Source organism: Abramis brama (genome assembly GCF_963993115.1).
Source record: "Abramis brama genome assembly, chromosome: 11".
In the NCBI taxonomy this organism is placed as follows: Eukaryota; Metazoa; Chordata; class Actinopteri; order Cypriniformes; family Leuciscidae; genus Abramis; species Abramis brama.
Genome location: NC_139973.1, coordinates 21,731,751 through 21,860,538, shown reverse-complemented (window position 1 = coordinate 21,860,538; position 128,788 = coordinate 21,731,751). Strand labels below are relative to the sequence as shown.

The following is a 128,788-nucleotide window of genomic DNA, read 5'->3' as shown; positions in this document are numbered from 1 at the left end:
CACACACACACTTTGTGGTCCAGGGTCACAAGGGTTATCGGTTCACTTGCACAAAATGTATACTCAGTTTAATAATAGACTGGTCTGAAATGCCTTAGCAATACTTATGATTGTAATGAGCTTATTTCTGTTTCAGATGTCTATTAGTCTCTATGATCAAGATGTGCATACAGGCTTTTTAGTTTTGCATGAGTTTTACTGAACTGTAACATGAGAAATTAACAGACTGATATTTTAAAATAAAACAATATAGAATTCCATTTGTGACTGAAAGGGTTTGGTACAAAGTCCCTTTTAGTAAATAAAGTCTTTGGTTTGGTATATACAGTGCATGCAGCATGACCCTGTATTCAAGACTGGTGCAAAAAGAATCAGCAGACAATAAGAGAGGTTCATATAATATGGAAATTTATGAATCTCATGGTGAACATGTAAAGAAAACAAGAGATACTGGTTAGATCATGCACATGATCCAATGTAGCCTATACACTCACCTAAAGGATTATTAGGAACACCATACTAATACTGTGTTTGACCCCCTTTCGCCTTCAGAACTGCCTTAATTCTACGTGGCATTGATTCAACAAGGTGCTGAAAGCATTCTTTAGAAATGTTGGCCCATATTGATAGGATAGCACCTTGCAGTTGATGGAGATTTGTGGGATGCACATCCAGGGCACGAAGCTCCCGTTCCACCACATCCCAAAGATGCTTTATTGGGTTGAGATCTGGTGACTGTGGGGGCCATTTTAGTACAGTGAACTCATTGTTATGTTCAAGAAACCAATTTGAAATGATTCGAGCTTTGTGACATGGTGCATTATCCTGCTGGAAGTAGCCATCAGAGGATGGGTACATGGTGGTCATAAAGGGATGGACATGGTCAGAAACAATGCTCAGGTAGGCCGTGGCATTTAAACGATGCCCAATTGACACTAAGGGGCCTAAAGTGTGCCAAGAAAACATCCCCCACACCATTACACCACCACCACCAGCCTGCACAGTGGTAACAAGGCATGATGGATCCATGTTCTCATTCTGTTTACGCCAAATTCTGACTCTACCATCTGAATGTCTCAACAGAAATCGAGACTCATCAGACCAGGCAACATTTTTCCAGTCTTCAACTGTCCAATTTTGGTGAGTTTGTGCAAATTGTAGCCTCTTTTTCCTATTTGTAGTGGAGATGAGTGGTACCCGGTGGGGTCTTCTGCTGTTGTAGCCAATCCGCGTCAAGGTTGTGCGTGTTGTGGCTTCACAAATGCTTTGCTGCATACCTCGGTTGTAACGAGTGGTTATTTCAGTCAAAGTTGCTCTTCTATCAGCTTGAATCAGTCGGCCCATTCTCCTCTGACCTCTAGCATCAACAAGGCATTTTCGCCCACAGGACTGCCGCATACTGGATGTTTTTTACCTTTTCACACCATTCTTTGTAAACCCTAGAAATGGTTGTGCGTGAAAATCCCAGTAACTGAGCAGATTGTGAAATACTCAGACCGGCCCGTCTGGCACCAACAACCATGCCACGCTCAAAATTGCTTAAATCACCTTTCTTTCCCATTCTGACATTCAGTTTGGAGTTCAGGAGATTGTCTTGACCAGGACCACACCCCTAAATGCATTGAAGCAACTGCCATGTGATTGGTTGATTAGATAATTGCATTAATGAGAAATTGAACAGGTGTTCCTAATAATCCTTTAGGTGAGTGTATATTCCAATAAAAACTCACTAAAAACAAGGAAAAGAAAAGGATTAAAAAAACAGGTGTTATAATATATGGTAAACATTTGCAATATTTAGGATGGTGAAATGAATGAGAAATATGCAATTAAGTCAAGTTACTTCAATTATTTAATTATCGCACTTTCATGCTAGTTTTACCGGAGTGAAAACTGGACCAGATTGAACGCCTGCATAAGCATCTTTTTTTTCTTTTCTTTTTTTTTTTTGAGAAATAGACAAATTTACATACCTAATAGGCATTGTACAAACAATATTAACAATTTACAATTCTCAAAAGGCAGACGTAGTTGCAAATTACAATAAGTAACAGCAATGAAGTTTCAAATACAATCATGAATATAAAAAAGTAAAAAATAAATAAATGAATATAAAAAAGTAAAAAATAAATAAAATAATAATGTTCAAATTATTGAAAGAACAACATTCAAAGTAGGTTATTGCAAGGGGTAGCAAGGAGCTATAGGGTAGGCTACATATAGATCATTGAAGAAACTGGCTCCTGAAGTAGCTTTTTCATTTAAAAGGGTACAAAGAGAAGTAGCAAAAGCTTTGTAAAATGAGGAAAGGACGGAGGCGTTTTCAAAAATCTGCATTTATGAATTAAGTATTTAGCAAATTCAAATGTTATTGATCAAGTAGTGTTGTGAACAATCTTTCTTCAGTACACCAAACTTAATTTGTTTGTATTCAAGGGGATTCACACTTGACATTTTACTGTACAATTGAGACCAAAGTTTATAAGAAAATATGCTCAGTGGTTTCAATTTCACAAAAATTGACAAGAGTTTTCTTCTATATCAAATTTTGAATTAAGGAATTATTTAGATGGGCATATGTCATTTATTATTTTTAAATGAAGTTATTTCGCTCTAGGGAGACTTGGAAAGCCAAGATAACTCATTCTCATTTCTTTCACCTCTTTCGAGTTACAATCTTTGAAAATATAGTAACTTTTAATTAGATTTTTATTACACTTCTCATATATTTGTTGTTGCATTTATGATCTCTAATAGATAATTCACCCAGACAAGGACATGGGAGAGAGAATGTCACAGAGTAGTGTGAAAGAATCCCTTTTAACAATATACCTGTATAAAACTCTTTAGGATGACATACAAATCCATGTTTTAAACAAAAATCATTGTAATTGAGAACAATACCATAGTTGTCCATCATGTCTAATAGGGAATTTTTTTTTATATTGAACCCAGTTTTCATAAAATAAAGATTTGTTGTGGTGAAGAATAAAACGATTGTTCCAAATACAAGCTTTGTGTGGATTAAAATTGTGAAAAAGTGCTAATTTCCAACATAAGAGAACTTATTGATGGAATGCAGACCATTTAAGAGGTAATTTGGGCAACTCAAAGTCACATCTAATCAAAAATTCCAGGCCACCTACTTTCCCAAATATTGAAGAAGAGACCGTAAACCATACGCTGTATAACAGAAATTATCTTAACCATTGAGTTTTTAAAACACTATTCATTGTTTCTAGTCAATAAGATTTAACCCCCCTTCTTCGTAATTGTGAACTAAATAATTTTTGTTAATATAGTGATGCTTATTTTTCCAAATAAAGTTAAATATTGCAGTGTTACATTCTTTTAGTAAGTGAGGTGGGATAGCTAGCGAGGAGGCTGGATAAACAAAACTAGAGAGTAATTCCATTTTAGTTAACAAAACTGTTCCAAAAATTGAGATATCTCTTTGTATCCAGTTATTAAGAATAATTTTTGCTTTTGAAAGATTTTTTCTAAATTTTCTTGGACGCTTTGATTATTATCTCTAGTAATAATTATTCCTAAGTATAAGTATTTACAGATGTTTTTATCGGTATGTTACATAAAGAGTCTAATTCGCTGACATGAATTGCAAATAACTCACATTTATTTATGTTTAAGTATAAGCCTGATGCTTTGGAGAAGAGATTAATTAGTTGGATGGCTTTATCAATGTGATATTGGTCCTTTAAAAAGATCACCGTATCATCAGCTAATTGACTAATACCAATCTGTTTTACAAATACATTCAGTTTATCAAAGTAGCTGTTTTTATCTATCAAGATAGCAAGCATTTCTACCGCTAAGATAAATAGAAATGGGCAAATGGTACATCCTTGTCTTATTCCTCGTGAAATGTTGAATCTTTGGGGTGTTCCAAATGAAAGTGAGATAGAGCTATTGATGTCTTTATATAACATTTTTATAAAAGAAATACATTTACTGCCAAAACCAAATTTTTCGAGGGAGTTAAAAATGAAATTGTGTTCGATCATGTCAAATGCTTTTCTAACATTTAAAAAAAGAATATAACCGTCATCCTCAATCCATTCTCGGTAATCTAAAATGTCTAGGATTAATCTGATGTTATTATGTATTGATCTGCCTTTTATGAATCCAGACTGTGATTCACTAATTGTTTGATTTGAGTTATTTGTCTATTGGAAAATATATGAGCTATAATTTTATAATCACAGTTGAATAGAGGGATAGGCAAAGGTTATCTATATGCCATGCGCCTTTACTTTTGAGGATGAGAGTAATTAAACCTTGTTTCATAGTCGAAGACAGTGAATTATTTTGGATACATTCGAGAAAGGCTTGAAACAATAGTTCTCTCAAAATCAAATCCTTCCTAAAGAATTTATAAAATTCAGAATTTAGGCAATCGGGGCCTGGAGATTTCCCTGAAGATGAATTTATCTATTGCTTTATCTAATTCCTCTATTTTAATGTCAGCCTCGCATAAGTCTCTATGGTCTTATATAGAGGTCTAGCTGACTGGTCTAGCTGCGGTATGCTAGTGTATATTATCAAAGAGAGTCTTACAGTCAGATGCAGAGAAGGATGAGGTATACAAGGAACTATAGAACTGAAAAATCTCTGAGGAAATCATATTAGGGCAGGTATTTATAACTCCATTCACATAAAGAGAATTTATGTCATTTTTCTCCTGTCGCCTTTTTTCAAGTCTACAAAAATAATTATTACTTTTTTCCCCCTTTTCTATCCATCTTGCTCTGGACCTTACATATGCTCCTTTAGCTTTTTGAGTAAATAAATTGTCAATTTTGGATTGCAAGGATAGAATTTGTAATTTAGTTTCATTGTCCATTTCACTTTTATTACATAGTTTAATTCTCTTGTTAATTAGCTAAATTTTTACTAAATTGTATAAGTCGTCAAGTCAAGTCATCCTCATTTATATAGCGCTTTTAACAATGTAGATTGTTTCAAAGCAGCTTTACAGAGACAAACGTATAATTTAGGGTAACAGAGATTGTTTTGGCTTTATAGTGGTTCTTTAATAAAGTTATTTTCCAGCTAAAGTTAGTTTTGACTGATTCGCTTCCGTCGCAACGATCATTTGTTATTAAAAAATTAGGGGCCACTAAGACGACACCATTCTCTCTACATAGACTTTAAATGCGAACCTGTGATAAACGCTGATGGCGTTCACATGCGCATTAAGAATTGGTTCTATAGTTATGTGCGTTTGAATATATGTGCGCAGGTTTGGAATTCCCTACAGACCAAGTCTAAACAAAGTACTGGTCTTTCCTTATAAATTTGATACAGACTTTTATTTTATTTTGTCACTTCGGGGTAGGTACGCAAAACGAATTTTCCGGCAGCGCTTTATCTGTAGAATGGTAAAGGGATCCTCCATAGGGAGAGACTAGTTGGCACTTCAGCACTGCGTTGACATCGGGTCCAGGTGAAGGTCCTTCGTCAGATCTGGATACGGCCTGGATCCGGCAGGCTGCGGGAAAACCTTGGGATAAACAAAGACACTAAAATTAGCGTAGATGCCATTCTTCTTATGATGTAACGAGTACATCAGGATTTATGGGAAGTATTCCCGGTTCCAGCTGACCTAATCTATGCAGCCTAACATTGAATTATAGAAGTATATAATGTATTATGTGAATGCTAGGTCAAAGAGATTATTATTATTATTATTCCATAGTAATCGATTGTCGAGTTCACGCGCGTGACCATAGGTAACTAAACCTATGCGCGTGAACTCGACAATTGATTACTATGGACTTCGACCGAAAACAGGATGTAAATACAGGTATGTGCGCTGGCTGAAATAACATCATTTTTATTCGTATCTTTCACATCTACTGCAGTCAGATTCACCCGTGTTCACTCTGAAGGAATCACTCACATTGGCTGTGCACTTGTAATGACACATCAAGGATGTTAAGAGGCTAAAAGCAGGGTTAAAACTTGCCCCATTGAAGTCAACAGGGTGCAAATTTTAAAAAGAGGATAACACGGTGTAGGCAACACCGATTTTTGTCGTTGTTCTCTGTATTGACAGCACTCCAAATTTACAAAAAAATGTTAAATGTTAAAATTGACCGGAGTTCTCCTTTAATAAATGTGACTGAGTGAGAATTGTGACGATGGCACTTGATCATGTATTGTTATTTTACAGATGGATTGTATCACTTTGTTAGGTTACATATTATGGTTTGCGATTTAATTTGTTGTTAAGCGTTGTATTTTATAGCATTTGTTAAATTTTCTGACCATGAGAATTGCATTAATTGTATTTTATTTCACCTACAGAACCACATAATTCAGAGAGGTTCAGCGCTAACACCTTTGGAGCAATGCACAAAATGCTGCAGAAATGTTCACTGCCCTTTTTGTGACAGCAGTATTTTTAAACAGACAAAACGGGACAAATTGAATAATCACTATAATCACTGAATAATCATTAAAATCCACTTTAAAAAGGCACGACACCAGGTTGTTCATGGAGGTATGAACATCTGGAGTTATTTTTTAATATACAGTGGCAATAGATATTATTTTACATTTATCCATTTGGCAGACGCTTTTATCCAAAGCGACTTGCATTGCATTTCAAGGTACACATATTTAATAGTAGTCCCTTTGGAATTAGATGGTTTTCTGCATGATTTAGACAAAATATTAAATTATCTTCATTAACGTCTAAAGGTTACACAAACAATCCACATTAAAACTTAAGCTAACAAAACACAAACAATTATATATTTCTGTATTTATATTTTGTTAGAATAATATTTCATATCTATGAATGCATCCCATTAAACATGCAAACACATAGGATAAGTTTGAGTAGATGAAAGGTGCCTCAGAATTAACTCTATTTGTATGGAGTTTTGATTTATTTGATTTATTTTTCACTTGAGAATTATTGTTAAATGTGTGCCTGCATAACTTTTATAAGTTCGATTTTGTATTTTTATTTAATTACTATTATTTATTTGGAGCAATTAAATCAAATGTTCAAACGCTCAACCTTTGTTTTCATATAATTATTTTTTTTGTTTTAAGCTTTGTTCAATTTATATTGTTAATCATTTGACTTAACAAAACAAATGGATAAAGTATAATTTTAACTTTTAAAAAACTATTAACATTTGTTAATAGTAGTATATTGTATTTTGTTAATAGGACAAAACATAATTCTTATATTTTATCATATTTGAGATATTACGTTTTCAATTAAATCGTTTAATGCCTTGCTGCGCCCACTTCCGGCATCAGACTGACAGTCTGATGCAGCTGGCGCTGTCGTCCTCACACTGCTATGACGTATGGTTCTGCGGTTCTGCAGTTAGACCTATCTCGTGAAACCGGGCACATGTAACTTTGTTTTTGGCCCTCTAGCGGTTAAAAACAAAACTGCATGCATTTTGCAAAAGAACACTGGCTTGAATCCGAAACCGTCCACTCAGTGTTGCCAGATGTACGATAATTATCGTATTTGTACGATAATTTTGACCTCTGTACGATGTACGATCAATAATGGGAAAAATCCTATAATGTACGATAATTTCAGAACTGTGTGACACTTCAAATGATGGTCGTTGTAATCATAGGGTTTCTCATTGATCTAGCTGTTGATTCTACGTCTACCGGGATAAGAACGTATAGAGAGAGGGAGCGAGAGACCTTGCGTGTGTGTGCTAGTGTGCCTCACGAAGCGCATGTAAGGACTCAACCAATCAATTGTAAGAACCGAACCAACTAATTTGAAACACTTATACTTTTAAATTAATGAAAAAAACAAAAGTTATTATGACGATTGCCAGTCTGATATGGTAAAAAAAAAAAAAAAAAGTTGCAATTTGTTATACCGTATAATGATGATTATAATGATATGCTGGCCAAAGACCGATTATCCTACTGCTTATAAAATATTCACAACAAGTCTCAAAAGATATAAGTTAGAGTTTAGATGGAAAGGATCTCAAGCTGACTGACTAGCTGAAGACTGAGCTAAATCCAGACAGTACGTTATTACTTCCTTGAAAATAAATAAATTACAGCACAGCACTACAACAACTCATAATGAAATGACCCTTCACAATAGATAATGCTTCACAATTATTTGTTAGAGAGCTACCTATAGAAGTTTATCTGTTCAATAAAATAACTCACCTGTTGAGTAATAAAACACCATCGCTGCATCGTTTTTACAACATTTGAAATCCATCAGTCGCCATCTACGATAAGCCAAGTCAATGTTGATTCTCATTTTATTGTGAGCTCTGTCGCATTCTCTTTTTGCCAGCAGACTCTCCTCTGTTCGTTTTTAAAACGGGTAGGCTAACTTATAAGATTTAGCTGCATCGTGTCAGCCTTCTTGCTCGTTGTGACATCTAAACTATGCCACTCCCACACCATACACACGTCAAAGTGGCCGGAGCAACTTTTCTCTATACGGATTTTTTTTTTTTTTTTTTTTCTCTATTTACGGATATGACGAAACACACAAGGGCGAGTGACGTATGTACGCAATTTTCTGCGAAACCATCCAGACGGGTCTATGATATTGCACTTATAATAGGCTTACCATAGTGAATCAGGGTAAGACAAAAACACGTTTGGAAGAAGGATTGATGATGTATTGACTAAATGTTGTTAATTTTGAACAAAACAAAGTTTCATAGTCTACCTTCAGTTAAATTTACAAAAAGTTGGGTTAACTCAAGTGCATTTTTCTCAACGGATTGTGGAAGAGTAAACGAAAATTGAATTTAATCTTGAAACCTTAATCTTAAATACAAGGATTTTGTACAACGGTTTGTGATGACCTGGTAAAAGCCCAGAAATGTATCCAACAGTACCAGAATGGAATCTTCACGTGTTGTTTGCTTTTCACACGTTTTATCATTCTAGTATCTGGAGGTAGAGCTTATCTCTCTGTGAAGAAGAAATGCACCCAAACAAGTGGAGACAAAGAAGAGCAAAGAAAACATTTCCTCGGATGGGTAACCGGAGCTTCAAGCCACAGCCACAGCCCCCTATTCAGGAAGAGGACTGGGAAAAGGAGTTAGAGGAGATTTCACAACGCATAGAAAATGAGAATCAGCCTCCTTATGGTAATTTCATGTACAAAAAATGTTTTATAGAATCTCTGTTTCATAAATTTTATAATAAGCTATTTATGTCTGTATGCCTGCCTACCACAGATCCTGGAGATGACTTGATTACAGAAGAAAAGGAGATGTTTCATTGTAACGTCCAGAATGGCCCAAGCTCAAACCAGGGACACTACAGCCCAGCAGTTCACCACATTAAACCTGTCAAATGGGTCCGCATTGTTTATACCGTAGTGGCCGACCAGTTTGCTGATGCCGAAGTATAAGGATGTTAGCTCTTTGTTAAAAAAATATGTGAAATTAGTTGGTTTATAAACTACTGAGCTCAGGCCAGTGTTGTTTTAAGTAATTTTGTTGTTTTGAATGACCTCTCAGTATTTCATGTTAATTTATATAGATACGTTGAACAAATCATTGCTGAGCATTACATTTTACCAATTTATTTCATTCATTCACTTCTGCCAGTTGAAGCATATTTATGTTTTAATTAATCTTAGTCTAAGCACAATTTTGAATTTCATTACAGTACATCTATAAAATAATGCATTACAATGTTAAGGTTAAAACAAAGTAACCGGAAGGGATTGTGTTCTTGTTTAGTGTTAAAAACATTAAAGAATGATTTGAATTGAACTGAAAATTAGCTTTTTGTACAATTTGTGCAATATTATTTCACAGGAGTGTCCACTAGGTGGCAATATAGACTCAATCTTCAGGATAGATTTGTCCTTGAATTAAGCATCAGTACCTATTATAGTCTAGTTAGTTACAGCTCTTCTGATAAAATGATGAGTGACCGTTTCAAGTCAGCTTAGCATGATGCAATAGTGTTTGAACATGAAACCTGATACAATGGTGTTAAATCAAAATGAATGGTTTAAACAAAGTGAACAACATAAAAAAATATATATTTTTTGAGTGTACATGTAAAATAAACTTGACCAAATTAGGCAAATGCAATATATATATGACCTTGATTTTTACCTGTATACCAGGTTTTAAAAAACCTGTATATATATATAAATTACAAACTTTCAAAATTTAACTTTCATCTGAAAACAGCCTCCTCATTATCTCAATTTTGATCCGTTATGGCAGTGAAGAAACTTCATAATCTTGACCAGTTTGATGTGCTTAAAAAATGTTGCACACAGTCAGTAACACAAATGTTTTGATTTTATTTAATATTTTGAACATACCCTCATATCTACTGGGGTTTAGTGCAGCTGGCTTTTTGGGCAAAAGTGCAACAGAGACTTAATTTTGGAAACATTAGGCCTGTGATGTTTAGAAATACCTGGCAAGTGCAAAGGCATGTTTATTGGTACAATAGTTTATTTCCTAACAGAAATCAACTATAAAATGATGCAATGCTGTTCTTTTGTGAACAGTGCAGGCCTTCCAACTAGGCCAGACTTTTTGCACAGTCACGATGGTGCATGTTTCAGTTTAAATGCTATTTGAATCAATTATAAATGGGTTGTTTGAAGTACTTAATGGCTTTTTTTCAGGAGTCATGTGTGACTTAGATGCTTAAATGAACATGTCTCAAAGATCAAAGTGTCCATTATTAAATCTAAGTTCAAAACCTATCTGTTCGATATGGCTTTTAATGGTTGAAGCACTCTGAATTCTTGTCTTATGTTTACCGCATGTTTATTATGTTATGTTATGCTTTACTGCTTTGTATTTTTATCCTTGTGTTATTGGTGTTTTTGAGTCATTTTTTTTTTTTGTAAAGCACATTGGTCAACTCTGGTTGTAGTAAATAGTGCTATATAAATAAAATTGCCATTGCCATCAGTAGACTATCATAGCTGTTGGCAGGTTGACTGCAGTTCGCAGGCAGACCCGTCAGAGGGTGGTGTTCTACATGCCTGTGTCCCTGAGATGTTGAGATGCAGAGTTTGTGCGCATGGAGCCGTGACGCTTGTCTCCATCACTGTCTAGACCAGCACCAGGCAGCTGTCTGGGTCAAGCTATAGACTCCTTGCTACCCACACTGACTGTATAGAGTGTGAAAAGGATGCTGAAGGGGGATAGAAGGGAAGAGAATTCAGAATACACAATCCGATTCTTTGTGCTAGTTTCATTTATATCACTTTCATTAGAGTCAGGTTGTGTTTTGGGAGGCACGTATTGTTTGTGATTTAGGGATGTCATATCGGTTACCAAAAGTATTTACCAATATATAAATTCAAGGAATACATTGAATGGAATAAATTGCATAGCAAACACAAACAGTTATTTTAAATTGAAATAATGTTTCAGAATATTACAGATTTTACTGTATTTTTGATCAAATAAATGCAGCCTTGGTAAGCATAAGAGACTTCTTTCAAAAACATCCTAATTATTCCAAACTTTTGAGCTGTAGTTTATATTGTCTATATTGCCATAATCTGATGATTTCTCAATAATAATCTATTAATTACATAGTTCTGGCATGAAATTCTGAATGGTGCAGGGCAGGCTGATAGGTCTTTAACTTATTGGTAGCAATCATGTCGTTATCTACATAGCACAAGCTGATTGGTTGCTGTCTAATCAGTGGCCAATGAACTTCCTGCTCAAACATTCAAATACTTGCCAATGTTTGCTGTTATGTCTGCAGTGCTTTCAGAAACCCTCCATCCCCCCAGCGCCACCTGTATAGATCTGCTACTGGGTTAATTCATGTATGTTACATGTGCAGCAGCAGCAGCAGCAGCATGTCTTACATGCTCACAGCAATGTCTGTGAAGGTATTGGCAGTAGCAAGTCTCGGTACTGAGCCATCTCCATTACCATGCCGATCTCTATTACCATACCAATCTCACGAGAGTTGTCATGACAGAACTCTGTTAAATGTTAAATGTTTTGCCATTTTTAAAATGAAAATCAGTTTTTCATATTGTACTCTATAATGTTGTGATGCCTAAGATCACTTGTATGCATTTAAAATGTTTTTTTTTATGTAATTTTAGAATAAATAGTATAAAATATTAATGGAGTGGTTTATTGAATATAACATGAAAAAAAAAAGTTATCATATCTGCTAGAATTTTAAAGTGGGTATGAAATCAAAATTGACCATTCTAATTTTTTAATAGAAGTTTGCACTGTCTATTATTAATTATTTATATGTGCGCACCATTATTATTATTATTTGAAATTTCACATGCCCTCTTAATCTTTCATCAAAAACATTCGTCAAAAACGAAGCCGGGATATAGTCCTTCACCAAACGACAATGATACAATAATTTCTTGATGGAGAAAATCAAGTCCTGTCCTGATACATTTTTTTCTCATTTGAGAAGCCATTTCACTCTGATATACATCACAGTAAGGGAAGAAAGGACAATTTCCATTTCAACTGTGTTGTGCTGTCCAGAGCTCTTACTCTAGATGTTACAGGCTGACTTTAATCGGCAGGCATGAACCAACATCCTCATTTTTAGGATTACTTAGACTTTAGATAAAGGGCCTTTCGTCCCACATGTACTTAACTGCGTTCTTTTTGAGAAGGTGAGTATGTGAGAATGCCCTCTTGTTTTAAGAATATACTTCAGTCATAAATCTTCTAACTTGATGTGTCAGTCCTGAGGCTAACAATTTTTTCTTTTTTAATGACTATGTCATTAAATTCTTCTGGGAATATTATCTTGGTGATAGAGTGGAATTGTTAGTTGGTAGTTCTAGTTCCCTTTTTCTGACATCATCAGTTCCTGTCTTTTTATGATTCCAAGCAGGGTTCCGTTCCGTTCTGTTCCATTGCTTCATGACATCATCTCCTCTCTGGATTCGACAATAAATGTCCATAGTCTGTCTCTGGCACACTTTTTGGCCTGCTTTGCACAGCAGACATAGCAACAGGATTTGACCCAGAATCCAGGACAACTCATTGCAAGGTCACTCCTCTCGATGCAGTGCTGAAAGGTGTGGGCAACCTTCTAAATTCACAAAAGACAAAAGAGATCTTTGGGTGTGTGCATGTATTAGAATGAAATAAAAAGAAAAATGCATAGGGAGGTGGGTGTGCACACCTGTGAGAAAGAAAGATAGAAACCAACATCAAATTGCTCCTCTTAATTTATCCCTGTCATTTTAGTTTTTTAATAGAATTCAGTCTTATAGAGAATATTTCAAGATAATTTATATAAAGGCATTTGCAGGTGATAGGAGGACGATGTCTGTCATGATAGTTCAGGCAAGTTAAATATGCTATAAATAAACTATAGTGTGCTCATGTGTAAATGTGTTTCTTTAGATCAAGTGATATACTTTGGTGTTTTTCGAAGACAAAGCAATCATAGGTGAAAAGCATCAATGAGTTTGGGAATAAACATTTCAATATTTGAAAGGAAAACATTTTTTTTTTTAAAAGTGGTCCAACCAACATGCAGGGATATATAACCCATAAAACAGGAAATTATATCTGAGGACCCTCATGAGTGGTTGTCAAGTCAATAACTAAACTAATATTCATGTGGCGTGACAACCCAGATCCTATTTTTGAATTAATACTTTGTGATATTTGTAAAATAATAATAATAATAATATATACTTTAGGTAACACTTTACAATAAGGTTCATTAGTTAACATTAGTAAACTGCCTTAGTTAACATGAGAATGAAATCAAGCGTATAGCGTTAGTTCTGGCAGGTCACATTAGTCAAGCTCACATCAGCTGACTCTCAGCTGATCCACATCTACCTATAGGAATACGACGCCTATCACCGTATACATATATAAGCTCCTTCAGTATTAACAGCAGCTATTGTGTTTCTCAGGAGCTAATTACCCTCCTCCATCCCCAGCTCCTCCTCTCGCCCAGTCAGGATTTGGCATTCTGATTCCCCTTGAATCAGAATAAATTCTCGAATTATGTTGTACTTTGTTGTATGTTGTACTAAAATCTTGAATTAAATATATTTGCAAACATTCATGTTGGTTCTGTTCTGTTTACCCCAAGGGGGGTTATTGCTGCTCTCCCTGCTAATGCAGTTAATGCTCTCTGAACTAACATGAACAAACAATGAACATCTGTATTTTTATTAACATGAATAAAGATTAACTAATACAGTAACAAATATATTGCTCATTGTTAGTTCATGTTAGTTAATACATTAACTAATGTTAACTAATGAACCTAAGTGTTACCATACTTTATATAATTCTTAATCATGTTTGATAATGATTAATAAGGTGTAAGGACAATATCAAAATATAAATTTCGATAGTGGTATAAAGGTTTTTCAAAACCATATGAAACCAACATAAATACAAAGGACGCTCTCAGTTCATATCTCTGTGTATCCAAATGAGCAAACATTGCAACTTGAGGATGTTACCCAAATGGAAGAGATGACCTAACCCACTTACTGTACCCACTTGATGACAAGTGTTTTTTGCCCTAGAGAAATTATTCAGGGGTCCATTAAATGGTTGCTACCGTCTTAATATCTATAAAAGTTCTTTCCAGAGGATACAAATTCCCTGAGAAACACAGTTTGGTTTAACTTAATGTTCAGTGGGTGTAAGTGATCCTTGTGTCCAGGTCATGAGTCTGGCTTTCCATGGAAATGCCTCGGGACCCGGAGTAGCAGAGTGGTCCAGGCTTGAGTTTCTGTATCATTTATACAGGTGGAGAAAATAGAACCTGTGCCTCCTCTAAATCTGTCACCTCTGGCTCAGAGCCATGAGAGAGAGGAGCACAGGACAGAGAGAGAGAGAGAGAGGGAGGGAGGGAGAGAGAGAGAGAGAGAGACAGAGAGAGAGAGAGAGAGAGAGAGAGAGAGAGAGAGAGAGAGAGAGAGAGAGAGAGAGAGAGAGAGAGAGAGAGAGAGAGAGAGCATGGCAGCAACAAACAAGGGAAAAGAGAGATGGACTTAAAGACCTCAGTTGTAAACAAACTGATATTCTGTAAAAATGCCACAAAACTGTAGATCCAGGACATGTGATATGTATTGAGAGATGCCGAACTACATAGTCACTTGTGGTTGGTAACTTCTAATTTTACCCTGCCCTTCTTGACGGTTGAGTGGCAAACATATTCCTAAAGAAGGGATCGTGTGTTCACGTGAAACATTGTTAAAAGTCCAATCATACCAAACTTTTGCTTAGGAAGGATTATAGGTAAACACATGTCTCTTACCTTCTCCTGACCCCTACAATTTCACCAGTTTGTCTGCTGGTTTCACTAAAAGTGTCTTGGGCAAGAACGTTTTGACAGTACTTTAAAGTATAGTGGCCACTTGAGAGTTGAGTGGGGAATGACAGATATGCGCTTCCTCTTTCACCTACATTTCTTAGACATCATTCACAAGACAGTCTGTTCCATTGTGCTGAAAATGACACTGTCGAATGAACCTTTGCCTGGATGAATCTATAAAATAGCTGACCAAACTGATGCACTACTGTATACCCTAAAAGACCATTTTGGGGGATTTTAGGATATTACAATAGGAAGTTAAAATGACCTTGACATGAATTCTACCCTCATAATCATATAAACACACTCATCAAGCGATAATGTACAGTCAGCAAAACATTATCAAAAAATAAACCCCATTAGGATGATCAGGACTCCAACATGAAGAGAAATAAGTTATGTTAGGGTTGTGTTGGGGATATATGAGTCACTACACAGCGTTCAATGCTCTTTAAATCAGGAGCTCCCTAAAGTTTACAGTAACCAATTTTGGACATCTGGAACAGAGATATACAGTATATGGTATGGAAATAGAAGTTAATGATGATGTCTGTTGGGATTCAATATGGGCCAATCTTAAATTTGTTTTTGTTTTTTAAAACCTAACCATCAATTAATTCACTACAAAATGATTAATATGATGTATCTCAACCCTAGAAGGTGTTCTAACTTTAGTTAGTGTGTAATGTTGCTGTTTGAGCATAAACAACATCTGCAAAGTTACAACGGCCAAAGTTCGAAGCAAAGGAAGATATTTGCTTTTAAGAAAAAAAATTTAAGGACTACAACAAACGGCTGGTAGGGACTACATGACATTCCTCCCAGGTTAGTGACATCACTAACCCTAAAATTTACATAAACCCTGCCCCCGGGAACACGCAGTCCATGTTGAGAAGAGGAAGAGTTGTTGAGTAGAGCACATTTGTGAGTCTGCTCAAGCTGTCGCATCGTCTTTTCACATGCAATACAGTACGTAACACAAATGCAATAGCATGTAACTCTGTAGGCATCTTACAACAATTCCCACATGAGCGATTTTATAGATTATCATTATCATTCATCAATTAACCATTCAGAAACGTCCTGTTGCATTCTACATGTTGTCACTTCTTCTTGAGTCTCTCCATCATTGTCCGACTCCAGTTTAAACATAAAAGGCAGAACAGTTTCTGACATTTTAGTGCTTGTCTGCCTGAGGTAATCAGACACACACACACACACCCACACACGTACGCGCACACACACACACACACACACACACACACACACACACACACACACACACACACACACACACACAAGCTCTTGTAGCTCCACTCTCTGTGCCGGGAGCAGCAACTCATTTAAATGCTCACCCCTGAAAAGTGACAATTTTAACATGCTGTAAAAATAATTGGTGGGGTATTTTGAGCTAAAACTTCACATACACACTCTGGGGACATCAGAGACTTATTTTACATCTTGTGAAAAGGGGCATTTTACCATCCATTTAAGGAAGCTTTCCTCATTGTCGAATTGTAATTTCTGCTCGGGAGATTTGGAATTCAAGCATCAATTTTGGGATTGTCCTGAAGTTAATCATTTTTGGAGACAGGTATATTACTCTGAAGGACATTCTGGAAACTGACATATCATGCTGTCCTAAACTGTTGCTTTTAAATGATGACTTGAAAAAATTGTTATTCTCTGGATTAACTGCAGCTAAGAAAATGCTTGCCTTACATTGGAAACCTCCACACTCTTGAGCTTGATCACACTAGATGTATTCTTTCCTAGACATTGTGAACATGGAGCTATCAAGGATGCACAGGGTCACTCAAAAAACTATATTAGCAAAAATTAAGAACTTGCTGTAAAAAAATACATGTTTTAAATGTCTTTACACTGTATTGTGGATTTTTTTTTTTTTTATGTTGTAGATTGTCTATGATTGTGCCTAATGTTTTAGGGAGTGGGAAGGGAGAGAGGGGGGTTTATATGATCGCCGTGGGTGGGTGGGTGGGATGGCTTTTTTTCAAAAAGAGTTCAGTGTATTGCACTTTATTTCTATTAATGTATGTCTTATAATACATGTAAATGCAATTCTTAATAAAAACATTATCACAAAAAAGGAGCTCCCTAAAGTTTCACATTGACAAAAATTGTCTATTTGGATGCCCTGCAACTCCATCAAACACAGACAATGCTTTTCATTGTCTTTATTTCAGGCAACCTTCATAAAGCACTGTGCAAAGACTACTGGGTATATTGTTGTAATGTTCTGAACATTGATTCGGTTCCCAATGTGCATGTGGAGTAGCCTACGCATGTGGAGGTACAACTGATACAGCAACTGCCCAATGTGTTTTGTTATGCAGCAAGCAGTTCAGCAAACGTGAACGTTAGTCCAAATCAATGCGTGTCTGTGTTTTCTTTAATAATTTGCTAAAACAATCACAATTTCCTTCTCTACTTCCTGAGAAGAGATGTTCTGTATCAATGTACACTTGTTCCTGTGCTGTTTGCAGTGGCTTTCAGACTAAATATATTTACATTTACATCAGCAAACATTTTTATCAAAACTAACTTTCAAATGAGGAACATTACAAACAATTTGTGAAAAACTTATCAAATAAATAAATGGACAAAATAGTTTGAGTTAACAATTGTATAATTATGTGAGAAACAGTATGATACTGGAGGGATGAAACTACAGCTGTATATGCAATCAGTTGTCTGTGAAAATTGTTAATTTATACAGTTTAGTGGTTATTCTACAAAAATATTTGAATGCAGAATGCTGTGATCGACCAATCAGAATGAAGTATTCCAGTGTTATGAGTATGATTTGGCAAAACATAGCAGTAGTATGTTTTCAGCAGAAACCAATACAGTGTGAGTTTGAATGTTATTATCTTGCAGTATGTTGCAGATAAATACAAAACAAAGATAACAAATGTGACCCTGGATCACAAAACCAGTCACAAGTCGCATGGGTATATTTGTGGCAATAGCCCAAAATACATTGTATGGGTCAAAATTATCAATTTTTCTTTTATGCCAAAAATCATTAGGATATTAAGTAAAGATCATGTTCCATGAAGATATAAAAAATATATATTTTTGTGAGTGAATGCAGCACAATCGTGAACATAAATGGATAACTTTAAAGGCGATTTTCTCAATGTTTAGATTTTTTTTGCACCCTCAGGTTCCAGATGTTCAAATAGTTGAATCTCGGCCAAATATTGACCTATCCTAACATTTAAATTTACATTTACATTTAGTCATTTGGCAGACGCTTTTATCCAAAGCGACTTACAAAGCAGGACTAGATTAAGCGAATCATCATGAAGAGGCAAAAACCAAAGCTACGCAAGGAGTGCTCAAGATACAAAGTTCAGGCATTATTCAGAGTAGCATAAGCCCGATAAGTGAGGTTTTTAGAGGGAAAGGGTAGGTTTTTTTTTTTTTTTTTTTTTTTTTTTTTTTTTTATGTGGTTAAGTGCTCACGGAAGAGATGGGTTTTCAGATGCTTTTTGAAGGTTGTCAGGGATTCAGCATTCCGGATGAGGGAGGGGAGAGTGTTCCATGGAACTGTGAATGAGAATGTTCTGGAAAGTGATTTTGTGGCTCTCTGCGATGGAACCACGAGACGTCGCTCGTTGGCCGATCGTAGGCTTCTGGTAGGGATGTAGACTCGTAGGAATGAGTTAAAGTAGGAGGGAGCTGAGCCTGTGATAGATCGGTAAGCAAGCGTCAATGCCTTGAACTTGATGCGAGCAGCGAGAGGTAGCCAGTGCAGAGAGATGAACAGAAGAGTGACGTGGGCCCTCTTGGGCTCGTTGAAGACAAGACGAGCTGCAGCATTCTGGATCATCTGTAGAGGTTTAGTTGCACTTGAAGGAAGACCGGCCAGAAGAGCATTGCAGTAGTCAAGCCTAGAAATGACCAGGGCCTGGACGAGAAGTTGTGTTGCATGCTCAGTTAGGAAAGGCCTGATCTTCCTGATGTTGTGCAGTGCAAACCTGCATGATCGAGCTGTCTTTGAAATGTGATCTGTGAAGGTCAGCTGGTCATCAAACGTTACTCCAAGATTTCTGACCGTCCTTGATGGGCTAACAAACCATACATCAATGGAAAGCTTATTTATCCAGCTTTCAGATGATGTATAAATCTCAAGTTCAAATAATTGACCCTTGTGACTGGTTTTGTGGTCCAGGGTCACAAATGATAAAATCCTTTGATTTGGTATTTCATGTTCTCAGTGTTGTATTGCTGATGGCAGTGTTGTATCAAGTCACAAAATAGATGAATATGTACCCTTTAACCAATACAAAAATAGTTTTACATAATGAAGAAGTTTTATGTTTTTAAGTCTCAACTAAAATCTGCATTAAACAGCCTAATGGTTTTGGTTGAGGATCTGTAACACAAAGGTTGCATTTCAATGCCAGGTAGGTTGACTCCTGAACTCAAGAGAACTTCCCCCTGTCTCGAATCTTCCTTTGTAGAAGTTAATTCCCCCTATCAAAAGTGTATATATATATATATATATATATATATATACAATGGATTAAACATTTCTGATAAATAATTAAATAATATTCACAGGTCAAAATGTGTTTAACTGTTTGGAAAGGAGTAGCTTAAGCACTGGAAAACAAGTAGATAGCAGGGAAACTACAAATACCCTTGCCAACCATTGCCACACTTTTTTCCAATAATTTTGCCAAAGTTTTGAGTACAGTTTTGGCCACCGCTTTATAATGAATAGATAATGTATTTGTCCCTTTTAGGCAGTTTTTCAACCTCAATTTAATCTTTAAGTTTGGTCAGATCTTAAAATTTAGACTAGTAAATGAAGGTTTTTTTTAAAGCTACCAACAGATTTGCCAAGTTTATGTAGGTGTTTTGAGGTAGATCCCATCCTTGCCTGTAGGATCCCGCCACTGTGACAAGTTTGAACTGCCGCCCGTGTTTGATGTTGGAGACTTGTTGTAAGATGATGAGTCATCAAAGCTTGTCTTTGCTCATATCTTGCATGCAGACTCCTCGTCTCAGGTTCATATACTGCACAAATTAGAGTGTGCTTTATAGTGTTGTTTTATCCGTTGTGGAATGCTACACCTACTGTAGATCAGGTACTTATTTTCAATTCACAAAAGCACAATTTTTAGGCAATGTTTTTCCTTTGTCAGGCATAGAGCAAGTCCACTATAGCTGCAGTGGTATAATATGCACATACTTTTGCAGAGAAAGCATCTCTGGGTGCCATGGGATAACTTTAACTCAAAATTGCATCACGGATGAACACATACTTGTTCACAGAGTCCTTTCTGGGTCTTGATGTGACCTTATGTAACTGGGTCTTGATGTGATGTCATGTAAATATCTGCATCCCAAACTAAAATAACATCCCCCAAAAAACCTGACAATTATATTGAGGAATATACAATAAGCTTTAAAATTAAACTGCTCAGTGACAACTTCACGGAATTTATGACATATTGCTATAATGGCAATATTATTTGTGATTAACTCAAGTTGTAGGCCTATTTGAAAAGTTATGTGGATTTTTGTTGTTGTTGTTGTGTTATAGTCTGGAATGATTATACCTATGATCAATCAACAAACTAAAACTTAATTTATCCATATATAACATAGATTTACTAAGAAATGAACTGATCAGAAATGAGACCAGATGAGAATCTTGACAAACCACTAACTTACCACTAAATTACCTTGAGCAAAAAAAGAAAACAGCATAGATCCCACAATGAATAATTATTTTATATGATTGTAACAGTCAAGTACATTTGTGAATGATTTGGACTCTGGACTGCAGGGAGATGTTTGTATGGTGTGTTTGTTGTTATAGGTGGACAGTTGGCTTACTGTAACTCCACTGGGAGTACTAGACGTGGGAGGCCTGCGTAGGGAAGAAAATCAAATTGACCAACTCTTGATCTGTAATAGTTTTGGTATGTGTTCCTGACAAGCCTGTGATTCGGTGACCCACTGACGGCTCTGTGATGTGGTGGAGATCTGGTCTTAATAGGCAGTCTTCTGGTTTTTTGTGGTTTTCAAAACCCAGACAGGATGGCAAGAGACCCCAGCATTGACTCAGTTTTGGTTCGATGCTGGAAAGCGTGATTAGTTTCCCGCAATTGATCTGCTTTGTGTTGTTGTGGAGGGAACTGATCCCAAGTCAGTTATTTATTTGAATAAGAGCTTTTATTCTTGGATGACTCATGGAGGAGATGATGTGGTTAAATCATTAGGAATCTGCACACTGTTAAACCTGGCTCAGTTATTTTGGTTAGGTTACCCAAGTATGCATTCAACATGGAGGAAATATTCTTCGACTTAGTCATTAATCAGCAGACTATATTAAGTCTGTAACTTCTCTTATCCATATGAGACTCCTCATCAGCGCTTGTTATATTATTAGATCTTAAGAGCCCTTTGTCTCATCTTAAAGTATAGGGCACAGGTGTTTTCCAATGTTTGAATAGTCAAGCACTTCTCTCTCAAGCACTCTTTCCATTCCGCTAATAATACATGACCGCGCACACAACCCCGCTTTCTTCTTTGGCTGTCTTGTTCTCTCTCTCTCTCTCTCTCTCTCTCTCTCGTCTTCCTTGACCTTTTCTCCTGAATGTTGATTGTCTGATGAGTGTTAATGTGTTGGCCCACAGGCATTTGTCATTTCAAAACCATCTGACTGTTGTACACTATCTAGCTATTGGAGACTGGCAAAAACGGCTGCTCAATGCTCCCAGTCAGCGGAAAAACTAACTAGTAGAGAGGAGCTGAATGATCCTCAAGAGAGACCCATACTAGAGTCTTCAGGGAGGAACACTGCTAAACAGCACAGCAATAGTGGCAATTTCATGCTCTTATGAAACAGATTTTTGTAAGATGTTTTGCAAAGTAGTTCATAACATGCTCTTTGTGTGCGCTTCCAAGAGTCTGGTCATTTGATGAAAGGGAATCTCATATGGGATTCTTGGTACTAATGCTTAGTTGGCCCATAGAATTGCTGCTTCAAACACCCATAGCCTTGGTTTTGTGCTTGTGCAAACTTGTTTCATAAAAAAAAACTTATTTAAGCCAGAACATAATTTTGATGTATTGTGTGTCCACGTTAGAAATGGGAAACTTGATCATATAGTTCAATGACATGACGCTCACTTTCTTTTGGATCATTTTAATTTATTTAAAAATACATTCAAAATGCAAATTATACATAAAGTGACTGAAAGATACCCCTTGATGGATGTTATTCATTTCTAAATAAAAATTAATCTCAAAAGAATTTTGTTGCAAAAATGACAGGGTGATACAACTGATGAGAAAGAAAAGAAAAAAGAATATATATATATATATATATATATATATATATATACTTGAAAACAAAATAATTTGACCAACAAAGTCATGTAGTGATAACAAAAATTATAAAATGTCTGTCCGTCAAGATAAGTCACTATAATTTGGTGAATGTGATTTTGCCAAGTTTCTGACAGTATCAACATATTTTGTTGATCCTGGAACAACATTTCTGTCTGAAAATGTAGTACTAACCCTATCCCTAAACCTAACCCAACCCACAACTTTTCCCTAAAATCAGAGGGTAATGATAGATGAATAACAATGCATGATGTAGAAGAACCTAACCCATGGTTTTATGCCTTAAACTTGACAGAAACTGGAAACAGGAATGTTTGTTTGGAATGTTGTTCCAGGATCAACAAAGATGTTGATCCAGGAACATACTTGGTGAAATCACGCTCACCAGATAATTTGATGTCAAAAGCAAGAATAGTTCATTTCAGTCTAAATTCTGAAGTTTAAATTCAATATTAAACCATTATGAATAAGAATTTGTACGTGTCATAATTAACCCTTTTGCCCATAATAACTAACTACCACATTTTCCTTATGAGAAAGTATATTCCTTAAAATAGTATTTTTTTTTTTTTTTTATCTTTTAATGTGCCCTGTTTGGAAAAATTAGACTGCATTATGTCTTTGTGTTTTAAACATTGAGGATGGATGGATTTGGTCGCATGTTTAAGCTATATGAGAAATTTGAATAAGCTTCATTCATTTTCTTGATTAAGATCCCTCCTCCACACAGAAGTGCTGAGAATGCACCTCTGATAATGCAGTATCTAAACGGAGGAATCCACAGACATTAACCTGAAGAGAATCATGAGTGTGCTGACTGGGGAACGCAGCTTGCTGCAGGCTGTTTGAGTTAACAGTCATTCTTTTTATTACATAAAACAGTCATCATTTCCTACCAAAAAAAGAAGCTTATAACAATCTGGTATAGTAAATTATACACAGACAAAATAATAGTAAAGTGAAATGCTTTAGATATGTGTGTTCATTGTTTCTAGCAGCCTTTCAATGGTCCTAAAACTAAAATACACTAAAAAGAAGTTGCTACAGTAGAACAATGAACCATTGTTGGACAGGATGAGCTGTCAGTTTAACTAATTGATTTAGTACAATTAAATATAAATAAAAAGAACACATTCCAAACGAGCAATTCAACCATGTAGGCTTTTCAGTAGGCTTTTTTTCTTTTTCTTTTTTTTTCTTTTTTTACAATGTCTATTCAATGATTTTCTCATTATTTCTTAGCAAATGTTTATATATTAAATTAATTGAATTAATTATTTAAAATTTATTGTTAAGAGGAAAACCCCTTGAGATGTGACATCTCATTTTTGAGGGGACCTCAAGAAAAACATACTTCACGTACATACATATACATACTAACAGAACAAAGACAAAAGCTCTCCATCACTCCAAAACCACTCTTCCCAAATCCAACCATTAGACATTAGACAATAAACAGTTAAGGTCATTCATATACACAATTGAGAAGAAGTTGTGAAAAGAGGAGATAGATCTAAAAGACCTAGGTAAACCATTCCAATCAGAAGGGGCTTTATATTTAAAGGCTCTCCTCCCACTTTCTTTGGATATATTTGGTACAGAAAAAAAAAGATGGTCAGTGTCTCTTAGGCTGTTGGATGGTTGATATGGAATCAAGTATTGTTTCAGAGGATGGGTAGTTTGAGAAAATGCATTTGTGAACAAACTGCATCCAGTGAAACTGTCGTCTAGCATTTAGTGAAAGAAGATTCAATGACTAATACATTTGACAGTGATGAGTTCTAAATGGACACCTCAGAACAAATCTGCAGATACTATTATAAATCCCATTCAAAGGTTTAAGATTGGTTATGGCTGTGTTCCGATAAACAACATCCTCATAATCAATTATAGGCAATAACAGTTGAGTAATAATTTTCTGTTTAGAATAAACAATAAACAATAATCTGTTTTGTAAAACAATTAATTGAGCGGTATAACATTCTATAACATCCATTAGACCTGTTGTTATCTTGTGCAGAAAAAAATAGCATTGGTAAATATTGTAAGGGCTGCTGTTGTAGAGTGTTTAGGTCTAAATCCAGATTGACTTGGAGATGTAATTATTTAGTATATCATGTAATTAATTCTATAAGTTTATATATATATATATATATATATATATGTATATATATATATATATATATATATATATATATATATAATTGATCGACAACCCAAGTTTGATTATTACAATTTTTCAAAATGGAAAACAATTTCTGAAACTTTTTTTTCTCGAAACTCGAAACTATTTTAACTCTTCTAAAAATTGTGTTTTTGCATAACACTACACACAATGCATCAAGTGATTAGCCATACACACACACCAAACTACACACAGTTGGAAAATGTAAAATGCTTCTTTCTTGCTTGTTCAACTTGCAGTGGTGTACAGGAGTTTGTCATAGCACTCGCATGTTTGTGCACAAATACAGTACATGCACAATAGTTGCACAATGGATGAACTTTACAATTATTGAACTGAACCGAATCCTCACTGAACTAACCTGAACTGAATAATGACACTGTTGGCTTGTTAGAGCTTGAATTTGTTATACTATTGTGAAGCTGCTTTGAAAAAAATATTTATTGTATAAAGCGCAATAGAAATAAAGGTGACTTGACTTGACTTGTATGCATAATAAGTATATATATTTACAAAATAAACAGAAATTCAAGGGTGAACGTTTTTTGATTTAAGTGATTATAAGTAATCAACTTATATTTACACTATAAACAGAAATGCAAGGGGTACAAGTGTAATTCTTCTTGAAAACATTGAGAATTGATTTCTAAAGTGCATGATCATTGGGTGTAGGTAATCAGTAAGTGAATGTGTTCCCCAAATGAAAATAAATTGCTGTTAGTTTTGAACTATGTCTAATGTAGAGAACTGTGTTTAGTGTTTTGCAAAAAGTATATTTTACAATCACAAAATGAGTGTAAAGCAAATAATGTGCTTGTAGTTTTGCAGACTTGGTCAGATGATTAGGAATGAGTGAATGTTTTCCCTGAGTGGGCGTAAAGTACCACGTTTAGTGTGTAAGCAATAAAAAAAAATAAAAAAAATAAAAAAAAAAATTAATAGTATATGCAGTCATTTCATTTCTAAAATATTTAATTCATAGTTTTATATATATGAATCTAAATCATATTTATATATATATCAATCTAATGAAGCTTAAATATATACTTATAAAAATATATTAACTACATTCTTTACAGATTAGTAATCTAAGTGCCCTGAACACACACATAGCGAACTATGGCAATTTACACTCTCATTAGCATTCATCATCGTCTTTGTCCGTTGTAGGGGGAAAACTAAATTTTTTAAGCTCGGAGAACTCAAGACATGTCTCCACTGATCAAGATCAGTCTGCAGTGTGTGATTAAATACAGGGGCTGGAAAGATGAATGTATGTCCCATCATGTCATAACTTCCATTGTGCTTGAATTAAGTTATGGATCAAATATGAGGATGGACACTGAGTTTTTACTTTATTACGAACCCTAACCCATTTTCATTTATCTGTATACACTATCATTTTAAAGGTGCTCTAGGTAACTTTTTAACCTTAACTGAACAGCTTTGGAGTCAGTGGAATGGTTATATTACTTATTTCGAGTTGAATGGTGGTGGTTTCGCACCCCCCTGGTGCCCGAGAGCGGAAAAAACTCACTTGCAACTTTGGGCCGGCGGGTCGGCGTCAGGAAGTATCGCGTGATATCAGGTCTCGCGATGTAACGAATTGCTTGACGGCACTGCACACGTACACACCCCCATTCAAGCACCAGCTAGCTATAAGCAAAGGGCAACGATAGATTGAGTTATGGCTGAGGCTGTAAAAAAGATGCAGAAAGCTAGGAAATCTTTGTCGGAGGACCAATGAAAGAGGAAACGGTAGGTTTGACCGAGCAAGAAGTCAGACTCGAGTAAATATCGGACCGGCTTTTTCAGTATGGCGAGAACTGAGAGAAACAGAAGCCTGCAAAACGGATGCTGACCTGGCTGCTGTTGCACTTGTAAGTATCTTTGGAATAAACTGTGTTTAATATTTAAATTTCAAGTAATTGTGACCTCAGGATGTTTGCTATTGTCTGTAAAGGTTTTTATTATGATCGCTGTCTGTTACGGGCTTACTAGTACTCTAGATACTATAACTTTGATGTTAGCATTGTCATTACACGTTTGATTTCTGTAGTTGTTTGGCCGTTCCTCTGTCGGTTTTATTTGTGTAACTTACACTTTTATTTTATGTCACTAAGTCAACGCGTCTGATAATAGGCAATAAACATGTTGCACATATCATGATCGAGCTAGAAAAAACGTTCTGATGTTTTCTTAGACAAGCAAAGGTAAACCGTCATTCTACCAGATTAACTTATAGACCTTACTAATATAACTTTAGACAAATATTAGCCTCCGATATATATATATATATATATATATATATATATATATATATATATATATATATATATATATATTTATGCTCATGTCCACTCTCCCAAAAACAAACAAACACCAAAGCAGTAGTTCGCCTCGTTCATATCGTTCGTTCCCGGTAAAAATAATAGTATGCATGACAACACAATAAAAAAATAAAATAAAAAAATCGCCATCAGTTGGAAAGAAAATATTGCTTTACTTGCCTCGGTAGACCTAACTGGTTTTGAAATAGCCTGTTCCTCTGATCAGCTGGGTTGCTCGTGGCGAGGGGGGAGGGACAACAGTTTGTTTTTACACAGAGTGTTTGAAAGCATTTACTACCAGACACTAGGGGGAGCTACGTAGAGAAAAAACACTCAGACTTGCCTGCTGTCCCTTTAAGGGAGTATTTTTAGGGAACCTTTTTTACCTTCACTCAACAACATTCCAAGCCATAATATCTTACTAATTCCATAAAAACATGGGGTTCGTTGTTATTTGAAAATAAACAAATAAATATAACTGAATTGAAAAACAGACAACTCTCAGCTATAGTGCATCTTCCCTATAGCTTTGAAATCTCATTCACACTTCTGAATATTCAAATGTGGCAAGACTCGATCAATCATGAAATAAAGAAGCCAGTGGCATTCGGAATCATTGACTTCAAACCTGGTGCAATGCATCTGGCATATTTTAAAATAGTGAAAAAGTGAATTTTGAGAGCATTGGCCCAGGGAAATATTTTCAATGAATAAAGATGTTTCAGTCTGTTCCTTACACCAAGTTATCACATGCCCTAAGAAGACTTGTAATATAAAAGTAAATCTACTTTTTTTTTTCTTCAATAATTTTTTGAAGCTTCTTAGTATTCGTCACCATCATCTGTCTTTGAAAATAAAAAAGGCAGCATCAACAAAACAGGTAACTGAAAAAAATGTTTACCTAAAAAATGTGTTGTAACATTTTATTTTACAGTGTCCTTGTTACACGTATTGTTACTGTAGTAATAACTACAATTTATAAATTGTATAAATTTTAAGGTGTCCGTGTTACAGTGTAATTATGCATTTAAGTACTGTGTAATTAACTAGCCTACATGTACTTAGGGTTAGAAATGGGGTTTGGTTTAGGTTTATGTAATTATGCATATGTATAATTACATAAACCTAAACCAAACCCCATTTCTAACCCTAAGTACATGTAGGCTAGTTAATTACACAGTACTTAAATGCATAATTACACTGTAACATGGACACCTTAAAATAAATTAAATTAATTGATTTTATCCAAATACAAAATGTCATTTAACATTACTGAATCAAACTAAATATATTTACATCAACAAAACTAAGTGACTATAGTCATTTAAGATCAGGTAGAAACAGCTCTTTAACGTCACAATTGCAGTTTAACACTTTTTACAGTGTAAGATGACACCCCACCACCTTCATTTTTTTCTCTTGATCATAGATGGAATGGAACCAAATTGGATCTCAACACATCTGATGAATAGCTAGGCTTAATTTTGACAATTCTTCTGAATATCAACATTTGAAAGATTTTGTCAGTCAAAACTATTTTTAGGTTAATTGATCTAACTTTGTCTCCACTCAAGAACAGTGTGCGTGTGTGATTAAACACAGGGGCTACAGAAATGAATGTATGCCCCATGCCATATCTTCCATTGCGCTTGAATTAAGTTTTTTTTTCAGTGTACCTTATTGTATGGTAACAACAGTGTAAACATAGTATATGCTTGAAAAAAGCATAAAAAAGCAAACACTATTTAAACATTTTGCCTTAATGACACCATATATGTAAATGAATAAAAATTATTTCTAAAGTCTTTTATACATCCTGCAAAAGTTTAGCCCTATTCTTGCCCCATGGGTCCATATTAATTTTACAATTTGTGCTGTGACAAGTAAATTACTTTCTATTTTATTCTCTTAATAACACATTAGGTAATGCATCATCATCCTGCACATGCTAAACTTATATTTAAATGTGTTAACATTTAAAAGTAAATTCACAATGTTGTTAAGGGGGGCATCTGCCCCCATATCTTACCCTACACACAAATGCACACAGATGCTGTTTGTACACAGACACTCACATTCAAAATCATTCACACATCGTTGTAGATTAAAATACTTGCACTGGCGCACTCATGCACAGGGGAAATATGAAATACATTTAAACGATTCTATAAAACAGTTATTATTTCAGACTTGTATTACTGTATATTTGTGCTTCACTATGTTTTATTTTGCTGTTAAATTCATGTTTACACACACACATACACATTACATACGTTTCTAAATGGAGACATACCATAGACTTCTATTTATATATTGTCACAGAGTCAATTCCACAGCACCAGACCTCTACACTCCACCCACTCGTTCCCAAACACCAGAGTACTAATTACTAATCATCGTCACCTGTCACCAATCTTCACTGATCATCACCCAGCACTATATAACTCTTCCCACTGCAGTTCACCATTGTCGGTCTCGTCGTTCCCTCAAAGAACACTTACCCGACTCCTTACCTGCATAATGCCTGCATGATGCCTGCATGATACCTACCAGAATGATTTGTGTTCAGTCATCTGCTTCCTTCATCCGTCTTCAGTCATCTGCCTCGATCTCCATTTCCGAACCTGCAACTGATAAGACCATTACTCATCCAGATATCTATCCTGATCACTATATTCATCAGTTACTCACCTGCTTCCATCATTGCGATTGCATACTTCTACAAATAAACCTGTTGATTACTTTACCTGTGTGAATCCTTCTGTTTCATGACATATATAAAGCCAATTATAAATACTATAGACTAGTCCACATTTTTTACACTAATGCTTACACACTGAATAGAGAACTACAACGTGTTCTGTGCTTTTAGAATATCAGTATTGTTGGTTTAGAATCATTTGGGAAATGTTATTTCCCTTTATGACCAGTTATGTGAATTTTTATGCAACTATGATTTTGACCCATATTTTAAACATTAGGACATGATGAAATATGCATATTTTTGTATTGTTTTTATTAAAGGTTCCATGACATGAAATTTTCACTTTCTGAGGTTTTTTAACATGAGTTCCCCTAGCCTGTATATGGTCCCCAAGTTTCTAGAAATTTCAATCGGTGTAAATCGAGCTTTTGCTATCTTTCTCTGCCTTTAAGAAAATGGAGGCTCATGCGCGCTGATCTTGAATCTCCTCTTTATGACGTCATAAGGAGGAAATGTTACCTCCCCTGTCTCTGCTTTGCCCGCCCAGAGAATATTTTCCGCCCATGAGAAAATGCGCTAGGAAGTAGGAACGCGCGCGTGCGATTTTAGTTTGTCCACGAGCGATATCATGGCTTTTGAGCGAGCTAAGCATAACAATTGCTCAATAATTGGATGTACAAATGAACACCGAAGGGTCAATACAGAGCTGGGCTTGCTGAACGTCTGAAACTAAAGTCTGGATCACTCTCTTTGGCTCAGCTACACACCTCGGACAAGTAAGTCAACTAATGATATATAAGTGTGTTACTTTACAGTTTATGGTTACCTAGACTGTTACACGTAGAATGTGGCTGTAACATTAGCTATGCAGTTTATGTGTGCGAATACACACACTATAACGCGAGTGTTGTACACTTCTTTGTTATTTGGATAACCGTTTTCCTGTTGGTTATATGGCGCGCGCGATATCCGCATTTCAAGATCGCAGAGCTTGATGTAATTGTAATAAGATAAATACAGACGTTACAGATCTCTCATGAAAAGGCAACAGTAGGTTAGCGTTAGCTACATGATAATAACTGTAAACCATCCGAATAAAGTACCGTATCCAGACATAATATTTTAAACTAACCATTCGGAAACGTCCTGCTGGAACCGCTGAGTTGCAACTTCTTCATCCGTTGCTTCTCCATCCGGATCAGATTCTGGGTCAAACTGAAATGCTTGAAAGACTGCGTGTCTTCGTGCCATTGCTATATCCAACGTAAACATGCACGCCATGGTACCGTTGCGCAAGATGGTCAAGGCCACACCTATTTTTTACAGTCTATGGGCCACACCCACCCTCCACCTTGCGCCGCCTTTCTCCTCCTCATTATCATTTAAGGCTACAGACACCGAAACGGCCCGTCTGAAGGAAGCTCATTCTGGGACTGGCTTGTAGTGGCTATAATTCTGCACCGAGGCTGAATTTTTGGAAAGAGATTTCAGATACAGTACTAGGGACCAGAGGCGGCGTCAGCCGATTTTGCCGGGGCTTCAGCCCCGAATGTTTTGAGTAGCCCCTAATGTATTTTGAAAAGTTGACTGACAAATATGAAACCGGACAATAGTAAACCCCCGAAATCATATGTTGCCTAATTTCATTGTGCTATGGCTTGCTGCTGTCTCTGACTGGTGATTGTTGAAATCTGTCTCTCACAGAGACGCACCACGTGAGCGATTTAGCTATCCAAGTTCATCTCCAGGATTTGCTCGCAACAGCAAACAATCTCACAGCAATTTAAAAAAATAACGCAGTCAGCACCGCCGCACAGTCTTCTGTCAGACCAGATGTTGTCAGGCTATATGTCAGTAAAACTCAGAAAAACGAACTTACTGTCGTGTCAAGCCTTGTTTATACTCGACGCGTCCGCACGAGCGCGAAGGTGCGCGCGCCAAAAATGACGTCATTGCGGTGTGGGCGGTCGTGCGCGTTGGGTTCGCAAGACCCAATTTCGCCTGGCGGTGTGCGCGACATTTTTTGTAACAACGCGCGCGGCGCCGCATCCGAAGATGAACGACTTCGAGCCGAATCTGGCCGAGCTCGAACTTTTCACCATACCGGCACCCAGTTTGCACGTCTAAATGAGTTGCTTACATTTTAAAAGTGAGCATACAATAGCATAAAAAGTATTTTTAAAGAACATAAAGGTCCATGTTTAATAAAAATGTTCACGAAACCTAATGAAATGTTTAGTAAAATTAGAAAATATGTAAGAGATCGTTAATTTAATTATGTTGTATACACATTCTCATATCCATATATTTTGTTTTATTGTCACTAGTAATAATCTCAGGGTTTACTGGGTTTTACACGATTCGGTGGCCGTGTACTAAAATAAACATTGTCACGTGTGTATAGCTTCTTCTTCTAACTGCTGATTCCTGATGGTTAGAGGATAATTACTTGAGTCGCCCTCTATCGTTTCAAAGAATAGTACAACGGCGAGCGCGTCGAGTATAAACGCCTCGTCCGTTTGGGGAGGTGCGCGCGCAGTCTGCGGAGACTCGCGCTGCGGAGCCGGGCGAAAGTATAAACAAGGCTTCAGCCGTTTGCTCGCGGCGCGCACTCTTCAATCACGCGCAAATGCGGCGCGCCATGTATCACGCAAAATAAACTACTAGCATAGTGGTTCTCAACGGGGGCGGTACCGCCCCCCAGGGGGCGTTCAGAGAACAACGGGGGGCGTTGGAAGCAACATTTTTGAAAGGGGGGCGTTCAGGTGTTAATGGAGTTTAAATATGTAACGCAAATTTTTGTTCATTTACTTTTATTAATTTTAAGCATATAGTAATTTAGTTGTAATAAACACTTTAAGTGGGCTATTTAAAAAGTGTTAGGACTATGTTTTTGTTAAATTATGTTGTAAAACATATGCGCAGAGTGTGATATTGTGTGTGCACGCGCATCTATGGTGCGCGTGAAAGAATACCTCAGCAGCGCTAAAAAAAACTAAAAAAACAAACATTCGTCCGCACCCGCTCTAGGCCTACTCCTGGCCGCAAGTCCACCGTCCGTCAGTGTTGTAGGTAGGCACTAGGCAGGTTTTTTTGTGTTCATCTCTATTGCATTACGATTGAAAGCAGTATCAATAATGTCAAAAATATGATGTGCAAGTCAAGTTCGGGTATGTGTATGCTGTAAGTGTTCTCACCGCGCGCGCTTGTTGTGATTAGAGGAGTTTTGACGAGTAGTATTTTGACGACTTGATATTATTTCTTATTCAAAAGTTTAGAATGCCTAACATTCTAAAATCTTCCAGTTTAATGCGACATGTAGCGACTCTATTATTTTTCCAGTCATAGACCAGCGCTCAAGCACTGACTAGAATCCAACGCTGACAAGAATCAGCATTCACGGGCTCAAAAATGTGTTTGGCGCTGACAACAATCCGGTGGTGCCGAGAATCCATTGCTGACTAAAATCACGCAGCGGAGGAATGGAAAGTTGACAAGCCATTAAAAAGTATTGACTTAAGAAACACTTATATTTTTCAAATATTTTCAATAAATCATGTTCCCATTCACTCTGGTGACGAATTTTAAAATTCATTAAACTAGGCTATATTCTATTTAAGGTAAAACTTTTAAATTTTTAGGCATTAGCCTAACTAATTCAAATCCCAAATGCCAAAATGTTTTCTTTGTTCACCAAGTAATTTACTGGTCAGGCATAATTGTTAACTCGCAAGGAGTAAGGAGAAAATGAGGAGAAAATGACAATTGATGGATAATTTAAATATATTCTGCAGTCACATGTTGGTAATGTATTCATTCCGCCATCACATCTGAGCTCGAAACACTGCTTGGGTAGTTTCAAGATATAAAAATAATTAATAATACAAAAATAATTTAATTGTTCATATGTGTTTATTCTTGTTAGAAGATTTTTTTACTGATTATGAACACAAATTAATCACAACAAACCAAATTAATTGTAATTGTATTAATTATACCATTGAAGAAAACAAGCTGATACCATGGTATTTTAGGCCTACAATTCTAACATAATTTTTCATGAAAAATCATGATTGTATTTATTTATTTTTCGAAAGTAAGGTTAATGTAAGCAGCTTCTTGCAATACTCTCCTAAATGCGCAATAAAACCTAAGTGCAAACATTACCGCTTTAATGACCGTCCTTTATTTTTCAGTGCATTTGTTTTACAATGTATGGCTATTACTGTCATGGAATTAATATTATAACTATTATTATGTAGTAGTGTAATGTAGACAGACACAACTAAAAGAGGTTTGAATTTTTCTTTGTTTAATTTGCACACTGAATATGGGTTGGCACTTTTAATTTTGAACTCTCAAAGTGCACCAGATTGATGAATTTAACATAAAAATGCACAAAATTTTCTTACGGGGGGGGCATGCCCCCGAACCCCCTGTGAGAAACACTGGTATTGCTATGTCAGTGCAGTTTATAACTTGTTTTTTGGGTAAATCACAGTGGAGTATAGTTCAATTGTATTAATAAAAGACAATTTTGCACTTATTTCATCTATTAACTCTCACTCGTTCCTGGTCGCTCATTAGTTTGGGGGTGGGGGGCGTTCAGGGACCTGGATATTGGATAGGGGGCACTGGCCCAAAAAAGGTTGAGAACCACTGCTACGGTCGTGTTCTGTCGTATTGAAATAACCAAAAGGGAGATTAAAGCTGCGTCAAAACTCTATGTCGGGGCTTTTGTATTCCTTTGTAGGCTACATAAATGTTACACATTTTTACACATTCTAATATTTTATCAATATTGCAAAGTCATCAAAACTGACTAAATATTTTGTGACCAAAAATGTGAAAAATAGGCCTACATCTAGCCTAAATGATCGTTCATGACATTCTTTTAACTATAAGCAACCCAATTTGTCTAGATCTGTATTATTTCCTTTGTATAATGAGCTTAAATATGCTGCGCAGTCGTGTGATTTAGTCTGCTTGATTAACATTATTACAATGTATTCCTATTTAACTCTGATATGTAGCCTATATATATAAGGTCCTCGAATGTGTTCGAATATTTCACCAGCATCAGCCTTTTCACAGTTTGTATCACTCCGCTTGTCTGTGTTTGCGCAACTTGCATCATTAAGCCAGTAGGTGGTGACAAGTGACTGTCTTTATGAGTGAACAATTGAAATTTAATTTAACTGATTTAATAGTGCCAAAAACATTGATTAACTCAAGAAAGAAACAAGTTGCTGAAACCAAACTTTAATGCTAAAAAGTTTACATCTATGCAAAATAATCATTGAAAGATTTCTCATTTAAGGCCATTCCTGTTTGGAATATGTGATTGTGTATTGTCAACTATAAGCAGAAACATTTTGCATTTCCATTTTCTAGTGTGGATCATTCATTTCAACATTTATTCTCATTCTCATGTTTAAGAATCTGTTATCTGCTTGACAAATAATTTATGTATACTGTCCACTGACATGCTTTTAAAGCTATTGTTATCAAAAAATGTTGGCCTTCAAACACCTTAAAATGCACATATGTAGGTCTGAGAAATCCAAATTTTCTCGGGGGAGCATGCCCCCGAACCCCCCTAACTACCTCACATTTGATTGTGTGTGTCTGTGTGCTAATATGGGCTGGTGTGGCAACAGTGCCAGGACTGAATTTTTTAACTAGTCTGCCCCCTGCATATACTGTAGGCCTAAAATATACATTATTCTCTGTATCGAATCATGTTATCTTATTACCCACCCCAGCCCCTGATGTTTCGGACCCTGATGTTTTTAAAACCTTGAAACGCCCCTGCTAGGGACCACTAAGGCCTATATTAAAGCCTACAAAAAGCAGCATGTCATGGGACCTTTAAATTGTTCATTTAATTTTGACAGACATTACAGGAACACAAGCAACTTTGGATACATTTTATGACAAAATACATGTATGTAGAAAATAGGCCTACTACAAGCTGTGCTTTATATATAATTCAAGTCCATTAAAGAAAATATTAGCAACCCAAATAGTTCAAACTGTACAAAAGGCAACAGACACCATTTTATTTTATTTCTGCACTCAACAGAAAGGCTCGATTTTAAATTGCTTGGTTTGGCAGTTTGTCAAGTACCAGGGGCAATATCTGAGAATTGAAAAATCTTGTGATGTTAGGTGACGTCAATGTGTCTTCAATTCAATTTCACATGCTTTACAGAGTTTAGTCCTAGAACAGCATTTCACAGATCTTTATACCCTGGTACATTACAGATAGATCAAATATTGATTCTAATACTGCTTTATTAGCATATAGGACCTACTGTAAATTGGGTATTTCATTAATATATAAAAGGTCAAAGTCACTGGTAATACTACTCAGAAACGAACAGTCCGTTCATCTGAGTTGTGCTGCTGTCTGATAAGAGATTTCGCCTCAGGCTTCATGTCATGTGCATGCCCTCTTTAAGACAGAAGATGTCTGTATGTTTGTTAATGTGTTAAGAAGACACACGCACGCACAAATTTTGGGTTTTCATGTTTTATGGAGACATTCCATTGAAATAATGATTTTCGAACTGTACAAGCTGCATTTTCTATCCCCTAACCCTAAACCAATCACAGAAGACAGAGAGAGAAAGAATGTGTGAGAACATTAGCAACATCAACAACTGAATAAACAAGATAATTCCTATGCAGCATCAAATAAGAAAATGTTAAAGATGTGAAAATAACTTCCTTTTGATCAGCTTTAGAGTCACAGTATATAAGAAATATATTGCACAAGTTCATAGTCTACTTTTCAAACAAGGCCCTAGTTTGTTCATTATCGGAAGATTCCACATGTTTTTTTTTTTATGTACTAAGATACTCCTTTGGGTGTCGTAGTCTTTGGTACACATAATAAGGGTGTGCCGGAGGAGAGAGGGGGAGAGGCATTGCATGCATTTTTGTAAAATTCCTTTAAATTAGTGTGTGTGTGTGTGTGTGTCTGTGTGTGTGCGTGAAATTATGCATGTGACTGGTCTAAACGAGTGGGTGAAAGGGTTATGGGTCAAGGATTCTTAGTTTTCAGGAAATCTTCCACTCACCTCCCAGAAACGATCAATCCTCACCCACGCCAATCTCAACAAACCTTTATGGTTTCGACTGTGAATTTATAACAAAGCCTAGCAGGTCTGGATATTCAAACAGCAAAATTTTGTTTTGTTTGGCATGAAAATTAAGGTTTGTATAACTTGCCTTGTTTGGCTGGTTCATTTACGTCAGTAAAATGTTTCCCCATATTTTGGTGGAGGTTCCCCTCACACAGCTTTGTGGCGGGGCCCATATTTCAGTGCTATTGACTATTTGTAGGTTCACTGCATGGGCCAGCCATGGTAAACTCACTCTTTGCTTCTCAAGTTGGTGACTCTGGCACAGAACGCTCACACCTTCTGGCTCACCTGGGGCTCACGGGCCCCATCTGTTCTGCAGAAAAACATAATGGTTACAGATCACAAAAAAAGAATACAAAGTCACGCAGGTCCCTCTGAAAATGCCATTATTAGTTCTTCAAGGTTCTCCTTTTACATAACATTTATAATAAGAATTTTATCTGCTTGTGTTATAAGATGTATGATTTTAAAACCTATGTTGTTGGGCAAGAAATACAATTTTTTAATAAAAAAACGTGCAGTTCTTAATTTTTCATCAAATTGTTTCTGCAATCAGTAAGTTCATATTATGTTGTACAGTTGTAGTTATCATTGAGTGAGGTGAGGTCTATTAACGCTCTTTGGTATGCAATATATCTAATTGTGAAATATTATTTTTGATTTTTAGACATAAAATATCAGACATTTTAGAGCACATTTTTGTGGTAAATGTTGGGAAATTAGGTACTACAATTGAACAGGTTTTCTTTTGTAAGTATAAATGCCTCCCTCTAATTCATGATTCTTTTAAGAATTCACACTGAGTCAATGTTGCTGTTCTCTTGCCCTTCAACAGAACATTGTAGATTTTTTCAGTAAACATAAAACACATAATTGTGTGGGCCTGCCATTTATGCAGAGATGTAATTATCATGTATTATTATTATAAACACTTCAACGTACCTAAATAATTAAATAAATGTGTAATAAAATGTATAACTAAAAAACCTTCAATGAGGAAATACATTACTGCAGTTATTGTGTTACAGACATATAATCTTGTAAATTTCATATGTTCAATTCATTAGCTAAACAAAAATGCTTTAAAAAACAGATGTAGAGGACAAGTGCTTAATAGCAATATATTTGAGAGGTTCTTCAGCATGTTAATTCCAAATTTTATGCACTTTTCCCCCCCTGAATAACAGGAATGAAAAGTTATGTTGCTATATGCTACACAGTATACACATAAACATAAAGTGTATATATCAACGCAACTTAGTAATTTCGATTACATTATATTCATTTAATACTTGTCTGTGGATTTATTAGAAACATTAATTAGCAAGCCTCTCCACAGTACAACTGCAAGCTTCAGGATGAAACCCCTGTGTCTATCAAGTAATTAATTTATATATCAGTGATATTACCCATAAGTGAATTGCTCTCCTGCGGAATAAGCTTTTCAGGATACAGGTTAATCCTGATTTCATCATGCAAAAAGCCGTGGCAATTAACCATGAATCACTGTGCGTAAACAACCAAAAACCTACTACCACTCTCTCAGTATCAAAGGCTCAAGAAGGACAGAAACAGAACCTGACTTTGCCTTTAACAACATATAATAGATAATTGCAATCTTTAAAACAAACAAACAAACAAACAAAAAAACAGAAAAGATATTAGCTAAAAATAGCTTTGGAAGACAACATTTGAGCTCTCATTTTGAGAATATTATGCATATATCCCATATAATAATCCTCATGCTGACCATAAATCAAATATACAGTCATGCCAATTCAAAAAAGTTGTATTTGCCAAGAGCCAAGACGGGGATTTCGGTGAGCTGTTTATTTAACCTTTCCTCCTCCCTTCCATTCAGTCACACTGAGAAACGCTAATGCACAAGACTTGTTCTAATAGTAGTGCACAGCCATATTAGTTCATGCTAAGTTTACTGTTGGAGAGGATAAACACCAATGACACTAAATCAAGTTTAGAATGAAAGAGAATGCACATATTATTTATATTAATACCTTCCCACCCTTTACAAGGATACAACAAGCATTGACATAGTATTTGCTCTGGAGGGTGTTCAACTATGCGTTTCCCAACTTTTATATTGGAAGGTGGCTGCAGAAATCAGGTCAGGTAAGTTTAGCCTGGAGGGGACCGAGGAGTGTTGGGGGTGGGGGTAGTTGCTGCTGCCTTTATACATTTTGTGTGGATCCCACACCCATAACTGCAGAACCCAAGGAGATGTTTGGAGTTGACACTTGTTAATAGGGTGTGTCCTATTCCAGTAGTGACTCATCAAACTCCCTCAGATTCACCTGTGCACTGAAAGTGTGCAGTAACCTTTACAAACGTGAGAACCGAAACGCAGTTTTAATCAGGGCAATCTTTTGAGTTTTGACACAGATGACTGCATAGTGCATAGTATAAATATATATACACTACGGGTTAAAGGTTTGGAATCATTAAGATTTTTTTTGCAATGGTTTTGAAGTCTCTTTATGTTCACCAAGGCTGCATTTATTTTGATAAAAAAAATACAGTATCAGTGATCTTATGAAATATTACAACAATTTAAAATGTTTAATGTATTTTAAGATATAATTCATTTATTATCAGTTATTATTGGTCCTCAGTTATTAATAATGGTTCTGGTATATTCAATGTTGAAAACTGTTTTGCTGATTAATATTTTTGTGGAAACCATGATACGTTTTGTTCAAGATTCTTTGATGAATCAAAAGGTCAAAACAGCATTTATTTGAAATATAAATCTTTTGTATCATTACAAGTGCCTTTTCTGTCACTTTTGATCAATTTAATGCATCCTTGCTGCAAAAAAGTATTCTTTCATTTCAGTATTCAAAAGTCATTACATTTCTTTCTTAAAAAAAAAAAAAAAAACGTATTTAACCCAAACATTTAAACAGTAGTGTATGTTTTTCACAGAAAAATATTAGGCATAAAAAATCTTTTCTTTAGCACCAAAACAGCACGTTAGAATGATTTCTGAAGGGTCATATGACACTGATGAGTGGAGTACAAGCTGCTAAAAATTCAAATTCTAATAAATATTTATAATTCATAATACTACTGTTTTCACTGGATATCTGAACAAATAGTGACATAGTGAGTGACATGACGTGAAGGCCAAGTATGGTAACCCATACTTGTCCTCTGTATGATTTAACCCATCCAACCTAGTGCACACATTAGGAGTATATAGTGAACACACACACACACACACACACTGCAAACCGTGGACACACACCCGGAGCAGTATAAATTAATTCAGCTTTGATAAGTATTACAGACTTTTTCTAAAAACATTAACAAATCTTATTCCAAATTATTCCAAACTTTTGACCAGAAGTGCATACTTCTGGGCGAAAAAAAGAAAATGGCAAAATACTTAGTGGTCTTTTAATGGTCTTTACCATTTTAATCACAAATCACTGGTCAGAAAACGAGCAAGAATTGCACAAATCTGTAGGTAACTGAATAGCCTTGCCCATTGTTTTCTTTACATGTTTAAGCCTTTTGGGTAAACTTGCGGACAGCTTTTTACAGGAAGAAGACTCAGTGTTGTTCCACTCATTGTTGATGGCTCCAAACAGTTCATGAGTACTTGAAAAATGTCTCCCAGTTCGTTTGAGTTTAATGTGAGACCAAATATTCACTATAGTCTTCAAATCTGGACTCTGACCTGGCCAAAACATGAGCCTGATGGACTTGTTCTTAACTCATTTCTTGGTTGTCTTTGCAATGTGGGCAATTTGCATTAACTTTTCATTTGTGGGAAACAAGCCATTCTGCAATATTTTCCTGTACTTTTCACAGTGAAGTAGCTCACCAATATCAGCAGCTAAAAAGGATCCCCACACAATGACACCTCTTCCTTCATGCTTCGCTGTGATAGAGAATAGAGATGCATTTATTATTACACTTCTCACCAGATCTTCGAAGACACCCTCTGGATCATCACTATGTAACTCGTGTTTCATTGTGATTCATTACTCCACACAACTCTGCTGATTCACACTGAATCAAACTTCCCATATTCTGCCAAAATCTTCATTCTGTCTTTGATGTTTTTCTAAAACATCAATGGTTTGTTAAGTGGTCCATTTGCTTAAAGCTGCAGTCTTACTTTTAAAGGTCCCATATTATGCCCCTTTTCACAAGATGTAAAATAAGTCTCTGATGTCCCCAGTGTGTATGTGAAGTTTCAGCTCAAAATACCCAACAGATCATTTTTTACAGCATGTTTAAATTGTCATTTTTTGGGGCACAGAAAAACGCGCTGTTTTAGTGTGTGCCCTTTAAATGCAAATAAGCTGCTGCTGGACGACCCAGGGGGCGGAGCTTCATGAGCTCGCGCTCAGTCTCTCAGGACACTTTCATCTCAGGAATGATGATAATATCAGAAACTCTCAGTAACGGTGTTCATTTCGAGTCGGACAATAATGCCTACAGAGTCAGAGTGCTGTATAGAGATGAAACAGGTATAGTTTAGTAGTTTAATTACGGTTATTATAACGTATTTGTCATCTGCTTGTATGTATCCATTATTTATTAATAGCCTACAAGTCTGCTGTCTGAATGATGATCAAACATATACTGATGAGTTTAATAAAGTTTATTGTACATCACACAAAAGATGAAGCGTCAGTTTTACTTCAGAAAATCACTGTAAGAGCTGAGTAAACACAGTAAGTTATAAGAAGTGCGCAAGTACATAAACGAATTTCGGTAGAGTTGAGGGAGCATTCCTGTGGGCGGAGGTTAGTCAAAAAACGGTTCTAGTGACGTCATTAAAGAAGGAAGTAGAGGGATGTAGTCCAAACGGGCCGTTCACTGTAGGCGACTTCTGTTAAATAAAATATCTCACTTGGCATTGAACTTTGAGCTTTATAATTTTACAGATATTATTTATGCTCTAACAGCAACATTACACACTAAAGTTTGAAACATGGGATCACGAAGAACGGGACCTTTAAAATACTTTTTTTGGGTTAAAAATGATCCAAAATAAATATTTGAGCAAGTACATAACCAGCCAGTGTTCAAAACTATCTGCTTGCCTTAGCTCGATTCTAAACGGTAAGCTTGTAATAATGTTTTTAATTCCAGTGGGACTGGTGGATTTCTGTGGGAAATTCAATTTGCACGGTTTGACGTTGTAATGTGCCGGAGAAAGCAGGCGGAAGCGATGATCTATATGCAGGGTTTTAATGGAGAAACACGTAGTACAAATAATAAAGAACACGAAGGACAAAGAAACAAAACCACAAGCAGGACCGAACTAGAAGCACCCATACATGTACAACAACTGACAAGGTAACAAGTGAAACACAAGGGCTATAAATACACAGAGACTAACAAGCTTAACTAAGTAACAAGGGGGCGTGGTTAATAAGAAACACCTGGGGAGACTAATAAACAAGAAAGACTACAAAGGACTACAAAACATGGCACAGAACAGGAAATAACAAAAGTACACACAAGACAAGGGAAACACAGGACAGGAATCATGACATAGCCCCCCACTTAAGGAGCGGATTCCAGACGCTCCTCAGGGAATAGTTCTCCACGAAAAAAGATCATCAGACATAACTCATCCATACAGGTCAAGCGAGCCAGCTCCAAAAAGTCCATGACGTATTCCTCTATGGGCTGGTCTCCTTGACGGAGACGCATGATCTGTGCTGCTGGATTCATGATGGGTCTGGGTCTTACTTGGCTGCTGGATCTGTGTTGGCGAAGTTTTCTGTGCCATGGTCGGCGTCTGTTTCTGTGCCATGGTCGGCGTCTGTTCCTGTTCCATGGTCGGCGTCTGTTCCTGTTCCATGGTCGGCGTCTGTTCCTATGCCATGGTCGCCTGCAGGGTCATCTCCGCCCTGGCCGCCCGAAGGGTCGTCTCCTCCCTGGCCTCCCGAAGGGTCGTCTCCGCCCTGGCCGCCCAAAGGGTCGTCTCCTCCCTGGCCTCCTGAAGGGTCGTCTCCTCCCTGGCCGCCTGAAGGGTCGTCTCCTCCCTGGTCGCCTGCACAGCCTGCTCCTCCCAGGTCGCCTGCACTGCCTGCTCCTCCCTGGTCGCCTGCACTGCCTGCTCCTCCCTGGTCGCCTGCACAGCCTGCTCCGCCCTGGCCTCCCGTCTTGCCGCAGTCTCCAGGTCGTCTTCCGCTCCACGGGCCTGGCCCTCCATCCCGCCCCCAGGTCCGCCTCCGCTCCACCTCCCTCCTGGAAAATTTCAGAGCGTCTGGAAGCCGCTCCTTTGAGGGGGGGCTATGTAATGTTCACCAGCTGGAGTGCCCTTGAGAACCACCAGAGGGCACTCCACACCCGACTATTATCACTCTCTCACAAACTACATTTCCCATAACTCACTGCCCGGACTCATCATCACTAATTGCATTCATCTGTGTCTCATCATCCTTGTTTGTTTCAGCCTATTTATTCCTTGTTCATTCATTCAATCATTGCGAAGTTTTGTTTAGTGTCACACTGCAACTCTGAGCGTTTTCCTGGTTTTCTTGTTTCTTGGTTTTCGGATTTCTTGCCTGTTCCTTGGATTACTCTCTTGCCTCTGACCCCTGCCTGTCTTGTTTTTGTTTTGTTTTGTTTGTTTGGACTGTCTACCTGTGTTTTGACCCATTTCCTGTTTATTGGATTACGTGTCTGGATTGCCCCTTAATAAAGCTGCAATTGGATCTCACCTTCGAGTCTCGGAGCAGTTTCATGACAGACGTGATATGATAAGCAATTGTTAGATTTAATCAGCGCGATTTACTGCAATGCTTTTTTCCCTTAGTTGGTCAGAACAAAAATGGATGTTACTAACTTGTTCAAAAGACATTTTCCAGTGAAAATTCTTATGTTGGTCATACTTCCAAAAAGTAGAATCTGTGATTCCGAATGACAGTATACACACCGGCGCGGTGACTGACAGCCGCACATTCTCCTCAAAACATTGGACCATTCATTCGCGATGTGCCGTGCCGAGGCACAACCCACGTAAAGTTGATAATTCCGCGAATAACTGCAATTGCAGATATGGCGACAAAGAGGAAAAACTACGGACTGCAGCTTTAAATGCTACATTTCTTGACCAATAATTTGTGGTTAAGACAATTAAAAGCTAAGTGTTCAGCCATTTTGGGCTTAGTCCTTTTTATTTTGCCCTGGAGTTTTTTGCACACACGCACGCACACACGCACGCACACACACTATTATAGTAATTAAATATTTGCTTAGTTATCGCCAAAGCTCCTTTTAACTTTTTTTGTAAGAGCTTAGAGTAAATGCAAGTAAATGGGGTCTAAAAAGCTTTGATCTGGTCCACTTTCCACCACTTCCAGAGGTAGTTGGAAACGCATTTAACCAGACTGCTTTCTTACTGTAGTGTAGATACTAATGTGGTCAAATGCATTTTTTAACAGCCACAAAAGAATGTAATGGGATGCGTTTTGAAAGTGCACCAAAACAACTGATTCAAACTTCGCTATGTTGTGGGAAAACGCATGGATTACGTATGAAATCGTTGTTACCATTTGTATCCTTTCCATTGGCTTCCTTTACTGCATGCTCATAAGCAGTGTAATGGCTTCATTCATTCAATCATTTTTGTGTGCCGCACTTGGCACTAATGTGAAAATGATGTAAAGTGTGATGAAATAAGAGGGGAGGGTCTAGACAAAAACCAAACACAAGTGGCCACAGGAGATGCATTTAAAACACATGTTAAGACCAGGTGTAAACTGTAATGTGTTTAGGCTGACCACTTGTGATCGGACCATTGAAAACACAGTCTAATACTAGATGGAAACAGGGCCTCAGAAACCTGTCTAAAATTGGAAGGTACCTTCATGCGCAAACACCGAAAAGTCCTTGCCTGATAGGACAGCGAGACAACAAGTCAGCTGTATAAACTTTCAGAAGCAGCCAATCACTTTGATACCAGTTGCTTATTAGTCATTGCAAAAATGGTTCAGAAAAGTGAAATTCATTCATTAGCTATGTTTAGCCAGAGTGGCTTCCCTGATTGCAGCAACTTCCATTTTTAGTACAGATATTTTGCGCCAATTTCCCAAGAAGTGACAAATTGGTTCTCTTGAAAAGATGGGATGGAAACGCTCCTTTATTTCGCAAATGTTCTATGTGATATTCCAGTTTTGTTAAGTTAAAGTTAAATTAGCAACTTTGGAAACATAGTTACCATCACATTCTGAAGTGTCCAAACTATTTTTGGGACCACTGACTGTATGTGTATTTAGGGGGGCCTTGCTCTACATTTTGTAGATGCAGTTTTATAATGACTAAACATCTACTTGAGCCCATTCAATATGGTCTAATTCTAAGGTGTGTTTTTTTCTGCCAGACTCTCCAAAAGGCCAGCAGCTATGGAGGATTGTGCATTGCAATTGGCTGTTCCCTGTGGATACAGACTGTTGCTGGAGACAGACAGAGTGGGCAGTCTTCACTTACCTCAGACAGAGTCATGAACAGGCAGGCAGCATTGAGGAGAAAGAGAGAACCTCGATCCTGTGATAGCCATATGAGATTCCACATGCTCTGATGAGTCATTTCTCCCTCCCTCCCTTCCTCATCCCCCACTACATCCCTCCCTCCTCCCTACATACAAAGCGTATGAGCCTGAGTCATCAGCTAGCTTTATTTCTCTTGCTCCAAGCATGCTGCCTGTCTCTTTTCTCTCTTTCCCAACCTTTATTTCTCTCACTAATTATTTTTCAGTTACTCTTCTGCCACTTTCTACCCGTCACTCTCGCTCTCTCTCTCTAGAAATGCACGTACGTTCTAAGCAACGCCACTGGTTTTCCCCGTTCACATTAAAAATTCCCCTCACTGCTTGCCTAGGAGAAAACGGATGGCCCTATGCCAAGGTGTCAAAGTGTGACGTGAATGAGAGAAGCAGATATATTTGACATAAGAGTTGCTGATTTGAATGCGCAACAGATCTAAAGCACTGGGATCTGGTTTTTATTGCACATGGGAAACATTTTTAGTAGCTGAAGTATAACCAATTGTAGTAACAAACCTCAGATTCTCTAAACACTCTTCTCTAAAGGATGATGTCCATAAGGAAAGCACATTTTGAGGCTAATGACTATATTACAGATCCCGAGGGAGCGATTCTGTTAGGACTGATTTAAGAGCAGTTCATCGCTGAGCATTGCAAGAGTAATAAGGATTTTTAGGGGCATTATGACTGGGTCAGTATAACACAGCTGCCCCTAAAAGTCCCTCACTTTTCTTGCTGACTTATTCACAGTTTCTTTGTCCGGGAACTGCCTGCTGTTCAAGAACATTTAAGGTTTATACCATGGTTCTAAAGACTCTGAGGAAACCAAACTAAAGGTCAGTCTGGACTATAATATCCCTCCTCTCCCTGAACGAAGGCCAACCGTAATGTCAGACCCTTATTATTAGAATGCATTAAATGACCAAACTATTTCAAATGACGAACTGTGTCCAATTTCCAACTAAGGCAACATTTTTTAACCTGAACATTAGAAAACATTAATTTACAAATTACAAACATCTCTTGATCATTCAGGCAGATTTTTTCACAGTACAGAACCTCGCGTGACATGCTTGTTCTGTTTAAATTATGCAAATAAAATAGAGCTCTAGCTTTAAAACTGGATTGTAAGAATTCAAAGCAGTTGCTTAATACAAACTCCAGTGTGTTTCAGTGAAACGGCAATTTTCTGTGAAACTGCTGTAATGACTTGTTTTCTAAAAAAGTTTCAATCATTGGTGAATGGGAAAATAACTAAATATGTAAATTGATTGTAAAATCAATGTATGTTTTAACTTGCATATTATGACATTAAGGGTGTTTTTAATTCCTACATTAGATAGTGAGGTGAAATAGAGCAAATTAGATATTTTAAGGTATTTAAATAGGAAACAAATCTCATCGCATCTAATAAAATAACTTTCAATAAACTATTCTATAAATGATTATTCTTGTAGCTCTTCATGTGCTGCATTGGAAGAGGTTAGTTTACAATGATTACAGGCCTTTGCAACTGTCAAGATGTGTGACTGCGCCATAACAATATCCTTTGGAAAACTATTGGCAAGTAGCTTTGAGAACTGCTTAATATGAAAACCTATTTCAGACATGTATGGAAGCTATTGCAGAATTCATACACACTAACAAAGCTTCTTTTAACCTGCCTCTGCCACTCCCTATAGTAAAATCTAACATACTTTTATCTTCACAGAAACTAATGAAGTTTATGATTTTTGATGTATTTTAATTGTCCTTGAACTCAGTATTTTTTCATGTGAAAGTTAAAAAACAGAATTTTATTCAGTGTTTTCAAAGATTGTATAATTTATTTTAGTAAACAAAAAGGCTCAACTTCAAAGAACTTTTGAAGACAATAATTTGTTTGTATTTTTAAATTTTCTAAATGTTTTGATTGTAAAGCTTGTAACACTTAAATGTTCACAAACATTTTTAAATGATAAAAATAACAAAAGAAAAAATATTACGTAATATGACTCTAAGTTACTATTTATTAACAAAAGTGTATCAAATATTTAATTTTAACATTCATAATGCTTAATACAAGTTCACAAATACAAACCCGCAGAGTAAAATATCTTCTGTATCAATCATCCTTTATATATATATAGCTATATTTTAGTAGCCTACTCCGTAAGAGGTGATTTCTGTCAAATGTTTCCAAAGCGCTTTACTACACATTGTACTTTTATAAGATAGTCAACAGATAGGCTACTGTAAAACTGCTTATGACTAAAGATAATTTTAGATTTTTCTACTATATTTATATTTTCAAATTATATTCGTTTTCAATTCTATGTATAAATAGTCCGATTTTAAATGTTTAAATGTAGGCTATAAATAATTATACATTTAAATAAAAAATGAAAATAAAAGGTTTAAGAAAGTTTGAAAAGGGTTTGGAGTGAAGAACAGAAATTTAAACATTTGTATGACGTCAGCGATCCCATAATGACAAAAAAAAGAACAGAATATCGAACGAGAACTACCTGAACAAGAACTTGAACTAATCTATTATATTTCAGCACTTTGTTATTATCAGTAGCCTACTGGAGATAAACTCCACTATATATAGCCTACACACACATTATATTCAGCACGGTCAATTGACAGAGATGGTCACATGGGCCGAAAACTGGGACTTTGTAGGCCAGTTGAATAAAAGGAAAACTCACCTTGCCCGCAAAGACCCAGCCTCTGACACACTATCAATTGTTGCTGAATTCTGCTGCAGGTTGCGTGATCATGCGTTAAAAGTGTATTAGTCTGTGTTAATCTATGGCATTTGCAGTTGATAATCGGTAAATCTCGGAAACGCGATCATCCCATCGCACATGACATGAGAAACAACGACACGGAAAGCGTTCAGTGAAGAGCGAGTCTATCCAACCACCAGGGTCTCACTTTTTTACCTGTCATTTTCACCATGTCCAGCACCAGCCTTCCTCCACGGAGCTTCTTTAGAAAGAAGGGGCATGTCGCCTGAAGAAGAACGAAAAATGTTGCCGTGCAGTGAGAAGTTGCTGCCAGTCTTCACACATTATCATCACCCGCCCCCTTATTTGCGCTCAACTCCTCATGAAGACACAGTATATCCACAGGGACCGCTTACAACATTCTCCCTTTGCGCAAAAGTGGACGAAGGGAAAAAGTCAATATTAGGCTACGCGGTGGAACAGTGAGCCTCGTTTACTGCGCAAGCCTTTTGAAATTCTCCATGTATGCTGTTTCTGCCAGAGCGACCCCATGTGCTCGATATTAATGAATTATCCATCTGGCCGCACACACATAGCCTATCATATTTGTACATGTTGCGCTGAAGCGCCACCGACTGGTTCCTTCGACAACATGCGGGATGAATTGTGTCTGGAATCAGTGAGTCCTACTATGGTCAAGGCTTAGCTCATGAATATTAATTAAGCCAGGCTGACGTTGCTTAGTAACCCCTCTGGAGTGTCCATTCACGTACGTGACGTACCCCAATTAATCATCGTATTTTGGTTAAACCGCTTGCTGTTTTGGCCTACTAGGTTAACGTCACTCAATCTAATTAATATTCAAAAGCCAGTACTTCATCGTAGTAGGATATGTGTATCCGCGCCCGGGACCTCCCAGAATTGGATCGTTGATGTGACTGCATCAACCTGGTGCGGAACTGTTGATGAATGCAATAGATCTGTCATAATAAATGATGTCCTTTATGTTGATCAAACGACTGAGAGGAGTAAAACCACAAAAAAAAAAAAAAAAAAAAATGCTGTATAACACTGCATGCATCAACGTCAAAACACATTGCAATAATAGTAATGAAAATGATAAATTATCCATGATAATTGTTTTTGTTCGGTTTATTCTCATTCCAGTTACATTAAAATGATGGTTCAATTCTCACTTTTAACTACGACTTTTGCCTCAAACTCTTAATTAGTGCTCATTAGGTAGGCTAGTTGTTAAGTTTATCGGGTAAGGGATGTAGGTTTGATTATGCAGAATAAGGTAATATGTGCTTTATAAGTAGACCTACTAATAAACAGTCAATATCCTGCATGCTAATGAGCTAGTTGAGAATTGGACCCTAAACTAAAGTGTTAATCAATTGTTCTAATTATTATTTTTCTTAAAAACCGGCTCATAGGCCTATATTCATTTTGGTAAAATAATAATTAGAACAATTGATGCATTCCATTTACTGTGTGAAAAGTTATTTAATGTCTGTGTATCCTATAATTTGGCAACAGACTGTAAAGATGATGATACACGGGGTAACTTTTTTGAGCAATGTGCCTTGGGCACTTTCCCATTGAGAATGAGCAAAATCGGGATACTTCGGTGGGCCCTCCCCTGTGTCTCACCTGTTTGCCCGTAGACGGCAACATTGCCCAGCAACAATGCTCAAAAAGTTACCCCGTATATCATCACCTTAAATGTATGATTTTTTCTTTAGTTGCGAGGCATTACGGGTTGATGAAGAGACTGTGGTTTATTTGGATAGATTGGATTGCTCTATTGCAGTGTGACTCCCTGTGGTGACACATTATACACCCTAAACATTCGAATTGTCCTACTTTTTAACGTAGTTGTGTAAGAAATTATAACGGGCATTGTTTTTATCCTCTTATTTTTAATACATTTACAGTAGGCTATAGTAAAAATAACATACATGCGTACAAAATATTTTTAAATGCTAAAATACCAATATTCTGCTTGTAAGATTTTTTTTTTTTTTCAATCTTTCTGTAGTTGACGTATTTTGTCCCCCACATAATATTTAAAGAGACATGGTTTTGTCTTCAACAGCTGATTTGATACATTGAACAATCCTCAATAGAAGACACGCCCTTCACGTATGTCGTCATCACGGGAGCCGCTTCGGGCTCGCGGTATCGAGGATTTCTGTCATACGATTACGGCCCGTGATATTTTCACAACATATTCAACTGTACGAATGATCATTCACATTGCATTTGTTATTCAGCTAACTTCGGCGATCCATCGGTGAGTCTTTATCATTGTTCATCACGCTGTTTGTCAGAGCAGGGATGTCCGCTGATGATCATGTTTTCATCGCCTCGCATCGCCTCTCATCATTTCCTAAAGTCTTTTATCTGGATGCTTCAGAAACTCTCTGACACTAAACCACACATAGTGCATTTTATTCAGCAGGGATGATTATTTTGCCCATAGGGAGATATATGATCGGCCTAGTGAGTTGAGCAATAATGGCCTGTAGCGTTAACGTAGGCTACATCAGTGCAAGTTAGATACAGTTCCTCGTAGCTTTTTAAATTGATGATTGAGTCGGCAGAGGTACTAGCTTTTGAATTGGGCTCAAACTTGTGTTACACTGTTGCTATTGTTGTGAAGGATGTCATGCCATGCTTATATTGCATATGTAAACGAGGGGCTGTGAGATGTATCTGTGCTCATTCAGTCAGTGGACAGACTGGACTGGACAATACAGTATTAAATGATTTCACTATTACAAGCAAACACATAATAATGAAACGTCATCTCATTGAATTTGAATGAAAGTGCATTGTTTTGATTATTTTCCATTGAATAGTAAAGGTATTACTGTATGCACCAGGGGTGAGTGAAGACACCTGCACACTTGTTAATTCATAATAATAGCAACTGCATATGGCATATGCAAATTCGCAGAAAATAAGAGTGAAACAGCATCTTGTTGTTGGCAGTTGCCCTTCAATGGTATTTTACAAAGGGGTCTCGTTCCAGAGAGACCAAATAAAAGTGTACATAGATAGGATTTAAAGTGCTTTAGAAGTTTGTTGTGGAGAAGTTTTGTTCATTTGTGGATACATATGTGTACAACAACCAGTTTTTTGGTCACATGCTCAATGTGATTGAAGTTAAAGCAATAGTTCAAGTTCACCTAAACGAAAATTCTGTCATTGTTCCAAACCTGTATGACTTTCTTTTGTGGAACACAAAAGAAGATATTTTGATGAATGTTGTTAACCAAACTGGTTGGTGACCATTGTCTTCCACTGTATGAAAAAAAAAGAAAGAAAGAAAAGAAAACCTTTCTAAAATTGCTAATTTTATGTTCTACAGATGAAAGAAAATGGTTTGGAATGACTTGTAGGTGAGTAAATTATGACAAATTTCATTTTGATGAACTATCACTTTAACATGATTTTGTTTCACAGCCAAACAAGATATTGCAATAAAGGAGTATTACAATAGAGGCTGCATACAACATTAAATGTGTACAGTATATACAGGTGCTGGTCATAAAATTAGAATATCATCAAAAAGTTTATTTATTTCAAGAATTCAACTTAACAGTTGAAACTAATATATTATATAGACTCATTACATGCAAAGTGAGATATTTCAAGCCTTTATTTGTTATAATTTTGATGATTATGGCTTACAGCTTATGAAACCCACAAAATCAAAATCCCAGAAAATTAGAATATTACATGAAATCACACAGTAATTACACAGTAATACCATGGTCATTGAGCCAGGTTTTGGTTCTTTTGGCAGTGCGGGCGAGATAGGTCTAACTGCAGAACCGCAGAACCATACGTCATAGCAGTGTGAGGACGACAGCGCCAGCCTGACAGTCTGATGCCGGAAGTGGGCGCAGCAAGGCATTTAAACGATGTAATTGAAAATGTAATATCTCAAATATGATAAAATATAAGAATTATGTTTTGTCCTATTAACAAAATACAATATACTACTATTAACAAATGTTAATAGTTTTTTAAAAGTTAAAAAGATACTTTATCCATTTGTTTTGTTAAGTCAAATGATTAACAAATAAATTGAACAAAGCTTAAAACAAAAAAATAATGATATGAAAACAAAGCGTTTGAACATTTGATTTAATTGCTCCAAATAAATAATAGTAATTAAATAAAAATACAAAATCAAACTAAATAATAAATAAGTTATACAAAATAAAATCAAACCAAAGAAAATACATCTTATAAAAGTTATGCAGGCACACATTTAACAATAATTCTCAAGTGAAAAATAAATCAAATAAATCAAAACTCCATACAAATAGAGTTAATTCTGAGGCACCTTTCATCTACTCAAACTTATCCTATGTGTTTGCATGTTTAATGGGATGCATTCATAGATATGAAATATTATTATAACAAAATGTAAATACAGAAATATATAATTGTTTGTGTTTTGTTAGCTTAAGTTTTAGTGGGGATTGTTTGTGTAACCTTTAGACGTTAATGAAGATAATTTAATATTTTGTCTAAATCATGCAGAAAACCATCTAATTCCAAAGGGACTACTATTAAATATGTGTACCTTGAAATGCAATGCAAGTCGCTTTGGATAAAAGCGTCTGCCAAATGGATAAATGTAAAATAATATCTATTGCCACTGTATATTAAAAAATAACTCCAGATGTTCATACCTCCATGAACAACCTGGTGTCGTGCCTTTTTAAAGTGGATTTTAATGTGATTATTCAATTTGTCCCGTTTTGTCTGTTTAAAAATACTGCTGTCACAAAAAGGGCAGTGAACATTTCTGCAGCATTTTGTGCATTGCTCCAAAGGTGTTAGCGCTGAACCTCTCTGAATTATGTGGTTCTGTAGGTGAAATAAAATACAATTAATGCATTTCTCATGGTCAGAAAATTTAACAAATGCTATAAAATACAACACTTAACAACAAATTAAATCGCAAACCATAAATTAATCTATAATTAATCTATATAACGTTACGTTAGCCATTCTGGAGAAAACTGTGATGTTATCATCCAGTTCAGTTCTCATATAATGACAGATCAATAGTATTGTTGAATATTAACTTACAAAATACTTTGAGCCGTTTTGTATAAGCGTAACGTTAAGTATGTTGTATCCAACAAAGATATAACTTATTTTTAGCTTCTTCTCTTCTTTTCCTTGTTCTACCGTGTTAATCATGAACTCCGTCCACTTCCGGCATCAGACTTTGACCCCGCCCACTTCCAGCATCAGACTGTCAGGCTGGAGCTGTCGTCCTCACACTGTTGTGATGTATGGTTCTGCGGTTCTGCAGTTGGTTATTATTGGTGCGGGCAGGTGCAAATCCTGCTGGAAAATGAAGTCAGCATCTCCATAAAGCTTGTCTGCTGAAGGAAGCATGAAGTGCTCTGAAAATGTCCTGGTAGACGGCTGCGTTGAGTGGACAGCACAGTGGACCAACACCAGCCGATGACATGGCTCCCCAAACCAACACAGACTGTGGAAACTTCACACTGGACTTCAAGCATCTTGGATTGTGTGCCTCTCCATTCTTCCTCCAGACTCTGGGACCTTGGATTCCAAATGAGATGCAAAATTTGCTCTCATCAGAAAAGAGGACTTTGGTCCACTGTGCTTTATTAAATCCAGAGTCAACGCAGCCGTCTACCAGGACATTTTCAGAGCAATTCATGCTTCCTTCATTTTCCAGCAGGATTTGCACCTGCCCACACTGCCAAAAGAACCAAAACCTGGTTCAATGACCATGGTATCACTGTGTAATTACTGTGTGATTTAATGTAATATTCTAATTTTCTGGGATTTTGATTTCGTGGGTTTCATAAGCTGTAAGCCATAATCATCAAAATTATAACAAATAAAGGCTTGAAATATCTCACTTTGCATGTAATGAGTCTATATATTAGTTTCACCTGTTAAGTTGAATTCTTGAAATAAATCAACTTTTTGATGATATTCTAATTTTATGACCAGTTACATTATACACCGTGTTGCTGCTTTAGTTTGAGTATATTTCATTTTACCATGCACCCAGGTGTTTTTCTAAAATAATAATAATAATAATAAAAAAGTGGTCAAGCATACTGTCTTGTGTAAATACTCTTTGCTCTTCAGGCTTTGCCATGCTGTACCAATTCTTGTCTCTCTCTATCCCTCAGGGGGGCGGGGTGAGTGAGGGCTGCTGTGAGGATTCCCAAACTGAGGGGCAGTCACACACCCAATGGTGTCTCCCACAATGAGGGCGTTGGTGGATGCAGTTTGGGCGGTGTGGAGCATCGGGGCCTCAATCTATGACTACATCCACACCAGTGCCATGGAAGAGCGCATTCACTCACTGGAGAGTGTTATAACCATCCACCAGTGTGTCATTGGCCTTCTGTCGGCTGCACTTGTGGCTCTCTTCACCTACATTCTGCTAAGGAAGAACTGACTCAAGACTAGTCAAGCCAGAGACACTACAGCAGTGAATGTTGGTGTCGAGCTATGTCTGCTCACCTTAAAGGGATTTTAACATGTCTGACTTTTACCCAATTGATAACCTACTAAACTTTAGTTACTCCTAACTCATTAAAATTTTGCTGCTTTATTATCAGTTGCTGCGATTCCGAGTAATCTGGTAAACCAAAACAAGCGTGTTTCTTGATAAAAAAAATAGGCTTCCACCATGGATTCCCATTATGGATTTTATAGGTTGTTCATGGCTACCACAGAGGAAAGGATTCAGAGATGCTACCTGACCATGGTTTCTCTGCACAAGCTTGGTGAAAGCTGAACAAACACAACAACGAGTGGATTAGCAGGCTTTTCAAACTGTTTGCTGCCATCTTCAATGGAGTCAGCTTTTGTGTCTAGCTTACTTTTAAACACATTCAACTTTTGCCAATGGCAAATTATAACTGTTAACCTATAATATCTCATACAGCTTATTTCTCTTTCAGCTCCATGGTAATTTATTAGTAAAAATCAGTGGCATCGATTAAACTCTTGATTTCACAACTTGAAGTGTCCTTAATCACTAAAGAAAGGTTGATGTAGTTAACTTGACAATTTTAACTACTACTACTTGTCATGCTTAAGGAGTTTCTACTTTATTTTAGATGTGAAATCAGTTAATGCTCCGCCATTGTGTTTTATAGATTTAACTCTTTTTTTTCTTCTTTTTCTGAAGAGGTACTTGTTACACTTGCTCTGTAATAGCAAAATGAATGTCTAGCTTTATAATGCAAAAAAGTCAAGAGTATTCTGAATTGATGCTACCTACAGGCTACAACATTTAACCACAGTTATGTTTTTTGTATAGAACTGTTTTGTTTTATTTGGTGTGCTGGTGTAAGCTAGGGTTTGCCAAAATACAACAAAAAATTTATTTAACATTTAAAGACAATAACAGTGTCATAATAAAATGTTTATTTCTGGAACAACATGGAAAGATCAAATGCCAGCATGTTTCAAAAACTATCAAAAAGATAAATGGAACTTCAATGTTTTCAACAATTAGGCTTTTCAAAGGGAAACTCCTGAGGCTATCGGTCAATGTGTGCTCCAAATATGATCAACACAGACACGTTAAAGATTCATGCTGGTTTTAAATGTTCCCAGTCTGCAGCAGTGTGTATTTTGTGGTAAAACGCTCAACACTTTCACCCTCCAGGGTTTTAACAGCCCTCCAGTGGAGCTTCCCACAGTTCTCTGGGTTTCCATGCCTAGCTAACTCTTCCTTGATGTAGTCCATCCACAGATCTAAAACATCAAATAGTTGTTGTTGCTCAGTGTAATATATTAAAGTATGAAAGAGAGTTGCCTCTTTAAAGGATAAAAAGCACTGAATCACACTCACCTTCATCAGAGGAGCCGAACTCACGAAGTGCTCGCTCATAGTAATCTCTCAGATTACTCATTTTTGGTGTCACCTGTGAGAATAATACAGATCAGCAATACACTGTATGTGTTTAAATACAAGTCTACTGGTTAATAGGAATTTGAGCGACCCGTCACCAGGTGCTACATCACTTTTACCTGCTCTTTCTCGATCTGAATCATCATCAGGAAGAATGCCTTAGTGAAGGGTCTGTGTTCATGTAAACTGAAACCCAAGAAGTAAAAGAAGGGGTTGTTTTCAAATGGCTTATTTCTCATTTGTAGATATACAGTGGGTTCCAAAAGCCTAAAACCATACTGAAAATAATGTTTCAGGATTTGATTATTCTTTTCCTCAATTCTAAGTTGCTTTTTTATATAGAGGTATGGTATCTGCAAAATTAATTTAAAACAAAGGAGTAAAAGCAATGTACGGCATGTCAACATAAAATAGAAATATTTAAAATGCAGATGAAAATAATTCTATTGAATTTAAAATTCCATTAAAACAATGTAAAATATAAGCATTTTTACTTACGGCCTTAGCCGTTTAGTGTCCCACTGTATATACAGAAAGAAATAACCTTAGAGCACATTTGATGTGTACCTTGTGAATGTTTTTCTAGCCCTTTTGTAACTACCAGTTTTGTATGACCAATCAAGGTATTTTTCCTTCATGGCAGCTGACACTGCAGGTACTGGGGACAGTAGGCCTTTCTGAAAGTATAGAATCAGGAGCAATTTAATTGTGAACTGCATTAGAACTCAAATTCAACATGTAATGAGGACAAAAAAAAAAAAAAAGAAGTGAGAAATGATCAGAATGCCTTTATATTCACCATCATAGACTGATCTTGGGTGAGTTTTAGTGTTAACTTATTTTTTTATGTCATGTCCCACCTGAAAAAAGGTCTCGGTTTCCTCTGGTGTCTGTGAGGTCATGCTCCAATCTGCCTGCAGCTGCCATAATGCCAGACTTTCCTGTAGAACACATTATACAATCATTAAATATAAAAGAGATATCATTGGGTACACAGTTAAAATATTTGTAGGTTTAAATGAAAAACATTCAACATTTTAGGATTTTGAAAAAAGAAGGCAAGGCATTAATCAAATACAAATTTACAATTACTTATTTAGCAGACACTTTTATCCAAAGTGACTTACAAATGAGAAACCAAGCAATTCATCTTAAGGAGGCAATAACACAAGTAACAGCAACAATAAACAAAGTCTTCTGCTTACAGAAGAGGCACGTTTTTAAATGCTTTTTGAATTTTGTAAGGGATTTGACTATTAATAAATATAAGAAATTTTGTGACACTGACCCATTTGTACAAAAATTCAATTTCCTCAATGTTCCAATGTACAATGCTGATAATATAATTCATGCAAATAAGAGCATTTGCACTACTGCTACAAGTCTTTTGGACCCCCACCGTATTATATTACATTACACAATAGTGATGACTTCCCTCACTACTCTCAACCTTAAAACCTCTAATTCTGCAAGAAACTGATAAAACCATTTTGTTTGGACAAAACAAACACCAAGACATGAAGGAATGAGAAATGAAACTGGGTAATTGTGCATGCTGATATTACTCTATAGCCTCATGTTCCCATGTGGTTGGATAACAGCCTCTTTGTGGGGTTATGTAACTAAAGGCTTCATAATCCTGCACACACGGCTACTTCTCACTAGCTGGTTGACGAAAGAACGCCAAGGACAAATTAATGTGCAAACCCTAGTTATCCTAGAAGAGGATGACTCTCATCACTTGACTAAAGTTATATATAGGCATTACTGTAGCTCAAACAGAGCATGGTAATAGTCACACCAAGTTTAAAAGTTCAATTCCCAGGGAATGCATTAACTGATAAAATGCATGCATTAAATGCAATTTAAGTCAATTTGAATAAAATCCAAATGGATAAATGTAACGTATTGTATAGTAAATGTATAGTATTGTTATCCAATTATAATTAAAATATATTAAAGAAAAAGTGGACTAATTAGGGCAAATCTGCTGTTGCAGGAAGATGTCCCACTTAGAGGCAGCTGTGGCACAACTGCTACCTTGGGATTCACGCGTTTCAGGGCTTCCTGGAATAGATGTCCCGCCTCTGCGCTCTCCAGATGGACCAATGTCTGGAGGCTGAAGCTCCACATCTCTACTGATTGGCTGAAGCGCTGAGTGGCTGTGATGGCAATCTGGGTAGCAGATACTGTATCCCCTGATGACAGCAGGACCTGTAGCTGTTTTTTGAGGGGATGGAAGGCCTATATTACTACAGCAGCACCATTTGAACAAACTACTGCATGCTGCGTAAGGCATGTAAGGTGAAGGTGTTTCAGTGAGATGCCAATGTTAAGTGTACATTACCCAGTTCTTGTAGTAAGTCTCTTGCAAAAGCTTGGCTTCATGAGCACTCTGTAAGACTTGGAGTAATCGTTCCTTTCTCTGAAAAGTTGAAGTCACACAACTGAGTAAGGCACTTAAACAGAAAACAATAAATCAACAAATACCAAGACCACTGTTGTCGAAGAACGCAAAAAGAAGGTTAGTATTAGTAACAGGAGACCAAAAACAACATTTCTTAATGTTTTTTATTGCTTACTGGTTGTTGGTGTATTATAAAGTATTAACATGCAATTTAATCAAAAACAAGATTAAAAATAAACTTCTATAATAAATTATTCAAAAGCACTGTTTACACCTGGTGTTAAGATGTTTTGATCAATCGGATCACAATTGGACGACGCTAAATACAGGTATAAATGGGGTCTAAAACGTTTTGAGCTTGGCCACTTTCGACCACTTCCAGAGGCTGCGGATTGCTTTTGTAGTGGAGACGCTCGAATAGTAGTTTGGCCGAATGTGTTCGAACAGCCTACTGACCTAATGTGCAAACATTATGGGAGGGACAGGATTTAAAATTTGGCTGGAGACCCAAGTTTGGTTTGAAGATGAAAACGTACCAACCACAGCGTTCGGCAATGTCTTGCGGCTGCCAGAGCAGAAACAAAAGCTATTGCTCTCCATATGTTCTTCTGTTTTCTCTGGTCATGTTCATATGTAAATTGAGTGAGCTTATTTTTTCCATTAGATTGAAAGATCTGAAAAAAAAACCCATACATTTACCCAGCCATAGACCCTCCCCTCGAAGAAATCAGGACAGAAGTGGTTGAAGGTGGACAAAAGAGACTTGAAATAATTAAAATACCAGATGTAAATGGGTATGTCTCCCTTGTCTACTTGTGATCCGATCAACCAAAACGCATCTTGATACCAGGTGTAAACAGTGGCTCATATTCATTCACCTCAAACTGAGCTAATCATAAGAACCCCTGTAAAGGTTTTGGCCATTTTCCTGAGACACAGGAATGCACAAATTTCAAGAATGATGGGTAAGAATTTATAGTATTGGTTATTGTTTAGCCCAGGGTTTCTCAAACTCGGCCCTGGAGGGCCACTGTCCTGCACAGATTAGCTCAAACCCTGATCAAACACACCTAGCTGTGAGTTTCTAGTGATCCTGAAGACATTGATTAGCTTGCTTAGGTGTGTTTGATCAGGGTTGGAGCTAAACTGTGCAGGACAGTGGCCCTCCAGGACCGAGTTTGAAAAACCCTGGTTTAGCCTGATATACCCAATTACCCAAAAAGTTCTCGATGTGAACCTGTAAAGGGGGAATGACTTCATGTTCACGTTGTAAATGTCATTTTGTAAATCTGATTAAACATAATAGTAACACTTTATTTTACAGTGTCCTTGTTACACATTACATGTAGTTACTGTAGAAATAACTATACATTATGCATAATTACATGTAACTGACCCTAATCCAACCCCTAACTACATGTAGTTAATTATTATTACTCAGTACTTAATTGTATAATTACACTGTAACACGGACACCTTAAAATAAAGTGTAACCAACATCAAACTTCAATCAAACAGCCCAAATCAAGAAAATCCATGCTATTCTAATCAACATTATATATAAATCTCACACTGCGACACCCCAATAAAACACCAGGACCATTACCTTTTCCTTGAGTTCAGTAACATTTGTCTTCCTCTTATATCTCTCAAGACAGAACTTGACATAGCATGTCCACATGACCTCTACAAAAAGAAATTGCACATCAATAGGCAAATTATGTACAGCTAGAACCATGAGAATCCACCCACCAATGAATTCTAACTTAATATTTTTAGATGCAAACACTGAACATGTGTCTGAAGTAAGTGTTACATCATGATACCTGTATTAAGGCTCTTCAGAGCCTCCTCATAAACGGCACAGCAGCGATCTTCTCTGCGGTCTGTATCGGAAGCTCTTCCTTTCACAGACTGGAGCTCCGGGGCTCCAGCAGCATGCAGCTCACGCTTAGCCATGAAATCCCACATCAGGCAGTCATCGTTATACTTACTCTGTAGACTGAAATCAAACAGTATTCAAACATCACCTTTTCTGACTTGAAATTACTGTAAATGGATTTTGCCAATACTGGTTTCAGAGTACATTTTTCTGGATTCACAACAGTTCCTATAGCGTTAATTGTTGCAGATTAATCAGCAAAAATGATAAATTAGTCAACCTCTAATTAAGATGATCATGTAAAAACTAAGACATGAAAGAGGAAAAAAGTAAGAAATGAATCTATGTAAAATAGCAGAAAAAAAGGGAATAGACTCTACTCTTGCAGGATGGTGTCATGTAGCTCCTTTGTGAAGTCAAAGATGGCAGCGATCTGTAGCAGGGACAAGATGAATTCAGCCCCTGACGAGACAAGACAGATAAACTTACAGCACTCAACTAATACAACAGTTGAGTTGAACAGCTCAGTGGAAATTCATCTGACCTTTAATTTTTTGTGTAGAATCTCTGTATACCACCTCAGCCAGTTTTCCACTCAAGATTTCTGGAGAAAATTTATATTCCCCCTAAATTGAGAAAATAAAGGTTTTGTTATTTAATTTTTTTAAATTGCATTTTACCCAGAGGCTCAGATCTTCACCTATTAACCCACCACATCTATTTTAGCTTGTTCCAACTCCTGCTGCTGTTTCCTCAATTTCTCAGCATGCATGAGCTCCATCCGAAAATACTGCACACACACACACATTAATACTGATTATTGCATGAACAGCTTATAGTGTGGACCTTTTATAACGCATTGTTTTATTAGTTTACCCAGGCTAATTCAAAGAGAAATGCTAGTGTCTCCTCACCTCCTGATAGACTTTCTTATTCTCTGGATGAAAGCGCAGGGCACGGAGGAAGAGATGTCGAGCGCTCTCTGAAGAGTTCCTGTCCTCCATCTCACACTTAGCAGCCATTATCCACAGAGCTGCAATAATTATGAAATTACGTTATTCCTGGCCATCTGTTTAATCGGGATTAATCGCATCCAAAATAAAAGTTTGAGTTTACATAATATATGTGTGTACTGTGCATAATTATTTTGTATATATAAATACACACACGCATGTAAATATTTAAGAAATATTTGCATGTATATACTTATATAAATATTTTATATATAAATAACACATTTTAATAACACACATGCATGTGTGTGAATTTAATATATACGAAATAATTATACACAGTACACACATATATTATGTAAACACAAACTTCTATTTTGTATTCGATTCATCGTTGCACAGCCCTAATGAATATGTATACTTGACACACAGACAGCCTCACATAAAAATACATACGAGTATGGTTCCATAGAGCAGTCGAAGTAATATCATTTTCTATAGCAATGAAAATAAATCCACTAAAGGTTTACCTGGTTTGTCTGGATGGATAGCTAACATAGATGACAAAACCTTGCTGAGCTGAGTCTTTGTTCCCTGTTTGAAAGATGAGGAGCAAGATTATGATTTTTTTTAAACCTAATGACAAACAATATAACATCATCATACCCCATTAACATAGATTTGTTTTTTTATTATTAGTTTAATAATAAAATCACATACCCATTTCTTATTAAAAGCAACCTGAGAAAGCCAGAGCTGCACGTCTTCCTACAGGAAAAGCATTTATTCAATCAAAAATTGATCATCACTTTACAGCACCTAAAGTGAGGTTATTGTTTTAAATTGTCCAACCTGCCATTTTGTGGTAGCCCTTCTGAAAACATTGTTTATGCGATGAATGATGGGATACTCAATTTCTTCACGTTTAAAATGGTAACCAATTCTCTGTAAACACAACGGTACAGTTCAGTTAAAGTACAGTGTAGGGCAGGGGTTATGAACTTTGGCCCTCGAGGTCCACTTTCCTGCAGAGTTTAAATCCAACCTTGATCAAACTCATCTACCTGTAATGTTCTACTAATCCTGAAGATCTTGATAAGCTTGATCAGATGTGTTTGATTAGGGTTGGAGCTAAAATCTACAGGAAAGTGGACCACGAGGGCCAGAGTTGAGAACATAGGTTTAGTGTAACATAGGTCTTTATTACTAAAAAAACTAAATTTTACAATTAATGGAAACCAAAGCCCTACTCACCGCCCGCCTCTTCTTGATGAGCTCTAGTACGTTTATTTCATACTGATGAAGAACAAAAATCAAACCAGCCAATTATAAGTCATTGTCATATATCAAGTTATTTGGACCCTGCTGCTGCTTAGAATGGTTATTTGCAAAGTCCAACCCACCCTGATGTAGATAACTAATATGTATACTGATTATTTGTGTGATTCACAAAATAAATCAAACAGCTTTTTGATAATACAGACCTGTATGTATGTAATAAAGTCATCTTTACTCTGAACTGCCCGGTGCAGCTTGTATTCAAGAGCAGTAGATCTTTTCAACATAGACCTGAAACAAAGGTCTTGTTTGAGGAAACTGTTTGTTTCAGAGAAGAACCACATTTTTTCTGTTAGTGTGTTTACTGTGATACTCACTTGACTTCTTTATTCGTGAACAAACCGACTCTCTCCAGCTGTTCAAGCGCAGGTATTTTATCCTCTAATCGTTGTTGTACAATGTCAGCCATTTCTAAAGGTTGTGAGGGAAATCTACACAAAATGTGTAAGATATTAAGAGTTTTAGTAGAATAACGAAAACTGACCAACTTCACATCACATCACGACACATGTGTGGACAGGAAGTTGTATGCGCTACATCCGGTTGCTCATCAGAAAAAAAACTCCGACGAGAATTCTGCACACGAATGATGGATCCTCCGTTTTATTTTTTAAAAGCGCGGCGTTTTAGGGAAACATTATAATTCAGAGCGTTAATAATTAGATCTATTTTCCGTCTTTGCGCAGGTTCGTGGAGTGGCGAGGGACAAAAGCTGTCAATAGTTTTTCACTCTATCATTTGATTCAAATGTTGCACACAATCATTATGTTGGTACATATTTTTGTTATTTTTATTTGAAATTATAATGTACAATGTATGATTAACTAAAGCTCTCGATATGTTTGATTCAGCCCCGAGTCGTGTCTCTTCGCAAAACCAAAACATTCTTGGCGGCAATTTGTCTCCTCTACCAATCTTAATCCCGCGTCTGTCAAGATCAGTCAGCCCAATAGAAAACCTCGAATTCACCAGCCGACGTCTCTGATTGGCTGCCACATTGCAGTAGGCCGGTTCTCTCGGCTCTTTCCTCAAGGGCTCGGGCGATACAGTAGTACCGATGTCCATCAGCTGGTAGGATTTTCACATCCAAAATAAATGCAATTTCGGTCGTAAATAACAAATATTTAATAAACCTTAACGTTTATCTAAAACGGAATGTGAACGGCTGTCTATATGGCTGGATAACCTGGTGTTATTTAACTGTGTTTTTGTCGCCGTGAAGGACCGCAAGCTAACGTGCTAATTTTCATCTGTTGAGGATCAGTGACCAGACTGAGGACGCACATCAATAACATATTTACAATTCATATGTTTTACTCATATGAGTCATATTAAAACACGTAGTAGTCAGAGAGACTGGTAACCACCGGTATCTGATGTTTAGGTGATGGTAGAGAGCTGGTTAAAGGAGCTAGGGCGGCTGTCTGTCATTAATGTGCAGATATTAATTTCGCCTGGTGCTGTTTTTGTGTAAAGTTCCGGTTAGTTGTTAGTTTTTGATGGCTCCTCAGAAATACTCGGCTCAGGTGATGAACTGTAAAGCCAATGGTGCTGTATACACGTCCTCTGGCGTGAGCTCACTCAAGAAGCCCAAGATGGAGCAACTGCAGGCCGACCATGAGCTCTTCCTGCAGGCCTTTGAGAGTGAGTCCACGTCCGTCTCATATAGCACACAAAGTTCAACTATTAGCTATTCATGAAGGCCTCTGAGAACATACATTAACAGACTCGCATCTGTCAAAACACTTGATCATGACAAATTGCTCTGTTATTAGATACGTGGATGAGCCCTTAGGTTTATCTTTGTGATGTCTTAAGGGTTTGTACACGAGGAAACATTTTATAACTATCTCTAATAACAATTAATAACTGATTTTGATAGCAGCTACTTAAACCCCTCCAGTTTATTGTAGATGAACGTTGGAAAAACGACAGACACAATATGTCACTTTACAGAATAAACTTTAAAATAAAACAATTTAAATAATTGTTAATACTTTTGCATTTTCCCTTCAGAGCCTACTCAAATTTACAGATTCCTTCGAACAAGGAACTTAATAGCTGTAAGTATACCTTTATAAGTTAATCAAAAGCCTTAACACTGAATTTACATTAACAGTAAAGTTGATTCTGGTTGTACTTGGTTTTATTTATTTTTTCTTGCTCTTTCACAGCCGATATTACTTCACAGGACCCTTTCCTTTATGTCTCATAGAAACTCACGAACAAATGCCAAAAGGTGGGTCATGCCAAATTTGTCAAATATGTCATAAATAATGCCAAATATCTGCTTTGCTTAGCTTTCTTAAAGTGTGTTTATTGAATTAGCTGGTCTTTTTTTCTTCAGGAAAGCATTTAAAGTGGATGACTTGCTGTCCAGTGTGGAGAGAATGAAAGGGGAGCCAGAGTCTCAGAGGTATTGGTTTTCTACTGATGTTTTGCAAGCTGTCTACAAAAGTGTAAGAAATCCTAAAGGCTGGAATACACTACACAACTTTTAAAACTTTTTGTAAATGGTTACAGAGAAAAACTGGAGGGAATTTTTTTTTTTTTTTTTCACTAAACAACTGAGGATCACACACTACCAGTCGTTCCGAACACAACAAAGTAATGCGGAAACGTGCTACGAGACACATGACAAATGTAAACAATATGTTTTTCAAAACTGGCTCAAAATATCAAACATGTTTGATTTCCTCTGACTGGATGGAATCATAAGCCGCTTTTCCACCCTCGGGCCGAACAGTTCTCATTGCGCAACTGTTCCACTCCGTGCCGATCTGGGCCAGCCGGTACTGTTACGGTTTCATTTTCCACTGTGGGGCTGATAACGGCCGCTCTCTGGAATGTAATACAAAAGCGTCAGTCGTTACCTTGGTAACGCAAGAGTTTACGATATGAGATGTAAATAGCAACTGCGTTATAGTGGATGATCAGATATTTCTTTTAATTTTATTATTCATTTGTGTTTACGTCGCTCAAATAGAGCGCGTAGCCAGCTACAGAGAAACTGGTAGCCAGGCAACAGACAAGTGACCAATTCTGAGTTGCGATGTCACTTCACAGATTCTACCAGCATTGTTAGCCAACCCTGCCTAGAATTTCAGGCTGAGAACGGTTTGTAATCGTGCCGTACTAGGCTCAAGTGGAAACACAACTTGAACCGTTCCTTACCGTTCTTATGCCTCGTTTCCACTGAGCAGTACGGTACGGGACAGTACGGTACGGTTCGGGTCTGTTAACCATGATCTGGTTAGCGTTTCCACTGCCAACAGTACCCTTACTTGATAGGCGTGGTGTTTCGATCGACGTCATTTTCGCGCGAAGAAGAACATAGTAAACTACAATGGATGACATACAGCAGATCTTGTTCTTGCTCCTCGACATGTTTGTCACAAGAAGACAAGCGCCGACATTAGGCTTTTCTCAATATCAAGTACGCAAAGTTTGTAGCCTACTTGCCATATGCGACTCCTACATGCAAATGGTACAGCGCGTTCTTAAAAGCGTCGCTCTGCTACTCCGGTTATCTCTGTTACTCTGGTTATCTCTGTTACTCTGTACATTTTAAGCAAAAATAAAACGAAATATGTTATAAAACACAACTCTGCCTCTTTTCGTTTTCATTTAAATAAATTAAACATTATAGGGACACAAATGTGGTTCATGCACAACGCATATTGATTATTCACTGCACGTTATACGTTATTCTATTTATAACAAAACGAAATTTAAAACACAACCCTAACACAACCTCTTTTCGTTTAAATAAAAAAGTAAAATAAACATATTTCAGGCAATATATGCATTTGTACAAATGTTGCAATAAACATCAGTGATAATCTTGTAATAAAAAAATGACAAGAAACCATATTTCTTTTTGTAAAATTTCAGTTTTATCAATAATAGCCAATATAAAAGTTTAAGTAAAAGGTACAAGAAGCTATACAATAAGAAATAAAGCAAACAATTCATTCAAATATCCAAATGCAGCGCTCTAGTCTAACATTACAACAGTAACGTTAAAGTTAAATACAAATATCCTATAACGTTAATATGAAACTAAACTTAGCCCTCAGCCAAAACGACAGGGAACGAATTATATATTCACGAGACCAAAGATCGCCCGTTAGAAGAACTAACGTTAGCCGAGGAAAGGCTCATCCAGCCGGGAAACATGAGCGCCGAGCGCCCGCTGACCGCATGGATCTCACAACCGGGGAAAAAAAAAATCATCTTTATAAATAAACCACAGATTTGAGCTTTAAACAACTACATTCTCGCCTGAAAAACTCTTAAACTTACATTTCGTGATACAGTAACAGTAGTATTATATTAAACTGTATATTAAAAAATGGCGCTTCTTATGTTGTCATTCCCCTTGTAGCACGCGCAAGTGACGATTCTCTGTCAACCAATCAATGTCCTGCAGTGAGTCTAGCTCCACCTTTTAGTACCGTACCACTGTGCTAGGTACCCCAATGGAAGGGTACCTAAAAAGTGGTACGGTACGGTTCGGCATTTTGGTACCATTCACAACTTTTGATAGTGGAAACGCAAATAAATGCGTACCGTACTGTACCGCTCAGTGGAAACGAGCCATTAGAACCATTCGGCCCGAAAGCTGTAAAAGCAGCTATAGTCTGAATATTAAAAAATGCCCATAATACATTTAGCAATTTTCTGCTAAATCTGTCAACACCAACTGCCCAAATATGCCGACTGGTTCTGACTTTAAAGGGGTAGTTCACCCAAAAATGAAAATTCTGTCATTAATTACTCACCCTCATGTTGTTCCAAACCCGTAAGACCTTCTTTCATCTTCGGAACACAAATTAAGATACTTTTGATGAAATCCGATGGCTCGGGGGGCTCCACTGACAGCTATTTAACACTTTTAAGGCCCAGAAAGGTTGGAAAGACATTGTTAAAATAGTCCATGTGACTACAGTGGTTCAACCTTAATTTTATGAAGCGACGAGAATACTTTTTGTGCGCCAAAATAACGACTTTATTCAACAATTTCTTCTCTTCTGTATCAGTCTCCGTGGTCACGAGAGCACCACAACGCATGCGTGTGTGTGATGACGCAGAAGCTGGCGTTCTGACATATGACCAGGAAATGCAGGGCTGTGTTTACTAGCAGAGGTAGAAACATGCTCAACATAAAACAGTTCATAACTATGTCTGCAGATTTCGACAGAGAGGATGAATTGCATTTTTTTTGCATAACCTTACTTATTCGAACCAGAATATACAGAGAACGAACTAAAAGAGATACACAACCACAGCCACAAGCCTCTGAAAGACAGAGAGCAATGGAGAGCTAGTGGTGTAGATGTCATCAGTGCCAAGCGATGCCTACTGAACAGGAGTGTGTGTGCTGCATCCATTGTGATATAGTCATGCCACATTGGGGTGGGCGATATGGCAAAAATATATCACGATTTTTTTATCACTGTTCTTTTTCAAGTTGGTTTTACTATTTTGCAAGTGACTGAGCATTACATCGAAACTAATGTCCCCATTTTAAAAATAAAGCCTTACGTAACAAAATATAAAATAAAAAAGAATGGCAGACATTTAGGCCAAAGTGGCGAAGATAAAAATCTTTGTTTAAAAATCTTTAAAAAAGATACACATTACACAACTTTATATACAAATGAAATAAATGGTGCTTTATTTTTTCAGATACAGTAAGGCCACACCTAACGTGTAAAGTAAGTAATCACACCTAACGTGTTTTTCAGGTTTGAAAACGCGAGGCGCAGTTTTAGTTGCTAGGCAACCACTGAAACAGCTGTCCTGTCAGTCAAGTAAACGTCAAATCAGCCTTTTATTAACTTTATTTACTTTCTGTTAACATTGTGGTAGTTACGGTTCGTGAAGTCGTTAAGCTCCTGGTAACCTGCAAGAGCACCACAAGTTTATCCTCCATCATCGCGCTCTCCGGGCATCCAAGCAACTGTAACTTTCATCACTAAAAATGAAGGCCCGCCTCTCCATTCATTCGACTGGACAGTGGGAAAAAAATGCGATGATGTTGGGCGTTTTTTCCGCTCAGAGTTGCTTTTTTTTTCAACTGCAAAAACGCGAGGCACAGCAGGCGGTAAAACGTCAGGCGCATAAACAGCGCGCAGAACGCTCACTGCCATAGGAAACCAATTGAAAAAAGGCACCTCTCACTGCAAAAAACGCGTCAGGTGTGATCTAAGTGTATTTAGCAGTAGCATTGAAGAAAGAAATTAAATTAACATATGAAATTAAAACACTACATAGACTTCACATTATAAATTATACATTGATTCTTATTAAAGCTACTATTAAAGTTTTCAGTCAGTGAGTGATTTTCCCTGTATTTTGTTGTTTTATTAACATTAAAGGGATATTTCCCCCCAAAATGAAAATTGTCGTAATTTACTCTCTCAAGTTGTTTTTCTTTCTTCTGTAGAAAATAAAAGTTATTTAGAAGAATGTGGGTAACCAAACAGTTGCTGGTCCCAAGTGTATAGTCTCCTATGGAAGTCAGTGGGGACCAGCAACTGTTTGGTTACCCACATTCTTCAAAATATCTTTTGTGTTCAGCACAAAAAATTAATACAGGTTTGGAACAACATTAGAGTAAGTAAATAATGACAGAATTTTCTTTTTTTTGGTGAACTATCCTTTTAAGGACAAGTGGCAGCATGTTTACTATTAGGCTACTGTCACTTTAAGACTGCACGTGACGCATTTATTATACACGCATATAACACACACGTTAGAACAGCGCATCAGCACACGAATGAAATGTTTAATCGGCAAGGCTTTACAACTCTCTACGCACACCTTGGCAATAGAATCGCCATATATATATATATATATATAATATAATTCCACCAAATCAGCTTATCTTTGTAAAATGACACAGCTTTTTAAATTTCTAAATGTACACTCTTAAAATCAGTCAATCAAGCATTATATTATGATATTATGATAATCAAGCATTATTTAAATGTATTGTGGAGGATTTTCTTTTTCCGGGTGGATCATCAAGACTATTGGTCCTCCTAATTGTCAGTCATTCTGGTGATGTGTTTACGTAAGGCCGTCGTACGTGCTCGTCCCTAGGTAGTTTTCGCTTTATGCGCATGTGCACTTTCAGGTGTATATGTGTGGTGAGCTACGGTTTCAGCCATTCATTGAAGCTCGCTGTTCTCACCGGGTTTTTTCAAAATGTCTGAGGGTCGCAAGAGAAAAATTGTCTAAGAATTGTATGACAAGAAGAGAAAGGCCTCTGAAGAAAGAAACAAGACCAGAGTGTTTTTGGGAGAATATTTCACACGCTGGTGTGCGTTAAAAGCACAGGTTGGGCTTCCCACTGATGCCTCAGTCGCGAAGTTTCTTACTCGACAGGTAAAGTTTGGCATGCTATTTGGAGAAATCCATTTAAAATCACTGCTAGTAAAAGTTAATGTAAGCTATGATTAGCGATGCTAGCCCTGGCACAAGTCACGCACCGCGCAGACACGGTAAACATCTCAATTTGTCTAAAGTAGCCTTATGACCAAATGGTAAAAGGCATCACGCTGAAATGTTCTAATACCTTGTGTGTTCATTTTTGATAATTCCAATGTGTTCACCATATTACTTATTACACAAATGCAACAAGCTACTTCTCCATTGCAGATCATGTCTTGAGTCCTCACTCAATCGATCAGTATAGTAAGTAAATAAAACACGGAAGGGCATTTGACATTTTGTCTTGCATGAATGTTTTTGAGTTAGTTTATAATTTGCAAATTGTAAACGAGTGTGCACGAGGAGAACTAGGCTCGTGCATGCTCTCTCGTGCACACGTTTAATAGGCGTTCCCTCTAGGGAGCAGGTAGAGTGTTGCGCATGTGCATTTTTTCAAAAAGTGGAGAGGGCGGTTCTTTTCTAAAATTTGGGAAAATCCTCCACTATACCTTTAACCCTCTGAGGTCTGAGCTGTTTTCTGGGCCCTGGAGGTGTTCTGACATGCTCTGACATTTCTGGTTATTTCTGTTACTTGTGACATTTTCATGGCTAAAGTCTAATTACACTGTATTCAGCACAAACTCTGCTACAATAATATATCAACAGCATGTATGTAAAAGTTTGTAGTTTTGAGATAATGACATTTATGCGTGGTTTGTGAAAATACAAAAAAAAATTCTCACTGAAATAAGGCCATGAAACCCATACTGATTATTTCTTCACAAGACTTTTGAAAATTGTATCACGTAGCCTAGAATATTTGCTCTAAAACTATGTGAAAATCACCCTGATTGTTCATTCAGATAAGACAATATATTGATTTAAAAATTTTACGTGTTTTGTGTGAAAAAGCCTTATGCGAGAGCTCATTAATATGTAAGCTTTTCTCACCTGAGAAAGACAAAGACCCTCCCCTAATGGCCCTATTAGGAGCTATCAGGCCCTGCCATTCTGAGCAACCTTGCACAATACTGTAAATGAGGAGATTTAAAAAAAGAATGGCTTTTAAATTGTTTGGATTTATTTGCAACACAACATAGTCCAAAGATACACACAGCAAATGCCAAAAAAGCACTTATTGAAAACAATGATCCAAAGACAGAGACCTTTGTGCCATTCCTAAAAACATTGTACATACCTTTCATTTCCAAGGTGTTTGATTTTCACTTTACCATGTTCATGTTCACTGAAGTCCTCAGTGGCATCTGGGCCCTGAAAAAAAAAAGTGAACATACTGACATCAAGAGAAAGGCCTGCACGATTTTGGGAATAAATTTTAGATTTTTCTGGTTAAAATTGCTTTTTAAAATTCACAGAATACACACACACACACACACACAAATGTTTCCAACAATATATAATATAATGAACAGTGAACACCAGGTTTGTTGTGCCTTGTAGGCATAAGCTATGCGCAGTGCTGGATAAAATATGATACATTCAAACGTGATCACGATCCAAAATATGATACATTCAAACGCGATCGCGCTGCAAAATATGATACATTCAAACGCGATCGCGCTGCAAAATATGATACATTCAAACGCGATCACGATCCAAAATATGATACATTCAAACGCGATCACGATCCAAAATATGATACATTCAAACGCGATCGCGCTCAAATATAAAACATTATGGTTACCATATACATATCTACGTTTGAGCAGATATCCACAAACACAGTAACAGTAAACACGGGCCTAATATTATAATATTCACCATATATCTAGCAACAGTTCAACTGCAATGTGAAATTTATGCAACAATAGCAAACTAATATGCAAGTATATAATTTCTTACCTTATCTTTCTTGTCTTCAAATCGGGTTCTTCTTCTTCTGATGTAAATCCAATGTAAGCTCAGGCACGTCTTTCAAACTCGACGAAAAGTGAAGTGAAGTGAAGTGTTTTGTTGTTGAGGTAATGAGGGCGATCGCGTTCCATGTGGAGATTTGCATGTGAATATCTTTTGCGCGAGTAGGCGTGGTAAATTAAAAAATAATTAGGAAGCGTTTGAGAAGCTGGACATCTTGTTGGTTTTATACAAATTACTTAAACAGAGAATATTTGTTTTCGTTTTGAATCCGATCATTTAAAAGTACACACTTAAATGTTTATAAAGGTGTATGGCTCATAAATGTGTGACAAGTATTCGCTGAGTTTTGTTTCAGTTTATAGACGTGCTCAAGAAATAAAAGTTCACCGCGACGGAGAGGCAGAACGCACACCCTGTCTATTTTCTTTATTTTACAAAATATCAAAATATAATATTAGAAATATCACAGATTCTTTTTTTATATTTCTTTTTTCTGTATGACCATAAATGACGAAGAAATTTAAGTTTATAGTGCTACAATGTGGAGAAAATCCAGCAAAACGCGCCCGCGCGTTTGTCGACCTCAGAGGGTTAATGATAGAACGTTTTTAATTAGAACTAAAACTTGATAATCATGCGTGAATGCATATTTGTCATTTTAACTGAACTTAGGACTGGTGGTAGTGCTTAAGATATTGTTGGTTATTCAGTGTTTCTGTAAAAAAAAAAAAAAAAATTTAATTATTAAAAGATAATAATCCTACTACTAATTCTACTAATATTAATGACAATATACAGCACATGAGCTGCTTGGTTCATGAATGTTAATCACATTGTCAGCATTCGCTTGAACTGATTTGCTGAAATTAAAGCAGGGATGAGTGCCATCAAATGAGATTGCCGTTTGCGCATTAGTTCTGCCCACTACCGGAGAAACCGGCATATCTTCTGCTTGTTTTTAAAAGCTGAATTATTCCAGATTGAACTGAAGAAAAATACAAACAAGAATATCGTTTACATGTAGCACGTTCATTTTGTGTGGTATGTTAGACTCTCGCTCTCTCTCTGTCTTTGCATGTGTGAGAGAAACACGATGGCGAGTCGTGCACCTTCACACTAGAGTTTACGGTACGTCAAATACAGTCACACTGAGCTGAATTTGAAAAACTAGTACAGATCGCTTGGCGAAGAGCGAAACTCTCAAGCTTTCAGTCAGTGTTCAGCGAGTGAAAATATATCTATGCTAAACTTATACTTGGCATCTAACACACACAGGCGAGTAAAATCTAAGAATTTATTAGCCAATGACTAATGATAGACATTATTTAGTCGCCCAGTGTGAAATTTACTCGCATATGCGAGTGATTTACTCGCATTTTAGAGGGTTGCTTTAAAGCACATGCAAATAATGAACTTTTGTGAATTGTAGTGTCCCGTACCCCAGCATTAACGTGTGATGTGATGTTGTATGTTGAGACGGAGGCGCCAGAACTGCAACTGATAGAATGCACTGTAACACGATACTACGATATTTCTTCAAAAGCAGATCGTGGAGACATTTTAATCGTCCACGATCAAAAATCGTGATATCGCACACCCCTATGCCACATCTTGAAAGTTTGGATAATTCAGACGATGAGACGACACTTGTATCTTGCTGTATAACAAAGGATCCCGGCTTTCCACGCGCATGCGTCGTAGTGCTCTCGTGAACACGCGTCGAAGACTGATACGGAAGAGAAGAAATTGTTAATGAAGTCTTTTTGTTTTTTTGGCGCAAAAAATGTATTCTTGTCGCTTCATAAAATTAAGGTTGAACCACTGTAGTCAAATGGACTATTTTAATGATGTCTTTCCTACCTTTCTGGGCCTTCAAAGTGTTAATTAAATAGCTGTCAATGGAGCCCCCCGAGCCATCGGATTTCATAAAAAAAAATCTTAATTTATGTTTGACAAAAAAACGAAGGTATTACAGGTTTGGAACGACATGAGGGTGAGGATTGACAGAATTTTCATTTTTGGGTGAACTAGGCTATCCCTTTAAGATAATAGCGTTGACTTGGGACAAAAATCTGCACAAAAGTTATGATGAAAGATAGAGACAACAGTTGAGCTTTGGAATGGCGCTTTATAAATACAACTACTTGTTGTTTTCAGAATGACTGTGCTTTTAGAGCGGCAAAATAGTTTTCATGGAAAACTGTTTTAGGAAAATGTTATAGGATCATTTGGTTCCAAATGGTGATTTTTAGTTGTTTTATTTGTGATTTCAGTGTGACTTCACATCTGCAACTGACATTCACTGGATTTTTTCACAAGAATGGTTAGTCTAAATCTGTCAAAAGTATACCAATGTGTCTGAATTATCATCTTAATGTACAATTACCATTTTAGGGTTCTATTATAATTATTTTTGTTTTACCAGATAAGCCATGTCAAAACTCAGAAAATGATCAAAACTCAGTTTCACTTGAGGTGCTACTTGTCAAAGTCTGTCATAAAAAGCGCAAGGTGAGCTTCTCTTTACTTAAATGTGTTATTACATTAAAATATACAGGTGATGAAAACAGTAGTTAAAAAGGTATGCCAATTTTAAGATCATAACCTTTTTTTGTTATGATTGTCTTTTTAACCCTCAGGATGTCAGCTGCCCTATAAAGCAAGTGCCTACCGGGAAAAAGCAGGTGCTTTTGAACCCGGATCTCAGTCAAACCAAGCCTGGTGCCTTCCCTTCCCTGCTGGTGTCCAGCAATGAGTTTGAGCCCAGTAACAGTCACATGGTCAAATCTTATTCTCTTCTCTTCAGGGTGTCTCGCACAGGCAAAAGAGACCCCAATGGCTTCATCAACTGTGAGGTGGATGAGAATATCGGTGAGTGGCAGTGCAGGAAAAAAAAGTGTAGAATGCTCTGCAACCATCCTAATCTGTTTCATGGCTTGAGTATAAGTTAAAGGGATAGTTCATCCAAATAAAAATGGAAATGCTGTCGTTTACTCGCATGTTCCAAACCTATATGACTTTCTTCTGTGGAATGCAAAATAATTTATTTTGAAAAATGTCGTCTTTTCTTGTCCATAAAAAGTCATTGGGGTCCAGTGCTGTTTGGACCCCATTGACTTTCATTATATGCACAAAACCGTTTTTCAAAATATTGTGTTCCACAGAATTAAGAACATCTTTTGGACAGGTTTGGAATGACATGAGGGTGAGGAAAAAATTTAGTTTTTGGGTGAACTTTTGCTTTACTGTCCATGAATCAAAGAGAGGGATGAAAATTTAAGTAGTATCATTTTTTTCAGAAAATCTGATGGTGAGTGACTGACTGAAATCGAACCTTTTCTGTCATCTGTCCATGATGATGCATGAATTGGTGCGAAGATCAATTAAAGTTATAGCACTCTACATTTTCAAACATAGTCAATACACTTAACTGCGCACTTCCCACTGCAGTTTTTGTAGCCTCAGCCTCACTAATGCAAGGCCGGAACAAAACAGTCTTAATGCTTTTATCTGTAGATGTAAAAGAGGAACTCCCATCCAGAAAGAAGAGATCCTTATCCCACAGGGGTGACGGAGAGACCACAGAAACATTTGTTGCTCAGATGACTGTTTTCGATAAAAACCGGTTAGTAATTTCAGTGCTTTTGAAAGCTTCATATCACTTAGAAATGCCCCCCCAAAAAAAAGATGCTGTTACCTATGTGACATGCATGATAACACAATTGCCCTTCAGACGGTTGCAGCTGCTGGATGGAGAGTATGAGGTTTCCATGCAACAGATTGAAGACTGTCCAGTCAGCAAGAAGCGGGCCACATGGGAGACCATCCTGGATGGAAAGGTTGGTTATATCTGCTAAAAATAAGCTGTTAACTTTCCTGTCAAGCATTTGAACTTCTGAACAAAACAAGTGTGGAGTTATTTGGCAGTCAAACATAAATGCGTTACAGAGCATTATAAATATGCATTATTTTATTATTATTTTTATTTGATTTAAAATGTAGTTCCTGGTTTAAATCCCATATTTTAACAGCTGTTTAGATTTCATTCAGTGGCAATGTAGATTGCAATTGTTGATTCTTGTATTTTGAAGAGGTTGCCCCCATTTGAGACCTTCTCTCAGGGACCCACTTTGCAGTTCACCCTTCGTTGGACAGGTGACCCCAGTGACCCTTCAACGGCCCCTGTGGCCAAACCTCTCTCCACCCGCAATTCTGACACCAGCACCACAGAGAGCAGACCCAGCACTCTCCGACCTGCACCTGTTGGTAAGGAAGCAAAGATCTGCCTGATCTTGCAAGGCTCGACTGCCTGTTGGCCCTGGGCCAGTGTAAACGAGGCTCAGGACAGTTGATGGAACTGTCTGTTGCCCGATCTAGTCAATGCTGCATCTTCATGAAAGTTTATCATTTGCACTTGTTTTTAAGCCTCACTGCTCTTGACTGAATAACTTTTGTAACTTTAAAAAGGTAATTTTTACGGTCATTGATCATTGATTCAGCTGATTCGTTCAAAAAGCGGATTCATTCAGTGAAGATAAATCATTGTGTGTTGCTCAGAGACACACTGCTGTGGACTTTGTTTGGAACTATTTTCGTTGGCGAAATAGATTGAAACAGGCGATTTGATGTCTAAAATGTAACTCACTTAATATTAACTTGTTTATTAAACTGTACGTTGAATAAAATCAATGTCACGTGTGTAATCATGCTGATATTTGAAGAAAAACAGCACTCTTCGTGTATTATTAGTTAACTATATTAAATGATATAAAGATATAAGACATACAGGGGCATTTTTGCCCCTTATGTTGAATCTGGGGGCATTCTAAATGCATTTTAATAGACTAAATCACGCAGTATAATCGTACGCTCTAGTCTAATCTACTAGACTACATCACGTAGTGTATGCGTGCACTCAATGGGTGAATTTTTGTAAAGTGAGGGACATTTATCAACGATATCATAGATGATCTATATCGCACACCCCTACAGCACTGGCTGATCGGGCAAGTGACAGTTCTGTCAACTGTCCCGAGCATCGTTCACACTGGCCCCGGGCCATCGGGCAGTCCTTATTCTCGAGCCCTGCAGACTGTACGAGCATGATCCTCGCTGTAAGCCATGTCACACTGTAAGATCTCAGTTGTCATTAATGTCAGATTATACGACAGTCAAGGCGCATTAAAAATGGACGCACACAAGAACTTGTCCTGAGTTTCACGTCATCAATCAATGACACGTTCAGTGACAATGAGCTGAATTACACTTGGGATTGAAATGGTGGCTACAAAGAAATCTCTAACGTAAATTTTGGCCATGGCTTGTCTTGGAAAACGAAGACAATTTGACGGTCGTCGTAGGAGAAGTCACACTGCAGGACCGTAAGTCAGTTCTTCTGACACTGCCAGAATTTCGTCAGTGGTCAAATTTGATCGCAACGGTCATTAATCAGCTATCAGTGAACATGTCAAACTAATGATCATAGACTTAAGATTTTAGCCTAGGATCTGAGAAATCTTTTTTTTTTCTTTTTTTTTCTTTTTTAATATTACTTTCTGTGGTGGGGGCAGTGAACATTTTGGCAGGGCAAGTCAAAATTTGAACCAAGAAAAAATCCTTAGCGTTGAGCCCTGTATTGAATAACGTCGCTGTCGGGCGGAATCCTCGTATCTCCAAAACCATTATTTTTCAGGAAATTAAAAAAACTGCATATTTTTTGAGTTATTAAACATTGTATCATTAAAGTTGGTATTGTACCTTATATTGCTATCATATACTGTTGCATACCAACATTAACACAACATTTCCCCAAAATCATGTTTAATTGGAGATACGAGGTTAAGCTGTCATTGATTAGAATGGTACGGACACAGACGTCGCTGCTGCCAGCAGTGTTCATCAAAGTCTGCGGTCGTGTTGAGCCTTTTGACGAGATAAGGCTTTAAGAGCTATTCAAATCTAATGATTGAGGTTACATACATCTTCCTAAACTCCATTTTAAACGTTTAAGAGATATGAGTGATGCAATACCAAAATACTAGGCTGTCTAAAATAGGCGGAAATTAATCTGCACGCAAACAAAGTCGGCGGTCGCGTTGAGCCTTTTGACAAGAGAAAAGACTTCAATAGTTAACCAAAGCTAATGGCTGTGGTTACATACATCTTCCTAAACTCCATTTTAAAGTTTAAAAGCAGAACAAAAAACGATGAGGTGACTAGGCTGTCTATTAGGCGGAAATTAGCCTAATCTGCAGGCAAACTTACCTTTGTGGCTCACAGGCTTCCTTCTGCACCGAAGCATTACAGCTATCGATTTTTAACAAAACAAGCCTACTCAAATGTATCTAACCTAACTATTTTCACACGTTATTGTCTAAAAAACAGACAGAGTTATCCAAAGACTTGGCGCCAGTAGACAGACCTTTTTTCTCCCATAAATAAAACCTGCTACTTGGGGTATTTTACATGCACAGTGCCAACTTCGAGTCAGTAAAATAATAATAAAAACAATAATTTAATGCTGGTATCCAAAACATTTAATTCAATTCAAGTATTATATTAGATACATTTTAAAACTTCAATGCACACGTATAATAAGCCTAGTAATAAGTAGACATTTAAAATACATCAATAACTGATATCATGGTTTAACATAGATAAAATCAGACTTAAGGCTTGCTTTACGTGTTGCTCGACGAGGATTTCTTAATCGTTGCGACTTTCAATCCTGAGGAGACAAAATGCCGCGGAGGCTCCCGCCGCGCAGTGAAGAAGAGGTGGAGTTAAGAGGATTCTCAGACAGTTGAAGTGTCCAATGGAGTTAAGAGATTTGCTCTCAAGCTATTTTCAACACTTTAGATTGGTTAATAATTTGTAAAAATAACAGAACCACATGGGGACTTACCAATAGCATCGATTTGTGAAAAAATATGAAATTGACCAAATTTGGACATACAAGGTTTCCTCCCGACAGCGACGATAAGTTTGTTAGAAATCATCGCCTGCTTGGTATGAAAACATTCTAAATTCTTACTATAATCAAACATAATGGATGATCTGCCTTTTTCTTATATGTAATATAATGGTGAATATAGTTGTTTAATGTTTTATTCTCTCAGCGGTGAAGGATTCAGTGAGCACCAGCATACAGACCAGAAGAGAGCTGTCCCCCTGTGAACCCAGACAGAAACTACGCATCTTTTACCAGGTAGAAATTTTGTACTCTTTATTTATTGTAAACAGCTTGTAATGAAACTTAATTTATATATTTTTGTATCATGAATCGTTTATTTCGGTCAATAATCGATTTAAAATGCTAAGAATCGAATTAATCGCGATTTGATAGCGATTCAGTGCTTTAAAATATATAAACATTAAATTACTACATGCGCAAATTAATGGAGATGTTGTGCGGCGTCATTCACGTCCTCACAGCTCTCCTTCCCAGATAGGCACTGCACTCTTTACTGTCTTTCACTGGATTTCGCTCGTGCCCGGTCCCTATAGCTCTCATCTACACATTTTTGAGAAGTCCATGTTTGAGCTCTCCTCAGGACAGCCACTGCTGTTCACATGAGCAGATGACAGCTCTCTATCGAGACAGCAATAGTCTTGAGTCAAACTGCTCAAGCCATTGATAAAGCTTCCAAGTCATTGCGTGGGCACTAATAAAACGCTTTCATTGCTTGAAAACGTCACCGTTATTTTCTTTAAGATAAAATACTGAAGTTGTACGGAAATGGGTCATACCATTGACATTACTCGCCCTGAGCAGTTGAAGTAAAACCCCACTTCAAGGGCGTGAATTTATTGCATGGAAAGAGCAAACACATAATAGGTGTCTAAAATGCATACGCACAGTAAATTTAACTTAATGTTGTTAAACTGAATGTACGAAGGAAACTGCTGAAATAACTACAACATTAATGACACTGAAAAAAGAGCGCGTTGTTTATCTATCAATCAGATGCGCATTACAGTCGCGTTCGTTACTGCAGCAAAAGTAGACACCCGTCACGTTTTCTTTCAGAATCATAAGGAAAATGTTCCGTATAAAGAGAACAAAGAGGGCTTTTCTTACTATTGCATGAGGAAAAGATAGTTTAGGTTTAGTTGGGAAAGTGCATGATATGTTTAGGTAGTCTCTCCATGGAAGCATGTTTAATGTACCAGGAACACTTTAATCAAATCAAATCAAATCAAATCAAGTATATTTGTATAGCGCTTTTCACAATACAGATTGTATCAAAGCAGCTTCACAGTATTAAAATAAAATAATACAACAAAGTTTGTTTCTAGTGGAATTTATTGATTGATAGAATAAAATTAAATATCCCCAAAATATCCCCAACTGAGCAAGCCAAAGGCAACAGTGGCAAGGAACCGAAAAAACTCCATCAAGCGGCCTAATGGTGTCCTAAAACTCCATCAGGTGACCTAATGGAGAAAAAAAAAACCTTGGGAGAACCCAGGCTCAGTCGGGGGCCAGTTCTCCTCTGGCATTTATGAACTAGAGGCCGGATTGTAGTTTGAAACTGTGAGATTAACAATATTATATGAATGCCTGGCTGAAAAGATGCGTCTTTAATCTAGTTTTAAACTGGGAGAGTGAGTCCGAGCAACGAACAGTATCAGGAAGGCTATTCCAGAGTTTTGGAGCCAAATGTGAAAATGCTCTCCCTCCTTTGGTTGATCTGGATATCCTAGGTATGACCAAAAGCCTTGAATTTATTGATCTTAAAGAGCGCGATGGATTATAGGGTGATAGAAGATCCGCTAAATAGACTGGAGCTAAGCCGTTTAGGGCTTTATAAGTCAGTAGCAATACCTTGTAATTAATACGGAACTTTATAGGTAGCCAATGTAGTGATGATAAAATCGGTGTTATATGATCATATTTTCTTGATCTAGTAAGAACTCTAGCGGCTGCATTTTGGACTAACTGTAGCTTGTTTATTGAGGATGCAGGACAACCGGCTAATAAAGCATTACAGTAATCTAGTCTCGAGGTCATGAATGCATGAACTAACTTTTCTGCATCAGAAACTGATAGCATATTACGTAGCTTAGCAATGTTTCTAAGGTGGAAAAAGGCTGTTTTTGTAACATACGAAATATGATTTTCAAAAGACAGGTTACAATCGAGTATAACACCCAGGTCTTTTACTGTAGAGGATAAAGTAACAGGACATCCTACGATGTCAAAGTTGTATTGTGAGAGGTTCTGTGGGCGGTTTTTTGAACCGATAAGTATTACCTCTGTCTTGTCTGGATTTAATAATAGAAAATTACGCGTCATCCAATCTTTTATATCTTTAACACACTCTGTCAATTTGGATAATTTAGCGTTTTCATCCGGCCGTGATGAAATATATATTTGAGTGTCATCAGCATAACAATGGAAACTAATTCCATGTTTCCTTATAATATTTCCAAGTGGCAGCATATATTTTGAGAATAACAGAGGGCCCAACACAGATCCCTGCGGCACTCCATAGTTTACTGGAATTATGATCGATTTTTCTCCATTTAAATAGACAAAATGGTAGCAGTCTGATAAGTATGATCTAAACCAGCTTAATGCTTGTCCTTGAACACCAGTATAATTTTGTAGTCGATCTAAGAGTATTGTATGATCTATAGTATCGAACGCAGCACTTAGATCAAGTAAAACTAGTATTGAGATGCAGCCTTGGTCAGAAGCTAAAAGTAAATCATTTGTGATTTTAACGAGCGCAGTTTCAGTGCTATGATGCGGCCTGAATCCTGACTGAAACTTTTCATAGATATCATTTTCTTGCAAGAAAGAGCCCAGTTGAGTGGACACAACTTTTTCTAGTATTTTAGACATAAAAGGTAGATTTGAAATGGGTCTATAATTTGCTAGATTATGCGGGTCTAATTGTGGTTTCTTAATGAGAGGTTTTATCACTGCCAGTTTAAATGTTCTTGGAACATGACCTAAAGATAAAGACGAGTTAATAATATTGAGGAGAGGCTCTTCCACTACAGGTAACACTTCCTTCAGTAGTTTAGTTGGTATAGGATCTAATAAACATGTTGTTGTTTTAGATGAAGTGATAAGTTTATTTAACTCTTTTTGTTCTATAGTTGTAAAGCACTGTAATTGTTCTTGCGGGGGGAAAATTGAGGCTGAATTATAAGGTGCGATTGAGGATTGAACGTTTACAATTGTGGTTCTGATGTTTTCTATTTTCTCAGTGAAGAAGTTCATGAAATCATTACTACTAAACTGTAACGGGATATTTTGTTCGGGTGACGTCTGTTTATTTGTTAGTCTAGCCACGGTGTTAAATAAAAACCTAGGATTGTTTTGGTTGTTTTCTATTAGTTTGCGGAGATGCTCAGCCCTGGCCGCTTTTAAGGCCTTTTTATAACGTGACATACTGTCTTTCCACGCGATTCTAAAGACCTCTAAATTAGTTTGTTTCCATTTACGCTCTAAATTACGGGTTTCTCTCTTTAGAACATGCGTAGTATTATTGTACCATGGTGCTTTAATTTTCTCTGTGACCTTTTTTAATCTAACGGGTGCAACAACATCCAATGTTCTAGAGAGAATGGTGCTCATAGTGCTAGTTAGTAATAACTAGCACTATGATTTAATATGCTTTGCTGGCCGTAAATGCAGTGCATGATAAATCCCAAGTGCTAACTCGCAGTTATAATTAAATGCACTGGGTGGCACCGTGGAGCGTGTTAACCAGTTGTCTGTATCTGATCACATAATGTTGTCATCTGCCTCGCGAAGTTTGGAATTACTTGAAAATTATTTATTAATGAATTAATGAATCTGAGTTCTAATATCATTACCACATTGAGAAATCACATGAAATCCAAACAGCAGTCGAATGAGGAAAGAGAGCTGTCCATCACTGCATTCACGACTGTAGGTAAGCGTAGCTGTAGCTGTGATCCGAGATGATAACTTATCAGATAGCAAAATGATTTTGAGACATTCATTGTTTTTTGAGTTTCATTGAGGGAGACATGTTTTAGAACAGAAAACGCAAAGTGCTGTTAGAAACTTCGCTTAGAAATACAGTGAGGAAAATAAGTATTTGAACACCCTGCTATTTTGCAAGTTCTCCCACTTGGAAATCATGGAGGGGTCTGAAATTGTCATCGTAGGTGCATGTCCACTGTGAGAGACATAATCTAAAAAAAAAAAATCCAGAAATCACAATATATGATTTTTTAACTATTTATTTGTATGATACAGCTGCAAATAAGTATTTGAACACCTGTCTATCAGCTAGAATTCTGACCCTCAAAGACCTGTTAGTCTGCCTTTAAAATGTCCACCTCCACTCCATTTATTATCCTAAATTAGATGCACCTGTTTGAGGTCGTTAGCTGCATAAAGACACCTGTCCACCCCATACAATCAGTAAGAATCCAACTACTAACATAGCCAAGACCAAAGAGCTGTCCAAAGACACTAGAGACAAAATTGTACACCTCCGCAAGGCTGGAAAGGGCTACGGGGAAATTGCCAAGCAGCTTGGTGAAAAAAGGTCCACTGTTGGAGCAATCATTAGAAAATGGAAGAAGCTAAACATGACTGTCAATCTCCCTCGGACTGGGGCTCCATGCAAGATCTCACCTCGTGGGGTCTCAATGATCCTAAGAAAGGTGAGAAATCAGCCCAGAACTACACGGGAGGAGCTGGTCAATGACCTGAAAAGAGCTGGGACCACCGTTTCCAAGGTTACTGTTGGTAATACACTAAGACGTCATGGTTTGAAATCATGCATGGCACGGAAGGTTCCCCTGCTTAAACCAGCACATGTCAAGGCCCGTCTTAAGTTTGCCAATGACCATTTGGATGATCCAGAGGAGTCATGGGAGAAAGTCATGTGGTCAGATGAGACCAAAATAGAACTTTTTGGTCATAATTCCACTAAACGTGTTTGGAGGAAGAAGAATGATGAGTACCATCCCAAGAACACCATCCCTACTGTGAAGCATGGGGGTGGTAGCATCATGCTTTGGGGGTGTTTTTCTGCACATGGGACAGGGCGACTGCACTGTATTAAGGAGAGGATGACCGGGGCCATGTATTGCGAGATTTTGGGGAACAACCTCCTTCCCTCAGTTAGAGCATTGAAGATGGGTCGAGGCTGGGTCTTCCAACATGACAATGACCCGAAGCACACAGCCAGGATAACCAAGGAGTGGCTCTGTAAGAAGCATATCAAGGTTCTGGCGTGGCCTAGCCAGTCTCCAGACCTAAACCCAATAGAGAATCTTTGGAGGGAGCTCAAACTCCGTGTTTCTCAGCGACAGCCCAGAAACCTGACCGATCTAGAGAAGATCTGTGTGGAGGAGTGGGCCAAAATCCCTCCTGCAGTGTGTGCAAACCTGGTGAAAAACTACAGGAAACGTTTGACCTCTGTAATTGCAAACAAAGGCTACTGTACCAAATATTAACATTGATTTTCTCAGGTGTTCAAATACTTTTGCAGCTGTATCATACAAATAAATAGTTAAAAAATCATACATTGTGATTTCTGGATTTTTTTTTTTTTGATTATGTCTCTCACAGTGGACATGCACCTACGATGACAATTTCAGACCCCTCCATGATTTCTAAGTGGGAGAACTTGCAAAATAGCAGGGTGTTCAAATACTTATTTTCCTCACTGTACCGTTATCTTTGTGTCTCTGAAACGTCTGTCAGCGCCTTTTCTCACTCGTTATGTTTTTCTCAACATAAACGTGAAACAATATAAACACAATAATCATATGCTGACTCGAGTGTATGGGGCTGTTTACACCTGGCCACTTCATGCATTTTCTTTGATCAGATAGCTATCCGATCGTGAAAAGACCAGGTGTAAATGCCCTCCGAAACGCATTCAAAACGGATTTGAATCCGATCGCTCAAACCACTTCAGGAGGTGGTCTGGGCCGCATTCCAGATGAAACTGGACAAGTGTAAATGCATCTGGTTGTTGAAACCACATATGTAAATTTTATCTCTCCCAAAAATGCTAAAAAATAAATGTGTGAGAGCGTGTTATAGGCTATATGGCATGTTATAGCCGCAGATGAGCAGCTGAGTGATCTATTCATCAAGCCAACGTGCAAACTATTGCAAATCAAAGTGAAAGTAAGTCGCAGACGCTTAAAGGGACCTAGGGTCCTTTGCATCATGACCTCGAGCCAAACACCCCCCCAGAAGCTTTTTTTCCCTTGGGTCGAACATTATTAAAGTTAGTTTATTTAGAGATATCAGCCGAATGGCTTAGTGTAGGCGCTAATGTATCCAAGTTTGTATCTCGTAAATTACCCCACTAATAATGCCCGGAATGGTACCAAACTTCTACAGTAGTACAAATAGGTTCTGTACTCATAAAACGAGGCATTGGAAAGTTTGTAAGTACATCAGGAGTTTATTTAAATAACACTTGCCTGATGGCTTATGCTACTGCTAACCCGAACATCGAGGTCACTTCCGTGATTTGGGAAAAGCCCGTAAAAGTCCTGGCGGAAAGCGATGCATAAGGATGTAGTGTAACGACGCCCAGTTCCAGGAATGCACTAATATTTTGTTGGTAGTACCAGTTTGCAACAATTAGTTAACACTAAGTTGTCAACACTTCAGAAAAAATAATAAAAAATGCATCGCTTTCTGCCAGGACTTTTACTTGATCAGATGCTTTCTTAACTGCCACTTTCTCACGCTGTAATTTTTGTTGTGTGTTTCTTTTGTTATTGAGAGGAAAACACGCAGCACATATTCGTTAACAGTATATCGCTGCCAAGGTATTTCAAACTTCTTTTTACTCTAAGCAAAGAATGAAAAAGAACTTCACAGTGAGTATATCGGGGCCTTGAATCACGTTCAGTTTCTTACATTACGCGCACATGAATGAGTTCAGTTGCCGGCTGCAATTCACGTAAAGGCTACCAGTGTCGCTAATAACAAGGCTTTCTGAATTCTACATATAGCTATTTAAAGTCCAGTATATTACCAAATAGTAAGAAAACAAAATTTACACTGAGGGTTTAGTGGAGCACCATCTAATTAAAAAAATAATTGAGAACTTTATGCAATATGCTGTTATTTTTGTTTGTCCACAGTTTCTGTACAACAATAACAGTCGTCAGCAAACCGAGGCCAGAGACGACCTGCACTGTCCCTGGTGCACGCTCAACTGCCGTAAACTCTACAGTCTGCTTAAACACCTCAAAGTCTCCCACAATAGATTCATCTTTAACTATGTGGTGAGAACAGAAGAACACACTATCATGAATCTCTGCCTGCTTCGTTTCAAATATGAATACAATAGTTTTTTTTATTAGTTTTATACTTGGTGTAACAGCTCCTTATATTTATTTTATAATTTCTTATATAGTTAGTGTATGTATGAAAACTTTTATTGGCACAAGAACTAGGGATCATGCTATAATCATTGGTTGTGTCTTTTAAATTTCATAGACAATTTCAAGAATTCAGTCACATAACTAAAATTTTCCCTTTTTTCCAGCCTCATCCTAAAGGTGCTCGGATAGACGTTTCCATAAATGAGTGCTATGATGGCTCATATGTCGGCAATCCACAAGACATCCACAGTCAGCCTGGCTTTGCCTTCAGCCGCAACGGCCCTGTTAAAAGGACAGCTGTCACCCACATACTTGTTTGTCGGTATGAAATGGGTCTGAATGTGTCATAGTATTTTGGGGAAAAAAAAAATTCACTGTAGGGTTTTATATTATATATATATATATATATATATATATATATATATATATATATACAGTTGTAATTGAAATTATTCAACCCCCATTGCAAATCAGGTTTATAGGCAAAATTTACAGACTTTCAGCTGTTTGCAATGAACAAGTCAAACAAAAGTAATTGAAATAGCTCAACACAACAAAAGTTTCAAGTGGTTTCCCCAAATTCAACTGAAAACTTCTGCAGTCTCAAAATTATTTAAACCCTTCATGGCAAGCTTATTTAGTACTTAGTAGAACACCATTTTGCTGTTATGACCTGCTGCAAATGAGATGTATAACCAGACACCAGCTTCTGGCAGCATTTCTAAGGAATCTTAGCCCATTCCTCATGAGCAATGGCCTCCAGTTCAGTAATATTCTTGGGTTTGCGTGCTACAACTGCCTTCTTCAAATCCCACCAGAACTTTTCTATGGGGTTCAAGTCAGTGATGGCCACTGTAGAATCTTCCAGGACTTCTACTGCAACCAAGCCTTGGTGGAATTTGAGGAATGCTTGGGATCATTGTCCTGTAGGAAGGTCCAATAACACCCAAGCTTTAGCTTCCTCACTGACAGCATGGCGTTTTCTCCTAGGATTTCCTGATACTTCAATGAATCCATCTTGCCTTCCACACGCTGCAGGTTTCCAGTGCCAGAGGATGCAAAGCAGCTCCAGAGCATCACAAGCCATCACTATAGCCGCTTTCCGACCGGAGGAACCTTTTCACAGTTCCTAGAACTATTGGCTAAAGTACCCGGATGTCGGCGTGTTCGCACCGCAGGAACTAGGAACGATTTTAGTTCTAGGAACTCCATTTGGAGGAACTAATTTAGGTCCTACTTCAGAGTAGGGTCTAAGCCAGCACTATAGGAACTACCCGTGACGTTAGTGTTCGCTGATTGACCGAACGCACGCGGAGCACCAGCACCCGCCATTTTTAAAACGGCTAGAATGTAAACACACAGATTATAGCCTATATATTTACTCCATAAACTAACTATAAAACATGGAAAACAGTGATAGATGGGTCTCTAAACCTTTATGCTGAAGAGAAAATCCAACGCAACTTTGAGGGGACCAAGTCAAACATGATTGTTTATCTGCCCAGCTAGCAACACTGGACATCAACCACATGGCATAGGCTAATAACCTTTTTTTCATATACTGTCTACTTTCTATAACAGTTCTATCTAATAACATGTTAAACAGTACTGTTAGACAGATCGCTAACTAATAAACACAGAGAATGCGAGCATTATTTGCTCTGGCGTTCTCAGCGCCGCCAAAATAAAGGTCCGTCGCGCCGTCAAAATAAAAGTCACCGTGCTTGCGTCACTCCCTTACCCCTCCTACCAGTTCCTATGGCCACTTGGCCAGTGCGAACGCAAACAGCAAAACCGAGTTTGGGGGAGAGTAGTTCTTAGAACTGTTTAGAAGTGGACAGTTCCTAGAACTAAGTTCCTGTAACTACTTGGTCGGAAAGCGGCTAATGCTTAACTGTAGGCAGAGTGCACTTTTCGGCATATGCTTTATTCCTCTTTCTCCCAACACATCTGTGGCTAATATATATGATTTTGAGCACTTTTCTTGTGCTTTTGGGTCAGTTGTGGTTACGTCTTGGAGTTCTGGAATGGAAACCGCATGCGTTTAGTATGCGCCTTTGTGTGCAAGCTGAAACCTAAGTGCCTGTTGCAACTAAGTCTTGCTGCAGGTCTTTTGCAGTCACTTGCGGGTTTTTCTGAAAATGCCTTCTCAGAAATCTGGTTGCAGCAGTTGCTGGCCTCCTTTTTCTGCCCCATCCAGGTAGTGTAATCACTGTTCCTTTAACTTTGAACTTGCTTCCAACGGTTTCTCTAGGAAAATTTAGTGCCTTCGCTATCTTTTTGTATCCTGTTCCTTGTTTGTGAAGGGCGATGATATCTTCTCTCAACTTTTTGGACCATTCTTTTGACTTAGCTATATTTCTAACATGCAGTCAAACGTGACTCAACAAATTTTTGCCAATTTTGCCTATAAACCTGATTTGCGATGGGGTTTGAATAATTTTGATTTAGGGCTGGGCGATATATCGCATGACATTGTTATGCGCATCTCGTAAGTAAAGCCGGTTCCTTGATTAGTAGTAAATCGCCATCACCTGCTTTCAGATGGAGCGGCATTTACTACACAGAGCCGTAGTTCACTGACAAGCTGAGCCATATCGCATTAATTATTACGGACTGCAATAATTAATGCGATATGGCTCAGCTTGTCAGTGAACTACGGCTCTGTGTAGTAAATGCCGCTCCATCTGAAAGCAGGTGATGGCGATTTACTACTAATCAAGGAACCGGCTTTACTGACGAGATGCACATAACAATGTCGTGATATATCGCCCAGCCCTATTTTGATTACAACTGTGTGTGTGTGTAATACAAAATAATGTAATTTTTTTTTTTATATATATAGCTTTTGTTTAAAGTCACCATGAAAGCAGAATTGACCATTCTTAATTGTTTATTGAAAGTTGCATCATAAATGAATAATAAAAAAATGGCACAAGGGCCAGGCATTACAGTTGTCCAATACCAGATTAGGAGAATCCTTCCCCTTCCAGCAAATTGTCAATCACATGAACCGATTGTAGCAATTCGCAAATTACAGCGATCAGTTCCATTAACAAATCAAGCCCCACCTACGTTATTGTTTCTTTGTTTGAAAAATTGTTTTACTAGGATATGTCACAATAGTTAAGAAAAGACTATCACAATTTCCATTTAATTTCTACCTTAAATCAATGTTAGAATCAATAAGTGTTTTTCAATCTCTGACAGCTATTTAAAATCAGCTCATTTGATTTCTAAATTGTTTGGGTTTTGAATTGTCTTCAGTTTTGATGTCAAAATATATACAGGATGTGCACATTAAATAAGCCAGAATGCTGTAAAGGTTTTTACATAGAACAAAATCGGGGTAAGTCGAGTCAACTTTATTTACATAGCGCTTTATTCAATGCATATTGTTTAAAAGCAGCTTTACAGTGATGAATAGGAAAATAATGACGTGTTGTGCCAAGTCTTCCTCTCTGGTTTTGCTTAAATCTTTATCCCCAGTTTCACAGACAAGGCTCAATCTAGTCCCAGACTAAAGTGCATGTTTGAGCTGTTTTGACTGATATCAACTTGCACTAAATCCTGGTTTAATCTTAGCCCTGTCTATGAAACCAGGCCTATGACTTTTACTTGCAAAAAAAAAAAAAAAAAAAGTAAAAAAAAAACGTAAATTTTTTTCCCATTATGCATGTATTGTCACTCTTGTTCTTTTTGTTGATAAAATCAATGGTTCTGCAAGCTCTTAAAATTTAAAATAGATAAATGCAGAACATTCCTGTTTTATTTATACCCATGGTTGTTTAATCTCCCACTTTCACATAGGCCAAAGCGAAGCAAGCCAAGCCTGTCTGAGTTTTTGGAGTCAGAGGACGGTGAGCCCGAGCAGCAGCGGACTTATGTGAGCGGACATAATCGTCTGTATTTCCACAGTGACAGCTGCATGCCCCTCCGTCCACAAGAGATGGAGGTGGACAGCGAGGATGAAAGAGACCCTGAGTGGCTCAGAGAAAAGACCACCACGGTTAGTCGACTAGTCAATCAAGTTCCTCTCTCTGCACGATTTTTGCATTTGAATGGAACAGTTAATTCTCTTTTATGTATAAGTATAGATAATATGAGATAATAATTTTCACTCACTGAAACGGTTCAGTTCTTGCACTATGTACTTGCACTGATAGTATGTTTTGTTTTGCATGAAGCAAATTGAAGAATTCACAGATGTGAATGAAGGAGAAAAAGAAGTTATGAAGTTATGGAATCTTCACGTTATGAAGAATGGGTAAAAGAATACATTCATTGTCCTTTCTTTTCCTTATATTAACTGTTTAAGTAGCTTTAAAACCTTGATGATAGACGTACAAAAACACTGTTGCATCTTATTTTCTAACTGTCCATTCTCCAGATTCATTGCTGATAATCAGATGAGTCAGGCAAGCATGCTGTTTGTGGAGAACTGCGGGCCACACATCATTCGCAGGAATCTGTGTCGGAACTTTCTCCTCCACCTGGTCAACCTGCATGACTTCAACCTGGTCACCATAGCAACCATTGACCGGGCCATGGCCCGTATGAAGGAGATAGAGGAGTCACTTCCTGAACTAGAGGAAGGGCAGGAGTCGCCAGATGCCACTTGCAATGGTCACGCGGTGTCCTCGGGTGTTTCACTACATGGCAAACGCACCAAAAGTGGAGTCTCCGACTGACAACAGCTGGTTTTACAAGAAAAATTATGAACAGAATCAATGAGCTCTGTTTTGAACCATTTGAAATCATTTTATTGTTTTGAGGTCTAGAACACTCAGCCAGCAGTGCTTCTGTGGCTTAGAACATGAGTTCTATTTCTGATCTGCCCATATGCTCATTTATAAATAAGGAGCCCATTTGAGACTCGATTGTGAGTTAGCTGCTGGTATTAAGAACTGACGCAAGTGCTTTTGAATGAATTCATGCAATTTTTCAATGTTTTCCAGTGCAGTGTCTGTCATAAACCATTATCATTTCAGCAGTCATGTGTAGAATAGTCTTTAGTTTTTTCTGAAAAGAAGTGAGTTACTGTAGAATTGGGAGTACTGTTAATCAATATTTTCCATACACATTTTGACTTTTTTTAACCACTGTGTGTTCAGTGACTATTTAGCACATTGTAGCACTTGTGTTACTCCTTATTCAGTGGCTGTAGACTCAGAATTGTTGACATGGACCCCAAGTTGTGATATTCAGGTTTCTCAAGTGGGATTTGAAAGCTAAACAGCTTTGCATTTCCTTTTTTTTTATAACATACAGATGCTCTTTTATCGGTTTTAGATTGGACCAATCAATATATACATTGCATTCTGTCAACAGCTTCTTGTCTCACATGTGAGGTGTTAAGATCCTTCCATCTTAGAATGGCTTCTTCTATGTATATATATTTTTCTTTTTCCCCAGTTCTCTTCTTCTTAATCAGCAATATAATGCACACCCTGTGAAAGGAGAGCTGCCTGTGTTTGGGCAACAAGAAGTCCTTGTTTCATAAATCTTTGTAAACAAACCTCATTATGCCATTTAGAATGAGGATCAGGAATAATTTGTAGGTCATGTCAAACCGATGTTACTACTGGTAATGTGGTTATATAATAGTTTGTTGCTATTACAATGTTCAGATGTTGTACATGCCAAAGTATATCAGATACAGCATCCTTACTCCTTCAATTTGTTTTCTTTGCAAAATGCACAAGTTTGGTGTACACGAAAATTATTTACAAATTAAAGATGTGCAAATGCTCGGTTTAAATGTATTTTAACTAGATGTGTTCAATTCAAAAATTCAGTGGGACCACCTATTGGAAGTTATTGTCATTCTGTACACCATGATTTCACGCGAAAACATTATAATATTAGAGCAACAATTAATTTACAAGTAAATACGTTTTTATTTTGCTTATCTTTATAAGTTGAACTGGTTTTTGCACCCGTGAATCCACGCCTCCGTGGCAATCGTATCCAATGGGCGGAGTGAACGTCATACGTGAGACGGCGTCGATGATGCAGCCTAGCCCATTTTTGCTGGGCGCGAGATTTATTATTAGACCGGGATCTTGGTCCATACGATAAATCTATAAGAATTCCGTGATTTGCGCACTGGAATCTTCATTAATGTAGAGCTATGACTTTTTATCCAAAGCAAGAAATGGGAACTGTTAGGCTAACTATGATGTGAAGATACAACGGCTGACTGCTGCTTGTTGCAGTTAAAAGTGTTTACTGTATGAATGCATCATATCTGTGGCAACATGGAAACACCGTTCTTTCTACCTCAGCCTACTCGAATCAAGAACTCTTACAGAAGTGTCTCCGACAGGACTTTTCAGTGCGGAGAACCTGGAGACGGACAGCAAATGCAAAACCCAGGTGCACCCCAAACAAATCAAAACAGGCTGAAACGAACAAAAACACACAAAGGATTGGAACATTTTACTGACTGCGGAAACAGTCGCACTCTCATGACTGAGACCTCGGAGTCCAATGCATTTTGTGACGTTATTCTCATTAACTGTAAAGAAAAATTATTTGCAGATGCTGCTATAACTGACGTTGCTGACGGTAAAGACCATTCAGTTTATCTTCCTGTATCACCAGATCTTCTCACAGAAAGCATAAGAAAAGAAGGACACCATTCTCAAACAGTGCAAACATTTTCTCAAATTCAAAACGAGGTATCTACAAAGGGATCTCTAAAACGCAATAAACTGACATTAAAAAGGATGAGCAGCAACATGGGTGTGCGGTTTGTCTCCATTCCTGCTGGTTCAAATGACAGGAGCTTGAAGCCATTAACCATTGACCATTTTGCAGCTGATAAAGAGGGGTTGTCCTCCAGCTGTTTACCAATAAACACCAGTGAGGGGGACCGTTTGATGGATCAGCCCGAAGTTAACACTGGACAAATCCCAGAGAGCACAAAGCATGATGAAAGTGGCCAAACCCTGACTCCCATCACGCCTCAGACTCAGCACATCTGTAGAGAACCAACAAATGTTAAAATCCTCAGGGAAATGGTGAGTCTGCTTCATGGTCTGTAAAGCTGTTTCACTCATAGACTGACATAAGAGCAGGCTATCTCTCTCTCTCTCTATTGCATTTATCCCGATTTCAGCAAAAATACGTTTGAATATTGTGTTGGAAAACAGGGTCTTCTAAAAGGTTTGACCACCTTGACATTTATCAGCACAATTAAACCGTATTTGCAAAACAACAAATATTTATGTATGATAATATCTGATTATTGTTGTTGATTAGGCTATGTAGTGTAGTAGAATAATTTGTTCAGTCTTTGTGTTTATTTTTGTTCTCAGGTGTCTAGCTGGAGAAATGAATTTCCCAATGAAATCAGCAGTGAGTTTCTGGAAGAGATTCAGATACTCAATTTGGAGTTTCCCATCCACAGGTTTCTCACTCTTCTCCTGAGGAAGAGAACTGCACCTGAGTTGGAGAGTTCTGCTTTGGGTAGGAAAATAGACGTTTTTACCAACAATATCAATATCCATATCAATATTACAATATCCTGGTTGCACAATTTTGCACACGTCAACTAATGTTTGGTTGAAACACCTTTTGCTTTTAATACAGCTGCCATAAGAGTATATATCAACTCAATCTGTCACACTCTTCCTTGCCAAAGAGCCTCATATTGATCATATTGCAGGGGGGTCTACTGTCTACATCCCATAAGTTATCATATCATCCCATATCATTTCATAAGTTTTTTTTTTTTTCTCCATTAGATTTAGGACTGGGCCATTTGAAAATGTTCTTTTTCTTCTTCTGAAGCCATTCCTTTGGATGGCTTCCTCTTCATCTTCATCCACTTCCTCTTCATCTTCAGATTTTTAATGGAGGCCTGTGAGTTTCGTGCCAAAAAATGGTCTGGTATTTGATGATTCCTTATATCTTGACTACTGCCCTAGTCTCAGCTGAAGTGAAGCAGCCCTACAGCATGATGCTTGATGATGCATCAGCATGCTTCATCGTGGGTATAGTGTTGTTTGGGTGATGAGCAGTCTTGTTTTTGTGCCAAATGTACCTTTTAAAATTAGGGTGCAAAAGTTCAGTTAGGTTTCATCAGACCATAAAACATTTTGCCATATGGTTTTGGCAAAAAGTAGGCTTATGTGTGTGTGTGTGTGTGTGTGTGTGTGTGTGTGTGTGTGTGTGTGTGTGTGTGTGTGTGTGTGTGTGTGTGTGTGTGTGTGTGTGTGTTTTTTTTTTGTCTGGCCACCCTACCCCATGCCCATATGAAGAAAACAGGACATTGAGTGATCAATACTTGCCTGATATTCTTTCAGCTCCTTTAATGTTACTGTAAGTCTCTTGGCAGCCTCATTGATAAGTTTTCATTGTTGTTTTACATCAATTTTTGACAGGTGAACTGTTCTTTGGAATTTCATTGTGGTGCCCATTGTCTCCGCTTGTTAATGATGGCCTTCACGTTATTCCATGGCACATCTAATGTTTTAGAAATACTTTTGTATTTCTCTTCTCCTTATTGGTGCCTCTTCACAGTGAGATCCAGCACATCTTTTGTAAGTTCTGTGCAGGCCATGGCTTCACCAATAATATGCGACCAAGAAGATCAAATTAAATTAAAATTTCTACTACTACTATAGTAATCAAGACTAATCATCAGGACAAATTACTGATTTACTGTTAATCTGTTTGGATGTGGGATGTGCCTTTTTGCAAACTGTTTTGTGACAGGTTTTTGTTTTTTTACTTTTATTGATCCAAGTTTTTCTATGTTGTATTGCCACACATTTTCAGGCGCAGAAAAAACGGACGATTCCAAGCATCCTTCAGCTTCCTCTGTCCAGAGAAAGAGAAAACGAGAGGTTCAAGAACAGATGTGTTCTGCTTCTAAGTTGGATTGTGAGCAATTCTCAGATAGTTTGACGAACTCTCACACAAAATGCAGAAACCGTCTGAGCCGAACAAAACGCAGACAGCAACAAACTGCATTCTGTGCTGTTGTCACTGAACCAATGCAGAATAAGTCTGTTCATCAGGACCTGTGGCCCAGTTGTCTACGACAGGAGGATGTCCTCTGGACAGATAAATATAACCCTCAACAGTCTTGTGAAGTCATTGGCAACTCTGCATCAGTACAGCAACTACACAGGTGAAATGTCACTGCATTAATTTTAGACGGTAGCCTAGTTGTTAACCCAAAAATATCTTGTCATTTAATTACCGTGTCTCAAGCTTTTTTTCATGGACCACAAAAGGAGCAGAATGTCCAAGCTACTTTTTTTTTCTATACAAAAATTACACTCCAAAGTTTCAAGTTCAACAAAACTAAAAGTACTGATAAATTAGTCAAGTCAAGTCACCTTCATTTATATAGCGCTTTTAACAATAGATTGTTTCAAAGCAGCTTTACAGTGATAATAGGAAATTCAAGTAACAGAGATTGTTTTGGCTTTGCAGCAGCTCTTGAATAAAGTTATTGTCCAGCTAAAGTTAGTTTTGATCGATTCACTTCCGCTGCAAAGATCATTAGTTATTAACTTAGGGGCCGCTTACACAACACTGTTTTAACTGAAAACAGAAAACTTTTAATGTGTTCTGGCCGTTAATTTGCACGACAACAGTGTTTGGTGGCCCGAGAAAGCAAACTCTGAAATGGGTTCCAAGGTGCAAGTTGTGATCATCTCCATGTAAACTTCAAAAACATGAATCTGTGAAAACGGCGACGGCGTGCACATGCCTATCACGTGTTTAGTCCATAGGCATGTGTGTTTTAATATATATGTGCGCAGGCACGTAGTCCTTCTTTACAAATTGACCTAAACAAGTCACTTAAATTAGTCCATACAACTTGTGTGCTATGTCACAGGTAAGTCTGCTAGTTTTGTATGTAGAAAATCTAAATTTTTGTAATTCATTGAAACTGTCCTGTTAAAACCTGTTGCGTTTATGATGCATTTGGTAACACTTTACAATAAGATCTTATTTATTAAAATTAGCTCATTCATGAACTAACATGAACAAACAATGAAAAATATATTCTTATGTAATGTATTAACCTTTATTAATTTAAAAAATATCTGCATGTTCATTTTAGTTTACAGTGCATTAATTAATATTAAAAGATACAACTTTTGATCTTAAAATTGTTGTATTAGTAAATGATGAAATCATCATTATGATAAATGATAGCAGTATTGTACATTGTTCATGATAACTAATGTAGTTGTTAAATAATTTTAACAAATCAAACCTTATTGTAAAGTGTTACAGAACATATGCATGTAGTTTCATATAGTTTGCATACTGCTGAAGCATAGCACACAATGCTACAGAAGAAGGTTGAGGAGTAGAAGAAATTGCACTGAAACTTAACTGGTTTTCTTGTGTTGAATGCGGCAGGTTTGAATGTAAGGAAGTATGAATGAGATTTGTGAGCTAGGGTGAAAAAATACTTTTTAATGAAGAAGAAGAAAAAAAGATAATGAAATGCAAGTTGCGTATGACAGAATATTTTTTTTTTTTGTGGGTGAATTATTCCTTTCACAATTAGGGTTTATTACCCAAAAGGCACATTTATAAAGGGATGACCTGAATCAGAGTGCCTCAGCAAATAATTAAATTTTTTTAGAAATTGTTCCTAAAAACATTTATCATCAAGTAAATTGCAGATAACTGGAATAATCATGTAAATTCATTGGTTAAAAATAGTGGGAACCCTGAAGAACATTCTGCTTTTTAAACTTTTGGAATTCAGAAATGTTATTTAAATTTTATTTAACTAAAATAGTTACTTATTTTATTCTCTGAAAACTCATTTAGCCTTAAAAATTATTACCTAACGAAATGTATTGGCCTACATGGGGGGTGGGGGAATATGTATTTTGTTGTGGGCAATAATGAAGTCAAAAAGGTTGAGAACCACTGTTCTAGGGGAACTTCATATGTCACTAACAACAGAAATGTCTGATAAGTATTTTACTACTCACAATAATAATGGTTTAAATGATTAATATACAATAATACTTTTATACAACATACTTTTGTTCATTCTTCTAATGACAGCTGGTTAAAAGAATGGAAAATAAGAGCAGACATTGAGGAGAGGAGAAGACGACAAGAAGAAAAGAGGATGAAAAAAGAAAACAGTAATGGTATGTAACTGCCAGAGAACTTGCAGTTATTGCAACAATATATATAAAAATTGTGAAGCCTTTATTTTTCTGTAACAGAAATATAAAAACTTCTATTCCAATAGAGTCATGGGACTGTGGTGATTTTGAGGGTGATACTGTATCCATGGACCATGAGAAAGAGCTGTGTAACACAGTGCTCATGATCGGTCCATCAGGAGTGGGCAAAACGGCTGCTGTTTATGCCTGTGCACAGGAGCTGGGATTCAAGGTCTCGGTGCAATATGTTTTCATTTTATCAGTGCATTTATCACAATAAACATAATCCTGAATGTCTGTTAAACCAGCCATAATAACGTCTTCCTCTGTTTCATGGTCACACAGGTGTTTGAGGTGAATAGCTCAGTCCTGCGCTGTGGTCGTCTCATTCTATCACAGCTGACAGAAGCGACTCAGTCTCATCAGGTGGACATACAGAGAACCCTCAAACCTGAAATCATTAACCAAAGCAAAATAAATCCTGCTCCACCTTGTGAGTGAACGTTTTAGTTCATACAGTATGAATTCTTGGTTCATCAGTTAATATTGTCTTGCACAAAGTGTCTCATGGATTCTCACATGCCCGACCTATATGAGTGAAAGGGGATAATTATAATTCTGTTTATTCAATCCGAATATTTTGTTAACATTGACTACATCTCCCCTTTTTCCACAGGCGATGAAGCCAATCGAAAGGTTACTTCATCTAAGGAGACTTCAAGTTCTCCTAGTGTTTCCTGTCTAAGCGGTAAACCACAACCAGTAAAACTCACTCACTTCTTCAAGTTGAGTTGCAAAAAATCTGTAGGTAAAACATCTGATGGACCTGAAAGCTGTATTCATGGTAAGTGTACTGGACTAATTTAACCATGTTTTATAAGCACTTGAAAAATAGGCCTGTTTCACTAAACTATTTAATAGATGTATATGCTTTGTCTGGGTAAAATAAGTAAGCATTGTATAAGACATTGTATAATAAACATAGATAAACAATTGTCATTATTATTTTGATTATTCATTACAAATCTGATTACAACAGCTGTCGAACTGAAACCGGGTAGACTTCAAAGTACAAGGTCTGGTTTTAAGGACAAGAGACAAGGAGATAAGGAGTTGACATGTTCTTCTAAAGATTCTACATCAGTTGGGCAGAGCCAATCAACCCCCATGTCACTCATTCTATTTGAGGAGGTAGAGTGAAATTGTATCTTTGCTTTGCAGACTGAGTATGAAAGCATCATCAATGTTTTTAAATTAATTGTTTATTAATAAATAATTGATTTGATTAATAACTAACTAAATTTGCTGATTAGAATAGGAATAGAACTCCTTTCTATTTGTTCACACTTTTTTTTAAGTGTGCTTCCAATGTTAACTATGTCCACCCAGGTTGATGTCATTTTTCCTGAAGATGTTGGATTTCTTGCAGCTATTAGGACTTTCATGAGCAAAACCAAAAGACCCATAATTCTGACAACCAATGGTGAGCAACAGTTTAAGGCATAAGATGCGGTTAAGCATATTTGGTTTTTTTTAATGTTGCTTCCTTACAGACCCATTTTTTGGTAGACGACTTAAGGGGCATTTTGATGAAATCCATTTCCAAACTCCTTCATTGGTGAGAAAAACCAACATATTTAAAATCAGATATTGTAAATTACTCTTCACCTTTTTTAATGTCACAGTAGCAAATTTTGATGCAGTTGTTTCAATTATCTCATATATGGCATTATTATTACATTCGATTAATTGCATAATTATTTGAAGTAATAATGATATGTATAATTTTGAACTCAGCAAACCATCAGGAGCTATCTGCAGTGCCTGTGTGTGGTGGAGAACATGAGGACTGATCCAGAAGACTTGGCTTTTCTGTTGTGTCAGAATAAGGGGGATATCAGACGGAGTATTCTCCAGCTTCAGCTCTGGGTCTGTAGTGGTGGAGGGAGAACAGAACTACAAATTCTCAAGAATACACTCAAAGTAAGCCAGATTGACATTTATTAATCAAAACCTTTACTACTTTTCTACTTATTTTTCTCATAAATAACATTGTCTCTCCACCATCACCTACTGTTAAATTTTTTTCAGTTGACGAGTGCAACAGTTTACTCTCTTTTTTTGGGGTAAGATAAACAATATTTGAGAGCATTATTCCTCAATCCTCCTCCTTCCTCTCAAATACCTTGTATCTTTAGGCCAATAACCCTGGAGAATTTTTCTCTCATAACATTAGAAAATCTCACTAAACTAAACTAGATCTCATTAAACAGCCTCTAGTCCTCTGGATGTGGTACCCAGTGCTTTATTTAAAAATGTAATTTCAAATTCCATCCCTGCCCCAAAATTATAGTCCTATTTCTAAATTACCTGCCATCTGCATTATACTGAAACTGCTCTTCTTAGAGTTTTTGATTTGTTAATGCAAAGTGATGCAGGTCAATTCTCTGTACTGGTTCTTTTAGATCTTACTGCTGCTTTTGATACTGTTAATCACTGCATAGTAGTTGAGAGGCTCAGACAGTGCGTTGGTATCTCTGGAACAGCCTTGAAGTGGTTATTGTCATATTTATCAGATGAAAAATGAAACAAAATCTATATAAATCAAATATAAATTTATAATATTATTAAAGATAAGTAGACAGTCTGTAAGAAATAAATTCAGTATCCACGTAGCGTGTAACCACATTTCTTCCTTGAAGAGGATGGTTCACCACTATCCTTCCATGTTTTAAAGGGGTTATGGATTGCATTTGTTTTATTTTATTTTATAATGTTCTAATTCTGAAGGATTTTAGGGAGATTACGGTAAACTTGTAGAGCCTTTGGTTATCAACACAAGAATAACACAGTTGCAATATGATGAATTTATTGAACAAAAAGATATACAAGAGTAAATTACCACACTTACTAGATACTACTAAAAAGATTGACTAAACTTCTAAGATGTTAAAGAATCAATAATCAAAACAGAAAATACGAACTACTACGTAAACAAACATGTATGGCATGAATGCCAAGCAGATGAATAACAGATTGGACAAAGCAATGAATGGGTAATATTAATAGTAATTTATGGGGAAGTCTATTGTGGTTACTCTAGAAGATCGTATGAATAGTAAAAAGGCATTTACTATGAATACAGATAACATTTCTAACGTGTCTATCTGTTATAAGCTGTCCCAAGATAAGCAGTCTTTACACAAACAGCAATCTCATCTATAAACAACAACCTAATGCCAAGGCCTTTGGAAAGAGGTAAAGAGGCACAGTTCCCTGGATGAAAAAGGGGGTGTATAGGACACGTTCCTTTCAGTTTTCTGACCATTTTTGTGGCTTCAAGCCTATGTGTGTAGAGATTTTCTTTCTTTTGGGACCTTTCTTTGTTCTGCCACATGACGAGGTCAACTAGCCAAAACAAGTTTAATGGCATTGAGAGAATCCATGGTCATTCACACCTTGGTCTCAGGGATGAAGGACTGGAGTGAACAAAGGGCAATTGGTGACGGGATTAGTCTGTGATCAATGGGACGCTGGTGTACTCATTCTGGCCCTTCACAGATGGCAATCCTGGCTCAGATGGTCATTTGTTTGTGGTATTTCTATGTTGAGGGTCCTATCAAACTTTTGTCTTTTCATCACAGCAGATGAAAGGGGCTCCTGTTCACTACATTACGTTCATTAGGAAATCTATTTTGTGTTAGTTGAGTTATCTTTCAGCAGTGTGCAGTAGACACCCATCTTAACGATTTATATATATCGCTTATCCTGCCCGAAAAGTCCATAAACATTACAGATAATGTCTGAAGTAACAATTATTTATATACATATCCTAAAAACAAATCCTGTCCCTCTGATCTACTGCAAATCGGGTGATTTTAGGTCAGTGTTTGGGCTGTAAGTCAATGAATGCCCTCTGTCGGTAGGGAACACGAATATGGCCACTTGAACACTTCCTGTTGCTTCACTGTTTGCTGGCAGTTTAGAATGCAATGAGCAATCCAGTTATTTATATAGATCAGTAGAAGCATGGGGACTCGTGTCACTGTGGGGACCTACATTGAGGTCCCCGTGGGTACACAAGCTTATAAATCATACAGAATTAGTTTTTTTGAAAATGTAAAAATGCAGAAAGTTTTGTGTGATGGGTAGAGTTAGTGTAAGGGGACAGAATATACAGTTTGGACAGTATAAAAACCATTATGTCTATGGAGAGCCCCAACAAAGATAATGAACCAGACGTGTCTGTCTGTCTGTCTAGGCCCGCACAGAGCGGGGTAAGAAGGACCTAAGGGATTACATTGGTGCCATGACCTGGATGGGAGTATTTTAGGTTTAGGGGGCTGAGTGTAACGGAGGCCAGCTAGTAAGAGCTGTGCAAGTAAACCTCACTCATTATATCTATATCATCATATATCATTTACTCACCCTCATGCTATCCCAGATGTGTCACTTTCTTTCACAAACAAATCTTTTTTTGAGCTTCTCAACACATTTACATTTGTCAAGCATAAAAAAGTTTAAAATATAATTTATCCTTTTCTACAAATCAATGTTTTGTGTTCATCTGAGGAAAGAAAGTCTTATATCTGAGATAGTTTGAAGGCAAGTAAATGATGAGAGAATTTTCATTTTTAGCTGAACTATTCCTTTGTGGTTCTTGACAGGGGCATCACTGGGCCATTTTTAGTTGGGCTTCTACCCAGCTCCCCTAAAAAAAATGTGATTGGCTCTGTAATCTGTACACAAATTTGTGATTGCCTCAGTCCCCTTTAAATTTTTATATGGATATGACGGCAGGCTTCAAGTCCTCCCCATCTTTTAGTCTACGTTATTCAGCGTGTTTTTCTCCAGCAAAAATGGAGCGCTTCACACCTATGAAGACATAATTTAGAAAATGTTATTTTCATTTGAAAATGTATTTATTTTAATTAAAACGTATTATTGTGGCTGTGGCATTAGATTAACATGCAGCAATGCACAGAAATGATTAAAGACGCAATCAGTGACAGACAGCACTCAGTCACTGGATTTATTTAAACTGCTTATCAGAGTGAACGACATAACATCATGTGGAGTTAATGACCCTTCAGTTGATTGTGGCATACATTTATTAGCCTTCTAGAGTAAAGGGATTTGTGTTTTTTCACATCACTTTGAATTATAGAAGCGGCAAATTGATAGATCAATGTGCTGTTATTTTTTTTAAAATGGAAAACAAAAAAAAAGGAATGGTTTAACACAGGGCAAATTGCTAATCTAGCTAATAAGCATATTGCTAATCTAGACAATTACAGTAATATAAGGTTTGTCTATATTAAAAATGAATATTAATGAATATGATATGGTTAGTTAAAATTATTTGAAATTAATTCAATTTTCAGGGGGTTGACTTGATGGGTAGTGTAGAACCTACTGTATGTATTGTTCCTGCCTACCCTAGTATGCAAACAATATATTAAATGTAAAAAAAAAAAACATGACCTCATTGGGGGCTGAGCCCCCCTAATATTGAAATCCTAGAATTGGCCCTGGTTCTTGACATTAATAAGCATTAAAGTGGACCACACTTTATGCTGATAGTCTCAGAGCTTTTAGGCCTCATAGTATTAGACCTAATGTGTGTATTCGGTCTTAAATTACACAGTGTGGATCATGGACTGAGCTGGAAAACAGCAGATGTCTGGAGATCCTGGCAGAGGAAACGGGAGGAGGTCTACTCTACTCCAACATCGGAAGACTATTTTCTCCACATTTCACATCTCAATCCTTGCATCAGCAAGAGTCAATAAAGCCCAAGACTAAAGGAGAAAAGCCAGTCAAAGGCTTGATGTTACAGACCTCTGCAAATGTACAAGAGGTTAAGTCAGACAGTCTCTCTACATGCAGAGGAAAAAAACGTTTGTCATCTTGTGAGGCAAAAAATATTTCTTACCCACATTCAGACCATACACTTTTCTCAGTTCCTTCAAAGCAAACTAATCATTTGTCTTCAGAAACAGATGTACATGGACAAGACAAGTCACTCATGCTGGTTTTTCAGCATTTGGTGTGCATTGCAAAGTTTTTTGACAACATGTCTTTTCTGGATGCTTATTTACAAAGACCATCTCTCAGTGGAACTGGACATAGCAAACCGGAACCTCTTGGTTGGATGGGTGGAACACTGACGGATAGCTTATTGGACTTACCAAGAGAGGAGCAGATTGGACAATGTTTTGAGAATTCCTCAGAGATATTGGCCATTGTGGAAGGTTTGGGGTTTCTTCAGTGCCGGACTGAACTCTCTGGGATCTGGATGGAAGCTGCGAGGCTGAGGGAGAAGTTGTCTTCAGAGAGATGGGAAAAAATAATTTGTGCCCTTTCTCTGCCATCTGACAAAAAAACCCTCAAATTGTGTCTCTGCAAATTCTGTGCACCTAGGTGTGTGTTGTATTAAATGTTTACATGAAGCTTTAACTTCATCCGTGTGTGGCAGTGTGCTAATATCATGTGGTATGTGATTTTGACTTCTTTTACAGTGGTGTCCAGAAGCGCAAGGAAATTGTATCCATACTGATCTCCAGCAAAAAGGTCTTTTGTCACAGTAATAAACCTGCTCTTTCCATGGACTACCTGCCCACTCTGCGCTCAATCTGTAGATCAGAGAGAGTTAAAAAACAGCACTCGTTCAGGTATTTGAATTTGGTCCATGTACAGCTTGGAGTCTCAAGATTCATGAATGTGCCATTCTAAAGTTGTACTTTGAAAGGAAATTTCTGTTTTAAAATAAGAAAAAATTTACTGCAGTTTTTTAATGTGATCTTTTTTTAATGATTAAGATTTGGTCTTTTTTTTTCTCTCACTGTCAGACATTCACACTACCTCTCAAGCCTTCAGCTTCCCAGAAGCACGCTGGAGCTTATGGCCTTGGATTTCCCTTGATGTGTGACCGATGTGCTGCTCTAGAAAACCTCCATGACTTCTAAACTGTTCACTGTTTTGTGACCAGAATGTGACTTGTGTTTGTACATGGTTACAGAAATATATATGTAAAGTCTGATATAAGATAATTTACTCTTGTCAAAAAAAAATAAAAAAATAAAAATAATAATATATATATATATATATATATACACATACATACAGTGAGGAAAATAAGTATTTATTTACCTGCTATTTTGCAAGTTCTCCCACTTGGAAATCATGGAGGGGTCTGAAATTGTCATCATAGGTGCATGTCCACTGTGAGAGACATAATCTAAAAAAAAAATCCAGAAATCACAATGTATGATTTTCTTAACTATTTATTTGTATGATACAGCTGCAAATAAGTATTTGAACACCTGAGAAAATCAATGTTAATATTTGGTACAGTAGCCTTTGTTTGCAATTACAGAGGTCAAACGTTTCCTGTAGTTTTTCACCAGGTTTGCGCACACTGCAGGAGGGATTTTAGCCCACTCCTCCACACAGATCTTCTCTAGATCAGTCAGGTTTCTGGGCTGTCGCTGAGAAACATGGAGTTTGAGCTCCCTCCAAAGATTCTCTATTGGGTTTAGGTCTGGAGACTGGCTAGGCCACGCCAGAACCTTGATATGCTTCTTACAGAGCCACTCCTTGGTTATCCTGGCTGTGTGCTTCGGGTCATTGTCATGTTGGAAGACCCAGCCTCGATCCATCTTCAGTGCTCTAACTGAGGGAAGGAGGTTGTTCCCCAAAATCTCGCAATACATGGCCCCGGTCATCCTCTCCTTAATACAGTGCAGTCGCCCTGTCCCATGTGCAGAAAAACACCCCCAAAGCATGATGCTACCCACCCCCATGCTTCACAGTAGGGATGGTGTTCTTGGGATGGTACTCATTCTTCTTCCTCCAAACACGTTTAGTGGAATTATGACCAAAAAGTTCTATTTTGGTCTCATCTGACCACATGACTTTCTCCCATGACTCCTCTGGATCATCCAAATGGTCATTGGCAAACTTAAGACGGGCCTTGACATGTGCTGGTTTAAGCAGGGGAACCTTCCGTGCCATGCATGATTTCAAACCATGACGTCTTAGTGTATTACCAACAGTAACCTTGGAAACGGTGGTCCCAGTTCTTTTCAGGTCATTGACCAGCTCCTCCCGTGTAGTTCTGGCCTGATTTCTCACCTTTCTTAGGATCATTGAGACCCCACGAGGTGAGATCTTGCATGGAGCCCCAGTCCGAGGGAGATTGACAGTCATGTTTAGCTTCTTCCATTTTCTAATGATTGCTCCAACAGTGGACCTTTTTTCACCAAGCTGCTTGGCAATTTCCCCGTAGCCCTTTCCAGCCTTGTGGAGGTGTACAGTTTTGTCTCTAGTGTCTTTAGACAGCTCTTTTGGTCTTGGCCATGTTAGTAGTTGGATTCTTACTGATTGTATGGGGTGGACAGGTGTCTTTATGCAGCTAACGACCTCAAACAGGTGCATCTAATTTAGGATAATAAATGGAGTGGAGGTGGACATTTTAAAGGCAGACTAACAGGTCTTTGAGGGTCAGAATTATAGCTGATAGACAGGTGTTCAAATACTTATTTGCAGCTGTATCATACAAATAAATAGTTAAAAAATCATACATTGTGATTTCTGGATTTTTTTTTTTTTTTGATTATGTCTCTCACAGTGGACATGCACCTACGATGACAATTTCAGACCCCTCCATGATTTCCAAGTGGGAGAACTTGCAAAATAGCAGGGTGTTCAAATACTTATTTTCCTCACTGTATATATATATATATATACATACATGTATATAAAAAAACTTTAAAACAATGATTTTACTAATTAGCAGTGGGGAATTTTCACTCAAATGAACATAATGGCTGTCATTATGCACATCAGTACCATTCATATTACATACAGTAAATTATTTGGACACTAGTAAGTCACATTTAAAAATGTCTGAATTTCATTTCAACATTAAACAAGTGCCATATGCAAACAAATAATCCAAAACAAAGAGCTTTTCTCAGAAATAACTAGTTTTGAGGCAACTTCTTTATATTTAACCAACTGGTCTCAAGGTTATTTGTGAATGTATAGTCAGTTCCCCTTAAATCCACACAAGCGTTTCAGCAGAATAACCACTGTTGTAGTTAATCAAATTAACTATAACCATTTTGCACAAAATTTTATGTGTCCAACAATCTTGCTTCATATTTGAAACATTGTGTTTTGATATTTTGTATTATATATATATATATATATATATATATTACATTTAACAGATTTAATAGATACAATACATTTGTCCATTTTTATTTGTGGCCACTATGTATGTTTACACTACCATTCAAAAGCTTGTGGTCAGTTTTTATTCAACAAGGAAGCATTAAATTAATCGAAAGTGACGGTAAAGACTTTTACATTGTTACAAAAAATTCTACTTCAAAAAATGAATACTGCTCATTTGAACTTTCTATTCATCAAAAAATCCTGAAAGAAAAAGTTTCCATAAAAATATTAAAAAGCATAACCTTTTTAATTTTATTAAGAAATGTTACCTTGCCATCTTAAATATTCAAATATTTTAAATTTTAATGTTTCACAGTATCCACTGTTTTTAATGTATGCATTGGTGAGCATAAGAAACTATAAAAAAATAACCTGCTTCTACAAAACGTATGCCTTGTCTAATCATCATGTGTTGGGCTTGAAAAGGCTCTGAGCTCTTAAATGTTTCCACACTGGCTCAGGGGACACTATATTTTGATTAATTCTCATGTGAAAAATGACAACAAACCACCTTGACTCTTTTTAATACATTATTTAATCCCAAAACAACTTTTCCACAGTACAGTACACATTCCCCCTACAGCAGCAACCTGGGGTTTAGTGCCTTGCTCAAGAGCTCAGCTCATTCTTTGTCTGGATTAAACCGACATCATTATGATTACAAGCCTTGGGCTTTAACTCAGGCCAAGGCCCTCTTAGTGGATATAGAGGTGGAGCAATGACCACCCGAGTGTTGCATTTACATTTACAAGACTTCTCCTGGTCCAGTTAAAAAGTTGGGGAAACAAAAGTACTTAATTAAATCCTTTGTCATGTTCAAGAGACTTGCTTAATCACTCAGCTAATTAAGTCCAATAAATAAGACAGTCATCTATTAGCGATTTATTCCTGCAGGAGTTCGAAAAACGCAACAGCTTGCAAAAGAGCATCACACAGCTCCTCCCCTCTATTCCTACTGCTCATCTGAAAGGAGTTCCTGTGCTTTAACACCAAGTCGTGAGGGAAAAGAACACGTGGGTCTCGCTTCATCACCGACTCCGTCATCATTTTCCTCACTGTCTCAGCTCCACTTGTCCGACAATCTCCCACTATTAGGTCGAAATGGCGGCCAATGGCTGTGCGCAACATGTTAAGGACTTTGGGAGGGCTTCCCGGTTCCCTCGCTGAAGTGAGTAAAGCAAATAGCATGGCCTCTACTGTCCGGAGATGGACCATGACTGGATAAAGTGAAGTATTCTGGGGAGAGATGCTTGGCTTCTCCACCACAAAAAAGTCAGCAGCAGGAAAGCTTGAAAGAACAGTAGAGATCTGGGGTTGACAAAGAAAATACACTGTAATTCAAAGTGGTTATTCCAGTGCAAAACTATGATCAAATAATGTGCATGAAAGTAAGTACTATACAGAATTTAAACCAGCAACTCTTGTTGACAGAAGAACTTAAACCGACATGTTTTGGCAGACAAATGATTTGAGTTGTATTCTGTCAGGCCCAGTGAGGAACATACCATTTCTTTTTTTAATTAATAAAATAAAAGTTTAAGTTAAAATTGCCCATTTTGGACGCCAAATGACCTTCATTGTACATTATGTACAAACACAGCTGAATTCTTTCAAATAAGCATACTTACTTAACCTAGCATACAAATAACATTAGCATCACATTTTTATAATTCAAATTGTTAGTCTGCATGAATTAGGTCAACCTGAATCAGAAATACTTCCAATAACCTCCAATGTACTTGTTACATCATAAGAGGAATGGTATCTTCTACACTAATATTAGTCTTTCATTTTCATCCTTATCCCGAGGTTACCACAGTCAAAAGAATCCGGTCTGTATCAAGACCAGATTGTGGTCCTGCACCCTGAGATAACCACAACTCAGCCATGAATGTCAGCAAAGAACACAACAACTAGTTGAGCCCAAGAGACCTCATTGACAAGACAGCCCTCAGCACAGATCCTCAGCAAAGACCTCAACAACTAGACAATCCCTCCGACATAATGCCAGCTACAACTCCTCCACCATATTCCAGCATATTGTATCACAAATTCATTTTCAATTCAAATGATTCAATGAGAAATACATGTTTTCAACAGTCGATTGTCGCCACAAACTGGTGTAGCGATGTAATTGATACAATCTTTCTTTAAAGCATCAAGTTACTTTCAAAAGGTGATTTACTCTATTTTGATCGCAAGCGTAGACATCAGTGTTTATATCCAAATTATAAACTTTTATCCCAGTAATGTGACACATAATGATACTGTGTGGTTGAAAATACCTATACTGTTCATGACGGCAACACAGATCTGAATGTTTGCTGTGATCGTACTAGTCAAAGGTTTAATAGATATAGACGAATCATGATCATTTAAGAGGGTGTTTGAATCGAGATTGTGATCTTTTAACAATTAATCGTGCAGTTCTATCTTATTGTAAACTATTTATCCATGCATGCATTTAATTTTTTTTATTCATTTGTTGACTTAGTAATTTGTAAAAAAAAAAAAAAAAATGATCCAACTGCATCTTCCAGGTAAAGGACAGACATCTCCAATTATTTCTCCAATCATTTCATCCGGATAAACCCCGCCCCCTTCTTACTATCAACTGCAAGCTATGCATTCAAATCTGCCTCCATCCAATCAACAATCGATGCATATAACGTAGTCCCTAGAACCCTACATTTTCTTCAATCCACAAGGGTTGCTGGTTTACCTTCTCAAAAGAATATGCAAACATTTTAATATTAATATTAAACCTCAATACTGTTAAATCTCAAATAAATGAACAAAAAACAAAATTTAGAAACTTACATCGTTCAAATAATCTGATGCCATGTACGTTCCTTTCATAAAGCTCTTGCACTCTGCTTGCTGCCAGTCTAAGACAGTTTTCGCCCGATCCATGTGTGTCCATGCAATTTTATTAGTGCCACAAACAATGGACACGATAGAGCTTGCATCCTGCAAGACATTCAAGAACAAAAGATAGCACAAAATTCTTCTTCACAAAAGCTATTAAATATATTGATTTAGAAAAACTGCCTCACCTCCAAGAAAGCTCGGTCAACCTCAGGTCTTATAAATTTAGCCAGATGGACTTTTCCCTTTTTTCTCTCCTTCCTCTCAGCTGGTTTGAGGATAGAGTCAAAGACTATGACAGCACTCTTGTGTTTCAGTAAGGGTACATTAATGACACTCTCCAGACTGTTGAATGGTCCATGTCTGGTTCTGTAATCGATGATGTTGACAGCTTTCCGTCCTCGCAGCAGTTTGACCTGTGCCAGTTCTGACTCTGTGGCTGTATTGAGGCGATGGAGGATGACAGCACACTGCTCTGTCGTATAACATGAGTCCAGGGGTTTGTCGTTTTCTTGGCACAATTCAGAGGAAATGGATGCATTGAGGGTGTCGAACCCTGACACCATTATTCTGCTTCTTCTGCAAAAGGTGCAGTGCAAGAATCTGAGCTCATATTCAGGTAAGTGGCTAGGAGGACGACATAACAGACTGTAATGCCCTGCAATCAATGAATGGTTTAGTCAGAAAATAATCAATCAAACAGGAAATCACAAAGACACTGCTGCAAAGTTCATCATTTATTTCGGGACTTCAATTTCAGCTATAAGGCAACTCTACAGAAGGATATTGTGTCATTATAACCAGTTCAATTCCGTGCAAGTTTTTGTGTTCTGAAACGCATCAGTAGTTAAATCAATATTTTCTGAATTAGTAATTGTATTGTAAGCCCCAACTGAAACATGTATTCAACAAATACAAATAAATTCAAGTAAAATACTTAACGATGTATATAACTCTACACTTCAAATTAAATGAGTGCAACTGATAATCCAAAAATATATGTGATGATACTACTTTATAGTCCTTGTGATTAGCATCACAATGTCTAGGTCTTATTGAATTTCATACCTAATGTCTTTACATGTGTTATTATTACCTTTGAGGACGATAGAGGACAGAAGGCGTTTCGCGACCCACATGTTTGATCACCACAGCTAAGTGTTTATATTACATATGTGCCCTTAGAGGTCCGACGTTAAGGGTTCGTGAGGAAACATGGCACGTGTGATTTTGGTTCCGACTACGAATGAACTCTTTTGCCTAGAAAAAGTTTCAGTTTCGATTCCAAAGAAAATTGTTGGCAAGATGTCGGCATCATATGAGGATATTGTGAAGTTCGTCGCGAATAATCTTAAATGTCTGATATGTTTTAATATTTTCACAAAGCCAGTTACACTAGTTTGTGGGCATAACCATTGTCTGAAATGCATCAATGAATATTGGTCACGTAACGTTAGCGGCGCAAAGAGAGATTGCCCACAGTGCCGGAGAGATATAAGCAGTAGTAAACCAGAAATTAACTTTACTCTGTGTGACATACTGGAATTACAGGAGCTTGGTGGTCGCGAGAGGTGGGAGCAGATTCTGACAGAAACAGATCAAGACTATAAACCTCAACACGCTGGGAGAACCACAAAAGTGGCAAGTTCATGGTCTTAATTTGATCAAGTTCATAGTTTTATCTTATCAAACAGTACAATGAAATAATATAATATTAAATATAGTGGTAAAGCGGTATAACATGGCTGGCCTGTTGCCTGGTTTTGGGCACTTTTCACCTGGCCTGGCTGGAAGAAAATCTTAACCCAGGAAACCAGCATATAGGCTGGTTTAAGCAGGCACTTTTCAGTAGGAAACTATTTGATTTTAACTTAAATTCCTGGTTGAAGAAAAAAACAAAACATTATTGGGTTATTTGTGTTATTGGCCATTAACAAAGAACTTATGTTGCTCACACTCATGCACACACACACCCCTCAGGGCAAGTGTATCTGGTGTGCTAAATTTGATCGATTCTAACTTTTACTTCAACTGCTTTCTCTATAGGATAGTTTAATGAAACACCTGGATTGGTTAAATACTGAGATAAAAAAGACAGAGGATTCACTTTCAGCTGAACTAAACTCAAATCAGGCTTGTGAGGTAATGTGTAGCATCTTAGTAGCCTACTTTCAAATTTGCACATGTACTATTTGAAAAATGAATCTTAAGAAATAATGAATTAATTTTGTATGACTCAGGATGGGTTTTATGATTCCTCGGCTGTTCCGATGGATGTTTCCAGTTCATCTGTTGACAGTGATGCTTCAAGTTATGCTGACAGAAGTTCTAGTCTGGCATCAGGGGATCATCAGGAACAACCTTCTCAGTACAGTACAGAGGTACAGCATCTTTGGTATCTTAAGATATGCCATTGTAACTGTAACAATAAGTTTGCGCTTTACATGAGGACTCTGAGGATGGCCCACAAAGAACATTATGTTTGTATGTATGTGTACCATGTGGGAAAACGCTACATAACATTTAAATAAATGTAAATAATTATTAAAGGTGTTGTTTGCGATGTTAGCCGTAGGCGTAGAGCTTCTACGACTCTAGAAAAGTCACAGCCCCTTTTCTACATCCCGCAAAGCAAGATCGGCATGTACTTTGTGGATCTCAGCTCCCTTCATCAAAAGCTTTACCTATATTCACATACATCTTCCTTCTTTTGCATTCATTTTTAAGATGTATTTAAGCTGTTGTTGACAGATTGGCACATCTCAAATAATTAAAACTTTCAAAAGTAACTTTCATCATACCATTGAATGAATGAACAAATTAATGAATCATATAGTGCTTCTGGTTTTAGATACTATTGTATACTCAAAGTGCTTTACAATGGGATCAGGGGTCTCTCCTCAACCAGCGTGCAGCATCTACTGGATTATGTGATGGCAGCCACAGCCATTCCATTAATATCACTTACAGCACCTTTAAAGCAACAACCTATTGGGTCTCATTCACTAATAATTCACAAATAATTCTATACAAGTGTAATTAATTGTTTTCTCAAAACTTCAGGGTGCAAAAGCTACATTTTGATATCATAGATACTTTGATTTTCGAGTAAATCTTTGAGAAAAGCCAAGTGTGTAACACACACACAAAAAAACTGTTTATGTACCCCCAATACTGCACATTTTTGATGTTTCTTTTATCTTACACACATATTTGAGATTTTGGACAAATTAGCTTTAAGGCAAGCCTCCAAGGTTAGCAAAAAAAAGAAAAAAAAGAAAACCCCTTTATGCAGGCAGGGAGGAGACCAGATGCAGTTTTTTTTTTAATGGATGTCAATGGAGGAAAAGCTTATCATTCATTATCATGAATGCGTATGCATGAACATGCTTATTATTTATTGAATCTACAGCCTACATCGGCTATAATGGCTATATAGCCTATAATGTTTTCCATTAAACATTCGTTTTGGATAGATCTATTTTTAGAGTTTACACCGGTGTAACAATTTATTTCATTGTTTTAGTTTGGCTCTGTTCTGTTCCTGTTTGCCTGTGTTACCTTTGCTTGTTTGTCTCCATGGTTTCAGATTGAGTTACGCACATGTTTCTTGTTATGTTAATTACATCTGTGTGTATTTAAGCCTTGAGTTCTTTTTTGTTTTCTTTTCATTGTTCGTTGACGTTTATGTTTATGTGGTTTGCTAGTTTCCTACGTTCTCCCTGATTGCTCCAGAGTGTTAAGAATCTTGAATAAAGACTATTTTGCTTTATAGTTTGTCTCGTAGTGTCTCGGGGGGTTATATACTAATAAAATATATTAGTATATAAACAAACTAAAATATATTCAAATAGAAAAACATTGATTTTAAATTGTAATAATATTTCAGTAATATAACTGTTTTTACTTTATTTTTTATCAAATAAATGCAGCCTGGTTGAGCATAAGAGACTTGTTTCAAAAACTTCTTACTCACCCAAACTCATAAATGGTAGTGAATGTACAAATGTATGGATTATTCATGATGAATTCTGTGTGCACGCATGTGAATGAGACCCATTATGTTTTTACAAGAGAATTTTTGAAATCAAAGTATTTTCATCAAATTACATCAGCCCAGCAAGTACTTGTACTGGCTAGTGATTTAGGGATCTTGTTAAATTTGATGTGGAAAGAAGCTGATTGTCAAAAATCTAATCTCTCTCAGGAAAGTTCTCAGGAGTTTGTAGAAGAGGATCCAGTCTATCTGTCTGAAGATGCTGATCTAACTCTCAGTGCAGGAGCACTGCATAATAACAGTGACGGTGCTGAGGGTAATATTTTTATGCTAACAGTGATTTTCATGCATGTTTGACTAAAAAATGTGTCTTGGTGATACTCATGTTCTCACTTAAATGTCTCTCCCTCTCTCCCAGCTGCTCTTCATGCAAAGTTTGTTGAGCTTTCCTTCTCTCCCCAGCTGGGAAACCGAAGGCTGGTTTTTCATACAGAGAGCCGTACAATGGCAACACAACCAGGGCACCAAGTTAGAACTTCACATGGGCGCTTTGATGCCTGTCAGTGGATGGCGATGCAGGAATTCACAGAAGGGTGGTTTTACTGGGACGTGGACACCACACGTAGCACTGGATGGGCTGTTGGGGTGGCGTATCCCACTCTGATGCGTAATGAGATTTTGGGAAGAACTTCCTCATCTTGGTGTTTGGAGTGGAGCTGTGGGCAACTGAGTGCTTGTCACAATAATATAAAGACCCCTGTTAAGCATAGTGTCCCTAACGGGATCAGAGTTATTCTGGACATGGCAAAAGGACAGCTGTGCTTTCATAGTCTGGATGATAGCCTGCTTGAATTACACAGTTTCCACATTAATTTCACTGGCCCTCTCAGACCTGTCTTCTGGCTTTATGGGTTGTCGAAATGTCAAAATGCTTTAACATTTCCTTTACAATAGCTTGTACACTCCATTTTGCTTACAGAGTATCCTATTTATATATCCTTTATATATAAAAAATGAATCTTGAATTGTATTTATCTTTTTTCATTACATACCTGTGTAATCTCATTTGGTTTCTGGGTTTTAACCGCTTAGCTACACAACCATAAATATTCTAGGACTAAATAATGCCCTTTTTTGCCTTGTTCAGCCAGCTTCATTTCTCTTCCATCGTCCCTGATTAAAAATAAATAAATAAATAAACAAGCTTAAACCTGATTAAAATAAATAAATGGATGAATGTTGGGGACATTTACTGTTCAACAATGTGATTTGACTGCATTGACACTATTGGATGAAAACTGAACTGAGCTGGACATCACTGTTTTCTGCAGAACTGCTTTATAGATAAAATTAACTCATTTAATAATTGATGATATTTATAACGGAACTGAATCAACACTGAACTGACTTCAGTTGAACAATGACACTATTTTCTTTTAGAGGTGCTGTACAGCCGAAATTAACTTTGTTTTCATCATTGAATAATTTTCTCTTTATCATTGTAAAGATGCTTTGAAACAATCTGTATTGTATAAAGTGTTAAATAAATAAAGGTGACCTGAAAATAAATAAATAGGTTGCTACATATACATACATACACACTTAAATACATAAGCAAGCAAGCTTCAATCAGCTCTACTCAAAACCCCTAAAACAACCCCTCAACAACATTCTGGTGCTTTCCTGGTTATTTCTGTTCTTTTTATTTGTCATATTGGTACGTTTATCAGATTTTTTTGTAAAGGAAGCTGAGGGGAAGCTTCTGCATAGTAACTATAGTGTCATCCTAGATCCTGAAAAAATATACATTATATATAATAATAAATATTCTCAAATTGCCTAAACCTAAACAAGTCAATATTGATGACATATTGTATAAGCTTTTATTTTGGCAGAATACTGGTAAAAATGCTGCAAACTTGTAAAGTATAGCTCTCCACAGAAATGTTGGAGATTGTGCGAATGGGTGAAATGAAGTGAACCTAGTGCACATTGCTTTACAGAAATGCAAACGCAATGCTTTAAACTCAATGCACATACAGAGATGGAGTTTGTGAGAAGCAACATTTACTGTGAACCGAAGAGCTCTGATGCTGATGCTGCACACCTGAAACACAGTGCCGCTCTTCACTCTGATAATCACACTACTAACCTATACTGCGATTTCAGTTTATTTAAATTAATTGTGCAGTCACTTTTTTTATTTATTTTACTTTTTACTTTATCAGCTTACAAACCTGCTTCGGTTCTCTCACAAACCCTAATTTGGGAAATCCTGATCTAGTAAGTCACATTTATGGAGTGTTGACACATTTTAATCTGTTTATTTTGAAAAATGATTGAATATGTATAGCCAGTCAAAATATTTGTCCAAAATAAAGATCGGTATTTTGTTTTTGTCAAAATGAACAAGAAATCATCTTATTAAATAAAATATATTATTCATACATATGCTTACTCTAAAGCAGGAGTTCTCAACTCTGGCCCTCGAGATCCACTTTCCTACAGAGTTTAGCTCCAACATTGACCAAAATCACCTGCCTGTAACATTATAGGCTATGTTTGAAATTGCCCCCTATACTATTCATTATTCATTATTCATTACCCGTCACTGTCACCTGTTAGTCACCGTCTGCACTTACCCATCATCCTCTCCACCTCACACCTGCACTCACTCCACCATTACCCGCACCGGTCAGCGGTCATCACTCACCGTATTCAGCTGTTGTCACCTTGTCTTCCCTAATTCATCTGTGTATTTAAGTTCCACTCTGTTCAGTGCTCATTGTTGGTTATTGTTTGTGTTATGTGCACACTGTATTGTATGTTGGCTAGTAATTGTGTTCAGAATAAATTCTCTTATTATTTGTATCTTCATTGTCCTTTGAGAACCTAAATGTTACAGAATAACCGACTGTAAAACTAAATATGGGCATTTCCTGCACCCATCTATCTTCTACTGATCGTCTACTGACCTGTTTCCAGGATGGCCGTCCGATCGAGGAATACATGCAAGATTTCCTGGAGATTTCTAACCAGGTAACCTGAACAGAAGTGTTTGGGCTTGGACTGGATGATCCTCTGCACCAGCCAGCTTCAGCCGTAAGACCAGAATCATTCGCTCAATACCTGGATTGTGTGCTGTTGTTGAGTGGATCAGCCTTCACTGTGGGTGAGGCTGAAGATAACATCTCCACTCAACAACCATCTCCAGCCATCTTCCTCGCCACACCACCTGCAAATCTTTCCGTCCCTGCCACCCATCCAGAGTCTCGTCCCGCCGAGACCACCCGTCCTGAGTCTCGTCCCACCGAGACCACCCTTCCTGAGTCCCCTGTTCCTATCCTCATCCAAAGTCCTGAGGAAATAAACTTAATTGATTTCGACACCGATGTCTTCCTCAGGATCTTCACTTCATGTCTGCTGAGCCTGAGCCTTTTCACGTCATGTCTATCGAGCCTGAGCTTCACGTCATGTCTATCGAACTTGAGCTTCTTCACATCAGTTCTGCAGAGCCAGAGAATTAATTTATACCTGTATGATATTGTAAGCCCGCACTCGATCGGCATCCGACCAGCGGGGAAGGTCTCTACGCGTTACTGTCTTTTTTCGTGGCAAAGTATTTTTGATTAAATGCAATGCATTTTCTCATGTATTTTCTTATTTCATCTGACTCCATAAATGAGTGAATGTTTGACTATTCTTTTTAACTCTTTAATGAAAATGTCAAAGTCTGTTAGAATAATCAAATGTAACAATTTATTATGTCAGGTAAATGTATCATGCCAATTTCATAATCAGTCCAAGGATAATCAATACAATAACATCAAATGCTCTGGAATAAAGAGAAGAGATGCAAACCTGACATTAGGAAATACATGATGCTGAGTCCCGGCGGCTCTCAGCATTCATGATCTGAGGTACAGAATCGCCCCGAGCCCTTTGCTACACTATACAGACAAAACCTCTTTCACATGGAAACATCTGCTAACAATGGGAATTTCAGATTCAGAGTTGACACCTTTTGGGGGTAGGAGACCATTTGTTTAGAGACCATCTTCCTTTGTGTGGCAGTTATCTCTAAACTCTTAACCTTATTACCTTTTGTTTTACTTCTTTGGGAATGAGACACATGTACCAGTCGCACTGAGACATTTCAAATGATACTAAACATGTATAATACTCAATGATAATTATTCACATTAAAACATATATTCTTGTGTGAGTTTTGGTGATCTTAGCTTGAGGGAGAAGGAGTGGGGGATGAGGGGAAGAAATGTAGATTAGAATGATTCAGAGGTCGATAGTGCACAAGGGTGAGTTCAAATGTTAATTTCCTTTGTTCTCTCAGAGAGTAGCTCTCTCTTCCAGTTCTTTTTCCAGTCTTACAGCTCCCTCCTTGAACCCGTGGGTCAAATTCAGATGAACACTTACCTACATTACCAACACTTACCTAAACAGTAAGACATTTGTTGTAATCCTTGAGATGTAACCCAACAATTTTCTTTGCAATGTTAGCATCTGTAGAAGCTTTTAGAGGGCTGTGTTCACCTGCAGAACACCTGGTCTCACCAGGTGTATGTAGCTTGAGTTCAGCAGGTGGATGAATGCATTCAGGTTTTCTTCCTGTGATCCTGTGATGTGAGCAAGTCATCGAGCCAATCTGTCCACTTCACGATTGAGCACTTATGAACTTAAAGTCGTAAGGAAATGCATAGGAACACATAATGCAACAAAACAAAAATCATGTTATGTTCAATATAAAATATCATGTTCATGTCAGCAAGTGCAAATGGTACATCTGGTCTCAAGTGTTTCTTAAGGTCAGGTAGGGTGGTCCCATTTTAAATATCCAATTCTTCACTACCACTGTGATGATGTTAAATGGTAGTGGAATTTAAATATTCTTGGTCTGAATTACTCAAAGGAAATGCAGCAAGAGATCGGTGTAATCTAAATAATCAAATGTGACTTGGAACATGCTTAGTCATACAAGAATGGAGATTGTTCATTCCCTGCAACAGCAGGGATGGGCAGTATTTCAGATACATGTATTTAAAATACATATTTGAAATACAAAATACTATTTTGTATTTTAAAGCCTTTGGAAAAAAATCAAATGTAATTTGTATTTAAAAACATTTAAGATGAGTATTTTTGTATTTTCAAAATATATAAAATACTTTTTGCCAGTCAACCTCTTTATCAGGGTACTGATTTTGTGCATCAACTAGTTCAGACAATCACTAGCTCAACATTGGATCAGCGATTTTTTTTTCTTTTTTTTTTTTTTTAAGGTGAGAATGTAATGATCAATTCTACTTGTTGATTAAAGTTAAAATAGTGCATTATTCACTTCAGTTAACATGAAAGAATAAAATAAAGAATAGTTGATTTTTATCAACTAGCTTGTCAAATGTGTTTAAAGCATTACTGCATGTTAGGGCTGGGTGATATGACACTACATATCATAGCAATGATATAAAGTTTGAATTGATGGAGCTTTTTCTAAATCATTTATATAGATGGGCCTATTTGTGGGGTAAGCAAATTTATCCGTGCAGCTTTTAGTAGGCAGGAATTATTGGAACGTTGGAGTGGAAAAAGAAGCACTGATGAATGATACTCCACAAAAATCTTCAGCTTTTAGTTTCATTGTACATAAAAAATAATAATCAAAAAGGGGTAAATAGTGTCAAGTGAATCTAAATTAATTCTAATTTTAACTTTTAGATACACTTTCTAATTTTAATAAACGTATAGAAACAAATAAACTTTAAATAAACTAAACATAAAATTACTTAAAAAGCATTGGACTACCTGCAAAAAAAACAAACAAAAAAACTCAAAAGAGTTTGAAATTCAGTTTATGCATGTGGAATCAAAACTGATATTGAGAATTGTGAAACCATGATATTGTTACTGTGAAGTAAAATTTAGATTTTGGTCATATCGCCCATCCATATTCTTTGCTAGATAGCAGAAAAGGTTCCCACAGGTTCCCAGTTTTACATAAAGTATGAATTTTTTAATAGTGTTCACCACAAGTAATAGACTACATTGTAACCAGAAATAAGTATATAAATGGCTGCTATTTTGCATAAGTGTATTAGTAATTGCTAGAAAGAAAGAAAGAAAGAAAGAAAGAAAGAAAGAAAGAAAGAAAGAAAGAAAGAAAGAAAGAAAGAAAAAGGGCAGAGATGAGGTTAGGAATGAAAAGTCAGTAGGTCTATGTAGTTTCTTCATTCACTGTGACCTATACCTGCACAGGATGGCCAATTTCACATGTATTTTGTGTATTTTCAAAATACAAAATACTGTATTTGTATTTAAATATATTTTTTCACACAGTATTTTGTATTTGTATTTAAATACATTTTTTCACACAGTATTTTGTATTTGTATTTTAAATACATTTCCATGCATTTATGCCCATCTCTGTGCAACACTTTGGTGTGTGTGTGTGTGTATGTTTTGTGCTTGCAGTCGATGACCGGGTTAAATTGTAAATTTTGTAATTGATTGCAGCGCTCACACTTCAGATCTATCCGTTTTTATTATGTTTTTGTTATTAGTGGTATGTTGAGAAATCAGGGGCCCTCTGATTTTCCAACCACCCTAATAACAATCAGAAAGTTTAAACATTTTGAAATTTAATGGAATTTGCACCAGACAGTTTCTGGGTCCCATTGACTTCCATAGTATATTTTTTTCCTACTATGGAAGTCAGTGGGACCTAGAAACTGTCTGGTTACTGACATTCTTCTAAATATCTTCCTTTCTGTTCAGCAGAATAAATAAATTCATACAGGTTTGAAACAACATGAGGGTGAGTATATGATGACAGAATTTTCATTTTAAAGTGAACTATTCCTTTAATTGGAGAACAAAATGTAGGCTAACACTATTAATTTGTTAACATTAGTTAAATGAGCAATAGCCTATATTTGTAACTGTATTTTTTTTTATATTTGTTAACGTTATACAGCTGTTCAATGTTTGTTCATGTTACTTCACTTCACGGTGCATTAACTAATGCTAACAAATACAAAAAAAGTGTATATACTTACACATATTCATACCTTGCACCACTGTGGCTGCCCATGACATGCTTCTACAAATACTGATCAATAGAAAACTGTATTTCACGACGTACAACATCTTCACAGTTCTTTGTGACAATAGTTTCTGTTCAACTAACTAAATCACTTAGGTAAAGTTGGTTTTATATTCGCACATTCGCTGACTTCCGCGTTCAATAACTCATGAACTAAACGTTGTTACGACACAAGTAACACCTAAAACATAATTATAACCAGTTCCACCTGCACGATCCGTTCTACGCATGTGTAGTAGACGCAGTATAAGTGCTGTATTGTAATACCAAACAAAGCAGCAAAATCATCACGTAACAAACTTTGTTTGTCTATCACAGAAAGTAAGAAATAAAAACAATACAAAGGTTTGCAATTAATAGCCTAATGAAAATACAATAATATACAAACCATACCTCATAATAACTATTTAATTTATGCTGAAAAGATGTCTTTAGGCCCCTTTTGAAAGACCCAAGACATCTTATGTTGTAGTGTAGTCTTAATTTATGGTATTTTACTTTATCATAGGAGGAACAGGTAGAAGTGGAGGAGCTGCCCCTCACATTGAAACATATGTACCAGGCAGAATACATCGTGAGGAACAGTCTTGGGCTTTTCACTGGCCAGGTGCAAGAACCATCATACATGTTGATGGATCATGATGACCAAATGAAAGCGTGGAGGGTGCTGATGGAGTCGATGAAGTGCGATGCCATGGAACCTTTCACCTTCATTTTTGAAAACATCCAGGACATGGAAACCTTCATGATTATTTGCAAAGACACCCTCAATCTGAGAGTAAATGCTGGAGTTGGGGTGCACAGTCACCCATATACATTTTGTTAGTGTGAGTGTATCTGGGTGACTGTGCATCCCACACTCTGCGTGTGTTTGTGTGCGTGCGTGCGTGCGAGAGAGAGAGAGAGAGAGAGAGAGAGAGAGAGAGAGAGAGAGAGAGAGAGAGAGAGAGAGAGAGAGAGAGAGAGAGAGAGAGAGAGAGAGAGAGAGAGAGAAAATTTGTACTCTTAAATAAAGATACTCAAAAAACGGTTTTGTGTCAGAACTTTCACACTTTCATTCATAAATTCACCCCGTCTGTGTTTGCGAAGCGACACAGATCGAATCGCGGAATCCAGTCACAAATGGAACTTGCTGTATAAAGCAGAACGTCACGGAATTTGGCTATTTTTGAATGAATAAATCAAAAGTAGGGCAGACCAATTAATCAAATCTCGATATGGACTAGTGTCTGTGAATATTAAAGTTCAAAGAGACTGCAATTGTTCTACGCGTCTCTGGGAATGAGCACTCAATGTGTGCTCCACACTAAACACACACTGAAGCACGCGTGACGCTCGTGGTGTTTTCAGCGTTTCACTGTATTGAGACCTATGATTGAGACATGATGTAAGCTACACATGTGAACTTCATCGCAGAGAAGCTATGAGAGTCACTTCACGAAAATTTCATCATTTAATTTAATAAAACTATCGTCATTCATTCGTATCATATCATATTATAGACAGAAACTGTAATGTCTTTACGACAACCTTTCAAAATAAAAGTTTAGTAGGCTATAACTTGAAGAAATTCTAACAGAAATATATTACTATTGCACAGTAGAGTATACTTCAAGTAGGCCTAATAATAATAATAATAATAATAATAGTTTATTAAAACACACAGAAACTCAAATGTCTACAACCCACCAAAATAAAAGTTCGTATCACAGTATACATAGTTCCCACAGGCCAATTAATGTCACGTGACCTCCCCGGAGACGCCATCTTTGAGGGCAAAAGCTGCTGTGTTTACAATGTTTTACCATACTGTCTATGAGTTTTACAAGCAAATTTCGAATATTTCTTTCCATTTATAATGTTACGAAAATCATGAAGAGACAAAGTGACAGAGATTATAAAGAGACTCTATTAACACAAGACAGAGAGAGGTACAATGCGAAAATTTCAGTCATAAATGGTGTGGATCCGTATGCGCTAACAAAGGAAGCACTGAGCACTGATTATGCAGCAGATACAGTATTATCATGTGTATCATTATCTGGTATTGGCTAGGAGTTTTAATACATGTGAGCAATTCCGAGCCTGGAAATATGTGCATGAATATGAATACACACGGTAATATACACGGTATGAAAATAAATAAAACTCGCGTGCAAATTAATTAATGTAATGCGGAACTACTTTATACGCGGGTTCTTTAGGGACATAATCTGAGATTGCCGTGCTGGAATGTGTGTGTGTGAGTGTGTGTGAGAGTGAGAGAGTCGCGGGCGCGATCGAACAGTGGATGTTGTTTTTGTATGTTTTTAATATCTCGTCATTTTGTTCATACAGGACATAATTCAAACTGCAAAGTGTTAACTTATATTTGTGTACACTCGCAATAAAAAACAACAAATTCTTGCGTGTTTTGAGGGAGTTTCTTTCCTGTTTATCCTCGCCAGCCATAACCTCCGTCGTTGTTCTGACAAAAGCTTAACGTTAGTCTTCTCACATTCATGAAGTCTAATGACAGGTATACTGTAAAATCCAAATTTAACTGAACCTCCGACACGATTTAAACATCCATTGACCCAGCAGGAGATAACCATTTTCACTTTTTATCACGAAATTAACTCGCTTCAGCTTCTTCTACTATTGTTCTGCCCACAGAAATGGCGCCGGGTCGGCAAATGCTAAAAAACTAAATTTAACTGAACCTCCGGCACGATTGGAACATCCATTGACCCAGCAGGAGATGACCATTTTCACTTTTTAATCACAAAATTTCACATTAAATGCCTGTAAAAAGAACTTGTGGTGCTTCATATGGATCTATGATTCCTAATTCCTTTATCTTCCTCTTGTATATTTCTTTTTGTGATGACATGACGTGAAGAGTTAGCTGACGGTGCGCTATATAATAGATAGTGGCAGTGTTCGTCTAAACCAGTGACCGTGACGCTGAAGTTTGTGAGAAAAAATGAATAACATCAGTGCTAACCACGAACATTTATTTATTTGGATTAAATATTAAATTTATCATTCTGTGTCATTTTTCAATGTCAATCTTTTCACTGTTTACATGTTTATGCCCAAAATGCTATACTATTCAAAGTAGTTGACTGTAATTCTCCTCTACCCTGTGTACATTATAAGCCTAGCTCGTTACAGGCACCTCGCGAGCATTCATTCATTCAACTATTTTAAAAGACTGGAATAAACACCAGCACACACAAGCAATCTTTTTTTATAGTCAATTTAATTAAAAAATGTAAACCCAACAGGTATGAAATGTCAGAAAGAGAAAAAAAAATGTTAATGGGAAGACGAGCTGCCCCAGATAGCAATTGCATTTGGCCCGGATCCGTTTTAAGCCCCTTGCCTCCGTTTCTATCTTAGAGACGTTTTCTGATTGTGAACCAGATCCGTGCCAGATAGAGGTTTCAGCTTAAACATTCTAACTGCCATCAGTTCAGTATTTATATCATTTTACAGATCTGGCCCAGATCACTTTTCCCATAGGTAACCGAAAGACATTAGCTGTGTCTGACACTGATTTGGTCCAGATCTGCAATATGAATCTGAGCCGATACTGTTTTCACATAGGCTAACGTTACACTGGTGTGGCCCGAATCTGTGATGCTACATTTTCAGTGTTTTGCCCTCCAGCTCTCGCCAGTTATGACAGAACATCATTTAAGAATGCTAACGTTAGCTTGAAAACTGTAAACGTAACACAAATGTAATATGAAATATCGTTCACATGTAACTTAGTATAATGAGACTCTTACCTCAGCCGGTGATCGGTTGGCATGATGTCCGCTGTGACGAGGCTCACTGAAAAGGGCGTTATTTCCAAAGAATCCAAACGGACTGACTGACAACAGAGGTTACAGAACTCCTGCTCACGGCTGCTCGCCTCTTTACATATACGATTGTTTTGAACCACTGTTGATCTCACAATCCACTTCACGAGAGTAGACTGAATTCAAATCTCCCGCTTGCCCAAACTCGACTGATCAGCTTGCTAACGTTAACCGTTGTGGGCGGGAGTAAACAGCGGAAAAGTAATGGCGGCGAATTTGAATCTGCGTCATCGCGCGCGCGCGCGCACTCACACACACAAAGCCCTGAATGTGCAGCAACGGAGATTTGGAAAAATATTCATAAAATATACATGAAATTATGGGAGAATAAGACAATGAAATAATGATCAAAATGAGTATAAAATAAAATGTGAAATAAAAAATAATTCAATACAGGCCTACTGTAGCCTATGTATGTACAAATACTATTATTTAACCTTAAAAAAACTCACTTTAACCCCCACATGCTTAATCTGTAAGGAAAACATATTGAATAGATGCAGATTTCCGCAGTTATACCTTCTTTACTTTGTTTTCTAATTTCACAGAAAAAAATCTGTAAAATATTACCTAATAATTTCTGTAAAATTACACATAACTCTGTAAAAATACAGACAAGTTCCTTTTAAAAAACGTAAAATTGATGTAAAACCAAAATACAAGCAATTACCTGCAAATTTAACAGTGGACCTTTAAATTACAGCAAATGCCTTTTATTTTACAGATATTTGCTATAATAATGACAAAACGGTAAAAATCTGTAAAAAAAAAAATAGACAATTACCTGTGAAATTACACTTTTTTTTACAGTGTGTGCTGTAACGGACCTTATAGCATCACACAATGTTGCTGTATAGTTTTTAAACACTGATAATATTGCTCAGCTTAATGACAATGCATTTATCTCATGCTCTAGATAGAAAAAAAAATATGCAGACAGGTAACCATGTTGTTTTGAAAATGTTTATTCCACGGAGTTCTTCACACAGTTTGAGAGAAGTATTTCGGATGTGGTCCACATCAGGTAGTCTCTGTCAAAACAGTGTTGGCTCAAATCCGTTTTGCAGATATGGGCCAGAGCAGTTTTTAGCCCTTTTTATAAATGCAGTCGGCTCAATTATATTTTTTCACAATATCAGAAAAATTATCTGACCCCCCCTGCTAAAGTCGCAGTTACAAAACGCGTGACTGTCCCCCACCCTGCTCCTCTTCAGAAAAGTAAATTCGCTGTCCCACTGATCGCGGTATTTACATGAGGGTTTTGTTTTTTTGGCAGGAGTGCCTTCCGTCTCTGTCATAGCGTCCATCATCCATCTCTGTTTTTTTTCTTTTTTTAATACGGGAGGACGGCGGGAAAGAAGGGTAAAATACGGGACTTTCCCGGCCAAAACGGGATACTTGACAGGTATGGATCAGTCATAACATAAGTATCAAATTACATTCACACACACACACACACACACACACACACACACACACAAGATTGGGTTTTTCCAGACTCAGATTGTACCTTTTTCCAGATTTAACAATAAACATGAGAGTCTTCTCAAAACATCAAGATAACATATTCTTTCTCTCAAGGAGTGGACACTTTAAATCCAACTGTAAAGTAAAGACTTTAACTAAGAAATGGTCTCTCAACTATAGACTTCAATGACCCCTGAGACCATTGCTATCTGGGTACCCTAGATAAGCAGATGGATGTAGTGACACCTGTTAAAGAAGTCCATACTTCATTTCTGGAAATGAGCAAGCACTGTTACTGCATTCCTGGCATGGGCCAGACCCTTCAGTCACACTGTAAAACCTAACAGTTATATGTACTAAATAAAATGTAGTTCACTGCACTCAAATATTGCTGAAAGTTATGTGGACACAATGACTGAAACAGAACTGAAACTGAAGGAGTTATAGAACATTTCTAGAGCATGATAATTGGATAATAATTGGATAATTAAGTGATGACCGAGCATTATTGATGCATATTGATGCATTATTGATTATTGACCAAGATCTAGAACCAAGGACTAGATATAATTAATTAAGACCAGGAGTTAGTCAGTCAATTTAAGACAAGAGTCAGAATTATAATAATTTAAAGAAAGTTTCACTGAAGATATTTTGTAGTTTCATCATGCAAAAGTCAGCTTCAAGACTCACAAGGAGTTTGTAGGCCGCTCTGTTACAGTTACAAAGATCACAGCAATTATACCCTTCACCAAGGTCTAAGCTACGTCCTTGCTTTAGGTTGAATGATTCTGATTGGCTAATAAGCAGAATCACTGAAGAAAAGAGAAACACAAGAACTACAATTGACTTTCAGCCACAGCCTTAGATGAAATCAAATGAAGATAAAAGAAGATATTAAATCTCTCAAGATCTCAGCACGTCGTTAAACAACTGCACAAACAGCATTACCAGCTTCACTTATTACTAACCAGTTTGACTTAACTATTTCTGTCAGACGTCTGAAGTTCTTAAGAGAATTAACAGAGGTTTAGAATTTGATGATTTATCGAGTTTTGTTTAAGGTCAACACGATGGAGATCAGTGTTTGCTTTAGTTGGGTTTCTGACCCTTGACTTTTGTACATACGGTTTTTTTCTGGCTGCTGTAACCTGTGTGTTTACAAAGCACATTTTTTATGGCACAAAAATCAAGAAAAAATATGATCAGATGTTGATGGTTAAGTATTGATGATGACAGTCATCATGTAGTGACCTGATTCACTGATCTCATTCAGAGTCTAATATCTGATTAAACGGGCAACATACTATTAGTTTTATTCAAAACTGTTTTATTCAAAATGTATTCAAAATTCTACAGCATAAGCACCAGCAGTGTTGTGACATCAGATAAAAGGCTTTTACAAACAGTGTGTGCACAAAATGTTTTCATCTATGGCATTACTAAAATTAACATATACATCAAGAATCAGCATATGAATCTCAACAATGGTGACCATTACAAAACGATTCATGCTGCAGTGCATGCTGGGTACTATCATAATACAAAACTTATCCATGGCTCTCAGCATGCATTGCAGCATTAATCACCTTTTAATGGTCACCATTGTTGAGATTTATATGCTGATTATTGATGTCTATGTTAGTCTTAGTAATGCCATAGATGAAAACTTTTTCTGCACACACTATTTGAAAAATCCTTCATTTTATCTGATGGTCACAACACTGATACCATAGATGTTTTTAAAATCTGATTGTCACAACAATAGATCTTTACAGTAGAGTCAAGTCACTAATTAATGATTTTCATCATCAAAGCACAACCATCGACACCTGATCATACTTTCTTTTGGCTTTTGTGCCATAACAAATGTGTTACAGCAGCCAAATAAAAACTTATTTGCAAGGGTCAAGAGCCCAACTAAAGCAACCGCTAATCTCCAATATGGTGATCGTAAACGAAACTCAATAAATCATCAACTTCTAAACCTCTGTTAATTCTCTTATGAACTTCTGTAGATGCATGACAGAAAAAAAGTCACACTTGTTAGTAATAAGTGAAGCTGGTAATGCTATTTCTGGAGTTGTTTAATCCTCCTCTGCTGAGATCTTGAGAGATTTAAATGGGTGGTTGATTATGATTTCACTTTTCTAACTTTAGTTAGTGTGTAATATTGCTGTTTGAGCATAAACAACATCTGCAAAGTCAGACGCTCAAAGTTCAAAGCAAAGGGAGATATTTTACGGAAATTGCTTAAGGACTACAACAAATGACTTGTAGGGACTACATTCCTCCCGGGTTAGTGACGTCACTAACCCTGAAATTTACATAAACCCCGCCCTAGGCTTGGGCGGTATTCGAATTTTGATACCGTCAAACCTCCTCCCTATTTTACCGGGGTATATGGTATTACCGTGACTAATTAAAAATTATGACATAATGGGCTCAGATGGCGTCACCAAACTGTTGGCTTGTGCCTACACCGTTCAGAAACTGAATGCCAAGCCCAACCCATGCACGTTGTGTCTGAGTCCGGCTGA

At 37.2% G+C, this 128,788-nt stretch overlaps 5 protein-coding genes and 2 long non-coding RNA genes across 9 annotated transcripts; 4 read left to right on the top strand and 3 right to left on the bottom strand.

Annotated features, from left to right (window-relative positions):
• Window positions 1–36,467: 36,467 nt before the first annotated feature.
• Window positions 36,468–48,854, bottom strand: LOC311092598. Its single transcript, XR_014608277.1, has 3 exons — window positions 48,562–48,854; window positions 37,331–37,411; window positions 36,468–36,550 (listed from the first exon to the last, which is right to left on the bottom strand). It is a non-coding gene; the product is annotated as an uncharacterized lncRNA (long non-coding RNA).
• Window positions 48,855–50,484: 1,630 nt separating this feature from the next.
• LOC311091917 lies at window positions 50,485–55,392 on the top strand. Its single transcript, XR_014608180.1, has 3 exons — window positions 50,485–50,644; window positions 51,725–51,755; window positions 54,555–55,392. It is a non-coding gene; the product is annotated as an uncharacterized lncRNA (long non-coding RNA).
• Window positions 55,393–55,786: 394 nt separating this feature from the next.
• Window positions 55,787–63,806, bottom strand: utp6 (UTP6 small subunit processome component). Of its 2 annotated transcripts, XM_084128063.1 has the most exons (19): window positions 63,191–63,806; window positions 63,020–63,104; window positions 62,790–62,831; window positions 62,388–62,480; window positions 62,256–62,303; window positions 62,066–62,129; window positions 61,497–61,615; window positions 61,295–61,372; window positions 61,127–61,208; window positions 60,963–61,044; window positions 60,527–60,702; window positions 60,307–60,386; window positions 58,641–58,718; window positions 58,334–58,513; window positions 57,154–57,234; window positions 56,861–56,970; window positions 56,413–56,479; window positions 56,234–56,306; window positions 55,787–56,136 (listed from the first exon to the last, which is right to left on the bottom strand). In XM_084128063.1, exons 1-19 carry the CDS (start codon window positions 63,280–63,282, stop codon window positions 55,982–55,984), a joined length of 1,785 nt encoding a protein of 594 aa, XP_083984189.1. In that variant the 5' UTR covers window positions 63,283–63,806; the 3' UTR covers window positions 55,787–55,981. The 2 variants fall into 2 exon arrangements, 1 of the variants encoding a protein (XP_083984189.1); XR_014608179.1 differs by lacking the exon at window positions 55,787–56,136 and having other exon boundaries at window positions 56,235–56,306; window positions 56,861–56,976; window positions 57,159–57,234; window positions 63,191–63,417.
• A 71-nt stretch (window positions 63,807–63,877) lies between these two features.
• suz12b (SUZ12 polycomb repressive complex 2 subunit b) lies at window positions 63,878–92,293 on the top strand. The gene is made up of 16 exons (XM_084128062.1): window positions 63,878–64,517; window positions 64,890–64,936; window positions 65,048–65,112; window positions 65,221–65,289; window positions 74,465–74,514; window positions 74,617–74,702; window positions 74,831–75,062; window positions 75,708–75,816; window positions 75,925–76,030; window positions 76,283–76,457; window positions 79,310–79,398; window positions 86,301–86,444; window positions 86,708–86,865; window positions 90,354–90,552; window positions 90,731–90,810; window positions 90,934–92,293. Exons 1-16 carry the CDS (start codon window positions 64,373–64,375, stop codon window positions 91,232–91,234), a joined length of 2,055 nt encoding a protein of 684 aa, XP_083984188.1. The 5' UTR covers window positions 63,878–64,372; the 3' UTR covers window positions 91,235–92,293.
• Window positions 92,294–92,412: 119 nt separating this feature from the next.
• Window positions 92,413–104,773, top strand: atad5b (ATPase family AAA domain containing 5b). The gene is made up of 14 exons (XM_084128056.1): window positions 92,413–93,568; window positions 93,866–94,016; window positions 95,331–95,685; window positions 97,599–97,687; window positions 97,792–97,937; window positions 98,051–98,198; window positions 98,382–98,549; window positions 98,745–98,896; window positions 99,095–99,188; window positions 99,259–99,323; window positions 99,503–99,688; window positions 103,353–104,128; window positions 104,227–104,379; window positions 104,557–104,773. The coding sequence occupies exons 1-14, from the start codon at window positions 92,783–92,785 to the stop codon at window positions 104,627–104,629; spliced, it is 3,342 nt and encodes a 1,113-aa protein (XP_083984182.1). The 5' UTR covers window positions 92,413–92,782; the 3' UTR covers window positions 104,630–104,773.
• A 2,692-nt stretch (window positions 104,774–107,465) lies between these two features.
• On the bottom strand, window positions 107,466–111,033 carry tefm (transcription elongation factor, mitochondrial). 2 transcript variants are annotated; one of them, XM_084128068.1, is made up of 4 exons: window positions 110,913–111,033; window positions 110,005–110,474; window positions 109,769–109,918; window positions 107,466–108,256 (listed from the first exon to the last, which is right to left on the bottom strand). In XM_084128068.1, the coding sequence occupies exons 1-4, from the start codon at window positions 110,953–110,955 to the stop codon at window positions 107,831–107,833; spliced, it is 1,089 nt and encodes a 362-aa protein (XP_083984194.1). In that variant the 5' UTR covers window positions 110,956–111,033; the 3' UTR covers window positions 107,466–107,830. The 2 variants fall into 2 exon arrangements, with proteins under 2 accessions (XP_083984194.1, XP_083984195.1); XM_084128069.1 differs by having other exon boundaries at window positions 110,005–110,443; window positions 110,913–111,024.
• A 21-nt stretch (window positions 111,034–111,054) lies between these two features.
• rnf135 (ring finger protein 135) lies at window positions 111,055–115,376 on the top strand. Its single transcript, XM_084128064.1, has 5 exons — window positions 111,055–111,457; window positions 111,863–111,958; window positions 112,057–112,197; window positions 114,024–114,129; window positions 114,232–115,376. The coding sequence occupies exons 1-5, from the start codon at window positions 111,122–111,124 to the stop codon at window positions 114,765–114,767; spliced, it is 1,215 nt and encodes a 404-aa protein (XP_083984190.1). The 5' UTR covers window positions 111,055–111,121; the 3' UTR covers window positions 114,768–115,376.
• Window positions 115,377–128,788: the final 13,412 nt, after the last annotated feature.

Excerpts from the sequence above, each read along its gene's own strand:
- tefm (XM_084128068.1), bottom strand. The coding sequence starts at position 110,955 with ATGTGGGTCGCGAAACGCCTTCTGTCCTCTATCGTCCTCAAAG. Across the intron at positions 109,919-110,004 it reads TTGACCGAGCTTTCTTGGAG|GATGCAAGCTCTATCGTGTC; the intron begins GTGAGGCAGTTT and ends AATGTCTTGCAG. Across the intron at positions 108,257-109,768 it reads CATCAGATTATTTGAACGAT|ATCTCTACTGTTCTTTCAAG; the intron begins GTAAGTTTCTAA and ends TGTCAACCCCAG.
- atad5b (XM_084128056.1), top strand. The coding sequence starts at position 92,783 with ATGCATCATATCTGTGGCAACATGGAAACACCGTTCTTTCTACCTCAG. Across the intron at positions 99,189-99,258 it reads CATAATTCTGACAACCAATG|ACCCATTTTTTGGTAGACGA; the intron begins GTGAGCAACAGT and ends GCTTCCTTACAG. Across the intron at positions 104,380-104,556 it reads AAAAAACAGCACTCGTTCAG|ACATTCACACTACCTCTCAA; the intron begins GTATTTGAATTT and ends TCTCACTGTCAG.
- rnf135 (XM_084128064.1), top strand. The coding sequence starts at position 111,122 with ATGTCGGCATCATATGAGGATATTGTGAAGTTCGTCGCGAATAATCTT. Across the intron at positions 111,959-112,056 it reads ACTCAAATCAGGCTTGTGAG|GATGGGTTTTATGATTCCTC; the intron begins GTAATGTGTAGC and ends TGTATGACTCAG. Across the intron at positions 114,130-114,231 it reads TAACAGTGACGGTGCTGAGG|CTGCTCTTCATGCAAAGTTT; the intron begins GTAATATTTTTA and ends CCTCTCTCCCAG.
- suz12b (XM_084128062.1), top strand. The coding sequence starts at position 64,373 with ATGGCTCCTCAGAAATACTCGGCTCAGGTGATGAACTGTAAAGCCAAT. Across the intron at positions 64,937-65,047 it reads GAACAAGGAACTTAATAGCT|CCGATATTACTTCACAGGAC; the intron begins GTAAGTATACCT and ends GCTCTTTCACAG. Across the intron at positions 86,445-86,707 it reads GATTCATCTTTAACTATGTG|CCTCATCCTAAAGGTGCTCG; the intron begins GTGAGAACAGAA and ends CCTTTTTTCCAG.
- utp6 (XM_084128063.1), bottom strand. The coding sequence starts at position 63,282 with ATGGCTGACATTGTACAACAACGATTAGAGGATAAAATACCTGCGCTT. Across the intron at positions 62,304-62,387 it reads GGGCTACCACAAAATGGCAG|GAAGACGTGCAGCTCTGGCT; the intron begins GTTGGACAATTT and ends CTTTTCCTGTAG. Across the intron at positions 61,373-61,496 it reads ATAAGAAAGTCTATCAGGAG|TATTTTCGGATGGAGCTCAT; the intron begins GTGAGGAGACAC and ends GTGTGTGTGCAG.